Consider the following 144,179-nt stretch of genomic DNA (forward strand, 5'->3'; position numbering starts at 1 on the left):
AATTCAAGATCTATTTGTAAGAATAATGGTTTCATTCAGACTTCTCCAAAACTGGAAAATTGTTCCTATGAATCATACATGCACACTGATCTTAACTGTGACAGCTAAATTTTCTTTTTTCTTTTTTTTTCTAAGCAGATAAAGTAAGATATGTAGGGAGTGACACATCTTAGGTATAACATTAACGTCTGGCTTTTCAACTGCTTTTGAATTAATTTTTCAGAAAACAGCACTTGTATTTTAATGAGAATACTCTCCAAGGTGCATAGATATCAATTTGGCTGGCTAGTACATTCAGAATCATTTTGTTGCTTGAAAAAGACATGCAGGTGAGAAATCTGATCAATTGGACATGACTATGGCTAAACTTCAACAGTTCCATCAGTGCTCCATCTTCCAAGTATCTGCAGTTTTGACACAGTTGAAATGTCTAGTTTTTGAAAAGTAAGATCTCTAGGCAATTTTCAGGAAGGGTGCACTGTGTGTCCCAGACAGATGCACCCATTCATAACTCAGCTATTCCACAGGAAAGCTCCAAGGAGTTGTGCTTAACAGAACAAAGGCAGCTGAACTGATGGCAGCAGAAAGGATGAAAAGACCAAGTAAGACTTTTTTTTTCACTGCCATTACTTGAAAATTAATATAAACCTAGCAAAAAAATTGTATCACCTACCCACAGGGAGATGCTACTCTGAAATATGTAGGATGGTGCTACTTCTCTCTGTTCATCTGCAAAAACAAGCAAGAAGAAATAAGGGTCACAGAGCCACATTGCTACTCACAGACTCCTTTGCAGCCTCATCTGCGCCTAGTGTGCTGTGGCTGCAGTGCTGCTACTTCCACTATCTCAAAACAACATTAGGTTAAAATACATGCTTTATTCATCAAACAAGGCTCCTGACTCTCCAATATGCAGCAAAGAAGAATTAAATAAAAGAACACACTTGGACCAGCAGAAAAGGCATTGCAGCTCCTTTCCTAGTTCATCCATGTTGCTGTGGCTTTTCACTAACCAAGGATATGAAAGTAGTACCTGTTGCATTTGACTCTGTAGCAATATTTTTTCAGATTTATGAGGCTATGACATCATTTAACTAGTGTAAGGAAAACACTTAGCTTTTTTGTTCTGGGAGTATTGAGGTAGAACATGGAAACTAAATTGCGATTTTTCAGTGCCAGATTAAAAAACCTTGACATAAAGCTGAACAGTTCATGATGCTGAAGATGTACTACTGGTGAATGAAGAGACTTATAATAAAAATTTTCAGTCCTGGCTGTTAGTGAAAAATAACCAGAATTAGTCTTCATCTATACACATGCTGCATTTATGTTTTTGTAGGAATATGCCCTGAATATGTAACTATGTAGAAAGTAGCCAAATTAAATTCAGAAAGGTATTTTCAATTTCCTTACAAGTACTTTCTATAAAAAGGCATATACATAAAGCTTTAATATTTGAAAGCAAAATAAATTTATCTCAGGTGATTTCCTATGACATGCACATCTGTTATTCTTAAATTTAATCCAAATTTGAAGTAGAAAACTAAATACAGTTTCATATGTGATCTCTCTTCTTGATGTATCTAAGAAGTTCATGGGAATGAGCTGAAAAACACGTATGCTTCAAATTCCAGTCACCTATGCACTGCTAGGACGTTAGGGGGCCAAATTCCTTCCTTATGTGACTTGTGGGATATGGCTGTATCTTCTGAAGAGCATTACTCAGATTTCTCTGACATAGGCAGTACACCTTCAGCACTGCAGCTTTGTACAACTCCCTCGCTGGAAACCCAGGTGTCTTTGCTAAGAGAACCACAGGTTACTACCACAGGCAGAGAACTGAAGGCAGATATTCTGAGCCCCAGACTTGCAGTCTAACCCAGTGAGTTAGCATCCATCAGATATCAAAACAAATGATCACATTCCCCCTCTAAAGGGCTTAAATTTCTGCACTGTCCACACTCACATATCTTACACTTTATACTTACGAAAAAGAGGATCCCATTATGGGAGCCAACAGACTGGATTTTTGGGGGTTTGGGCCCCAGGTACAGGAAACTCCAAGCTTCATGGAATAAAAGTGAGGTCAGGAAGCATATCCTAAACAGCAAAATCATGCTGTATTTGGGAATAAATTATTACTTGGGCTTGAAAAAGTTGCTACTTTTCAGCAGCACCCATCCAGTTTATGTTTATCTCTGTGCAACTGAAATACAGCTTTTTGTACTTACTCCATACAAAGCCTTTGCTCCATGTGTCTGTTGTCACACTAATCTTTCAGCAAAGGGAAGGTTTTTGATATGGGAAGTCTAATGAGAAAATTATTGTGAAACTAGAAGACATACAAAAAATGTGCTATAACTGATACAAATTATGGCCAGTTTTTTTTTCAGCTTAGCTTAGCTTCTTTTCATTCAGACTGACACATCCTCCATCCTTCCTCGAGCCTATTTATTCAGCTTGAAGTACACAAGGTCAGATTTTCCCTCCAACTGCACTTCCACATCAGTATTACTTTGGCTCATATGGGTAATAAATCAGACTACAGGAGTGTTTGCATGTATTTGTTCATCTGTACTACCTGGTCATCTCTTAAATTTTATACTCAAAAATCTTAAATTTTATACTCAAAAATACTGTTTCATTCAGTTTATAAATTGACAAATCACATTAAGAAATACTTTCAGGAGCAACACATCAAGAAGTACTTTCAGGAGCCTTAGGCACTAAAAATACTGGAGTGTACATTTTATAATTACTTTTATGGGCAACTGGGAATAGATCCCAGTTTCCACACATTGAAAAGATAGCATGCACTCACACAAGCCTGGAAAGATTACTATGGAAGTGATTTTTATTTCTGTTATTAGCTGAATCTGGTTCTTGGGTTGAAACAGAAGATGCAAGGCCTGTACCACAAACCATCACCAAGTAGTTTGTGCCTCCTGATTAATGAAGTGACACAGTCCAGCTATGCTAATAATTTCCATGCAGACATAACCACTGGTTTTTTCCCCTTGGGTTTACTAGTCTTGCAGTGATCTTCCTAGGTGTTTAAAATCTTCCCTGTACTTCTAAAGCTGAGACTCCTGCACCACACCCAGCAGCTTTTGTTTGATTGCTCTCTAAATTTTTTTTTCCTGTGGCCACTGCTGCACTTCTTTTTACATCTTTAAAGCCAGTATCTCATTTGAAATAGACCAAAGTGTGTGAAATTTTTCTGCATCAAAATCTGACATAAATTCCCATGTACACAAAACAGAAGAGCTGCTGATTCAGATTCATTTGACTCTATCAAAAACTGCTCCAAGGATGAACAATCTAATGCATTGTAAAAAAAAAATACAAGCTGAAGATTATAAACCTCAAACTCAATTTCTGAAATTTGAAAAATGGCAATTTATATAAATCTTAGTTGATACCGACATCAGAAGTTCCTACTCTGGCTGTAACTATAGGCAAGAAAATTAACCAATGCTGTAACTAGTGTTGTAGACCAACATTAGTTGATAGACCATTCCTAACAGAGAAATATTTTTATGTTTCCACCAACATTCAGCTCTTCTCTTAAAAGCAAACAACAAAGCTCAGATAGTAAGTACCTCACTAACTAGTCAGCAATTTTTCACAGTTCATTTTTTCAAAAGAGTCATTTGGGATTGTAGCTTTTTCACTTGTTACAATAAAAATATACAGCAGTGAGAGTAATCTATAACATAATTAGAAAAATCTACAAACATCTGAAAAATATTAGTAAACAATTTACACAATTTTAAATCAATGTAAATGAAATTCAGTGAAGAGAAAAAAACTTTTTTTATTTAAAAATAAGATTTCATAAAAATACAGGACAAAAAAATTCTCAGTAGGAATGAAAAAAATAAACCATAATTTTAATCAATTTTAAGAAATCTCACAGAAACATTACATGAATGAAATTAACAAAGATAAATTAAAAAAATACAATGCTTATCAGCTGAACATACTCATGCATTTTCAGATTTGATTAAAAGAATACCAGAGTAAGCTTTCCTGTTCTAATATTATTTAGTCATTCACCTTGTATATTACCATTCAGGCATAACCAGTGTTAGACCTGTAATTTTCAGCTCTAGTGGGAACTTCATTCAGCATTATTTGAAAAAAGTCAAGATCAAACTAAGAACAAATGAATAAAACTCAATCACATGCCCATGTTTCAGCTAAATTCAGAATGCTAGTTTACAAAAAAATCAGTACTCTTTTTCCTGTTAAAGAGACAGAGTGATAATTTCTGTCTGCAAACTACTGTGATATACACATATGAGTCCAGGGAATGTACATGGAAATCGCAGAAGAGCACAGAAATTAGAAGTTAAATTTCTTATTTTCTAACTTGAAAACCTCTGTAAAGATAAGTTACACCGTTGATACTTAGATGACCCTTGTTGCTACAAGAAGTTTTAACCACTCTGCCATAGCCTGGCCAAGACACAAGATGCCACTGGATTTCAGCAGAACTGAAATCCTAGGCCTTATGCAGTCCACAGATACAAGTATTTCAATGCCTCCTAAGGGCAAATACTCAGCCAGCGAGAAAGTAGTACAAAAACCTTCTGAGGAATGTTTTCTGAAGTATCCAGTCATGTAGTATGTTACCTAAGTATGGACGGTGTATTTAGAAGTACCTGTTCTCCCCAAAAGCAGTGCTGACCAGAATTCAGCACCACACTGTTACTTTTGAGATCCTAATAGTTCAACTAATTTAGAATTAGATTCAACTTACATTCTTCTTAGTGGGAGAAAATCACCTCCCTCAGCCTCTTGGGCTGCACTTCTTATGATGCAGCTCAGGGAACGGGTGGTTTGCTGTGCTGAAAGCACACATTACCAAGTCATGTTGAGCTTTTCATCAACCAAACAATGTAACATGAACAATTAAATATCCTGGATTCTGAATGCAAACAACAATGTGATCTGTCATGATCTGCTGGTTTGGGATGAGGTAATTTTCTTCAGGGACCTAATGCAGGGCTGTGTTTTGGATTTGTGCTGGGAAGAGTGTTGATAGCACAGGAATGTCTTCCTTACAGCTGAGCCAGAAGGAAACACAGTGGCATGGCCTTTTTTGCTCCTTACACCATCCCATCAAGGAGGCTGGGGGTGCACACGGAGGTGGGAGGGGACACGGGTGCGACAGCTGACCCCAGCTGACTCCAGGGACATTCCACAGCACATGGTGTGACGCTCAGCAAATAGAGCTGGGGCGAAGGAGGAACACATGAATGTTTGGAGTGATGGTTTTTGTCTTCCCCAGTCACTGTCATCATGTGTGGTGCAGCCCTGATTTCCTACAGCTGGCTGAACACCTGCCTGACCATGGGAAGCAGTAAATTAATTATTTATTTTGCTTTGCTTGACTGTATGGCTTTTGGTTCACGTATCAAACCTATAGATTGTCTTTATCTTGACTCAAGAGTTTCACATTTTTACTCTTTCAATTCTCCCCCTCATCCTGCTGGGGGAAGTGACTGAGTGGCTCTGTGGTGCTTAACTGCTGACTAGTGTTAAAACAGGATACATGACATTCCATTTGGTGTTTTATTAACCATGTACTTATAAACCAATTAGTCAAAATAATTCTCAGGAATATCTGAAGGACAGCTCAGAACATATTTTAAAAGTTAAATATATTAGTAAAGACAGATGCATAGAAAATCTATTCTTAAAACTCCATGTATATGAAAATTCAAGACTCATAACTCCTGCTCAAGACTGAAAATTATTGTGTACCTGAACTACTAGACCAGCTGTGTGATGGAATCTCTCCTTCAAAGCAACAGATCAGAGAACAGATTCACAGATATTATTTAATAAATTATCTTTTATTTTAGACATCAGCATTTTTCAAATGAAATCTCAAATCTCTGATTATGAGAAGATAGCAAGTTAACATTTTTTGGTCCTACCAGAAGTTACCCCACTGTAAATAAACCAGCTACAGGGAGGAGTTCAATGGTTCTTCAAGTTCTCTTTGTGCCTTTCAGGAAATCAAATATTGCCAAGTCAGAAGATAAGATTCACTTTTCTTAATAAAGTACATGTTGTTCTGATATTATATTAGGATGAAATTTAGTAACACTGTCTATAAGATTTTTTTAAATGCATAAAAATGATGAACACTAATCAACCTTGAAATTGCAGTTTCTACTAAAAGAAAGAATTCTAAAGAAGACTTTCTTTCCCTATGGAGGGAAAGAAAGTGATGGTTCAAAGGATTCAAGAATTTCAAGGTCTGAAGGATTTTAAATTGGTTGAGAAAAGTCTGATTTTTCCTGACAGAACAACTCCTTCTGAGAATTAGTTTCAGAAACATTACTTGGAGAAACTAATAACATGATAGGGTCCTTCAGCTGAATTAAGAAAAAAATTATTACTTTTACCACTTTAGATGCCTCTCATTCAAAGAATAAAGTTTAGTACCTCCTAAAATGTCAAGACTCTCCAAATTCTCCCCTTTTGTCCCCCAAACACTTAGAAAAAGAAAAGGGATAAAAAATGAGCAGTCTTAATCATGTTGCAAATTAATGCCTATCAATTATGATATTATCAATTTTATGAATATTATCAGTTATGATGAGTAGGAGACTGAGAAAAAGTAGATTTCAAAGGAAATCAAACAACATGGGAACATTTGACAACATGAATTTGTGAAATTAGCACTTTTGTTTGAGAAATAGGCAAGATTTTCACAGACATCACTTGCTGGAAAGTATAACTGATACTTCAGCCTGAAACAGTAATACTGGGAAGCAGAACACACAATTATATGCCCCATGATAAATATACCAAAAATAGTTAAATTCTTGGCTCTCTTTCTGAATAAGGTTCAGAACTGTACAATCTGCTCTGATAACTGAATAGCATTAAAAACTTCAAACTATGCTTTGCTCATGAAACATTTAAATATTGCACAGAAAATGAAATATTATTTCCCTGTATATTCCAGAGACTAAAATAGTGGGGGGAAGGAAAAGAAAATAATAGAGCCATTACTTTATTATGTATATCCAGATTCCTTTCAATTTCAAGCGCTGCTTTAGTCTTTTCATCCATTTCCTCAAGCTTCTTTTTGTTTAAACATTGCTGCCAATATGTCAATACACTTGAAAGAAAACCTAACCTCACTACAACTGGCATGAGAAAAAACAAAAGGAAAATAGCTGAACATTAGGCTTGAAATTTAAATTAAGAAAACATTGCATTTATTTTTAATAGGACAGGAAAAGTAAAGTTGGATCAAATGTTAGACATTTACAAAAGTTTAAAGTTCAAGTGATTTTTAAGATGCACTTCTTGGAACTTTCAGTGGATCATCACAATCTGTTAATTCAATAAAGGGACACCTAACATTGGCAGTAATTGTACTAAGACTTTAAGAGAGTTGATCTAAAAATTTTTTGCGAACACCAGTCATGAAAAATCTTACCCTTCTTTTTTGAAGTAACTGTTCACAAATACACTATTACTTTCTGCACAATCTACATGTATAAAATCCTGACTTTGTGTCTTTTATTGTGTCCTGCTGCATGGCTGTTATTTAAGGGGGATCCTAGTCCTGTTAGACTACTCAAAAAACACAGCAAGCAGCATAGCTGGAAACACCGAGTTGTGAATTTCTCCTAGAAATCCACAGTAGTTTTCACAATCATCTGAAGTTAATATTTGTATAGATACAGAGGGCTAAAGTAAGTACATAACTTTTTCAGAGACAGGAAGACCGAGCTGGTACTTTGGAAATAATTATCATTTTACCAGATCTGAAAGACACTTTCTTTGGTTAACTACTTCCACACTTAAAAGCTATCAACATCAACATAGTACCCTATTAATGTGTTTATATACTTCAATGTTCATGTTAATAGCAAATCTATAAATATGTATAAATATTAATTAATTTTATTTTAAATATACAAACACTTACACCAATTCCAGCTAATCAAGACTAAAGAAAAGTAAATATAAAATTTTAAACTTTATTGACAATATGCTCTTCTTTATGACACATTATGCTAACTAACTTCATCTATATTTTTTTAAAGTAATCATTCTAATATTTGCACCATGCAACTTCTTTGTTGATTATTGCTGATTCAAATCCTTGGGATTTAGGGAAAACATGCATAGTATCTGCATAGTTTACCCTGAAATATTTAATCCCTCTGACTGACATAAAGACATGAACACTTTTCACTAACATCATATCTAGGCCAGAAGATAACTGTAAGCTATCCTCTATATAAACACACACATTTGTGTGCTTCAACAAAACCTCTCTGAGAAAGGCTTAGGAAGTACTCTGCTTCAGCTTTCAATGTTACCTTTTATAGTGCAGTGCTGCAGGATTACTTTTGCATATCATAAATAACTCATGGAATCATGGAATTTTAAACATATGCAGCAGAAAAAAAGATATTATTATTATCCAGACTGATCTACTGATAAAAACCCTAAAAAAAATTCAAGGCAGAATAAGACACTTAGTGAGAAAGCTAACCACCAATGTAAACTTCAGTGCTTTCTACACAAAAATTAAAACAGAAGGAAAAAGAAAAGAAAAAAAAAAGGACGAAAAAAAAAAGAGCCAGTATCAAACTGGATGAAGACTACATTCCAGTTGTTTGCTTTTGGTATTAACCTCGAAGACAAAAGGAATCTCTTTGGAAAGCTAGTTTGGAAGAAAATAAGCCTGAAGTGGATTGTTTAACTTGCCTTAATTTCAGAATAAAATCAAGACCATAACCAAAATAATGCCCAGGGCACACGGTGATGCCTATGACTGGATTTTAATTGACTTGAAGACTGTCACAGTCCTATTATCATAAAACCTGTAATGCACTTCCAGCATGGAGGACCCATATGTGCCCACCATCCATCTGTTTAGTCATGATTGGCAAAGTGGTAGGGAACTCGCAGTGGTTGCCGCTGCCTGAAAGGAATAAACCACAGGATCTTCCAGTGAGTGCCAAAAACTTCTGAGAAGGTCTGCTGCCATGGCTTCTGGGGCCTCGATCTACAGAAGACAGCATTATTAGTGAAAGACAGCATGCCCACAGCGCACTTCTGTCAGCTACAACAACGTAGGTTGGCTGGGAATACAATACTGGACTCTGATGAATTGTGTCCAAGCATCACAAATACAACTTTTATTTCATTACGACACGCAGCTGAGACTTAACTTTGGAGAACAGAAATTATCTGTGTCATCAATCAAACAAAGGCACCTTTTGAAGCACAGGAGACCTCAATATTAATGAAATGTATGTCAAAACACTGCAGAAAATATCTTTTGATCTGTACTTTTGAAAAGAAAACATAGTTCCACTGGCTTTGAGTAGGGAAAGAAAGGGAACAACATGCAGCTATTTTGTGTACAACCACTATTAAAAGATTAGTAGGTGCTGCTACAGATAGGAAGTACAGAGCACAGTACCATGCAAAATCATCTTAACAAAGAGCTACTCCCTTAGCATTTCAGCAATGTAGGAATTTTACAGAACTTACATGTCTTCACAACAGTTAGACATTTTTTCTATACTTGTAGTGTCCTGTTAAAGAGAAAAAAAAAAAACACAATGAAAAAGTACTTATTTACATTCCAAACTTTTAAAATGTCATTATGAAAGCAAGTAACCATAGCAGGGAATTAATTATTAATGTATGCTGTTTTGACAATAGTTCAGTAGGATGCATATTACATATATGCCATATTAGTTTTAAATAAATGTGAGATTACACATATAAATTTTAACTCAGTCTGTCTGTTAAATTATTTTTATAGGCATGATATGAAACTATACTGTGTAGTTTGACTAGAATACCAAAGAATGCCAACAAAAACTTTCAGCATTATTAAAGCAAAAATTAATTCAGATATTACAATTAATGCACAGGACATTTAGAAGCAATGTGTATAAGGCCCACTCTTGCCATACTTTCCACAAGCACTCATTCCAGACTTGGAGCATCCCACTGAAATAACCACAAAGCTAGTAAAATGCAGTCATTAACAGATGTAGTATTTTGAAAAGTGGGAGCTAGTAAGAAGTTTTAAAACCATTAGCTTCACGAGTATTATAATGCAAACAGCACAACTGAAAATATACCATGAGTTTCTACAGTTCCTATAAGTAAATACAAATATAGAAATTGTTCTCTTTAAATATAAAAGCTAATAATGTGCAGAGTGACGGCAATCCTTCAGATAAGAGCAACCTAAATTCATACTTTAATTATAAAATGTCATGGAAAGTAACAGATCAGTTTTAGCCTTGATCACCCCCAAATAAAACTTTTTAAATTACCAATAGTGCTTTTTTTTCACTTTTCACTACAGATTTCACAAAAAAGCTTCCTTTGTGAGTATCATGTAGGGAGTTTCAATATACATTTATAGTTCATTACATCCTGAAATGACTTGTGAAGTTCAAAACACAATCAATTGAAATATTCTTCATTATTTCAACTCCTTTTCATTGGTAGTTTGTCATTTCCCTTTACTTTTCACTGATTCAGGCATGCACATAATGTACCTGTCAAATTACAGTAGAATTTGAGTAAGACCAAGAGCTAATCTCAATCACCTCAACCACATACAGACAGAAGGACTGTGGTTTAATTAGGCTGCTACTTCATTGGCATCTGGAAACACTCCCTAGCACTAAAAACCACACTGTGCTCCTTGATTGTTCCTGCATGCAATTCAGTGCAGGCACTGCTGGGACTCCACCCCTATCTTTCAGACAGTTTTAAGGGGGAAGGGTGCAATGTGAGTGGGAAATAACATACAGGAAGCTGATTTCCTGCTCCACCAGACATGGGTGGCCTCAACTCTCCTGCCAATTTTTTGTATTCTGCTTCCCAGCTCTGAAGCATTTTGGAACAGGATTCCTTACCACACACTAAACAGCAAAAATCTTAATTCTGTCCACAACCTATCCAGCTGAATTCCAGATGCACTACAGCAAAGAAGTCCATTTTTCTTATGTCAATCCACCAGGATGCACAAGTTCTTGCCCAGAAGTTTGCATAGAGAAGGCATGCCCAGTCAAGGTTACATAAACCACACTGGCCTCATGGTTAGGTGGGTTTTAACATCCACTCAGCAGTGAGGGAAGAAAGGACTGGAGAAGAAAATTGTAAACACTGCTTGTTGTTTTGATTCCCACAGATAAACTGCTGCTCCTCTCACATTACAGGCCTGTCTTCCCTCTCCTGCCACAAGCATGGCATTACACAAGTCATTGTCCTTGTTAGGGCAGGACCCAACTTCGCAGCCAAAGAATACTTTGCTTTCTTGGACTGGCTTTTTATTCAGCTTTTGTCAGAGAAAACATCATCTTTGCCTACCACAAAAATTCAGACATGGTTTTTTGAATAAAAAGGACTAAGTAAACAAGAGATAACTTCCATGGCATTTCAGCAAGGTGGTAATACCATTTTCATGAGATGCTATAGTTCCTTTTGTAACTGCAAAAATATTTCAGTTCTAGGAATTATTCTCTGGTCCACTCAAAGCTATTTATCAAATAGTACAAAATAATACTAGCATATTTGAAAGCAATAATGGCAAATGGTCTTTTGTAAAACAGTAACATGCTACTCCAGACTCTAAATGGACATGTAGCTATGGAATATTTATTCTACCATTTCAAAAGAGGGGCCTTTAAACCAGCTCTGGGTGCAGAAGTAACATCACCAAATATCTTAAACATGGCTTTCTGCTGTGTTTCTGCACATTGCTTATTCATTAATAGACTTGTACCACTCCCTAAAATACAGGTTTTGAGATTTTTTTGGGGAAAATCACAGATTGAAACCTGGAGATTGTATTTCATTTTAAGTGTTGTCATGGCATGTTGTTATGACCCTGAGACCTCTCAGGTCTTGAGAGGTTCTCAGGGTCTGCTCCCCTCCAAACTGTAAATTAACTAAGTTAAAGTACCAAACCAGGAACTAACTTCCTTCCTTTCCTCCCTTCCCTTTCCTCTCTTCCCTTTGCTCCCTTCCCTCCTCCCTCCCTTGCCTTTTTTCATTGCCTGCCTGTTTCCTTCCTCCCTCCCCTTACCTTAAAATGCCAACATACACTTCAGATTACTTTTGCTTTACAGTAAAGAAACTGGGGCTGAGCAGTGAGTCCTTTGCTTCTTAGATACTTTTTCAACATTAAAAAAAATTTAGAGCCACATTTTAAAAGCTGCAAACTAGCAAAGAAACATTGCTTTGAAGTTTATCTGCTTAACAAGTACTAGTAACTGAACTTAAGAAACAAAATACCTTCCCTGCACCCTCATACCTTCCCTCCTCCAACACTGCTGCCAAACAGGCTCATTTGAAATCTACTTTCATTTGAGAGTGAACCAATTTACCTTTTCACATGAAAGTGAAACTTCACAGCACCCCAGGAAAGTCAGTAGCCCCTCTGGAGACAGGAGATGATGGAAAAGGAGAGTACCACAGTTGAGTTTTGACCTGTTATTTAAGGCTTCCTTCTCAGACATGAATTTTTTTTCTTTTGGAGACAAAGGACCAGAATAACCACTATTCTTCTGAATGAAAAGGTGGTCTGCTCATTAACACATCTCATAAATGTCTTCCAATCAGAGTATCATCTCTCTTATGCATTTGATGTATACCAAGGTTTTGCTGCAACATCAGAATTACTGTTCAGCCTAAGAGGCTTTGGCTGTCTGCATCTACTATCAGCTTGGATTACTATTAATACAAATAGAACTGTGTTAAGATTTTTTTTCTAGACTCAAAGCTAATGCTAATGTTAAAACCTTTTTTGAGTGCTGGCACTCAGCCAAAAGTTTAAAATAACTTGGTATGAGCAAACATGACATATCTATGCAGTCCTAGTAATCTCTAAAAATACCTTGAAATTTGAAATTGAATACAGGATGAAAATGACAAATACAACTGATTAATTTGACATGATGGATCATCTAGATTCCCAAAGGCATCATCCAGATTGGAAATAAAAATTGCTCCTACACCTGTTTATTCAGAGATACATACCCAATGATAAGCATCTTAAAGCAACTACAGGAAAAAAAATCACACCTTAGTGAGACAGGAAAAAGAAATTAGAGGAAATAAACACAGGAATAGGAAAAGGGCAAAGTGTTCAGATTCTGCTGAGGAGAGAAAAAATACGGGTTTTTTTCACTCTGAGTATATACTACAGATCCATAAGAGCAGTTTGCTTACTCTAAATTAAGTAAGCTACTGCCACAGCTAAGACTGATATAAGAGGAAGGAGAAGAATGGAGAGAAAGAGACGTATGTAAAAGCACTGACAGAGTTCTGCAAACCAACCTCAGATTCACTCACAAATGAATCCATCTAAATTAGCTCCAAAGAGAATTGCACCTTTCACATCTACGCTTCTATTTAGCATAACCAACTGCCAAAAAAAAATATAAATTAGAAAGATCACATGCACTGGTTAACCAACTGTCCTATAGGTTGGGTTTTATCATGAACTAATTCATCATGACAAAAGCACACGCAAAGGATATTTTTCCCTTACTGATTCACGTTTTCCAAAGTATAAACTGTAATTTGTAACTTACAGGACTAACTCCAAAGCCTGTAGCTACAATCCCTGGTTCAGTTTTTCTTTTGTGTTTGCTTAAAGAGACATGCAATCATTACAGCTCTATTAAACACTTGCAGTAGTAGAATGTAAGCATTATGCCATACTTTTATTATTTCCAGATGTTCACTGTCAGTGAATCAGCAGAAAAGTATGATGAAGCATAGAGAAAACAAAACTTGCAAGCCTTCCTGGATTTGCAGCCTTTGCTTTTATCTAAAAGTTCAAGACAACATATCCTTTATATAAAGGGGTTTTTTATCTTCTATCTAACATCCTTTCATGGTGTGCATGCAAGAGACAGATGAGCAACTCAAGAATAGGAAATACTAAACATAGAAAGAATATATTGAATTTGAGAAATTTTCTTTTCTTTTGGCATTAAATACATATTGGGTTTACTTCTGGCCAGTATTCTTTCCTTAATCTAGACTTTTCATATAAGATAGTTGATTTTATCAATTAAAATTATGTTCAGTCTGAAAACTATTAGTTCTATTTAAAGGTTAAACCCCTATATCAGACTCATGCACTAAACAAAAAATAAAGCTACACTCTGCTACTTCTAGGGAATAGTTCTGGACTCTTCTATATTCTGATTAATTTAGTTAAATAGATTTATATTTTTTTTATTGGCTATTAGATACTGACTCAATGAAAAGAAACCATCTAAAATGGAGGCACCACAAAATCTCTTAACTTCAGGCTTGCAAATCCACAGCATGTTTGGTGCAGATAACTGCATAACAAGAGACAGGACAAAACATTATATTTATTGATCCCTACAAATACCATACGATAAAAATAGAAGGGAAAATATTTAAGAAATAGCTGTTGATCATCTTCACACAGAAGTCATTTTAATAGTCTGATGTCTAAATCTGACAAGCAACATGTAAGCAAAATATACTCAGCCCCTGGAACACTCAAATATTATTTTTATAGTTACTTATCTTCAAGTAGTTAAAGGTACTACCTTTACTATTAGGAAAATATATTAGTTAAAGGACTTCCTCTTTAAGTGATAAACCAGGGATAATTCTGACATATCTGATGATATTTTGCACTCCTTGCACAATATAAAATCCAATTACATTTTCTAACTTGCACTTTTTCCTTAAAATATTGTAAATTATTAATTAAAAAAAAATTCATATTTACATAAGACCATACAGTGAGCTAAATAAAAGTGATGAGATCTTTTTCTACCTAGAATGTCTTACACTTCTATTTATTCCTACATTTTAAATAGCTCATAAAAACCAGGTTTTTAAAAAATAAACTAGTAAATAAATAAATACCATATTTTATTTTTATGTAAATATGTCTTCAAAGTCATAAAATGTCAGAGTACATTTATTAAAAATGCTAAACCAAGTGCAAACCCATTTGAGGGAAATAAGGTAAAGATGCAAAAGAATTTTCACAGTAAATTTTACACCGTAACAAACTTATATTTGAAGACCAGGACATTACTAATTCCTGACAATTTAATTTATAGAACTTCATGCAGTCTTCTAATAGGAGATCTAGCTATAGGTGGATTAAAGGTAAAGACAGGAAAAGGGGAAGAGATAAGAATAACGAGGAAGACAGATAATGTTAATATTAGTTTATTTTCTGTTAGTAATTTCCAGTTACACTTTTCGGGTTATAATTTATGTATACTTTGCTTTCCCTCTGTAATTATTTTGCTCTATACTGTAGCCACATAAAGAATGCAATTGCTTGGAAATCCTAATTTCCCCTACCAATCCTAATTTTTAATATGCTAAACTTAATTATGAGGATTAATAGTTCCTTGATTACACTTCTGCCATGTTTGAAAAAACAGGAAAGCCCTTAGTATTCACTAATCAAAATAGTATTTAATAGATTATCTGATTAAAGATATGATTGCAAATATTTTTAATTACAAGATAGTTATTTTTAAAGACAAAAAGCATTTCAGCAGAACTAGATCATTTGTCACTCTGCATATTTAATGAGCACTGGATCAATACTATACAATACAAAAATACACAGAATTAAAAAGCTCTTGATTTTATTAACAGAATAACTGCAGTGAAATTTTCATTATTTTGAAACTCAATCTTTGTAAAAAAGATCGGAAAACTACATGGTAAAATACACTTCCTAATTTAAGGTGAAAAGGAGAATCACTGCAACAATAAAAAGCAAATATCAACATTTTTAAAAGCTTCTAAAGGGAAAAATATACATGGTAGGTACCATACTGCACACCAGGCAGGCTGTTGAACACTATTTTCCCTTCTATCCTTCCTACAGAAAATAAAGGGAAATTTCTCTTTTCCACATCCAGTAAGTTCTGATGGAACAGGATACTGGCATATCACTGGACACCATTCAAACAGTTAATTAACAGGAAACCCTGGTAGCATTAATTAAATTAATAAAGACACTGTCCACTTAGTTTATGATAATGCATCCACTACCTTGCACAAAGGCCACATGGTATCTAATAAATTTATAAAAGCCTATCCATTAAATAGTTCTGCCCCAGAGAAACAAGTTAATTACTAAATAATTTCAATGAAAAGTTTTCCTCTGCAATACTAGCATAAATCACATTAAATCATATTTAATGGACCATAATGGAAGAATTAAGAAAATTTCTTCCATAGAAATAGTTTGTTATAACATATGGAAAAATGAAAACACTGTTTAGTGTTTGAGATAAAAACAATCAAAGGTAATCCTTTAAAATTAGGGTTCAGATTAGTCTCTGCAAGGGATGCTGTTTAACTGAAACATCTGGTAGTGTTATGTTGAGAGACAGGCCTTTTTTAACTTTGGAAATGAGATTAGTAGATCAGTTATTTGTAAGTGTCCAAGTAATTTCTAATTATTTTATCTGGGTCAGAGATAATCCGCTTTTACAGGGCTCCCACAATGACATCAGAGGATCACTGTTGAACTGATTATCCTGTTACCTTCCACCATCCATGGGAAGACCGGATTTTCCTTTTGTACAGAGAAAGAGAAAGAAGTGGCTGATTGCTTCAGACAGGTGGCAGCCAACAAAATAAAGAATACCACAGTCCTTGAGATGAAGAAAATCTCATCTATGCAAAAGGTACCAGCTTTTAAAAAGCAGTCAACAAATGGAATACTTCTTAGCAGTGTCTGGTGCAATTTAAAACCTCACTAGATATGAACAAATATCAAAATAATCAGAAAAGCCATTGTTTAAAAAACAGTATGCCATGTCATTTTTTACATGTTTTGTAGTAATGCCTTGTAGATCATACATAACCAATAGAAGAATCTTGCAGTAGAAACAGAAAAACTGGGCTTATCATCATTTAACTCTTAATGTGAAAGACACAAAGAAATAATTTCTTAAAACCAAAATGGAATATGAGTGAGAGAAATGCAAAACCCAGGGCTAATCTTCTATTAATATACACATGAGCATCCTGGGCATTCCACCTTTTTTAAAAAGACTGAATCAAAGCACTCTTTTTAAAAGAGCTCTGTACCTTCAACAACCATACATCAGAAACAATCTGGAGTGGATAAAACACACTTTTTTCCCTTGGTGAATTTATGCCTTTTCCTATGAATAAATGAATAAATAGGCATGTTATGGGGGCTTTTGAGAAAAAAAATATGTTACATATAAAAATAAGAGAAAAATCCTTGAAAAACACATGTCAAGAAAATATGTTTTGGCAAAGCAAGCAAGTTTCTGAGTACTATTTGATTTAGCTTCCCCATAAATTTTATTATTTCATATAACAACATGAAAAAAAGCAAATGGAAATAAAAATTAGTAATATAGATACATCCTTCTCAACACTTTCTTCTAGCTTAAGTGCAAAATACTCTAGATAAACTTTGGTTTTGTCACTTTAATACAATGTCATTAATATGTGCAAGCAACTGTTGCACAAGACAGCTTGTCTTGTATTTTTTTTCCCAGAAGATTTTAAAACTGTCTGAAATGGACAAAGTGATAATTTACCTATAAATCATACTTCTATGACTTACGACAAAGCACCAATAACCCACAGCTCTACCTTCATGGAGCTTTAAGTGTCTGTACTGGAGCTATTTTGTTACCTGTAAGTGATTCAGGCCAAAGACTAATTGTGGAGTACAAGCAGCTAAAGGAGGCCTGAAGTAAAGAGTAACAATAATCTTTAAAATTGTTACTTTCTGTAGGAGAGTAAAAGAGTTGCACCCTTGTAAGGTGCAACTCACAAATTCTTTCTGGTATGTTTCTGTTTTACTTAAAAGTTTGCTTCTGCTTTTCAAACAATGCCATTTAAAAATCAGGCTGTCTGAGAATGTAAGAACAGAGGCTTCAGTTAAGAAACATAACATTCTAAATTGCTCTACAAGAAATGAGAGGAAATGGAGGAGTGGTAAAGGAAGTAACAAGCACTAGAGACAGGCAGGCAGGCCTTCAACATAAATGCATAATCATTTTGGAAATTACCTTTGACGGTGTTTTAATTCATGGGTGAAACCAATTTTTTCCATCCAGCTCTGGAAAAACTTGAATATTTTAAGTAAAAATACTAATCTTATGAATTAGAGAGAACCTAGATACTTCTATTTCAAAAGTATCCAAATAAAACTTCCCCAAGAGTAATGTAAAGTACATGCTAGAAGAAGTATCAAAATTCAGGATGATAACAAAATTAGAGGCAAATAAAGCTCAGAGAAAGCAACTGGGGAAGGAGGACGAAAAGAGCCATGTGCCCCTTCTGACAGAAGTGTGTTTCACATATGCTAGTTTCTAGGGAGAAAGCACTAATCCTGTATGCAGAGGCCACCTCAGCTGCTCCCCTCTTCATCAGAACAATTCATGTCAAAAGTTCCTCTAAGGACAGTTTTTGCCAACCAGCTGTTCTCCTCTCATTGTAGGAAGTCACCTCCTTTGCTCTTTGGCTTCCTGGACCTCCAAATGAGTTATGAATAGCCTTGTGCTAATGATACCCTAACAGTGATACCACAATCACAGTGGTGGCAAATGTACTCAGAGAAATTACTGCGTGGTAGGTTACTTAGTCTATTAATCACCTTATCAAGCACTACAGCCTCAGGAACATTCTCCCTGTAAGAGACAAATTTTAGTACACAGCTTACAAAAATTTCATTTTTACCAGAGAGCATATTTTTTCCAAGCACCTTGAAATAGATATTACCAATATCAATAGATATTGGCTTCATTTCTGGAAAATTATGTAATGACAGTCAAGCAAGTTTACCTTATGGAAAAGCAGGCAGTCTTGTTACAAAAGAGTTAAAGTTTGATTAATCTTAGATTTATATTTCTTTCCAAAAATTTTTGCAGCACTTGTCATGTTAAACACCAATGAACCTTAACCTGCTGGACTTGTTCAGCAGCAGTTTGCACCCACCAAAGTTTAGATCACAGAGCTGCAACACTTACTGTCTCTGCTATTTAAAACCAGCTTTTTTTTTTTCCAGGAGCTGTAGAATTAATCTTGGTACATGTTAAACTGCAAAAAAGAGGCACAAGAGCATGAACTACAAAAATGTGTATTACATTTTGTGTCTCCCATACAAGCACAAGAATTGCTTTGCCTGTATCAAAAGGTCCATGTTCTTGTCCCTTGCACACATCTCTAGGCAGCTTCAGCAATCACTGAAATTAATGCTTTCAAGAATAGCCAAGGAGCAATTCATATGACATGAATGCTTCAACTGCATATCCATGCCTCCAAGCATCTTAAGTTTGTTTCAAGGTGCTTTTCTTCATATTACACTTTCATGATTGGGTTCTGCTATCAAGTTTTAATCTATACCTTATAGTAAGTTAATTTCATCACAAATTCCACATTTAATATAGATCTCATTTCAGTTCTTACACCACCTGCAGACTAATCACAACTGCATCAAACAGACTTGCTTTGTTTGTTTGAAGTCTGACTAATTGTTGCCAAGTAGATTTCCTCAAAACAACTATATTACTTACTCTTCCTAATTCTGTATTAGCAAAGAAAGGAACAAAAAGGGAGAAGACAATTGTGCTGCTGGTATGAAATGCTCTGAGTGGGGGATGGACTACCTGACCTACATTCTTCAGTGAGTCAATGCAACATCATCCACATAGTGTGAATGAATTAATATTGGAGATACACCAGTAATGGATTTCTGCTTCCCCAGCAATCCCATAAAGCCTAAAAACTTGTCCATGTGACAATAGCCCCTCTGCTTGTGGGGCAACAGGTAGGGTGCAGTAAGAGGCCCTAATGAAGATCTGTACTTTTTAGCATCTGCCTCTCATAGACCATCCACATCCACAATTACTGTAGCACGCTTATTTCACAAAGCTCAGCAAAGACAACAGAAAAAAACTGTCCAGGCATACTGCAGCTCAACGATTATGATTTCAGCAGAAAAACTGAAGGTAAAAATGCTATACCCCACACCTGCTCCAGTGTTGCTGCCACCTCTGTAAGTGAATAGGATGTACTTCATGGTACGTACAACTGACAGAGAAAAAAAGACTTTACAGCAGTTTATAAATAGAGTGCAGTGGCAGCAGCAGCCTGAAAGTGTTAAGGCTCAGGACAGCAAAGTTACAACTGGGCATTCGTGCCTGTTACAGTGGCAGCGCAGTTAGTATCCTGTGTCAGAACAGAAACAGCCCAGGTTTCAGGTATATCTGACAGAAAAAGGTTCAGTCTGAGAGGTCATATTTCACATCCAGTAATAGTACCTGAATAGGTGCTGATGGTCACTGCTAAAATTTAGTCCAGCTTCTGGCAGCACACAGAACAAAATTATAAACTTAGGGTCTGGTTTTCTTGTTTTCTTCTGTATCCTATCTATGGTTTAGTGCAGTACTGATCAGATGAGTTTTCGGATGCTTCTCATATATATATCCACTTAACAGAAACTAAAACAACATCCATATTTCAGTACCTAACAATTAGGCTCACTTAAGTATTTGTCTCTGTCTCACCTGTTACTGGTGAGCAGAATTCACCACATCAGCTACACAGCCACCATAGCGGTGGTATAGGAAAACATCCCAGCCATAGATAATGCAGACATAAAGGCAACATTTAAACAGAGAAGAGAAAACCTGTGAGCAAGACCCCGGAACAGAAATCAGGCACACAGTAAAGGTGCACAAAGGTAAATCTGTTGAGTTGGGGGTTGAGAGTATGTGTAAAACACATTATGGTAGAGTAGCTGGGGAATGATGATATTAATAATAGACAGTAATAATGGTAATAATAATAGACAGTGTAACTACCATGACAGAAAAAGCAAAAGGCAGTAAATATATAAAGGTAATAGAGTAAAACCAAAAAGCAGTATTATTGCTTTATCTAACGTAATTTAAAACGACACTGTAGTTTTTTTTCCTTTATTCAATACAAAAGAATTACACCATACAGTTAGGAGGTTTTCCATTATGGACCTAGAAAAGTTAATGCTATGCAAACCTTCATAATTCCAAAGTAAAATCTCAGGCAGATCTCCAACAGTTGTAGCTGAAAATATGCTGCCATCTTGTACATTACTGCCTTTAAAAAAAAGTTCAGCAGGCCACATCAGACTCTTTTAACATGTATATAGCCAACTAATGTACTCTCTCTGTTGTGCTGAACAATATTTTAAACATTTGTATGGATTCTCAAGACAACTTCAAAAATTTGCTGGCAGCTATCAACTTCTAATGTACAGAACAGGATGTGAGACCAAATAAAGGTTGTTGCTTGCAAGTATTTATTACATTATCAAATTCATTTAACTGAAAAATTTTTCCATGCAGAGGATATTTTTTTCTGTGTATCTAAATGTGGAATACCCACCTGGACTGTAAACAGCACAATTACATTGCCTAGTTTAGCAAATAAGGAGATGAACAGAAGCATATTTATCAAAATACTTAACAAAGATGCTGTCTGTTCTCAAAATTTGATTTATCAGTTAGCCTCACTGTCACATTAATTTTGACCAGGTTACACAAGAGTTTAAAATAAAAACAAGAATCAACTACATATCTTGTACACTGTGCAATTCCAGGACAAGGTATGAGTCCATTTTACTAAAACAAATCAGGAAACTGACTTGAAAGTGGAATTATTAGACACTTCTTTGTCAGAAAGCTTCTTAGATTTCACTGGTGTCAAGAGGCTTGACAGACCATGTATCAAACAAGTGCCTCATACTGCAAGTGTTTTTCTAGTCTTCCCTTGAATGCAATCCACTTTTCTGCTTTGACTAATTGTACTGAAAATAAAACTAATATATGCTTCTCAAATTAGATACTTACGGTGAAAATACCCATTAGCTGAGTGTAAAAGAGTCGACTTATTCCACCTAATATTATTAGACCCATGAAGGCAGATATTCTTAGGAGAGCAAGTTCATGTCTAAATACAAACACATCCTAGAACAAGACAAAAAGAAGAGAGAGACTTTAATTTCGTTACAAATTAATTAAAGTCTTTGAACCAAGTGGAAATAAGCTGTAAGAGGTGTTCTCAAAGCCTTAAAGCTGAAGGCTTTATGGATGGATTCTTAATGGATTCTGAGCTATCTTGCACATCATTTGTCTATTTATGTTTTAAAAGCAGAAACCAGTAATATTTTCTTTATGCATGTTAACAGTTGGGAGTTTATTTTGCCAGACTGTTAAAAAAACTCCTTCAAGTAGTTAAGGTTTTGGAAATAGATCAAGCTCAAACGGATTATTTCTGAATCTTCCACCTCAAACTGTGCCAAACTACTACACACAAGCTATATAATACAGGAAAACTACTCTGTTAAATGGTCTGGTTTATTATACCTCGGCTACCAGGCACAGCACATTTCACTTTTACATCACCTCTTCTGAAAGCAAACAAACATTCCAAAACTGACACTTGAAGAGTGTACCCATAAAGTCCAAGTACCCCTACTAGATAGCACTACAGTAAGAACAATCTATTATCCAATATAAACTTATCCCCAACTTTTACATTTTGGCTTTGAGGTGGATTACTGTGACTTTGGATAAGGATGAACAGTACAGATGCTTCAGGGCACACAGAAATATGGATGTATTCAATCAGCTGCATTGGAAAGTCTATTCTCAACCAGCAGAAAATAAAAAAAAGTATTACAGAAGGTTATGCAATATCTTCAAAGGATAGAGCACCTTATTTTTATCACAGAAGAACATTTTTACGTGGCAGTTACATGAGGTGTACTGTGAGTTCAGACCCCATTCTTTTATTTTTAAGTTATAATTATGTTCTCAGAGCTGTCGTTCGAATATACTCATCGGTTTTTTCACTTACAGAAGTTAGATCATGGCAGGAAAGTATTAAATCCTTTCAAGTGAACTTTATATTACAACCAGAATATAGAAGATAACTGAATGAAAAAATCAAACAAAACAAAAAAAAAACCCAACCAACCAAAAAAACAACAACAAAAAAACAACTCCCCCTCTCCCCCAACACTGTTTATGTTCAACCACTAGAACTTGAGGAAGAGGGATACCAGGTTTTAATTAAACAGAGAATAGTTAATGCAAATTATGTTTAGAAAAAAAAAATCTAATTTTTCATTTAAGTAATTTCCATTAAGATCCAAAATACACACCCAGGAAAAAAGTTTAAACTGCCTACTAAAGCTGTGAAGAAAGTCAGTATTTAATGAACAAGCAGAAAGCACTAGTTAAGCAGCAAAAATAAACAATCCCCAACAGTCATTTCTGAACTATTGTAATGGTTTATCCCCTCTCCCCTCACTTGTTTATACTGGCCTTTCTTGCTGCTGTAGAAAATAGACTAATTTCCATTTCTTTTAATGCTTCTTACTCATTTAATGAGTTAATTCAAAGACAAATCAACTCATAATAAAAGCAGTCATACTATTCTTTATTTCCCTTTCCATTACCTAATGAAAGCTTTAAAGAAAAGCAAGGTAAGACACCACTTCTCCTAGTTGTAAAATACTTCATTATTTTTCAAAGAAGATGCAGAGTGGGCTTAGCAACAACATCTGCCAGCTCCCTCAGCACCTGTGTGTGCAACCCATCAGGCCCATGGATTTGTGGTTTTGTCTGCCTAGCCAATCTCTAAACAAACCTTCAGTGGCCAAGGGCAAGTCTTCTTTTCTCCAGCCTTCCTCTCTTGCCTCCAAGGTCTGGGACTCCTGAAGGATGGCCTCAGCAGTGAAGTCTGAGGCAAAAAAGGAATTCGCTTTGCCCTCTCAGTGTCTTCTGTCACCAGATTACCCATCTAGATTCAGCAGCATCTCCACATTGGTGGGGATCTTTCTAATCCTTGTTTTGCTGCTGATATACTTGTAGATGCCTTTCTTGTGGTCCTTGATATCCCTCAACAGACTTCATTCCAACAGGCCTTGCCTTTCCTTGTTGTATCCCTGCATTCCCTGTCCATACTCCTATATTCCTCCCATAGACCCTCTCTCTTTTTCCACATCCCTAGCAAATTAATTCCTAAGCAATTATGAACTGGAAATCAATACTGGGCACTCAAATCTGTACAGACAGAACAACATTTTTCTACAGAAAATCCAAGTATATGCAGTGAGTTTTTTGGTAATCAGACTTTAATAATAGAATGAATTACACAATTCTACATGGGAATATAAATATTTAACTCCATGAAAACAGAAGAAAAGACCATTTTGAAAAGTAATAATAATAATAATAGTAATAATAATAATGTACTCAGGATGCTGCAGCTTTGCATGAAAGCTCAATGCAAGTTGGTTTTATTATCCCTTTTTAGAACTTAGTAACTCTTTTTCAGATGAGAAAACCAATCAAAACTATAATCAATCAAATCTATAATCAATCAAAACTAGTCAATAAACCAATCCCTCTTTCAATGTGTTTTGAACAGATCCTCCTGTTCTACAGTATTCACCAGTCTCAGTGCAGTGTGAGTACTGAGTTAGTGTGATTTTGGAGTTTAAGGTGCAGGCTACTTCTGCTAACAGAAAGAACTGTACAGACTCAGCCACCAAGCATACACACAGATTAGCTGACATCACCAGTGCATGAACATTCAGCTATCATAGCACAACAGGGTTTTGTTCCACAGCAGCTTTTTTTTACATTGAGCCAGGCTGGTTGTCATATATATGGCCTTGGCACAGATGCTGAAAGCACATTCTTAACAACATGAGAGCTTTCCTTCACCTAGCCTCTTTCTAATCTTCTTTATGTCAGCTCCACAGCCTAACTGGTCTGCCAAAACTTCATGTTCACATGGGTTGCTGCCACTGCCTTTCTACTTGTCCTATCCACACCACACAGCACTCCCCATCGGCTGCTGCCTGTTCTAAAGGTTTCTAAATTCCATTTAGCTGCTACTTCTATCCATCCCGTAAAACTGCAAGGATTCTTAGTTACCCATAAGAATGCGTAGAAATGTGAACAATAAGAACTTGTCACAAAACTGGGTAGGTCTATAGGATTATGTTGAAAAATGGACTACAAACCACAAGCTCTGGTATCTTTATCTCAACAGACAATACCAAAACATTCTACAGAAAGTCTCTGGGACAGATAAACAAGAGACTTCCTCAACCCCACAGCAGAAAACATGCCTCATCTTCATTTGTAACCATCAACCACTATAGATAACCCCTACAATGAACGCTACCACTGACTAGAACAACAGCTACCATGGCTTTATGCTATCATACAGGAGAGAGGTCAAAAACCACAATGGGTCCAGCTCTAGACTGAAGTCCATTATAAGACCAATGCTTCCAACTTCAACTCTCTTTGTCCCCTACCAACAAGAACAACAAAAAAAGCTTAAAAACATATAACAAGTCCCTGCCACATGCATTATTGTGTCATTGTTTTCAAGGATTTATAGTATTTCTTTAAAGCAGCACACTGTCCTGAGGACAGGGCTTTTGGCAAGAAACACAGAACTACTGTATCTGCTCCAGAAGAGATCATCTTCATAATTTTTCATTTACAATGGAAGATTTATTTATTCAATCTTTATTCTTTACTGAAATATGACATATACAGAGATTAATATACAAGAAAACACATAAAAAGCCCTCTTTTCTCTTGGTGAACAATATTTTGTGTAACATATGATAACCTGGTTGTCTGTGCTCAGTTGTAAATGAAGTCAGTCTGTTGACTTGGGTATCGCAAAAGTAGTGCATAATACAAAAGAAAGCCAGGCTTTCCAGAAAGCAAACTAAAAAATGCAGACTGCAGGTTTTGTAGAAAGAAAGAGGAAGGACTTAATTCAATATAAATGTACTGTCCTTACAACCATAGTGTAGGACAGCAGGGTTGGGTCGGTTTTGCAGAATGCTGAGAAGAAAAATTTTGATGTTTTTCATTTTATAAATCTCTCCTGTCTGATACATAGTTTTGTGATTCTAAGAGAAAAAGTTTCCTTTAGACTCCCTTTACTGTATAAATGGACTTCGGATGATACATATTTACAGATTTTCATTAATATTAGTCAATGCATAATATTAATATTACTGCAAAAAATCCTTTTCCAAAGCAAAGACAATGATTTGTAATTGCAGAAACAGGAACAAAATAAAACTAAATCAGAGCAAAGTGGCCTAGGTTTTTATATGTTAAGAGGTTTGGCTATGACAATTATTGTAGCAACATTTCTAGCAAACAGAATGTATCAGCAGAATTCCTTTTGCTTAAAAGATTAAAAGCCTTCTATAAATAAGGTAAAATATACTGCCAAAGCATTTACTTTTGCAATTTGACCAGCTGTATCTAGAATCCATGCCAGCACAGCCATGGAGAGAACAACTATGTAGTGGTAAGTCTAGTATTTGTCCTTCTCATCTCACTATTCAGAAGACTGACTACTTCCTAAAATATACAGGCTTCCTGACATTTTATCATGAAGATGTAAAATTAAGAATATTCCTGTGTTAACCTCTGTAAATCACCAATGCCTGCAGAAGAACTAATATGCTGATTTTATTCAAACAATATATTTTGTCCTGTGCTATTATCCCACATAATCAATTTAACTATCATCTCCTTTATTTCTAGCAGTAATTGCACTCCTCCTGCTGGACAAACAGAGGTAACAACCATAACTTAAATTTTCTGGCAGTGTATGTTACGAGAACCAAGACTACTATGAAGCAATTTTCTGCAGTAAGAGGCGAAGCTGAAAGATTGCATCTCTACAGAAACAGCTTCCTCCATTACCTTTAGAGCTTTCACCCTCAACTCAGAATAGTTAATTTAAAATTTTTGGGGTATCCTTTCTTGACCCTTTAAAAAAAACCCACAAATTCAAATTTGGAAAGTGATATTAACATGCTGGTCAAATTTGCATAATGCATTAATCAGTACTGTAATAAAATTATCATTTCACAATAGCACTAAAAGCAATTTTAATTCTACAGCTTCAGTGTTTTGTACTACTTTATATCTGAAGAATAAAAATGTAGATGAAGGCACACTGCCAAAAAATTCACAAGTATTTTAATGAGCAAGAATAAGCTTATTCCAGATGGCTGTTTGGAAAAAAAAATCATCCAGTTCTTTGAATCTGTTCTAAACACTAGCCCCTGTAAATTTAGAAAATTTAAGCTCCCAGTTACAGCCAAAATTTCAACAAAGAACTGTGCTTTTATGAAAGGCCGAAGGTACCGCGCTCTCTGGAATGCTGTGGTACCTCAACTTTAATTGATATAAAGGAGATAAAAAGAATCTTGCAGAATGCTTGCCTAAAACCCTAACTACTACTAAGCCAATGTTTTCATCAGTCCTGTTCCTTTGGTGTCAAAAAGACATAGTTCTGACAAATTATTCCGTGGCACAAATCTATAGAGCATCACATCCTTAGCAGCACTTTAAAAAAAAACAGCTTCATGGAATTCTGGTGTTGTTTTCCAGGCAGATATGTTGACTAAGCATGACAACTATTTTAGTTTTCTCTACTTCGTTGTGTGCTCTCCTATTCTACAGCTGAAAAACTGAGAAAGATAAATACTATTTAGTGTTACACTGTACTTAACAAAGGTCTTAACAGCCCAGACCTGCTGCGTCTACGGTTTTTCTATATTGTATAAACATATTTTTCCTCTCTGGGGCACAGAATACAGTATACTATAGCACAGATCCACTTTGTAAAAGGAAGAGTGCCATTTGAAGTGTTCACATATGGAAATTAACTAAACAGAGAAAAGTAAGCAATTTCTTCCACAGTTCTCTGTAAACCTAGGCAGGCAAATACAAGAACCTGATCCCCTCTTCAGGGAAACACATTAAAATGGGTTAAAATAATTGTTGCACATGTATTCTGCCTTCTAACCTGTCACCTGTCAAAGGAGCAGGAGCATTAAAATTAGGCTTCTCTCCAAACAACTTCAAATGAATCCAGTTATACTGGCAAGAACAAGTTTTATACATATTCACACTTTTTTTTGAACTATCATTATCAATAATTATTTACCATCACCTCCTTAGGTATTGTAAAGTATCTGAAGTAAACATGATTTCCATCTCCCTCTCTTGCACAGACCACCCACAAACAAATAATTTGGTTACTTTTCACACTACTTCTAAAAAGCAAGGCTAACAGACAGAACTTTGGCATGTTACCTAATACAGTGTAATTACATGAAACAATGCATTCAGGGAATATTCACAATAAAAAGGAAATACCCTACCATGACATACTATTAGAGGCTAACAAGTCTGTTTTAGCGCCTATGGAAAGATACTCCAAGCAGACAGCAAATTATTTTCTGTTTGATATTTCTAAAATCCCTTTAATGATTTAAATAGAAGTATTGATGTATATGGAAAAAATAATTAAATTCCTTTAGAATACGATTTCTTTCAAGAACAAGTTATAAAAATCTTCAGCTTTGGAACATTCTACATAATAAAAACTTGGTATTTATGAATTTGAATACAGCACTTTTATCAGTTTTGGATTAACCAAGTAATACAGTCTTCCTACACTTTCAGCTCTCCTTTACCACATCACCTTCACATACACTTTTATGGGAACATCACACCCAGTTCAGACTGACACAGGAACAAATAAGAAGTTTGGAAGACTACATCGCATCTTTTTCCAGAAGCAGAATTTTTCACTTTGTGAAATTCTCATATAACACAGGATACAAAATCATATGACAAACTTTAGTTGTTCAAAAAAATGGAAATTTTTTTTTTTGTGTCTTACCCACAGTGTAGGGTCAGGTTTCAGTAGCCTGGAAACATGAGTATGACATGCAGAGAGCATGCTGGGGTGTCACATCGACACAGAATTTAAAAATCTTCTGCACTTCAGTATTTGGAAAAAATCTCAACAAAATTTAGGGTGTAATATCTGAGATGATCTTACTCTCCTATGACATTTGGAATGTTACCTAATTTAAAAAATGTTTTAAAGTTGTTTTCTAGGCTTTTCTCTTCCGTGTACTTGTATTTGTTATAGTCCAGTACAAATACAAAGCTCATTTTAGATTTAAGCTAGAAGTTCTTATGGTTCTTCATAAACAAGATAGCGTAACAGTTTTCTTATAAAGAAAGAACTTTCAAGCACTGAGCAAATTTCAAGCAACCATCTTCAATATTCTGAATACTACAGATAATAGGCATAAATGAGCACCAGATAGCAGCTTTACAATGTAAGTTTCATAGGGGAAGGAAGTCCTTGATTTTTTACTCTACTCCAGTTGGTAAGTCCACATGAAACAAGCCAAACTTAATTCTCCCTTAACCCACATAACCTTTTCAAAGCAACAGAAAATACTGCTACAAAACCAATGTATATTTTTCCCCATGATCATGTGTTTTTCTTCTTTCTTAAAAAAGCAGTTAAAAAACAGTTAAAAACCAGTTTTTTAAAACATGATATTAGGACAGATATATAGTCTGCATAAATCTACTTTGGAAAAAGTAAAAGGAAATTTTAATACATCTAAAGTAGTTACCTTAACTCTTTCCAGTACTGATAATCACTTCCAAAGAAAGCTAACTGGTTCTTCCCTCCTTTCCTATATTCCTAAGAGAACTAATGTTGTGTTTTTAACACAAAGAACTCATATGCCCTTTCATAAAAATATTTTGTTACTTACCATAAATCAGTTTGCTTACTTAGTAACATACAGTTAGTTGAACTCTCTTCACTAAGAGTGAAACTGAGCTACCAAAAATGTGCAGTAACTAAAAGCCAACACAAATTACAATGCAATACTATTTGTTCCCTTCACAGAGAAAATAGGTTCTTACCCAGTTTTCTTTTTTCAGAGGCAAAAAGTAGTAGTAATGGCAGAAGTCAAGTATCAGCGTATAGGAACTAAGGATCTGGGTGTAGAAACACAGCTGTAAAAACAGCCAGTGATTGTCTTCACCAACACAATTATTAATCCTGTAGAGAAACAAAGTGTGCATATATAAAAACAGAAATACAAATACTAAAGTTATGATACTGTGAATAGAAAACTTTATGATTGCTTAAGGAGCAAACTACTGGATCCCTTGCACACAGCTTAAAGCATAGGTTGCACTACTGAGATCTTTGCTTAGAACAGGAGACACAGTTCTCTGTATTTGTATATAGCAAAGATACTGCTGCAACTTTAAGTAAAACTCTAGTAATAAAATGGTTTTTGAAAGTTTGTGAAATTTCACAGTAATGTGTCTTATCTTCTGCTACTCAATACATTTCACAGGTTGTGAACTATAAGAGTGCAAAAATGCAAACAAATATTTTAAAATAAATGTGATCACAGGCTAACCCAGTAACAAAGAAATATGACTTAAAAATGAACCAAAGGCACAGAAGACAATACAGGCATCCATACTCAGAAACTCCTGCATACTCCAACATGAAAAGTGCAAAGGAAACACAAGGATTCTATCTGTATTAAGTACAAGATCAAAAATTACATGGATGCAAATTCATACAAGCACTGGCACAGACAACAAGCTAAACCAGAGTGACAAAAGCACTATACTAGTACTATTCTCTGAAGTAGAAAAACTTGACAAAAAAAGGTAGTTTGAAAAATGGCTAAACCAACGTAAGAGAATCCCAACATCATTTCTGTACTCTGCAGTTTGTCTTGTAAAAATTAAAACTCAGAACTTCTTAAAAAAATGTTTATTTTCACTTACTCTGAGTTTTACTGGTAGAAATAGGAAAGTTCAAATTTATTATTTCCTTGCTTTATATGCCTAAATGATTAAGCACTACTGGGAAAAAACAGGAAAAATGAGCAGCAGTCAAGACCACAAATTTCAGAATGATTCACTAAAACAGTAGATAATTAGAAGAAATGTCCTGATTTTACCATGGACAGTGGTGATCCATCCTCCTCACACAATGTCCACAGCGACTGCAATGGTGTGAACGCTTTGGTCTCATCACATTGCACTTGTTACATAACTCCCAATGTTCTCGTTCTAGGTGAAAATGTAGACACATTAGAGAGATTTAAACTCAGTAATGTGTACTCATAATAAATCTGTATGCTTGTAACTCTAATTAAAAAAACAAATCTTACTATGATCTGAGAAGGATAAGCACCACATAAAAAGCTTCTTCCCACTGTGACCTTAATTAAACTGGAAGATATTACTGCTACTCCATGACAGTTTCTGTCTCCAAAATGCCCTCTCTTCCTATAAATTTCTACAAAGTAATTATTACAGAAGAAACCCGTGATTCAGACAAGGAAGACTGTTACTCAATTATTTCCTTACATTTCTACTGCGAAAAAAATTATCTGCTAGACAGAATCAGGATACAATCTCATTGCTATTCCAGAATCCCCTGAGGAAATACTGCTACTGCTAGCTAACTAAAAGATGACACACAGTGAACACTTCAGGAGCATCTTCCATCTCAAAGCATTTTAATAACATGCATATCACCACATGCAATTTTACATATAAGACAAGCAAAGAAAGAGATCAAGGATAGGGCTGTATATACAAATATATACTATTTTTAAATTACTAATGTGAGATTCTTTAAAAGCCAATATCCAGAGATACTGAGTAGCTGAAGGTACTAGGAGTACTATTGCTCAGCTTGGCTATTATTTATCTCAAATGCACCACCCAAATTAGAGGAATTCTTTGAAAAGCAAAATTCAAATCATATGTTCAAAAATTTCATCTTCACATGGGAAACAATAAGATTAACACTGAAATAATTCCAGTCACAAAAGCATATATTTTCTGTTTTTAAGGAAAACAGGTGGATGACTGAGAAATACTTTGACTGTTCAAATTGTTTCTACCTAAACAATCTTTTTTGAGGCACAAAAATTTCTCATATCTCAGGGACAGAGGGAAAAAAAAGGAAAAAAAGCTTCATATTTACAGTAGGACATTCTGAAATCTTATACTGTAAAACACTGTCCCAATGTAAACAAACTAAAGTTATATTTAGCACTTCTGAGCCACCTGCAGGCAGCTCTAATCGGGTCTTTCTTGCTGCAAAATAACATTTGGACACTGGAAGTAAAGAAACCCAATATCTGAGATCATTAAACTAGTAATAACGACAGATGGAAACTGATTTACAATCTGTTTGCATAAATCCAGTGTCGCAAAGGTGTCACTCACTAATAGGGTAGATACCCACAGAGTTCAGAAACACCCTAACTCATTTTTAACACAATTTATACTATGCAAAAATGTATCCTCCTGTCAGCCTAGCGCACACCAGACAATTGAAGCACTACCTCCAGAAGTACAATACCCAGATATATCAGGCACCAAATCAAAATATCAAAGTCATGACCTAGCCTAAACATTTCACCTTCAGAAGTACTTATTAAGCATGACTGCCGTATGGACTGAATGGAGCACGCAAAGGTTGGAGAGCTATGCAAAGAGATACCTTAAATTAGAAAAAATCCTTTGTGTGCAAAGGGAATTTGCACTGCTCCTGGTAATTTGAAGGTAAATGAAAACTCCAGTTTTCTAACTAACTAGCGTAACTAGCGAGGGTCTCCATTCTCCACGTCAGTTTGCAAAATCCAGGTTGCTCCCCCTGCAGCAAAACTGCTGACTCCAGAACCCAAGTCTGAAACACCTGATGTTTTACTGGATCAAAGGATCAGCCGCCAGAAGCAGAAAGAACACTGGCATGAGATTTTCTGCAATTAGTGGTGAGACATCTGATTCCCAGGGAGATACACTCCTTTCTACAATAAACTGTCCACTTCATTCACATCATATCATCAGCACTAAGGCTAAAAAGATCATGTCTCCAAACACATCATCCTAGATTTTCAGTAACATCAGGAAGAGAGAGCAAAATTTTATTCTGGGCATTCACTACATCTGAAGACAAGACTGAAGCATTCAGCCTCATGGATGGGACAAATTTTCTTCATTCATGAAGTGTTATCTGTTAATGTGACAAAGCTCCTGCTGTTTAACAGCCCTACTCCATTCTAAACTCCTAAGTAAAAGCTCTATGCATTAGATAATAGCTCCCAACAGTTCATAAAAATACTGTCCTTCTCTGTGGAGAATCATTAAGGTTTTAAATTTCCTCCAACTTCTGGAGCATTGGATACCATACAGGAATTATGGGATAAATTTGCAAGGACAGAAAGGATCGATTAAGTCGCTACTTTATAGAAATGCAGTGTAACTAGCACCATGGTTTATGTTTTTTGTTAACAGCCCATACAATCATAAGACTCTGGAAAAAAACCAGCAAAAAATACACAGGTAAAAACCAGTATAGGACCACCTTCCAACACCATTTTCAACATCATATAAATTTACTAAGACAAAAGATATAGAATTAAAATAGCTAGCTATCGATAAACATTTTTCATTAAATATTATCAAGTTTGTAGTATATGAATAATGTTTCAAAGTCTAGAATGCAAAAAAAAATCTTCCTGTGGAAAAAATTTCTAGCAGAAGGTCCTACATAACAGAAGAATGGTAGAATTTCTGGTAGAATATAAGTTTAAGAAAAAGAAGTTTTGAAACTACACAAGGAAAAGTGCTAGAAATTTACAACTTTAAAACAGTGACAGAGTAACTTTATTCAGCAAGGACAGATCATGGTTTCCAATAAGTCTCACAAAGACAAATTTATTCCTAATTATTTTGAGGCTAGTAAAATAACTTTCATTCAATTACATAGAATCAAGCTAATGTACCTGTAATCGGTATCTCTGGATTTTCAGGTAGTTTTCCTGGATCTGCTACTGAGGCTCTAAATAACGAAGCTATACAAAACAATGAGCAGAAGTAATAACCTAAAAAAATAAATAAGCATTTGTTAGACTTTTCCATATGTGCAAAGTACGCTGTATCAAAAAATACAGATGCTTCAGAATTGAGCTGGAAAACACTCAGCCTCCTCATTCAATTCCAGATATATTTCTGATATTAAGTACACAGCATTAAGTACTCCCCAATAAATAGAGTTAAAAAAGTAGCAAACAGTTCTGATAGCACCAGCAGGTGCTACTATGACCATGCTACTGTTTTTCAGAAGTTCCTCCACCATCTTACCACACAAGCACCAATCATATCACACCTCAAAGCCCCCATATGGAAGATATTCCCAATAGTGCATCTTCACCTTGAAGTTTGTTCCAGCCATAATTCAAGACTTTTCCCCAGCAAACCTATGAGCCAAACTTGTATGAGCTAACCCACACAGGGACATATGACAAAACTAACAAAATTTAGCTTGTTGCCAGTCATCACTACTATCACACCAAATTCTGACAGGCACTCGCAGATGTGAACCTGAAATCCTGTCAACAAGTTCTAAGTACAGGACCTGAAAGCTACATTCAGCCTTTTCACCAGTTTCCACAAAAACAAGTTCTACAATAACGCTTGCAAAATGAAATGCTGCAGCTTCTCAGAACACAAAAACGTAAGACGCATCCACTACATTTACTCTTTATCTTACCTTTTGTCTTTACTTTCACCCTAGTTTTTATTTTCTGATAGGATTTTTTTTAAGGTACATTAAGTAGAGGCATTATTTTATTAGTAGAAAAAAGTTAAAATTACTTACACAAAACTGCCACAACTGAAATATTTCCCTCTTCATAATGAGGAAAAAGGATGACCTTTGGGATGAAGATTGTATTGTACAGCCAGACAAAGATAATTAGGCCCATGCAGCACCAACCCTGAGGGTCAACCACAAAGTGAATCCGTTGCCCCATTGAACACAAACAGATAATAAATTGTCACAATCCAGGACGATAATCCTAAAGAGATAAATAAATTTTTTATTTTTTTAAAAAGAGTAAATTAACTAGCATAGTGCAACCTATACGGTTCATACATTCAAATTCGTACATTCAAGTAAGAAAGAAAAAAACCTATCAACTGTTGATTTAAGGAATTACATAAAAACTTAAAAACATTTCACATATATTTTTTAAGCACCATGCAAAACATTTTATGAATTCATTAATTAGATATATCTGGCTAAGAAGCAACATTTATCACCAAGATGGAAGTAAAACCACTACCTGGGAAAACTAGTAAGCAATAGGTAAAACAGCAACTGTCAATCAGGTGGCAGCAGCAAAGAAAACTCTTTCATCAAAGTAAAAAGGTTGTAAAGCAAGAAAGAAATATAGGGAATTATTTATGTTCCACAAAGATTCACCCCACCTATCTATTACGGTCTCCCCCATATTTCATGGTTGTTTTCTTAAAGCTTTTATGCTAAAATAGTCAAAAACATCACCAAGAATTCAGGGTTTCCTTGCTTAAAAAACGTCCTTCATGACATTAACAGCAAACCAACCAAGAAAGGAGTAATTACCCTGACATCTTTCACACAGATTATTAAAAATATCACACAATGAAACATTTTCTATTAATCACATTTAAAACATCAAGGTTTCCATCCTTACTCTTTAGTGGGCTGATTTCCTTTTTGTTTTAGACTGAAGAAACCTCACCAAGTCCTACAATGTGAACTTCTGAACTTCATAAATCAATCTCAACAACACAGCACTAAGTCCAAACCACTATTCAGCACAACTATGATGGGATTATTACTGTTATTTTTTTGTCAGACTACTTTCATACACATATTTTATTACTGAAATGCACACATAATCCCAATCTATTCTCTTACCTGTTAGTTTCCCCAGTTTCTATGCTTCAGGAATCTTGTTCCATTTCTGATGGTTTCTTTCCATTCCTTTCAGCTCCTACTTGTTCCACTAAAATTTTGTTTATCAAACATTTCTGTTTCCAAGGGTTTTGCTTATTTGTCTCATGTTTGACTGTCCTCAAATGCATTCAAAATTTACTTAATACTATTCACAAATTTCATGGTCTTCTCTTCTTCTTCTTTTAGATGTCTAATCAAAATCAGGCTCAAACAAGCTGCCATTTTTCCACACTTCTCCTTTGTGTTATTTATAATCACCCTTTGCTTGTTATTTTCTAACGTAACAGTGTTCCCATTCAAGTATCATTCAGATCCCCACCAAGTTCTTGCAGCCACAGAAACCCCCACCACAAGAGGAGAAGCAGACAGAGAGCCTCAGCTTGTCAAGCCAGACATGTCAAGCCTCTGAGCTCCAGCACCAGGAGGACAGCTCTGCCTACAGCTCTGATCTAGAGAGCAGGTTCTGAGCCCTGGCAGCACACATGGACAGAAAGCTCTGTCCAAGAAAGCCTCTGTGCCTGAGTCCTGCAGCAGTACCCATACTGGGTATGAGGAACAGCATGGGGTAAGGAACAGCAATGGGTCCCTGCTTCTGGGACAAAGACACCTCTGCTGGCCCAACCTGTCACCTGGCAAAGTATGCTGCTTGCCAGGGGCCTGGGTCCTGGATACCACAGACTGACTGTTACTGAGGCTGGTAGTAGTCTGGCCCTTAGTCTATTACCCTTAGCTGCTCTTCCATTCAGGCACCATGGACACAGCCAGGGGAGACCAGGAGTTTACCAAGCATGACTACACAGTTAACAGGGTGCTGGCCAAAGTCTAGTGGACAAGTGATATCTCATTCATGCTGCTGATGAAGCGGAAGAACTTGAGGAGAAGCAGACAGATCCTGCAAATGAGCAAGTGGTTGTGCAGCATTTACATCTATAGAACCTCCTATAAGGCTCAAAAACTGAGGGTGAAGGGAAACAAGATCCACCTGAAATTACATGGGTGACAGCATCTTTGCCAAGAGGCTGGTTAATCAGCTTGGGGAACGCTTAAACAAAGAATGATGATACAGGAAGGTGGTGGTCACGTTTCACAAGCAAAGGATGCAGGATGATGGGGAAAATAGAGATCTTATAACCAACCAAACCAAGGTGAAGTGGTGCTGCACCAAGTGTGTGCGCACAACTGACACAGGAACACCACTTAGTACACTAGGATAGGTCAATAAACAAGGTCCTCCTAGAGTTGAATCTGGTGAGAGATATGAAATTCCAAGAGAGATTTGTACAGGTATATGAGCAGCATAAGGAAGGCTAGAGAGGAAACACCAGCCTGCTGCTGAAAGTATCAAAATCATACAAAAATGTCAAAGCACCTTGTTTATTTTGCTCTTTCATGGTTAAGACCTGCCTTCTGGAATTCCAGGTCCCTGAGACCCATGGGAAAGTGTAGAAAACAAAAGACTTACTCTGAGCGAGGGAGGATCAGATTAACAAATTTTTAAGTGAACTGGACCTATCACTTCCATTTGACCTGCTGAGATGCCAATCTGAGTGCTGAGAGAGCTGGTTTTGTCATTGTGAAGTCATTCTCAACTAAGTTTGGAAGTTTTATGCTGATGGGTGACATTCCAGAGGACTCAAGAAAACAAGTGTCAATGAAAATACTGTTTTCAAGGACAAGAAGGAGGAGCCAGGCAACTAAAGGTCTACTAGGCTCACCCTGGTCCCTGGGAAGGTGAAGGAAACAATCCTGGAAATTACTTTCAAACACATGAAGGACAAGAAGGGGACTGGGAGTAATCACCATGAATTTACAAAGGGAAAATCATGCAGACTAACAGAAATATAGAGGTCAAAAAAACCAAATGCAGCTAGAAACACTGCTGACCACTGAGGAATCCATCTGTTTTCCATCTTACCAGAGCAGCAGAGATTCCATGACTTCACAGCACTTCCTCAGAATAACAGCTCAACAAACAAAACAAAGAGATATAATTACTGAAATACTTGCTCCTGAGCGACCTACTTGTACCATGCGTGAGCAATAAGCAGTGAAAGGGATTCAGGAGAAAACAGTAAGAATGCCTATCAAGAAAATACATTCCAAATTTTTATCCCTCAGTAACTTACTTTTGCCTGCATGACCATATTCACTTTTATAATCAGAAAACCAAAACAAACCTCAGCCATGCTCAAAAACATACCTTGGATGGCAAAATCCAGAATGAAGCAAGAACTACACAAATGCAGACGTCACTCTCAAGACAGAGTGATTTTTCATCTGTCTTCTGTATCTCCTGAAAGTGTGATATGCAAACAACCAATATCATTTGTTTGAAAGGCAGCATGTAACAGGTTACTTTCTATTTTGCTTTTCAAACCCCACCCTACTGAGTAGAGCTGTATCCAAACAGACACGTTAATTCTAACTAGCATATCTCAAATCTCAGTTCTAGGTCATTTCAAAAGTTTAATATATATTTAAAAGAGAAATGTCTGTGTAAAACTGCAGTACTACCAATGTGTTTCAGTTAAACACATTTGTTTCCTGTTTCCTATAATTGTAAATTAAGTTTTATATTTTTCATTATACTTCAGAAGCCATAGCAAATAAATGATGTCAATATATTGACTTACTCTGGCAAAGTGATTTTTTTTCCCCTCCTTCTCTTGGTTTATGTACCATGCACAAATATATAAAGTGTGAGGAATAAAGAAAAAGTAAGAGCTTCAAAATCTGATAATGAGGAAGGAAGTACTAGATTAAAATTTAAATCACAAAGTGAATGTATTACTCTTTCAAATACGACTGATCTCATATAATTTTGTTCTTCAAAATTCATAATTTTTGATCAGAAAAACTACAATATGCGAAGAAAAAACTCTATGAGAAGATTAACAACAAATAAATGGAGAGAAACAATTAAGTGATTTATATCTGTATACATTCAAGATTCATACAAGCAATGAAATTCTCCAAGCAAAGTAATTTTCTGATTAAATAGTTTAGGAGAAAATACAAAGCACTAATGTTAGAGCTTTTGAGGTTTTCTTCCCTTATGCCCTAATTTATAGCTATTTCTTCTAAATAAATAACTAAAATACAAATCATTTGAAAGCCAACAGTAGCTGTGCCTATGAAAAGCTTCCGCTGCACCAAAACATGACCGAGTCTTTCCTACGTTATTGAGAATTGTTCTTGCCTTTCCAAAAAAAAAATACATTTATTGCAGGATGCCTGGGCAGCATTTTTCCTAACCCTTTTCTTTCTGCGCAGTTCCATCAATGGTATCATAAACTCAATATTTTGTTCACTACAATCACCTGCAATATGACTCTTCATGTGACATCCACAGAATACTGAGACCACAGAATGAGTAAGGCAGGTGAAAAGTTAGTTCCAAGAAATGAGAAAGCTTTCTGCTAACCATAAATGTTAAGGTGAAATTGCTTTAATAGACTCATTGGAATGCAACCTTAGAAAAATAAAAAGTATACTATTTTGCATCAAGAATGTCCCAAAACATATTTAGAAAGTGTATTTCATAAATACACCCAACATGAGCAGTACTCAATTTCTCAGCCTATGAACCACAACAGTCAGCTCTGGGGACATCCTGTTTCCTGCACATTCATGGGTGTTGCACTGATACACAACTAGAAACTGTGCCTCACTGTAGCCCTGCTTCTTAAGAAAAGTATGTCTTCTGAAATCTGACTTGCAGAACTTTTTTCACAAGTCCTTAAACAAGTATTGCTTGCCATGAAAGACAATTTTAAGACTCCACACAAACTGAACAATACTATGCACCATAATACACATTTTGAGAGTGGAAAAAACACCACTTTCTAAAAAGGCTGTATCCTAAGCAAGTCAGAAAAAAGAACAGAGAGTAGAAACACAAGAGAGCCCACTTCTCATAATATTTGTGATAACTAGGGCAAGGCAACAACAATCAACAGCCCTCCCCAATTTCTGGATCCCACTGCATTTTTACACCAGTGACCTTCCTGAAATCTAAATAATTACTGCCAAAGACTACTGATACTAAAACAAAAAATACACTTCAATGGGAATAAACAAGGTGGACTTGAACCATTTAACTGAATTTATTTTACAAACCAGATTTTAAGGAAGTCACATGTCAGAATAGAATTGCCATTAAGCTTTTTGCAACACTTCTGTTTAACAAAAAATAGGTATCAGAATAGCCAGTTAACATAAGCAACAGCATATTTGTGCTATGACGAACTCCCACACACCTGGCATTTCTCGTGTTTATAGAATGGATGGTTGCGGCAGAGACCTTGGCACAAAGCAGTTGCTAGGCGGCTGTTGACAGGTTTGTTGAGGTAGGCAAGACATTCCCACCCAGTTACTTTTCATTGATAGGATCTAGCAAAGCATACATGCAAACAACTACTTCATTTATAAAAAATGTCACTCGGGGTTGGAGAGGGACGTGGCTTGACATTAACACACGCACCCTCTTTATCACAAGCCCATCAAATCTATCTTCACCCACTGCTGACCAAACAACCACTTGTAGACAGATAATGCACTTTACTTTAAGAACATTACTGTTTGGATCACCAGTCTGAGGCGAACGAAGACCTGCTGTATCATCTGACTAACTACTAGAGCTGGGAAATGAAAGTGTGAAACCCAGGGACGCCAAGGCCATTGCATTTCCTTGAGGCGCGCTGCTGAACACACAGCTAATCAAAACCTCGTGCTTCTCCTACTACCACCTCAGTACCAGCGAAGACCCTCCTCCTCCTTTCCAGGGCAACCAGCACCCTGGACCTGCATAAAAGCGACGGCACCATTTCTTTACTTCACAGCTGGGGCGATACCCCGCAGTTCTGCCCAGGGCTTCCCTACCCAACTCCCTCCACAGACAACAGCACCGCTGGAGGGGAGGTGCAGGGATGGAGGAAGCCCCGCAGGAGCCCGCCCGCCGCGGCGGGGCCGTGCCCGAGGAGATGGAGATGCCGGTGCCGGTGCCGCCGCCCCCCGCCCCTCCCGCCAGCCCGGCCCGCCCGCGGCTCCGCTCCCGGGCCAGCGGGGGTCGCGCGCGCCGCCCCCCGCCCGGGCACGCGGCGGAACCAACCGTGGGCTTCCGCCGCTCCAGCCGCGCCTGCGCCCTCCGAGCGCCCCGGTGGGCGGGCGGGCGGGACCGCGCCCCTCAGGGAGGGAGCGGCGCCGGCAGAGCCGCCCTTGGAACCCGCCCGAGGCGAACCGGCTGCCCCTCACGGCCGCGGGGCGTGGGCGTCTGGCCTCCTGTGCGAGAGGCGGGCACACGGCCGGCACGGCAGGGGCCTGTATGCTGAGTGTGTGCAGCGCTGGAGGAGCCGCTCTGGGGGGGTGGCCTACCCTGCCTGGTGGGAAACCCGATCAGCCGCATTTGCCCAGGGCTGGAGCTTGCTGTGACTTGCTCGTTCCCGGCCACGGACTTGAGTCAGCTTGAGCCCTATTCCGTTCTTCATTTTTGCAGCGTCCCTTTGCAATCCGTGTGAAAAATTAGTCCTGCAGACAAGGCTTCTGCCTCAAGTCTCCAGGCTGCTCCTAGGAGAATCTGGCACCTGCCCCAGCTAGGCCTCATAGCTTGAAGTTAATAGTATAAAATAACACTAGCTTCCTTAAGAGAGACTTGCTTTACCTTGTATACCACATAACCATGGTTTCACGGGATAAGTGAAAGGCCCCAGCTCACTGCAAGGAGGAGCACACCCCCCAAGGAGGAGAACAGCCCCCACCTTGCAGATAAGGACCTCTTATCTTCTAGCTCGTCTCTCAGAATCATAAAGCCACCCATGAAGAAAAAAAATGCCTCTAGACTATGAAGATAACATTAGAATCCCAGTACTTTCAACACATCTGGCAAAACCCTGCTGTTATCTGGCATTGGTGGTTGTAGCAACACTAACTCCCGGGACACCTAAATCAAGAAAGAGTCAGCTGGATGGTGACACCTTAGATTTATTGCTGTTTTCCAGAATAGCAGCATAAATGTGGGTTATGCAGCGAGTGGTCAAATCATGTTGTTTATAAATGCATGAAAGGGATAAGAGCCATTCGTTAAACACAACCATTTGTTAAACACAACTTCTTCATGCTCATGAATGAAGAACTGCTCTTGTAATTCTGTGCTTTGCATCCTTGCCTCAATCAGCTCAGACCAGTTGGAACATTTTTACGACATTCAGGTCGCCTGCTGTGCTGTGCCCCTTGCTCACATAGAATCCTTACCTGTCCACAGAAACCAGTCATCATTTTAAAAAGATAATTCAGACCTGCAAGGGATTACCTTTGGGTAAGAGCCACAGACAGCTTGTAACAGACAAAATTTTCAGTGTTCCCAGCTGGGAATCATGCCTCAAGCACCCATTGCTGATGAACATATATGGTCTTTTGGCTACCTAAAAGTACCCCATCTGTCTGAATGGCATAGTTCCCACTGTAAATTGATGGGCTCTTACCCTGGAGCAGTTTTCCTTCACAATGATGGATGAAATAGATGAAGAGTAATGTTGTGAAGACTACCAATGCCGAAAAGTCACCTTTATTACTGATCAGATTCTTCCTAAAACTTAATCATAACATGATTATTCCACAGGGAAAAAAAAAAAAACCTAAAAAAACCTCAACAACAGCAAGACAAATAAAAAAAAAAATATTACACAGGGCACTTGTTAACATTTCAATCTAAAGTTGCTCTATTTGTAGCAGAAACTGGAGGTTGTCTGGAAGAAGAAAGAAGCATGTTCCAGGTTCAGAGAAGATCAGATCAGAGAAGATCAAATCTTTCAGAACAATCTGTATATGTCAGTAGGAGCAGGTAACACTGAAAATAATGGACTTATTAATTGGATTGTTAATATGTCTATTATAAAGGGGAAAAGAAAAACTGAAGTTGTTCTTTTATAAATATTTAAAAATAACAAAAAACAGCCTCTGACTCTATTCCATGACAAAGTTAATATATATTTATGTCTATATATAAAAGACCTAATAAGCTGTGAAAATTTTTCACTGATTTGAAGAATTCATTTTGATAGGGAAAAAACCAAAACAAAACAATCAAGAAATTTAAAGGAAACCATGTTCTTGGGAAGTAAAATGGAAGTATAAGAAAAGAATAATAGTATGATATGGATATGAATCCATATCCATATGGATATGGAATCAGATATGGAATGAAAAAGAATCAATCCAGATACAGAATGAAAAAGAATCAGTCAGTAATATTATCTTCCATTTGAATACGAAGCATTTGCATTTCTGCAGTGGTACACAGATAATGGCCAGTCTTTAGACCTGTAGTCCTGCCAGGCAGGTTATATTTTTTTCTATTCAGAAATGGGATGTAAACCTAGGTTATGGAACAAGGGCAGTGGTCTTTTCTTTTAGTCATAGCACAGCATTCCCCTTTGGTTAATGGTTTTTTTGGTTGTTATTTTTTTGAGAAGGCACTTTGCAGGAGGAAACGCAGGCAGTTGTGTGCTGGACTTCCCAACTGAAAAGTCTTGACCTGGAGATATTACCTGACTCTTTTGCCAGAATATCAAATCTAGATAGATTGATAATGAGTCTTTGTGTTTAACTACATTCTGTGTGAAAAAACATACCTATGGGAGTCCTAGCTTTGGATAATATGGGTTTAAATAAAATCCAATATGGATATATTACAGAAAGATCATTAGAAGTCTGCAAAATTATTCACCTTTTTCAATGCTGAATATTGCACAATGGCATAGAATTCCTCTTGGATTTTCTGATGTCTGTGTTGTGTTGTTCTTGCTGTTTATAAATTACCACAGGAGCCACCAGCTGTCGTCCTATAAATTTTATTGGCACTCTGTAAATATTAAATCAGCCTGCTAAAATCAAGCCATGTGCAGTAACAGCTGAGGCTCTGTTATGGGGAACACATGCAAGAAAGAGGTGTGCACTGTGACTCCCACGGTTCTTACAGCTTACAAGCCCCTTGCCTTCTTGAGGCTGTTATCCAGGATTCATTTTTAGCCCGACTGTGCCCCTTGACCAACATGCAGAAGGGACGTTTTCTGTGCACAGATACATACTGAGCTGAGAAGTCAGCCTTCTCAGCAGTACTCAGTTTCCTGGGTCCTTCTAAAATTTCTTGCTACAACATTTCTGCAGCAGCACTGCACTGCTCACTTGTAAACGTTGGTGACATACATAGGAGACAGCTGTAAAGTCTAAAATGGGAGCAGAATTCTTGGTGTCATGAAGATCTACATCATGAAGAAAAAAGTCTGTGTCAGAGAAACAGCATGCTGAAACAAAACCTGTTGTGGCCCACAAGTCGCTATATGACATTGAGGATGAGGCTGTAGGTGTTAAAGGAAAATATGTCTCAGGCTCCATTTTCTCTTTTACTTAATAGCCAGAAAAATCAAAGACATGGTATGGTTTCTAATCTGCCTGCCTCAATTGTAGACATGGTGAAATCTCCTGATCCTGCAGCCCAGATAGATAAGCGAGCGCTAAGGTAGACAGGCAGTTTAATTTAGGGAGTTAATTTTCATCTTAGGCACTTCAGTGGTGTGAGGAGTTCTGCTCAGATAGTGTCCATCTGCAGATGTCCTAGTATTAGTTCTTCTAATGACTCTCTTCCTCCAAGAGTTGCTGTCTAAACACCAGGCTGGGCAACAGACTGTTGAATGTTCCACATCTCTGCAGTGAGGTGAGTTTGAAAAAGCTTCAGGAGATACAGCCTTGTTCAGAAGGCAGCTTAGTTACATGCCTGCTCAGTTTGAACACTCTGACTGTGGGCTGCAGCCACCAGCAGAATGTCAGATTAAATGACTAGTGAAAGCAGTAGTTAAACCAGGAAAAATGAAAATGCCTCAGAAAAACCTTAGAGAAGCATCGGGCTTGTCCTTTTTTATTTATTATTGTTGTAATTATCATTATTATTTTTATAATTGTTATTATTATTTTTATTTTCATTACCATTATCATTGTTAAATTAGTAGTAGTAGTAGTAGTAGTAGTAGTAGTATTTAGCTTCTGGTTAATTTTTAATTTTCAAGTGAAAATGCAGTCTGCTGATGCCATGGAGCCTGAGGTGCTCTAAACAGGAAAATTTTGTTCTCAATAAAGATAGTTAACCTTTTATCAATATTCTTGCATTAGGGCCAGCTACAGAGTCTTTTCATCCCCATTCTTTCTCACTTGAGCAGAAGGATTGTGCACAGCTGTCAGGGAATGATTTCAGGTGAGCTGAAGTTGGCGGTTACGTACCAGATATTTAAGGAGTTACGTTTAGCACAACAGAAAATACAAAATATTTATAATTCAGTAGCAGTGTTTCCTGTTTCTACTGGTAAAGTGTCTGATGGAGGACCTGAAGTAGCCCCAGTTCCACACCTCTTAGAAATGCACCATCTGGCACAGCAGATACTTCTGAGTGCATTGTGCAGGATCTGCTGCTCCAGATGGATCCCTGCAAATCTATGAGATGAGATTCATTTGAAAATCCTCACAGAGTTGGGTGATGTCATTGCAAAGCCTCTCTCAATGATTTTTGAGTAGTCTTGGGAATCCAGAGCAGTCCCAACTGACTGGAAGTTGGAGAACATTGTCTGGTTTTTAAGAAGGGCAGGACAAAGAACTTATCTTGCAGAAGACAGAAACCACAGGGTCCTATCAGTCTCACTTCAGTGCTTGGTAAAGTTATGGTGATTTTTCTGAGGGGTATTGAAATACACCTGAAGGACAACACAGTCATTCGTCACAGCAAGCATGGCTTCATGAGGAGACAGTCCTGCTTATCAAACCTAATTTCCTTTTATGACAAGGTAACACCTCCAGGTGACCAAGGAGAGACAGTTGATGTAATCTTTTTAGGCTTCAGCAAAGCTTTTGATGCTGTCTCTCACAGGATCTTTCTGGACAAAATGTCCAGCACACAGCTGGATAAACACATCATGTGATGGGTGAGCACCTGACTCACGGGCACAAGGGGTTACAGTGAATGGGGTGACATCAGGCTGGGGACCTGTGACTGGTGGGGTTCCACAGGGCTGCATCCTCAGCCCAGTGTGCTTCAGCATCTTCATAAATTACTTGGATGTAGGACTGGAAGGGATACTAAGCAAGTTCCCAGGTGATACAAAACCAAGAGGAGTTGATGCCCTTGAAGGCAGGGAGGGCCTGCAGAGAGGCCTTGACAAATCAGGGGTCTGGGCAATCACCAACCATATGAAGTTCAACAAGAGAAAGTGAGAAAGCATTGCCATGGAAAGGGACCTGGGGGTCCTGGTCAGTGAAAAGCTGAATGTGAGTCAGCAGTGCCCTGGCAGCCAGGAGGGCCAACCCTGTCCTGGGGGGCACCAGGGACAGCATCACCAGCCAGGCAAGGGAGGGGATTGTTCTGCTCTGCTCTGAGCTGGGACAGCCTCACCTTCAGTGCTGGGGGCTGGTTTGCTCACCTGAATATGAGAAAGATACTAAGTTATTAGAGAGCATCTAGAAGAAGCCAGTGAAAATAGTGAAGGGTCTTGGAGGGAAGGAGCACTTATGAGAAACAGCTGAGGTACTTGTCTGCTCAGCCTGACTGAGGAGACTGACAGGAGACCTCATTTTGGAAGACAACTTCCTTGTGAAGGAAAGGGGAGGGGTAGACACTCATCTCTTCTCTGTGGTGACCATTGACAGGATCCAAGGGAATGGCCTGAAGCTGTGTGAGGAGAGGTTGAAGTTGGATATTAGGAAAAGTTTCTTCCCCCAGAGGGTGGTTGGGCACTGGGACAGCTCTGCAGGGAAGTGGTCACAGCAGCAGCCTGACAGTTCCAGAAGTGCACTCAGGCACTCTCTGGTGTGATTTTTGGGGATATCCTATGCAGGCTCAGGAGTTGGACTCTATGATCCCTGGTGTCCCTTCCAGCTCAGCATGATTATGCAGCTGGCAGAGAGCTTCTGAGTAAGGAGTCTTGTTTTGCTCTTGCAGCAAGGAGCGAATGAGTACATTTAGGAGAAAGCACTGCAAGCAATTTCACCACCTGCTAGTAAAAGCTAGTCAGCTGAGAGCCATGGGGTTAGTTGTGAATGTTTCATAGGCGGTGAAAAAAGTACCAAGCACAGCGTGAAGTGCAGCTTCAGAGACTTTTCCCTAGAATATATGGTTGTGCAGAATTTAATAAAAGTTTGATGTAAACCTGGTATTTGATGTATTTACAGGCATTAAATCTGGTTGCGTTAAATCCACACTTAAAGGAATAGCATGGATTGAAGATTTATTTTGCTAAAGCAGTAGGAAAAAACCAGCACTTCACTTATTTTCTACACAAAGCACACCCATTTGAAAAAGAGACAGTGGGACAAATAAAAGGGCAGAAGTGTAGAAACTGCTTGGAACTGATTAGAATTTTCAGAGAGCTCTGCAACTAAAGTCTTGTTCTGTAAGTAGGTTTGCACAAGGAGTGCTCTAAAATAGATCACGTTAGCAGCACTTATCAGCATAGCTGCTTTGGAAAAGCTTTCATTATAGAACACATGCAAGCTCTGAGCAGACACAACTACGGTCTGTTGCTATAATGTTACTTCTGAAAGCATCCATATAGTGATATGGATCACACCCCTCACCTTTCTAATCCACAGTGTTCTGCTTGTAGAGGTAATCATTATGCCCAGAGAGCAAAATCTCTTTAGGCCCTGGATAAAATATATTCCTAATTTGGATTTTTTAAACGCTGAGAAATCTGATCCAATTAACACATTGATTGATTTTGCAAAATACTGTGCTAATTACATGCAACCAGTCATTGCTGAGTTAATTAAACATGCATCCAAAAAACCTACAGCACTAATCTAATTAGCAATTACTACAGCTGTCATTACCTCTTTTCACCTACTTTTAAGCTGTGCAAATTCACACTAAGAATCTCATCCTGCAAACTCCTTACATGAATCATGTTCTTTGACTGCTGTAATGCTTCAGCACAGAGAAGAAGCTTTAAAAATTATGCTGACTATCTTGCAGTCCACAATATAGCTTCTATTCAGACATCATCATGATAAACTCATACTATATCCATCATTTTGTCAAAATTACAAGATTGGAAGATTTTTCTGTTTAATTGATGTGATTTTACTGGGAGTGTTTGTAGGTCCACCTTCAAGTGGTTCCTGCAAACCTAAATGCATACTTGCATTTCAGAAAACAAAAAAAAAAAAAAAGTGGATGAACGTTCTTATATATTCAGACAACTTTAAAACGTATCAAAAATTCTGAGTAAAACATTTCAGAATGCTTGTTTTTTTCAGATTCAAGAAAATCATCAATAAAGAGAAAAAGGTTGAGAACTTTAATGCTGTGGGTTTCTTCCTTAGGCTTGATTAAAAATGTACACCAATTTTCACACACAATACAGGAATTATGAAACCTTGATATCTAGTTACTTAGAATGGCATCGTATATAGACTATAAATGGCCATATATAGTTTTCACATCTGTCCTTCATATAAAAGAATAGAGAGAAGACTTGCTTGAGTTTTAGTACACACAATTTTTATTATTTAAAAAAAAGGTTTATACGTAATGAAAGGTAACTGTAATACTAATCTTTAGTTCATTTGCTGCAAGTGACCTGCAAAAGCAAACAGCTTCACATCCAGTATCAGAATATAATTCAGATGCAATTTTTAGTAAATATTCAACATGGGCCTCAGACTCCAAAGCCATGCTGCACATGTTTTCTGAAAGAACATTATGATATTTCTAATTCCACTGTGGTTCAAATACAAGGAATCATTTCCACCAGCCCTTGAATTTGACCTTGAATAAACCAAGTCAGTAGTGATTTCCAATACACTAAAAAAGAGCTTGGACAGTTTAACAACTGCGGCCCAGATCTGAGAACAGATTTCCAGAGGACTGGAAAAACTGGCATAGAAATATGCTGAACTCTTCTGCTGGAAGCTGATCTCTGTCTGGTGTGCCAGGTCTGCAAGAGAAATCCAGGGAGAAGCAGCTGGAGAGAGCCGGAAAGCCAGCAGTTCAGCTAATAATCACTATTGCTGTGTTGCCTAGCAGTAGACTCCAGTGCTTCCTAGCAGGGTTTTCTCAGCTCTTCCTGTAAAGTTGTTAAGCTATTGTTATAATGATAAAGCCCTTCTCAGATTTTCTGTCCCATGAATGCCTTTTCTGCTTTAGTTTAAGAATTGAGAACATTATTTAAATTTTATCTTAGATTCAGTGACAATGTAAAAATTCATCAGACTGGAAAATGTACATTGTTTTTCCACAGTGAATTTAAATAATAACAACACTGTATTTATCTGTGATGTTTTCTGTAGGAGTATGGCTTTTTTTCCTCTTTCTGCAGTTGAACACTTAAAATAAAGGTACAGAGTGAATGCAGGCATGTGGAAAAGAGAGCAAGTGGTTTCTATAGCAAAATACCTCTTGCCATTATTTATTGGTGTAAATTGTGTGGTATATTAGTTTTCAATGAGAACTGAACTCCAACTGAGCTCAATCAGCATGACATTAACTAGTCGCAGCTTTCTATGTACATGTCCATTTATGTTTTACACTCTCCAGCCATTATCTTGCTGTAAAAGTAGACCTGTTTTTGTAGGGAACAGGCTAAAATCTCATCTTTGTTGCCAATAGAGCTATATTGGCACTCCTCACAAGCAAAGGCAAAGAAAACAAGTCAACATTCAGGTTTTGCACAGATAAATTGTGTTAATTCAGTCTTTGTTGACTAGCATGCAAGAAACAATGGTAGGAACGGTGGAAAATTTTTAAAGTTTTCCCTTGTTAAAGACCTTTACACACAAGCCCAGTAATTTCACCTCATTTTCCTTAACAGCTGCAAGGAAACATTTGTTACACTTTAGGTGAAGTTATTGTTGAAACAGAAATCATGTAGAAAGTCTACATTTTTAATGTTTTTTTGTACTAGAGTGATGACAACTTGTTTTTCATTGGCAAATTCTTATGATCAGGTTAAGAGGTCCTTTGCACAAGTTAATTGTGCTCATGTACATTTTCATAAAAGTCTGACAGTAGAGATCCAATCACAGGGTCTTTAATCTTCCGACTTTCACATTTACACTCTTCTACAATCATGATTTCTTTGACCACTGGAACAGAATCAGTGCAGTTGAGACCCAGGCGCTTCATGGAGAACTTGCTGGGCAAGCAACGGGAACAGAAGGTATAAAGATGATCTTCTGAACCAGGAACATGAAAAGAACTACATTTTCCAAAACACAGATTATTCTGCACTGTCACCTTCTCACAGTTGTTATGAGTAACACCCTGAAACAGAAAGCAGTTTAATGTTTCTGATGCAGAAATGACCCCATGGACTCTGCTAGAAGGCATGAGCAAAAAAAAAAAAAAAAAAGGAAAAAAAGCTACTGCACTTTTTCCTTCTCAGAACAAGTACAGGTTTCTAGGCAACATCTGTATGTATGCATGTCTGTGTGAAATAAATTTAGTTTTGGATGTGAAAAGACGTGGTCCTTGACAGATCATGGTTACAGAAACACTGAGAATTGATGGTGATTTACAAGGAATACAGCACTTTTACCTATACTGTTTGCTTGTCTCAATGTTTCAATGTGACAAAATGGCTTCATCTATGCATGGGACAATTTACCAGTTCTCTGAAATTCTTAGCATGGAGTTAGACATAAGCATCACTTTTCTAATTAATACAGAAAAAAACAATCCTTGCTTAGGTGTAAGAGAACAACCAGCTTTTCCTGTAAATACTTGTTCTGAGTCTCTATATGCACACGTGCGCGCGCACACACACACACATACACACACACACACACACACGTGTATCTATACATATGTATATTAGAGAGAGATCGTAATTCAGATGTACAAACAGTTGAGATATAATTTATTGAATGGATAATTACTCATCAATTTCCTTCCTGCTTAGACCATGTCGAATATCTGTGCATAAAACCAATAAATAACTCTATAAAAATTGAGTCTGCAGCTTTCCAGTGCTGCAATTCAGCAGTTTGCCTCATCAGACTAAACTTTTTCATCAGAGTCTTTCAGCCACTTTTGGTCAAGTGTTCTGAAGACCTTTGACTAAGCCACTTAAATAACCCATGTCCCTTTAGTTGCTGATTACACGAAATGGGGGAAAGGCATGTTTGTTGATCTTGGATACTTGTATCTTACCTGAGCAAAAGGCAGGGTTCTGCAGTTTTCTTGGTGCATTTCATTGGTCTTGATTGGCAGGACAACCTCTTCAGATGCTGAGTTTTTCTTTAACATGAAATGGTCCCAAAATTTCTTGGCATCTTTTCTGTAGGGAATTTCAGATTCTCTCTTGCTGGAATAATGGGATGGAGAGAGGTTTTCCACAGGAGAGGTCTCTCTGGATGCAACCCAGGTTCTTGGGTTTTGATCTGCATGGAGTCCTGCACTGGGAAGTATGAATCTGGACATTTTTTTCTCCTCTTTCTTCTCACTTCCAGATGCTGTCTGTGGAATTGATACAAAAAAGCTTGGTACATTCAGGGTCTCTTCAACTCCTTCTGGGTTCTCACTTATCCGCTCAGGAGAACTTTGGCTTTCAAACAGATTTTTGTTCAGGTATAGAAAGTGCTGAAATGGCCCTCTGCTTTTCCTTTGCTGTGAATTTCTCTGTAGCTCTGTGGCTCCAAGACATGAGAGCACTAACATCTGAAGCAGAAGCAGTGACATGATCCTGGAAAGGGCAACCCTGTAGACCTGCTGCTTTTGCAGTGAATGTAGTATGCTAGCTTTATACAAGAGATTATGGCAGGGGAGAGGAGGGCTCAGGGGTGACCCTGGTGGGGCTAATTGCCTTCATTTACTGTAGATTACAATTATGATAGGGAAGTTTGTGCTAATGAAACACTGCTTTCAATCTGAGTTATGTGTATTAGAAGCTCCTATCTGAAATCTAGTAACCCAGGATGTTGTGGAGTACAGAAGGAGTCAACAGGGGGAAATGTTTGGATAAGGTGTCTAGTTTAGGCTGAGGAATTAAGTAAACATTTGAGGTTGTGTATTAGAATGTTCAGTGTGGTCTCCATTGTTTATTTTGACTTTCTATTCCATACAGCCAGAGACTGTCAAAACAGGGTGTTATTTCATTACAATAGGAAAAGGCAAGCTGATTAAAATTTGCTGAAACAGTAAGCTCAATCTGGAGACTGTGTTTTCAAAAGTTAAGTCTAACTTTGGACTTTCAGGTTTAGGATATGACCCAAGGTCTGCACAACTAACAGACTGCTGCTTAGACAGTCAGAGGAATCTGTCAGGAAGCACTAGTCCTCACTTCATCTTCCTCACAGCAGGTTTGCAGCTGCTGGAGTACAGACATGTCACTAGCACAGAGCAGAAGGTCTCAAGGTGAAGAAACTCTGCTTCCTGGGTTTTCAAAGGTTCTCTTACATCCTGTTCAGGCACCAAAGCCACTCCAGACATCCTGTCAAGTGATAATGATAAATGAATATTTAAATAAAATGTGTTAAAAATAGATATTTATGATTCTAGCTATCAAAGTCTCAAAAGAAATACCTAAAGACTACTAGACTTTAAAACAGAGACATCTTTTGCATAATTACCATGTTATGCAACATGTAAGAAAAAATAATCTGCTAGAACAGCATATAGAGAAAAGCTTTGGGAGAAGGAAAAGTTATTTTCAATAAACATTGCAAACAGTGATCCCAATATTAAAATACAAAAAAGAAATTCGGCTTCAGATAATTTGCCATTTAGGTATGCTAATCTTCACACACTCCCGTTTCTATGAAACTCCATCAGGAGACTCTAAAGTTTGTATTATTCTTGAAAAATTGTGTGTACTAGATGTATGATGTTACTTTACTTTAATTTCCAGGGAATTAATTTCTTGCCTAGAACTGCACTTTGATTCCACGCATCATATTTGTATTCACCAACAATTTGAACTGAAGCAGTTGACTTTTGTAGCTAAAATACCTTTTATCTGATGTGTACTGCTAACAGTCACACAAAACTATTCAGTAATGCCTTTCAAACATGAAAATTTTGAAGCAAGATACATATTTGCAGGTCATCTAAGGATGTCTCTGATGATGCACAGATAAAAATTAAGTAAATTGTAGAACTGGAATGATTTGGCTTCCCAGACTACCTAAACTAAACTGGCCTGGGTGCAGTGTAACTCTTAACAAAGAATGTATAAAAATCTTAGTATTGACATATATCTAGAGATGTTTTGCTACTAATGTTACATTATAGTGCAAGGGCAATGAAAAAAGCCTCTTCAAGATCAGAATCCACTCCTGGTACATACCATTCTGTCCTGTAACGTACAGCAAGAAGAGAAGCCTTTGAGACCTTCAGATGTAAATGTAAAAATTATTATTTACAGAAGGGTAGGGAAGAAGACCGAAGCAAAGTGGTGTCAGCGAGTCACTCTGCAACCCAAAGGCTGATAAAAGAGCTCTCTTCACTACTAGGTCAAGCCAGTTCTAGTTCCTGGGATCGGGATGGTGTTACCTAAGATCTGATGAGACCAAAAAGCAGCATGCCAGCTCTGGTTCTGCTAAGAAAGTCTAACACTGTTCCTTCATACCTATAATAATATCTATGGCTGCTTTCCACAAGGCAAAAGTGGTAAGATATGGTACATCTGGGCATGGTTTTCAATATCTAAACACTACCATAATCTGTTTTGAAGTCGGCTGCCTATATAACTGTGTAGAGGTAGCAGGTCTCTCCTTAGCCTCTCTGCTTAGGCTCTCAGGAAGGCATCCCAGCTCAGACAGCAAGCTCAGATAGTCATTCTGAAGTTAAAAATAGCAAGCATTTGCAAGTCTCTTTGTGGTGACATTGACTGCATAGACCAATAATTGACTACTGGCATTGGACTGGGTACATAGTCATTATGTTCCAAATAGACCTAATCTCAGCTTTCTACAAAAAAAAATGCTGTTTCTTTTCTAAAAACTTGTTTTCCTGCCTGATTACCCTTTCATATAAGCATAACATGTTTTCACTGTTTTCTAGTTATTAAATCTTACAGCTATATGCAGCAGTGTCTTTCAAGCAGGCTTTAGTTTACCTTCATAGTAGCAATTTATTCAGGACATTCTGTTTTCACTAGAAATAGTCACTGTGAATGTTTGCCCATCCTTTTAAAATTGCCAGGTCTATAGATGATGAGTGCTATGCAAATGCAAAATGGTATTATTCATTTGTTTCAAAGCTGGAGTTTATTCAGTCATTAATGGACATTATCTGCACTGCTAGTTGATGCCTAAAAATAATTTTTGGGCAGTGCTTGAATTACTTGCCTTCTGTTGAGCTAAATAGTCTCATCATACCGTGATTGATGATAAAATCATTAATATGGATTTTATGTATACAGTCCAATTCAATATCTTGTAATTTTCAAAACACATCTGATGTAGACAAACTTGTATCCAGATATATCTTTCACAGACCCCATATGAAGACCTCAGAACTAATGAATTATCACTATGCAGTTTATTCTCCAATAATTGTACTTATCAAAGAAGGCCATCTGTGGTCTTTGTTTTTCTGAGTTTCAGGGAAGCAGATCACATACAGGCTGCATGGGAAATTTTTAATTACAAAAGCAAGAGTCCCTTAACAAGGTATGAGATGAAAGAACAGGCAATAGGTTTGTTCAGTTTTGTACTTCCAGCCTTAGTTACTCTACATCATGAACTCCTCTATGTTTCAAGTCCTCTGTTGCACTGTTTCTTTCTCCACTCATTTATGTTTTCCTGTTAACATTTCTCTGTTTCTTTTCTGTGTTCTGGCAAGAGAACTAAGAACAGCATTAAGTTTTCGTATGCCAGCTAAAATGAAGGTGCTCATACTTTAGAACATTTTTTTATGGCTTCAGTGGGGCTAGTCCTTTCACATATATTGGACCATGTTCTCCTGGCTGTAGGTACATACAGAGAACACAATGGGTGGTTCTGTCTCTGAATGGTACTGGCACATATGTACTGCCAAACTGACAGTATATCCAATTCCAGACCCAGCCTGATGAGTTTTCCTGGGTCTGTAATTGATTGCAGCAGATTGCTAAGGCATGGGACAGTGAGAAGACACTGGGAAAACCTGTGGGACAGAGCAAAAGGAGTTTGGGCAAAGGCACAAATCAGTGTCAGGAAGATGCATCTTCCTAGATTGTTGTGAATAATTTGAGAGAGACAGGTTATTCACTGAAGAATTTGACACCACCACCAAAATTTTTGTAATATAGTCCAAGGAAGATGCACACAAGATTTTTTTTAGTTAATACAAAAATAGATACAAACTTATCTTAAAATTTCTTCTATATGCATAAAAGGATATCCTTTTACTCACTCTGATTATATGCAATTCTTCAGATACCAGATTCTTAATCACAGAATCACCCTATCAGTCATTAGGGTTGAAAGGAACATCTAAAGATCATCCAGCCCAAGCCTCCTGCCAAAGCAGGGTCACCTAGAGCAGGTGACAAAAGAATGCATCCAGGTGGATTTGGAGTGTCACCAGAGAGGGAGACTCTGCAGCCTCCCCAGGCAGCTGTTCCAGTGCTCTGCCACCCTCAGTGCAAAGAAGTTCTGCCTCATGTTGAGGTAGAATGTCTTGTGCTTTAGTTTATGGTCACTGTACTTAAGCCAGTTGCTGGGCACCACTGAAAAGAGTCTGGCACCATCCTCCTGACACCCACCTTGGTCTATTTCTATGTATTGGTGAGATCCCCTCTCAGTCTTCTCCAGACAAAACAGTCAGAGCTCCCAGAGTCTCTCCTCATGAGAGAGGAGCTCCAGACCCCTGATCATCCTTGTGGCTCTCCACTGGACCCTCTCCAGTAGCTCCTTGTCTCCCTTGTGCTGAGGAGCCCAGAACTGGACACAGCACTCCAGGAATGGCCTCGCCAGGGCTGAGTAGAGGGGCAGGATCACCTCCCTGACCTGCTGGCCACACTCTTGCCAATGCACCCCAGGATGACATTGGCCCTCCTGGCCACAGGGGCACTGGTGGCTCATGGACAGCTTGTGATGCACCAGGAGTCCCAGGTCCTTTTCCACAGAGCTGCTCTGTGGGAGCTCAGCCCCAGCCTGTGCTGGCACTTGGGGCTGTTCCTCCCCAGGTGCAGGACCTGGCACTTGCCCTTGTTGAGCCTCACCAGGTTTCTCTCTGCCCAACCCTCCAGCTGATCAAGGTCCCATTGAATGGCAGCAGAGCTTTCAGGTGGATCAGCCACTGTCCCCAGTTTGGAGTCACCAGCAAACCTGCTGAGGGTGCATTTGATCCCATCCTCCAGGTCATTGACAAGTAAGTTGAATAAGTTTGGTCCCAATATTGATCCCTTGGGAATACCACTATCTGCAGGCCTCTTGCTGTGCTGCACTAATCATGACCCTCTGAGCTCTGCCTTTAACCAGTTCCTGATCCACCTCACTGTCCATTCCTCTAACCCTTAATTTCCTAAGCTTACCTATGAGGATTTTATGGAAGACAGTGTCAAAAGCCTTGCTGAAGCTCAGGTAGAAAACATCCACTGCTCTCCCCTCAGCAACCATCCTGCCATGCCCTCACAGAAGGCCATCACATTGCTCAAACATGATTTGCCTTTGGTGAGTCCATCTTGACTACTTCTGATGACCTTCTCTTCTTTTATGTCCTTGGTCACGGCTTCCAGAGTGATCTGTGCCAACACCTTTCCAGGGATGGAGGTGGGGCTGACTGGCCAGTAGCTTCTCAGTCCTCTTTGTTGCCCTTTCTGAAGATGGAAGTGACACTGGCTTTTCTCCAATCATCAGGCACCTCTCCTCCATTATTTTTCAAAGATGCAGAGTGGGCTTAGCTACAACATCTGCGAGCTCCCTCAGGACCTGTGTGTGCAACCCACAGGCCCATGGATTTGTGGTTTTGTCTGCCTAGCCGATCTCTAAACAAACCTTCAGTGGCCAAGGGCAAGTCTTCTTTTCTCCAGCCTTCCTCTCTTGCCTCCAGGGTCTGGGACTCCTGAAGGATGGCCTCAGCAGTGAAGTCTGAGGCAAAAAAGGAATTCAATTACTCTGCCTTCTCTATATCTTCTATCACCAGGATGCCCACAATATTCCTATAGGTCTCCCATACAGCCTCTCCCTTTTTCCATGTTCCATAAATTTCTTGTTTGAGATTTGCTAGAAGCTCTCTGCTCATCCCTATATGTCACCTGCCACCCTTTTTTGATTTCTTGCTCATGGGGATACATTTGTCTCGATCTGAGAGGAATGCTGAATACTGACCAGCTCTCCTGGACTCCCTTGTACCTTTAAACCATGGGATTCCTCCTATTAGATCCTGTTGATTGGGACTACTTCTGATTGAAAACAAGACATTACCTCAATGCAAAAAAAAAAAACAAAAAAACCTTGGAAACAAGAGCTACTTTGTTCGTATCATTTAAGTGTACTGATACTGAGAAAAGTATTTAAGTAACACAGAGTTGTCCATACTACAGTCAGCGTAGCTTCTTAAAGGGTAGCAAGGGAGGAGAACTTCCTCTGAAGAAGACTGAAGTTTCTGAGGGACAAGGACTTTTTCACATCCTTATTTAAATCAAGAATCATATTAAAATAATTTGTATAGACTGGCAGTCTTGCTTGAATTCATTCTTCTTCTTGTATATCTGCTTGAAGACCTACCTTTTCTTAGATTTATTTCTCAAAATAAACAGCATTTTTCTTTTCTGTGGGGTTAACTTATGGTACAAATGTCCTTATAGCATTCACTCAATAATAGGCCCAAACAGAAGAAAAAACTGATCAGAAGCTGATCAGAGTAGACAGTAGGTATATTATGCTTAACTAAAAGGGCATTTATGTTATAGATTTATATTATTTATATATAAAATATATATCATATATAAAATATAATTTATTTATTTATGTGTATATATTATATATATATATAAAATATAAATAAATATTTTAAATAAATTATAAAATACTATATAATGTATAAATATCTATAATTATATATTTATATTATACATTTATATTATTTATATTAATAACTAAAGTCATTATCTCTAGAAAATAAGTTTTTGTGCAATTTTGAAATTAAGAAATTCATATTCAATAAAGTATATTGTTGAGTTTTTATTAACACACATTACAGAGTTAAACATGACAATATATATAGTGTTTTGAATAGAAGAATTACCATAGCACCAATCTTGTGAAGTAAATAATGCAGAATCATCAGTAGTCACTGAATCTTATGCATCATTCTCTCAAAGTTATTTTGATAATTTGAATGAATAAAGGCTTGAAGACATTCAATAAAGTATCCATATGTAGGAAGAAGATCTGGAAAGCTTTTCTGATATTTTTCATACTAAATACTTCATATATATAAAGTTAGTAAAAACTCGAGTGTTTTAGAATACTTTGGTTCAGAACAAGCTCCTGTGACCTGTTACCTAACCATTTTTTCCACAATCATTGGCTTTGAGTTAACTACCTCCCTGTCAAATTTTTTGAAATATTGACATATTTAAAAGATATATGACAGGGAGTGAAAGTGGTTAAAAGTGACAAGCACACACAGTGCTCACACAGCCCATCCCTGTCTAGAAATCTAATGTAACTGCTAGATTCTTTTCACTTAGCATCTTGGTTCTGTTGCTCTTGAGTATGTATTTATGGATAGCTCTGGTGAAGTAAATCCTTTGTTTATCCAGAAAGTGTGGCATCCATATGTGAACACCAGAATTTACATGCTCCTTTTTCTTATTTTCAGCCTTTTGAAACACTCCTCATATCACTTCTCATAGTGCTGATCCCCTAAATACTGATTTTTCCTGGAGTTTACTCAGCATCTAATTCAAAAATGCTGAAGATTAGAAAATCCCCAAAGCTCCTCAGAACTGTAGGCCCATCCATTTCTAAACTTCTTAGAAGCCATAATTTCCTGTGTCAACAGAAAAAAAATATTTGTGCTTTCTCTGATTTGAATATGCTTTGTTCTTTGAACTCTAGTATCTAACAATGAAAATAAAAGATGTAAAGATCTGTGAAGAAATACCTATTTAAGGACAGGAAAAATAAAATTTATTAGTTAAATATTTGGAACAGTTAATTGTATTGGAAAAAAAATCAGCAGCCTTTCAGGGCAGAAATATACTTGGTCTGCAATATAAGAATTTTAGTTTCATTAGTGTATTGCTTTAGATAAAACTAAGACAGTAAACTCATGCAGTTCGCACAACTAAAAATCTGTTGTGTAGTAAAATCTTCATGTGCAGAAATCACTATAAAGTAGTTCAAATGAAGTACAGAAAAGGGAAAATTTCCCATACTCTCACAAAAGCAAACCTGAGGTCACTGTTGTGTCAGATGGCATGAGTCGTTTATTAGTTACTGATCAAGTAACAAGCACCTTTGTCAAAATCCCCACTCTGTTGATATCATTAATTTATTAAATAATTGGGAGAGGTATTTGAATAATCTCAATAGGTTTTATCAAATTAGCACCAATAAATTCTACATCTTTTATTAAAAAAAGGCCCTAAAGAAATAAAAGTTTATGTCTCAGTCAATTTTCCCTGGAATTCCAGAATACACCACTAAAAGATACTGAGTGCTTTTTTAGATGCTTTGTTTTTTCTGTAATGAAAAATTTCAGGAATAAAATCAGGTCTAAACCCAGATGTTCAGGAGTACTTGGCTTGGAGACAAGTAGCATATCTATGTTGACCTAGAAAACTCCTTAAACAAAAGAGTTTCTGTCTAGCAAAAGTGTCTAAAACCTTCTCATAATTATTACCTTTAAAAAAAAATTTAAAAAGAGAGAAATCCTGGAAATATTTTTGTCTACATCTGTTAATAGCAAGAGAAAAGGCGAGGAGGTTCTGTCCCCAGCATGTTTTTTCTCTGATTCTGCAATGCACCCGTATTTATTGGCAGCAGTCCTTTCAGGGAGGCTCTTTCCTATATACAAAGACTGTTCAGCTGCTCACGGTGTTGATATAACTTGTCACAGGCAAGGAGGAAGGATGAGTAACCCATGCATGACAAAGGCAAAGAGGAGGAAGATATAACCCCTGAAACAGTGTCCTTTAGCTCAGAGAGCAGAGGTGATTCTACTCTGTCTGTCCCTTGCAGGACTGAGAAATTGCTATGAGTAACCCGAGAAAGAGGTTTTGCAGCTCTGTTGCAAAACTGATCCAGAGGCTGGCTGAACAGATGAGCAAGGGGAGATCAACTGCCAGCAGCAGGCAGGCAGATGGGAAGGATGAGTGTTCAGAGGTGCAGGGCAAATTCACCCTACTCACTTCCTAACCAACTGCCACACACTGGCTCCTATTGAGAGGAGCTTTAATTTATTTTTTTTTTAGGAAGCCTATGCTTGGATCCTCATTTCATTTTTGTTTGGGTTTTTCATTGTTTCTGTTTGTTTGTTTGTTTTTGTTTGTTTGTTTTTGTTGTTGTTGTTTTGTTTTGTTTTGTTTTGGGGTTTTTTATCTGTTTGGTTGGCTTTTTGGGGTTTTTGGTTGGTTGGTTGGTTGGTTGGTTGGTTGGTTGGTTGGTTGGTTGGTTGGTTTGGGGGGGGTTTTTTTGTAATTTTAAGGCTGGCAGTAAAAATTTCCAAAAGCAAGCTTTTGACAGGTCAAATATAAATCTACTATATTGTTACAAAATGGTTATAGTGCAACTGTATTTTTCTAAAATAATAAGTTCTGGCCAGCTGTTTTTTTCCTATTAATTGCTGAGTGTTAAGCCATTCTTAGAAATAAATCTGGATTTTTAAAAATTATTTTTAAAAGCCTCAAAATCCCTAATAAGGACTTAGATTAATACTTTTCAAAAGCCATAGCTGCTTTACTACAAAATATCTCTCATGATTACATTGGTTTATACGCACATATAAATCCTATTGATATTCATGTATCAATGAATATTCCCAGATAATATCCTAGGATTAAGTTTATATTTTTTTAATAAATCATCATTTGCTGTAAGATTTGATTTAGAGATGTCCCATTATTTAATTACACTAAAAATTACACCACCATCCTGCAGTTCCAGGAAAAAAAAAAAGAAAATTTTTGCTTAGGAATGTGAAAGAGATGCAACTCTGTATGGGCAGATCCATTAGGTTCTGAAGCTAGCTTTGGGAGGTAGAAGAAATACAAGGCTTTGTTCCTGTTAGTACTCTGTCACCAGGCAATGTCCAGCCATTGGTACTTTTGTAAGATGTACTTGGGTATCCACCAAACAAACAGTACAGTACTTACATGGCATCACTCACATCATCACCCAGAAGATCTGGTTTTAGGCAACTGTCTACCTTTATTTCCAGCACCAGCAGCATTCCTCTTTGTGTTACTGCAGAGAAAAACTGCAGTTCACAACTCTTCCTTTAAGAGCCAAGCGAATCAATTGATTTAAAGAGATTTCTTTAAATCTTTCTTTAAAGAGAAAGTACATTTGCACAGAAGTGCGATGAAAGCCTTGAGACGCAGCTCTTTGGTATAAAAATACTCATAAGTAAGTGACAGATCAAAGTCTTTGGGGAGATTTCAAAACCTTAACCTGGGCTTAGTTTTTGCATCTGATCTCTTTACCTTCATTAGTTGCCAGTGCATCTGCACCTCTGGCAGCATATAAAATAAGCCTTGCTGATGATTAGAATGGTTTTCTAATACAGCAAACATACTGAAATAGCATGAATGTCCATATTCTTTCAGAGACATCCTCCATCCATTACAACTTTCTTGAACATATATAGCTGTTTGGTTTGACCTTCTTGCAGTCAGTTGCTTGCCATTTTCCTCGCTTCTGCACAAATACACAATTTCTTCCTCTCACTGAAAAGTGGTAGGAGCCTCTTCTCCAGTTTATGTAGGTTACAGGCTCTCCTCCATTCCACTCCCAGTGTCCAGGATTGACTTGGTCATTCAAACCTGTGTGAAATGAGTAAGATCAAATCAGTGGTGTTTATTGTCACTGGAGCCAGATGCCAAGAGAGTTATGCTGTTCTGTAAGTTGTTCTTCATTAAAAAATGCATACAGTTGCATGCTGAGAGAAAAGAAAACATCTGATAGAAAACAAGCAAAACACAATTTAGGATTTAATTAGTTCACTTGAATCACAGTTAGTGCCATATGAATAAAGGAAAGTACACGTCTCTGCAATAGTGCATATCTAAAATGTTTTTTTCTCCTTTCATCTATTGTGTGTCTGTGACCTCATGGGCTTCTCTTTCGATATTTGAAATAGCAAGGAGTCTGGGCAGCATCAGATGCCTTCAGATTTCTTCTGAATATAAAATACTGCAGATCTTTATGGACGTGATTTACACTGTTTAAATTAACAGTTGTAAAACTAGTTTGTGTTAATTAGTACAATAGAAAACATATCTTTTCCCCTAGCCTCTGAGTTACTAAGACCAATAGGCATGGCATAATTTCAGACATGACTTGTCTTCTTATGAGAGACCATAATTGGCACGACAATCTTTTACTCTTTATCTTTGTCAAATAAGTTTATTTCTTTCAAGTTAGCAGAATTATGATACCATTAAACACAATCCAAAAATAACTATTTTTCTAAGTTAATTTAGTATACCTAGTAGGTCCATCTCAGCAAATTACTAAGAGCTGATTATCACAGTTCAGAATCAGAGAGAAAGAACAGCACTGAGGACAGTGTAGCAGAAACAAGGTTCGAAAAAAGCAGTAGCACTTGTATATGAGCTAAGGCAGTAATTCACAGAAAGGAGGTACTAAGACCCATCCAAATTCTTTCTATTTATCATTAAATATTAAGTGCCTAATAAGAAGTAGCTAAATCTGAAATGATATGATGAAATATTCTTCAGCTTATCATCTAATTAATTCATAAGATTTCTAACACAAGACAACACCATTAAATTAGGAGTAAAACAAATAATTATCTAAGTTAAAACAAAATAAAAGAAAAAGCTAAATTAGGGATAAATAAAGTAACAGTTGAAAGAAAGATAAGATAAAATTGTAGGAGCTGGAACTATTTTCTTCAGCTTGTGTCAAAATAGGAAAGGTTTCAAAGCAAAAACAGTCCAGCAATAGACATCATGATAAACACATCTTTTTGATAAAGACTTATAAAAGTAGCCAGGTAAATTATGGGTTTTTGGTTTATGCCTTGCACTGAAATAATAAAGCAGCAGAAATATGAGAACAATACAGTGTTTGAAAACTGGGCTTGAACTGCTACAGCAGTTTCTGCTTTTCAACATGCACAGGAACTGCAATCTGCAGGGGGAACTTGCAGCCAATATACTTGCCTATCCAAAAGGGCATCTTCCCACTGAAGTCCCACAGCCACTGCATGTGTTGTTCATTAGCTACACTTGTTAGACTCCCCAGGTACCTAAGCTCAACGAGAGAGGGCAGAGTAATTAGCATTCCACAGGGTGACAGACAGCTCCAATCAACTTATCAACAATGGGTGTTGATTGTACTATAAAGCATATAAATAATGAGTCACAGGAACACCACAACTTACTGGCATGAAGGAATAATTACATGAAGATGAAGTCTTAAAATTGTAGATTACCTGGGAGGAACCAAAGTCCTAATCTGGTTTCTCTAACAGAAAAATTAAATCAGTTTGGCAACTGAAGGAAATGTATACCGGAAATATGTGCCTCATACTCACAAACTGTGTTTTAAATTATTGGCACAATTATTGATACCTTATTTTCCATAAAATTATAAACTTCCTACACTGAAATCCAAGCCACTGAATGATACAACTTCTTCTATCTGGTAGTAGAGCAGGAGATATCTTTTTAAAATCATATTTTGACAATAATGAAGCTTTGAATAACACATTTACGTGGTAATGTGGTTCTGAGAAGTAATGATAGAATCCCAAAATCATAGAATGTCCTGAGTAGGAAAAGACTGAAAAGACCATCAAAATCTAGCTATTGGCCGTGCACATGACAGCCCCAAGAACCACAAAATGTGCCTGAGAGCATTGTCCTAACACTTCTTGAACACTGTCAGGTTGGTGCTGTGACCACTTCCTTGGGGAGACTGTTCCAATGCCTGACCACCCTCTGAGTGAAGACCCTTCTCACTATATCTAATCTAAATCTCCCCTGTCAAAATTACACACACATCCTCTAAAATCAACATTCGGGTTGTTGCATTATCCACCCCCCCTTCCATTTCCTTCCTCTGCCTCTATCCCCACCCTTTATTTTTTGCATTTTCATCCTTTTCAAACAGAACATCTTCAACAAGCTGAGATATTCTGTTTCTCCATCCTCCTGTGAACCTACACTCAGTAAATGCAGGTATCCCATGGGTTCCCCCAGTTGTTCATCACAAGAAATTTGGTATCTGGAAAGCAGCACATTCTTCAGAGGATTATCTGCAGTGGCTATGCATTTAGTTCAAATTGGAGAGAAATTTTGGTTTGTATTAAGCAGACAATTTCTGAATTAAGTCAATGCATAAGCTCTGTTCTGCATTTGTACTTATAGTTTGCCAGCTCCAAAGGAGGATTTGCAAACTTTAGCCACTGAGTGGCCTTGCCACTGAGAAGTCTTCCAACCAGTACCAAACACACAAGCACCAGCAGGCTATTCTTAAGCCATTTAAAGATCAGGCTAAATCTTTGGTCAGTAAGAGACAAATGTCATTCTTCACATTTGCTGGGAACTGTCAGCCATCAGTGGCTCCACTTTCTTATTTATCCATCTTTGTGTCTGCCTTGGTATATCACCTTTTTACATGTCACACCTGGTGTTGCCATCCCTCTGATGCTGAACATCTGGTGCTGACGTTTATTTTGTCCCATATTTCTGACTGCTGCTCAGTCTAAAAGTGATGCCAACCCCTTCAGCCTCCCAGAATATCCTGGGTGACAGTTGATAGGGCCAGAGCAAACAACGCTGTTCATAAAAACATTTTAAGAGAGGGAAAAAAACTTTTCTAACATCAGAATAAGTAAATGGTATTGTAAGGATTTTACTAATTTCATTACTTTTGCCAGATAACAGAGACAGAAGATCACTATTGCTCCAGATGAAGTGATAACTCTCTTCTTTAGGAGCTGGGGAAGCAACCAGGCCTGAAGAATGGCATGGCAGACTTGAGCTCACTATGGATACCATGAGCAGATGTTAGAGTGAAAGCCCACCATTAAGCATGCTGCCTAGTTAAAGATCCATGCTTGGAGCTCCATTCCCTGTTATTGCCCTGTATGTCTTCTAAGAGTACTGATCCCATGGATTTCATATGATGCCACACAAAGGCAGCAGGAAAAATTTACATGAGAAGAATTCAAAGTAGTAGTCCACAATATTCTGCACAGTCCATACCACAGAAAATCTGGACCATTCCTTAATCTGGGCCCACAGAGCCAGGATATGAAATAAATTCATTGTGTTTCTGAGGGGGGATGCTCCTGCTGCAAAGTCCTCCTCCATTATCCCTGCAGGCCAACCAAAGCAGAAGGGCATGGAGCTGCCCTCTGCTCCATGCTGCACAGTGGATCTGCCAAGGCCAGCAGGTCAGCTGGGTGTTAGCCCTTGCCTGTGCAATCACAGCTGCCCTGGGGCAGGCACTGTGCAGTAACAACAGGCCCATCAGGAGCACTCTGAGTTCCTGGGCCACCAGAGAACAGCCTGTAAAGGTTCACACTGACACCTGTGTACACTCTCCTCAACTAAAGGTGTGGCAGAACAGCCTCAGAACTGTCTGGTAGCAGTCAGGATTGTGCACCCTCTGTGGTAGAGGCCCCCAAAACTGCACCCAGTGAAGGTGTCAGCCGAGCTTAGCTCTGCCTCTCATCAGGGTGAGATGTGCCTGTTCCACCCTTGGGACAGGCTTCCACTCTTCTGGGCCAGTCTGCCAGGCACAGAATCTCTGGTGAGCTAGGAACAAAGCTGTTACACTAACAAACACTGTCAGGAATTTTCATACTCCATCTTCTTCTACAGACAGAGTCCAGGAAAGCACGCATAGCTAATTCAGGTTCTCCTCTCAAGCTAACTGCTTCAGCAGCAGGATTCCATTCTGCCTCCCAGGGGCTTGCACTGACCAAATGGACCTGAGAAGAGGTTTGCACAGCAGTTTCTGTGGTATCACTACTAGGTGAACAAGAACAAAAATAGAGCATTTTATCTGGGTTCTGCTTAAGGACACTCAAAACCCAGGAACTAAGTAATTTACTTTAGGTGAGCATAAAGCATTATGCACCAAAGAGCATCAATATGTGTCAGTAACTGCTCTATCATTTATGACATACAGGCGTAGTCTGAGCAATAACAGTTTCAGACTTCACATACCAGGGAGAGTCTTCATCACTGTGAAAGGAAAGCACTACAATAATTATAATTTAACCTAATCTTTTGTCTATAGGAGTGCTTTTTAAGTACAGCTTCACAAACACATTACTGAAGAGAGAACAACTGTTCTAATTGTTATACCTGTTTAGGGGGCTTGTGTATTTTAGGGAAAACCATCCTGAAAGAACATAGCACTTCCATAATGTTACTCACTGAACCTTGAGGCATAGGATCAGACACCGGAAATTACAAGATAATGTTATTTATGGAGTGTGCATCTAACACTTCCTAATGTAAATTAGTCAAGATAAGGAGTTATTGTGCCTTATTAGGGAAAGAACCCAAACAAAACAAAAAACAAACACCAACCAAAAGAAGCCACAACAAACTCACACACATCACTTTTTTCTGTGCTAAACCATCTATTTAAAATTGTTCCTGCATGCTTTATAATTTTTGTTATTGAGTCAAAAGCATCCTTTATCTTAGAGAAGTTGCACAAATTATGGAAACATTTTGGGTAGCTACTGACCTTGAAATATTATATGGAAAATACTTAGCACAAAGACTTTACTGATTTTCTATTAAATTGCCTGATGCATTTAAGAGTCTTGCACCATTTTGGTAAATTTAACAATGGCAAAAGCACACTTGACTAAGTATGAAGGTCTCCATGGGACACAACATTTTATTTGAACTGCTGTAGTAAATCTGTGTCCTATACTGATATTGAAGGGTGTGGGGGGTGACTGAAAGACTGTGCTTATCTCAGTCTTTTGTTTGGTCACCTAGGGAGTTATCCTGATGCCTTGAAATAGGTGTCTAGTGTTGCTTACAACACCTCTTATCTTTCAGAACATTCAGATGAGAGTGGCAGACATGATGCAGAGCTTGCAGGAGCCCTGCACTTCCAGACTGGCAGTTGAAAGCCAGACAGCATACACAAGGCCTTTAAAATTACTCTAGGTACCTGGATTCCTCTGCTGGAATCACACACAATAATATGAGTTAACCAGTCGCTTAGAGAACCAGTCCTAGAAGAGGACTGATGTTCCTAGGGAACACTGAGCCATCATGAAGTATCTAATCTATTACTTTAGATGGGGTTCTGCCTGTCATTCTGAAGGACTGGGGCCATATGTAGCTGTTCAAACAAAATAACGTGTCCTGCCTTACACAGCTAGCAGTAAAGGACCTGAAACCTAATAATATTTGAGCTTCAATTACATGTTCGACTTCAAAAAAGATAAGGGTATAATATGACTAACAAGGCAAAAGACACAACTGTGGGTTCTATCTATGCAGGAAGGGAGAACTTCAGTGTCAGCAGTGAAACCATCTCACACACAAGTGAGCCCTGCTGTGCTGACCCTTGGGGAGGACATGTTCCTATTGGATAAACAAGAGCTGTGGCATAAATCATCAAAATTGCTTCTAAATCAGACTGCTGTGGGATCACTCAGCCATAATATCCCCCAGATGCTTCTCTTCACGTTGCCAAGAGTCTCTTCATGCATACAAACAAAGCTAGAGAAATGAGTTCTTAAACCGCCTTTCTCTCCAGTGAATTGGAGAATGGTTAGAAATAGTGCAAGATTTTCCCAGCAATTAACAGAGATTTCCCTGTACCCCCATCCCCAGTTTAACACTGATATATAGAAACTAGAATCAAGAGAAGCACTTATTTTTGTCTGCTTCTACCCTTGAATACAGAAACTAAAGAAAAGGGTTGTATACCACCTGCAACAAATGCATACAGTGTATATCAATATAAACTCAAACAGGCCTGCATTAGCCCATGCATATGTACTTATGTCTAGACAACAACTGCTTCCACAACAAATAGCATTACTGTGATGGAATAGAGTCATAAACTATCATGTTGGAAGGAACTCTAAGGATCATCTGGCAAAAGGACAGTCGAGACAAGATGGGCCAGCCCTCAGCCTAGCTAAACCTTGAAAATGTCTGATGTTGGGGAATCTGCTATCTCCCTGGGGAGATTCTTCTAATGGCTGATCTCACAGTTAAAAAAAAATTCCCTTGTGTGTACTTGGAATCTTCCCAGGAATAACTTGTTCTCGTAGCTGTTCATCTTTTCTATGTGACTCCTAGTAAAAAGGAAGTCTCTATCCTCTTCTTAGCCACCCTCTAAATATTTAAATACAGTGATAAGGGCTCACCTATGCCTTCTTTCTTCACATGGCAGGCTTTACTGTCCTTTGATCAACTTTGTGGCCCTTGTCCAGACACTTTTTAGCCTGCCAACTTCTGTATACTTTTTGTATAGCCTGTTCCCAAGTCCATCATCTCAAAATTGCAAGATTGTCTCAAAAAGGGTAGGGCAGGAGACTGTTAGTGAATCAACTTCAACAATGCTTGGGCTCTTTTTCCTGTTCTGCATAATAGAAAAATTCTAGCAAGACAAATGGATAGGAGTTTAAAATTATGCCATTTTTTGTAGCAGTAAAAAATTATTCTTTTTTCATGAAAGTTGGCTGATTTACTGAAAGTCAATTCTAATATTTTCATTTAATATCTAGTTTGTTGATCTATTGAAAATTGAGGGCTGACCTCCATGGTAGTTTTATTTCCCTGTTGGAAACATTTAAATGTCAATAGAATCCGTATTAATAACAGAAACACCACAATTAGTGGTGGTGATGATTGCTGGAGGAGCTGGGGAAAAGCACAAAATAAAATTTAATAAGTTATGTTCTTTTACCACATTTTAGCGTGTTCCTGGAGCTGTACTTTTGTAAATTAGTTCCAGATGGAGGCAAGGAGTACTCCATTTACTAGGATAAATCTTCCTTAGTCTATGATAGTATGACATTAATTGAATTAGCACTGCCCTAGGAGTCATTTCCTTCTGGATTCAGTGATATGCCTTGATTTTCTGTGTAGCTTTTTTAACACTGTCCTTTAGTTACTGTTGTTTACATTTATTTACTTTTATTCAGTTTAGTATCTACATTGCACACTATCAAGAAGCTACCACTTACAAAAAATATGGGTCACAAAGACCACACTCTTTTAGAAGATAGGAAACACCTCCCAGAAGAGTGACATTTGGTTCCAAGAGATCAATTCACTATTGAAGCCTTCAGAAAAAAACCCACAATTTATAGCATTGCTTGTTAACAAGTAGCATTATAAAAGCAGATAATAACAAAAAATTTCAGGAGCTGAAATTGTAAGTAAACCAAGTATTAACACAATATTTAGGGTCAGCTCACAAGAGGACATAACATTTACATTTTAATAAAAAATATCTTCCATCAGCTGGGAGGTAGTAGTATCAAGACTTCTCTTTTGCATGTTACCAAGACAACATAATCTGGCATAACTAAGTGGAATGAATCAATGCTTGTTATGCATGCTTGGCCATGATTTACTGTTCAGCATGTCCTTCCATTACTTTAGGAACATACGCTGTTTCTATCGTTTCCCACTCTTCCCCATTTCAATTTTCCTTTCGAGTAATGGAGAGGTCTAGAGTAATGGAGAGGTCTGTTTAAGCCCCTCCTATTTTTCATATTGGTTTCCAACCTGGTGCTCACAATTCAGGATAAGGTACAGAGCATATCTATCCTTGGACAAGCTACATGATATCATGGCTAAAATTTTTTTCCAGTGCTAACCTAATACATCTAAAACCAAAATCTCAAACATGTATCTAGAAAACAAGACTGACAGGTTTTTTGTCTCCTACTTTGAGACAGCTATTATTATTATTACTATTGTTGTTGTTACTGTTGTTGTTGTTGTTGTTGTTGTTATATCCTTAAAAAGTCAGAAATGCGCTGTTAAATTGAATGTAAAAGTTTTCAAATAGTTACAGAATCTTCAAAGCTGCATCTTCAGAAGAATACAGTGAGGCACACAGGAGCTGGCTATATTTTACCATTCCTATATCAAGAGGAGGTAGTGCCAATGAAGTGGTGGGTTAGAGAGGAATAAATTCTGAATCTCTACTGACTCTTGAGTTTCTCTTCTCCCAAACTAACTCTCCCATTAGAAAAATATCCTCACTGCAGATGGACAGCTTTGGGAAACAACCACCTGAAGCATTATGAGACTAATATTTCTATCGTCCACTGTGTTTGAATCCCAGGATTTGTGCAGTTTTGGGGGTAGCTGTGCAGAGCAGCCAAAGCTTGGCTTATCCAAATAAATTTGGTCTCAAGAGCAGCATTCATCTCAGGGCAACAGCACTGTACAGCAAATGCATGATGGTCTCTTACTGATCTCTGCAAGCCTGAGCAGCAATGTTCCAGGTGACCTTGTGATTCACTACCAGGAAGTAGCAGCTGCCCTCATGATAAGTCCATCCAGAGGGACATTTCTTCATAGTTACCTCCTAAAATAAAAGAGGAAGAGGTAAAGCAGACTTCTGTCTGTGCACAGATAGTCTGTGCACTAGTGTGCACAGAATTAAACCAAGCATGAGCTTTGGTGTCTATAAATAAAGATAGAGCATTGCTTAAAAGATTTAAACAAATAAAGCCTGACAGAGGATCCTACAGTTTATAATTAGTAGTTTTGATGGTGACAGTAGGATTCACTTCCAAAAATCTTCTAAAGACTTTGTATTAGTTTGGGCACCATTTTCTGTCTCCTGTACTCTCTACAGGGAAAGCAGTGCATTAAAATTCAGCATGACATCTTAAGTGGTGGGGGGAAAGTATGTTTACAGAATACCTAAGTAAGCTTATTTTACTAAATTCCACCTTTTCTCCCACATACTTCATTCACTGACTGTGTTATGTCCCCATTGCCCCAAGCACCACAACACTAGTGCTCATGTGGTTTGTCCAGGAGCACCTGCGGATGACAGAGAGAAAAGGCAACCACAGCAGTCAAGTCCTCATCGTATTCCTGGGAAACTTTTGTTTCTGCTGAAAGCAAACCTGAATCTGGTTTACATTTGTGCCCTTTTCAAGTAAATAACAGGTCCTCTGCTTTAGGGTATCACCAATCCTAGACTCCATGCTCTGATGTAGATACCTACACATTGCTACATTTTTACCTTGCTTTGGGAATTCCAGAATTTCCATGATATCCCATCACACTGAAATAACTTCTGTGTGCTTTCTTCATAATGCAAGAGACCTTTTAGATCTGGTGTACAAGCCTTTTGAAAAGATTTAATGTCCTGGAAAGAGAAAATGTCATTTGAATATTTGAAGGAAAATAATTACACAAAACAAGTGAAATGAAACAGATTAATTAGGTCTTATATTAAAATTGTCTGCCATGAAAACTCTTCTAGGTGTTAAATCATTTTGGAAAACAACATGACTGAAAACAGATGGTGAAAATTCCCATGGAAAAAAGATTTCATACCTTATGTCTTGATCTTGGTTCAGCTGCAAGTTCTGCCTTATCAGCCAGTGGGATTTCTGTCTTCCTAGAGGAGATTACATTTATCTGTGGTTGTGCTTTCTTGTTGGTTTCAGCTGAGGAGGTGTCATCCTCTATTTTGAGTGATACAATCCCATGATACTTCATTTTACAGTATCACACAAGAACAGGAGAGGAAAAGAAACAGTTAGTATACACAAGCAGCTCTTTGATTTAGTTTCTTTAAACTAAATTAAAAATAATAAAAATTAATTATTTTACAAATTATCACAAATAAAGGGAAATTACACCAAAGAAAAAGAAAGATAGAAAAATAAAGTATTAGGCATAACAAATTTTTAGGAGCGATAAAGCCTGGAAAGAGCAGAATCAGAAAGAAATCATGGAAATATCCAACCAACACCCCTAATACTCTTACTTTGAAAATCACATCTGTTTCATTTCTAAATACAGATGAAGGAGGAACCTGGAAAACACAGAACAGCAGAATGAGATGGGTATGTTCATGTATTATAGAAACAAGACTTTATGCAACATTTACTACTATGTTATACATCATGCAGAGCATGTCTTGGTTTAGTTCTTTCTCTTTTAGTATAGAAGCACATCATTTCTGAAAGGAGCCATTAAAAAGCACAAATTACAGGTGTAATGCTCAGTGTTCATAAAAATAGATTCCTGTAATTTTTAAGGTCACAATAGCAGAAAGTTATTGAATACCTAACTAAATCAATATAGCTTAAGCAGGAGAATCAGTGGAAAAGGTTTAATTAACTATTCCCTGTTTAAGCTAACAGTATTTTCAGCTTTATAACTTCAGTACCAGATGCACAGCTTCTATACATTTGCCTAGTTCCACCAACTTCTAACTTACCCATAATTTTTATAAGATTGGAAGTTTCATAATTGCTGAAGTTGCTTCATGCCTGTTTCCTCCCCCAAGTCTTGATTTTATTCCTCTCTTGCATACATGGATCCAAAATGTTTGGTTTGTTTTTTGGCTTTTTCCTTACAGTTTTTTTTAAATAGCCCCAGGTCTGACTCAGAGCAAACTCATGTAGTTTATAGTTACTGTGTGGTCAGATCGAATTGCTACAAAAATGACAGTTAAATGAAGATGTCACATCACAATAAATTCACAAATCAGTTCATCACTGAACTACAGAAGTGTCTTACTATTCTGCCATTTCCAGTTACTCTCAGCCTGGTCCGTGACCGATTCGCCAAACTGTGCTCCTGCCACAGATCCCCTCCATGCCCTCTCATCCCTTTGGAGGGAGGCAGTGGGATCCTTTCCAAGGAAACATTGCCAGGCCTGGAAGGTGATGAGGAGCCTGAGGAAACTGGAAACAGCGTGTGTCTCCCCCAGAAGTCATGCTTGCTTTGGCCAGAAGAATGGGAATAGCTGCATTGACCTGAAAGCATAGAAAATGGCAGATGGTCAGCTTTAAGTGCATGAGCAAATACTGGTCATGTTCACATGGGCACATAAACAGCTTTTCCTTAAAAGCTGGATGATTCTTTCACTTGAAGTAGTTGATTTGCTGTTTGTTCAGTCACCCTCATTTCTGGGGTTATCTATGACTATAACTGCAACTACTATCTCTATAAGTAAGATTTTATATGTGATGCATCTGTCTACCCACGGGTCAGAATTCAACCAAGCATCTGCTGAAAACACCTGCTTTCATTCTTATACTGGGCTTTGAAGTGCTGGGGTTTTTGGCCATGAATATACAGGTATCTTTAACTACCATTGATGATATTTCCATCATCTCCAGAGAAGCTTCTTGGAAATCCAGGATACTGTTGTTTCAATGAAGTCGCTGCATCAATTAAGTCCTGATTTACAATAGGAATATTTAGAAGACAAATTTGAAATTTTAAAGTGTCTTTTTGTAACATGAAGCCTAATTCATTGCAATATGTATATTTTAAATATTGTTTCACTAAACACCAGCAGAAGAGACACTCTTCAGCAGTCAGACGCTGCAACTGCTTTTCTAGTTATTTCTATTTTTCTACCGTTTTCCTATGATTCTGTTTCTACAATTGGCTCCTTTTTGGTCTGATTTCAGACACGCCACATTTGATCACTGAAAAATATGATAATGCAGTCTTCAAAGACTAAACTATTTGCTGTGAATTATGGACTATGCTTTTTAAGTCTTGGAAAATATATTGCTAAGAGATGGATTAATTTGCTACATTACTTTTTGAGAGAAGAGTAAATCTCTTTTAGAGGGTGTGTAACAACTAAATAATAACGGGGAAAAAACCTAATGGATCTAAACCCAATTTTCCCCACTTTAGTAAATGCAAACTGAACTCATGTTGTTATGAAAAGTGGTTTCTTTCCTGGCATGTTTCTTGTTTTGTACTCGTTGCTTTTCTCATCCTGTGTTTCCTAGGAGGATGCATATGATTTTGTGAGAGAAAAAAGAGTCTGCAAGTGTCAAGCCTGTTTTCTCTAAAAATAATTTAGGCAGTTTGGTCTAATGGTGAGTGTTAGGAACAACTCATGGTTGAAAATAGTAGCTATTCAGCCAAGATTGTCCCACCTTTTTAGTCACAAAGATCAAAAGAGAATACCTCCTTTTGAGTCCAAAATTTTCACTTCAGCTTTTGTCCGTGTGCCAAGAACAGCATTCACAGGGGAGTTCAGAACCACTTCAAAGACTTCATCATCTTCCTCTAATCCGTCATAGGTAATTGCTATATTCCACATCTTGGTTGACACTCCTAACAGAAATAAACATTTTAATTACTCTTTAAGTGCTATTTCAATCAATCAGGGTGTCAAAGAAATAGATTAATTAACATGTCTGCAGCTAGAGTGGAGTAGATTGTGTATGCTATTGTGCTCCTACTGACTGACTGGACTCCTGCTGTTCTTCCAAATAACGTTAAGTTTGAATTCGTTCCTGGTCAATGATGATTCAGTTGAAGTGCATACACTGTAACAAAATGCTGCTGTAGATGTGCAAAATTTCACTGCAATACATTTATTTAGGACTTCCACTGATTTTCAAGAGAAAATGTATCATAGAGTTTGTATCTGAAAAGTTTAACTTTAAAGATGGAACAGTTATTTAAAATACCTGCAAATGGATCAAAAACCATGTTAGATGGAAGTGCAACCATTTAGGCAAATCTTACCATTGTTTTTTCTTGTTTCCTTGTCTTTACTGGGTAACTTCAGGATTGTATGTGAATGAAATAGGGCCTTGGACATCTTGAAAAACCTAAGTTGTTCTCAGTTTTGTCTAAATTTGACCTGTGTCTGCGGCTTTACCTATAATGACTGAAGTCCTTAAAGCATCCCACAGTTCAGCTCAGGGTGAGTCCTATCCAGCCTAGTTGTTGGGGGATCAGGAGACATCATATCAGCACTTTTGATATTGTAACAAAAGTAAAAGACTGTGGGAAATCTCATGCCAAATAATAAGGATACTAATTCACTAAAGAAGCTCACAGTACTTCCAAAAAATAAGCTCAAGTCTTAAATACTATTCAGCTTCTCTAGCTATAGATATGTAATAGATTTCACTCTCCAAAGCAAGAGGTTGCTCTTCTAAAATCAGTGAATTAATTTTAGAATTACTCAGTACACTATTTCATACCTGGATCAAACTGAACAAGCTTGGACGGAGTCACTGTGAAGTCCTTTCCCAGCCTAGCAGATATTTCATTGACCTGAGAAGAAATCAAACAGTAAATACTACACTGTGACTCTTTTCACCAAACCACTGCACTCTGCTGCATCCAGAAGGTACTTTGCATGTCTCAAATAGACAGGCCAACCCATACATATACTTAGACTGGGTAAAAAGATAAAGAGCTGAAGAATAAACCTTCTTCTGTGCAACTGTCATTCTGTTCTTGCTTATGGCTTACAAAATTAATCATTAAAAAAAATCCCTATCTTATAGTTTTGCTAATTCCCCTCTGAGATTGCTATTTGAAACACCAGGTAACACTGCTGTTCACCATGCCTGGGGACCCTGCCATACCTGGTTCCTGAAAAAGCACATCCTGTCATCTCAGAAGAGCAGCAACATCTTGGCCATGTTTTCCTATTTGGCTCTTTGTGATATCTTGAAATAAGCTTTTTCGCACAGAGCTTTCTGTCACTCCCAAAGACTCATTAGGATAGATGTGAACCCTACATATGTAAATATAGGGATTCCAGCAACTCCCTGAAATTTCACAGGAGGCACCAGAGGACACCGGTTTCCGTACTGTGGATGTTTCCAGCTCTTGATGCTGGAATCAGTTTCACTGGTCTGTTTCTGCAAGTGACTGCTGGAGTAGAATCACCAAAGTCTGTGAAGGGTAGGATGAGATGTTCCCTGAGGGCATCATTAGCAAAATTCCCACTCATTTCAGTAGAAGAAAAACAAAATTATGTTTTGTATTAGGGGTATAATCCTGAGAAGCTCTGAGGGGGAAAAATGGTATTTCTCTAGCAAGGGGAGCTGATAAAATACTGGAATTTCCTTTTTATGAGGAAAGATATAATTTGTGAAGGCAAGTTGCACAAAACCTGCTTTACAAAATTATAGCATGCAGCTTTCAGTCTAGTCTTTTTGACATAAGACAGAGGCAGTCATTGAAGGTACAGGGGAATTTCCCTTGGCTGTGGGCAGTAGGGGGTGAAATGGAGAAGGCTGCCACGGCTGTGTAGTTGCAGTACCTATACATCCTGGGCTCCTCAAGCCTGAGAAGGCAAAACAAAAGCCCCAAGGGCCCTAGATTGCCCAAAACCTGGATTTTAAAGTGGTGGATCCTGGAAACCAAGCTTCTGAGCACAGTGCCAGAGGAAACTGCCTGCTCTGTTTTTTCATCAAAACTGAAACGCTGCTCCAAGATATTCCAGGTTTGGTTAATTAACATTTCTACTTAAAACTCAAGAAATTTTGTCATAAGTGTTTCAGCCATCTATAGTAGCAGGGACAATGTCCCAGTAAGTATGGATTGAATCACATGGCCTCTTTGATGATTAGGGAATTATATTTATATCTGAGGAATAAAATAACAGGCTGTACTTATTATTATTAAGTTAGGTTGTTGGCTTTTGGCTTTACCTTCACAGTTATAAAGGCAGACTCCCCCAGGTGTCCTGCCCTGGTGATTTTCAGAGACACTACTCCTGTGTTTTCACACACCTCATATTCAGTCTGTAGCATTTCAATTCGAGACCACCGTAGCTCCAATCTGTGGGAAAGAAAGGAATGTGTGTTTAGAGCAAAGCCACCCGGCCAGCCGCCCTCAGCCCCTGCTGCTCAAGGGCTGTGTGAGGAGCCTTCTCTCCCGACTGCTGATTTAGCCAATACACATACTGAGTCTTTGTCTCCAAATCAACATATTTGTGTGATTTAACTGATTAGGAAGAGGCAGTAATAAATCTTCCAGACTAGTCCTGATGTACCCTAAGCCACATTTGAGCCTTGTTTTACAGCCAGAGGGATTCTGCAGTAACTTTGAGAAGGGCAGTTTGTCCATTACAACAATAGGCCTAGACAAGTTATCACTGTTTATCCTGGCTGCCTTTATCCTTGCGGTTTTATTATACTCTCACTCCCCAGTCTTTCCTCAGCAATATCCTCCTTTCCACCCATCTGCCTTCATGTATCCTCTATCTCTCCTCCTGTAGCACACAGAGGAGGACTTTTCTAGGACTTTTCTGCCTCTGTGCAAGGGACTTCTCTTCTTCCCTTACTTTAGTACTCGGCACACTTCACTCTTCAACATTTACCCTATCTGATTCCAGGTGTCTTATGCACTGAATTTTAGATTTTTTTATGGAGGATGGGGGCAGTGTCTGAACCTCAGAAGACTGTGTGCTGCACCGGATCAGAAATAAAGATCTTTCCTTTTTTAGAGCTGTAATAAAAATTAGTAAGAGTCAGAGAAGGATGAATGAGATTCCAAAGAAGGAAAATAAGCTGAGCTATTTACAATTTGTACTTTACTAATACAAAATTCTAGTCCTTTCACAGCTGACTAGCTCTATCACCAGTGGAAGTTCTCTCCTGTCCTCCTCTACCATCTGATGCTGATTTTGTGGGAAACCCATTTGGAAGCTGATTTGCTTTATTTTTGCTAAAGAGAATGGATGTGCCAGATGTAGTCCAGCAGCATTCAAATAAAAGCTGGGACATGAACAATAAATTGTGCATTTTGAAACAGTTATCATTAGTTGATAACTACTTTAAATTGAAAAAATACCTCACAAGCTTTTAAATCCAATATTAAAATGCTATTTTTTCACTAAACTTCCCCTTTGGTCTACTAGCAGATAACTTCACTGAAACACCTATTTTCTGCAAAAGAGTTTTTTCTTTGCTCTTCTCCTAAAGCTGTGCTATGCACTGTCATTCATTTAAAAGGAGTTGCATTTTCCGTGAAGTGGCATCACATAATTGTGATTTTTCATCTGCAAGCCAGCACAGAGCAGCTGGGCTGTCCATGCTCAGATGTGTTTGTGTATGGGGACATCTTTTGGCACAGCACATAACTGCCTAAATGCTGCCTCCAGCTCAGCTCAGTCCCTGTCTTCTCTCCAGTGTGCAGGGAAGTGCTCTGCCCCTGGGTACAGCTCTCTGCTTCTCTTGCTTCACCATGAGTCCTGGTTTGTGAGTGGCCGTTTTAGGCCAGAAAAAGCATATTGGGTTTTTTGGTTTTTTTTTTTTTTTTTTTTTCTGATTAAATAAGTTGGTTGAACACTTAGCCCTATTTTCAGGAATAAAAAGAAGCATTGCCTCTACTGGAGAGCTACTTGCACTTCTGGCTTTTATCATCAAAGCCCAGTTCAGATGATATTCTAATTTCTCTACATGAGGCTTATGCTATGTCACAAGGAGATATTGGATGGTATGCCTAGTACATGCAGTGGATGACAAAAGTGCTGTGTGCTCTCCACCTTCTTTCAGTTTTCTTTTGCAGAAATATGTCACTCATAGCTTTGTCATTTGAGAGCATCTCGTCCACTGTAATCTCAAGCTTGTGAAAAATGCACTGCCTTCAGCTAAGGGCAAGAGTGACCTGCAGCTGCAGGACCATGTTCATGAAGCTGTAGTCCCATCCTTCAGCATGCAGCATCTCAGATATCCAAATGCCCAACACCACTAAATGCATTATGTTTCTTGGTGAAGCCCTGAATGCCCTTGAGAACTGTGACACAGTCTAACCTGCAGCTCAACCCTTGTGGAGCTTCAAGAAGGCTTCAAGAAGGCTTCACCTTCTTGAGGGGAAGAAATATCTACTCTTACAAAAGCAATGGCAGGTTGACTTGTAGCTATGTCCATGTCTTCATGGCTTCAAGCCCAGCACCTGTTCATTTACCCCAAGGAGTGGCAAGCACTGTGCAGCACAGCCCATGTCACCAAGGAGTGGAGCTACCTTTGGGGTGCTGCAGAGTTTCCACTGGCATCTGTCACTTGAAACTCCAAGTTGTCTGAATTCACTTCTCGTGATTTGTTGATGACATAAAGTATGATTTTGCTGTTTAAATCCTTTTGGCTAAATCCTTCCTGAATGAATCCACCTAGGAAAGACAAGTTGTATGCACGTGAACCAAAAGCCTGCAAATAAGAACCATGTAGATTATATAGACTCTTTTCAACTTTTCTTTTAGTTGAGAATCTGAACTTTGAGAAATGCAGGTTTACAGCTAAACAGCAATATCTGTTCATTATAAGCCCCTGCCAATTTCTTTATGTGTAACCTGTTTATCAAAAGGCCAAGTTCAATATTAATCTATTTTTTTCTTGATAGAAATAAAAAGGTTTCTCAACAGCTATTAAAAATTATCTGAACCTCTTTGAGGATTCGTAACAAACTTAAGACTCAGGTTTCATTGTAAAAGTTTTGTTATTGCAGTCAAACTTTGCCCAAAGTTTGCTAAGAAATTTTGATTCTATCAAGCAAACATTAACAGGGTAGGGTTTGAAGTCTGGTCTGGTATGGCCCAAAATAGAGATTATAAAAGAAATCACCTGTTGTTATATTTTCCAGGTAGCCATAATGAGGACCTCGCAAAATCTTAAAAATTATTTTGTCATCTTCTGTATTGGGGTCAGATGCCCTCAGGGACCTGGCAGTAATATAGATCCCATAATTGCCATTCTTCAGCAGTTCCACATCAGAAAAACAATGGAGATGAGTAATTTTTGGTGCCATTTTGTCCAAATGATCCACCTAAATCAAAGTTAGACATTCATTTTATAACATCAGGATATTCTCTGTCCTGCTTTTGCTAAAAGAGCAGTAGCCAGATCAGGGTGGCAATAGCCACTTTGGCTCACAGTCTCCTGCAGACCCCTGAGTTCTAGTCAAATTGTACTTCACATGAAAAGTTTCCAGGTCCAGATTACCCATCACTTGCCACATGTAGCAGGGTATAGTACACTCTGGGGAGTGAAACAAATTCCATATGCCTCTGCTCTGATGTCCCACATTCTCCATAGTCATTTTTTATGCAATTTTCTTCACAGCAAAAGATAACTGCAACAAAAGTTTGTCACCTCTTTTTAATTATAACAATTCCATCTTTCACAAATTCTGGTGAACCTTCTAGCAGTCCACAATGGTTGTTTCTGTTCCCATATATCACCCTCTGCTGAAATAGTATTCCTCACTGGTTGTATAACTTGAAACTTTGTCATCAGGAAATATTAACAGTCTCTTCATTAGCATCAGGGTTTTGAAACATAGAATTCTGCCATGCAGTGCAACCAGATATACTTTGTGTACTGAACCATGCCACATAAATAGATAGATACAAAAAATCACAGCAAACAAATCTGAGCCTATGACAAAAGTATGAAGGACTTGAAAACACAGGAAATGGGAAGTGAACAGAAATATTCTAGCAAAGAAAGAAGAATCAGAGCATCTTACACAGAGAGGACAGATCAGAGAGGACAGGATATCTAGGTGGGGAAGCAAAGTGGCCGTAATTCAGGATTCCTGTGACATGAAGATCAGCAATCATACTCACACCCCCATATGTGCAAATCACAAGATCAGGCACCAAGTGGGAAAGCAGAGCAGCAGAAATTTCTATCCTTCCCATAGTGGAGATTCCTATGTAAAAATTTTAGCATGCAAGTATTAAGTATTTACTTGCTTATCTTTGTGCATTTTGGGAAGTAGCTAGTTCCCCAGGTTAATTATTTGTGGAACACAGGAAGCAAATATACAAGCTGCACAGTTAAATCAGAGACTGCAGCAAGTACCAGCTGTCATCAAAACTGCTACATTCTTGGCTTTATCATATTATTTATCTCTCTTAAGTAGGTCTGTGGTCACACTTGCCTGAATGGTGAATGTCACCGGCTCGCTCTGCACCCTCCCATTCACGATGAAGCCTTGGTTAGTCCTATCCGAGGCAACAAATGTAAATCTGTCAGTCTGGGAATTCCCACCTCGGTGCTTGTATGCAACATCCTTGTTGTCCACATCTTGCTGTGTGAAATTGCACTGCAGTAGCACAGTCCCATTATAATAGAGATGACCATACTGGGGGAGCTGAGCCAAGAGGAAGGTAAGGTTTTCTTTTGCAGTATCTGGATCTGAAAGCTGTAGTACATCAGGAGTAAGAAGTGCCATAGCTCCTTCAGTTAATCGTAACCCCATGTTCCTAGATAGAGTGGGCAAAGCCTGGTCAGCTGCCTCCAAGGCAATCTTGAATGTCCCATGCTTAGTCCTCAGTCCATTGCTGATGATGAATCTGGCAAAGAGAGGCAAGGCAGTCTTCAGCATCTGTTCTTGATTCAGCATGTACTGAAATGAAATGATAATGCAGACCTTTACTACAGGACTTGCCTATGTTGATACTGCAAAAGTAGAAGAGCTGGGTGGAGCACAAACCCAGACACTGAGTGGAGTGGATGTAAAACATAAAAACATGAAAGCAGGCAGCCAGGTATATGATAGGAGTTACAATGCACTGGCAGGGATTGAGCAGATGCCAGAGGAAAGGCCTTGAACATCAACAGTCATAGCGGAGCTGATCTCAGCTTCTAGCTGAGATACAGGTGGAACAGATCTAAAAGGAAAGGCTGCCGGGGGGGCTTATTGTAGCTTCTGGTGTACATATTTTACACATCCTTAAAATTTATCTTCCCTTGGTTACCTGGCAGTAGCACCTACAGCTTACAGAAAGACGTATGTTAAGCGCATGACCAGCCAGGTTTGGTTTAGTTTGGGTTTCTTTCTGTTCACTGTTACAAATATTTTCTACCCAATGCCCCCAAAGCTATCTGAAAAACCAAACTGGAGAAAGATTCAGCCTTATCTCACTTCATGGGTTTGTTTAGAATCTAACTCAATCTTTAAATTTTTGTCTATTCAGCAGAATATGATTTATGTTTCTTTACAGAAGTCAGGTAAAGTTTCACTGAAATGCTAAGATATTTGGCAGAACTGTACAAGTTGATAGGATAATGTTAATAACATGGATATCCATAGCATAAATTTATCAAATGGTCATATCTGTACAGCTCTTCTTCCATGCTGGGAATTTCTATCAATAGCCACATAATTTCTTGTAGTTCACTCTCAAGTAGTGATGTCAAGTAGTGATGTTTCTTTAGATACACTAAAGATTTCATTATTCACTACAGATAGCTTTCCTTTCAAAACTAAGAGAAAGATGCCCAAGGCTGTAGGGAAAATCTGTTGGAAGCTCTGCTGTTTTTGACTGGGGTATAGTTAATTTTCTTCATAGTCATTTGTATGGAGCTATGGTTTTGATTTGTGCTAAATATAGTTAAATAGTGCTGATAATATAAGGATGATTTGGTTACTCCTGAGCAGTGCTCATACAGCATCAAGGCTTTTTCTGCCTCTTACACTGCACAGCCAGTGATTGGGCTGGGAGTGCATAAGGAGTTGGGAGGGGGCACAGGCAGGACAGCTGACCCCAGCTGACCCAAAGGATATCTCAGAAAATCTGATGGCATGCTCAGTGTATAGAGCTGGGGGAAGAAGAGGGAGGGAGGGAGGAGGAGACATCTGGAATTGTGACGTTTGTCTTCCCAAGTCACTCTGTGCATGATGGAACTCTGCTTTCCTGGGGATGGCTGAACACCTGCCTGCCCACAGGAAGCAGTGAATGAATTCTTTGTTTTGCTTTGCTCGTGTGCACAGCTTTCAATTTACCTATTAAACTGTCTGTATCTAAACCCATGAGTTTTATCACTTTCACCTTTCCAATTGTCTCCCCAGTGCTACAAGGTGGAGAGGGAGCAAGCAGCTGCCTGGTGCTTAGTTGCCGGCTGCAGTTAAACCATGACAAAAGCATACCAGCTGGGTATGGGCTTTTGCCATACGTGTGACAGCATGGTGTGCAGAAAATTATTACTAAATTTAGTTCTGGAGAAAAACAAGGAGAAAACCAATCTTTTAGCCTTTAAAATTCATCTTTGATTTCACAGGCAAGATCATTATTTATGTATTTTCTTCTGAAAATAATTACATGGAACATTTTCATGCCTGTAACAAAAACTTTTGAGGGTAAATGAAACTAAAAATTGCTCTGAAAATGTTTCACGATCCTTCATGTCCCATCAACTTATAGCATGTATGAGTTACCTTTCTACATAAATTTCAGTGGTTATGCTGCACAGTACATGGAAAAAAAATTTGTAAGGTGGTTTTTCACACAGGTTGGTTCTGCCTGAGTCAGAGCAGAGTCTAGTGTACAAAGAAATTTGTCTCTACTAGAATGGGACAGTTGTTTCAGAAAGTATGAGGGCCAGTCTAGCTGGCTGCTTTCCATGTAACACTCTTCTACCATACTTAAGTGAAATGGGGAGTGGCTGACATTTAGTGGGTTATCTGTTTCCCCTTGGTCTCTTGACTGCAGACCTTGAAGATGTACTTTCAAAATTACAGGGTCAACACCTAGAGTATTGCTGTGTGACTTGAATGGGAGTGACTTTCAGTAGGTCATGGAGCAGCTTACTGTGTCACAGAGACTGTCCATCTAAAATTCCTCATTGCCTTCACCAATACTGGATGATTAGAGCTTGATCACTTGTAAACTGGCACTATGCCATAAAACAGATGGGAATGAGCATAGGCAGACCAGGGACTATGTAGCAGTCTGAAATATGTTTACTGAGGATGGTATTCCCAGCTGAGAACCCAGAGACATCTGCCTACACTACCAAATGCTGTTGTGCCAATGGTAAAAGGGTCGTGCTATTTGTAAACTATCTGAAATCAAATACAGAACTAAAATAATGATGATAAATACTGTGTTAGGAGAAAAAGGGTAAAGCACCTTCAGTCAAAACCTTAACCTTCTCTCAAAACGCCTGGAGCATTGCAGCAGAAGTGAATTTTCTTTCGTTCTTTTGATGGTGTAAAAAATGTTTGGATGATGTCTCAAACAGTATTTAGTGAAAGACTTAGATAATTCAGTTAATTAATCTGAATATTCATCCAGCCTTCTTTAGAATGCCAGATAGGAACAAAGCTTCTGCATGGATACATCAGACTGAAATTTACCATGAATTTCATTCACTGCTCGGTTTCACAGGTGATGAAACTGCCTGTGTCCAAGATGTCCTTCTGCACTTTGGGAGATTTTGGTTATTTGTTTATTTCTAGTTTATCTCTGCTTTGTAATTTCTTCAGGAATGGAGAGCAGCCAATATTCTCACTCTGATAAAATTTAGGATACAATTCTCAGGCAAAGTTTGGAGGACATGTTGCATGGTTTGATTTCACAACTACCAACATTTCATGCTTTCTGCAGTTTGATGGCAGTAGAGTTGGCTACAGGACCTACCATCTGTCATGGCATTTAAAGGATAAAAATGGAATCATAAATAGTGCCAACTCATTACAAAATCGAGCCAGCATGTCAAAATGGAGGACATTAGCATGTTCTTTTAGCATTCTGCTGCCAGCATCTGATGTCAGGTTGCTAATCACTTGAAGTCATCTGTCCAAACAAGCACTGCCAAATCTTTCTTCCAGCCAACAGCACCAAACAATACAGGTAAATTTATGTCTGAAGGAAGCACTTTAGTGGGAAGTAAAAATCTGGTCAGTTAATTCCTCTTCCTCCCACAATTACCCATATAATTAATTCCTTGTTGAAATAATAATACTATTCTGCCAGAATATTTATATTTGTACACAAAACCAAATTATTTTCCAAATGATAACATCAAGGAACCTAATTATTGGGATTAAAATAGTTATCAAATATCAATATTTATTAAAGCATCCTAACCTCACGTTAATAAGACTGACTTTCTGGTTTGTTTCTTAGCCATTGGCCTAAACAGAAAACATTGGGTTTATCCACACTTGCAATTTGCCTAGAATTGTTTGATCTGTTTTTAATAGTGTGATATGGGAGTCATACTGACACAAGCCACTATACTACACTGCCCAAACTAGGGCTTGCATTACTGTAACCTTACTTGAACAATCTAATTCTAGTTTTGGTGAACATGTTTCAGAATTAAGAAACATAAAACCAGGGAATATTTGCTCACTTTTTCTGCAGTGAGTACAAATGAATCAGACAAATCTCCTAACTAGAATTTCCACCACGCTGAATGCAGTGGAAGGGATGGTTAAAAATGTTTAATCTGAGGAAAGTTTCAGAATTACATTTGGGTCAACTCTGGACAATGCTACCTCACCCAATATCATAGGGAAATTTATTTGATGTCTCCATGCCCCACTTGCTTGACTTGCCTGCAAAAAGTTCTCAAACTGGATGACACAACATGTTCTTGTACCTCATCATGTCTCACAGAAAAAGTCATTCAGATCAGAAGTCTATTCTAGGAGAATGTAAAAAGGAGTCTTTTCTGAATTTCAGCTCTTAGGAGTCAATTCTTTAATTTTTAGTATGAAAATGAAAAATAATAATCTCTTAATTTTGAATTTTACAATAAGTCCATCTTCTGTCAAAAGCTGTTTTCAGAGAAAATCACCAATATTAGCAAAAAGTAAGCATTCTTCTTTTAGAAACATTTTCTTTATTTTTGAGCTTTTTCTTTTCCCTGTTTTTGGCCTTTTTTACTAAACTGTCCACAGAACATCTGCTCTTTATCTGATGATAATTCATTGCATCATTCTACTTTATAATCAAGAGAGGTTCATTTAAGAACAAAATGAATGCACCTAATCTAAACTGTTCTAAGTGGAAAATTTCAGAAATAGGTGAAAATAACTATCATTAGGCTACTGAACTGGGCCTGTAGGTAGCCTATGCCATAAACCTATGGATTTACCTCAAAATTTCAAGAGTCTACATGAATTTCCATGTCAAAATAGCATGCCAATGGTAGTGTCAAAATATATTAAGTGCACTGGTTTTCATTATATTCCAGAATACTTAGGGATTCAAAAAGCCATAATCAAATTAATATGATAAATTATAACCTCACAGATAAGAAAGCTTTTATTTAATACCTGAATGGACCAGCTTTACCACATCCAGCTGTAGCAAGAAACCAAAGGAACATTCCACCAAGTATGTCCTCAATCCTTCTCTCTCGCTCAAATCTTAACAGCTGTGTATGTCCGGGTACTACAATAATGTTGAAGCTGGTATTGAGTAAATGTGTCTCTGATTATGTTTTCAGAGTCAATGAGAAAATTAATTTATTACCAAAGCATTCCCAACTATATTTATTGCAGTAGAAATAGATGCACTATATAAACATTGGGAATTCACATAGAGCCTCCAGCTCTTTTAATAAATTATTTTGGGGGGTTTTGGGTGGTTTTTTTGGGGTTGCGTAGTGCAGGTTTTTAAATACCTCAAAAATTCAAGGGGAAGAACTTGGGGGGTGGGGTACTACCCCTTACCTGAATGTATCTTCACGAACAACTGCCTTGGCTTTGTGAACATAGCAGACAATCTGTCGTGCTACATCCATTTGACTGAAGCTCGTAATGGGAATGCCAGGATAGCTGACATACTCTATTTGTCCATACTGGGGTGGGGAGGTTATCACATAAAGGAGCTCCTCTGGCCTGTCAGTACCATCCAATGCAAGGAGGACATCAGTTGTAATGTAGCTGTGATCTCCTTTTGGCACTCTAAGGAGTTTTGTAAAAACAGCAATGTCTCCTGCAGAATAGACAAAACAACACTAAAATAGTCATGTTGAACTGGACGATCTCTTCTGCATTGTTTAGTCACAGGAAAGCCATCACTGGTAGAAAAACTAAAAGACTTTAAGATTATAGAGAAATTCAGCATGGAAGGGACTTCAGGATATCTTTGTTCAACCTTCTGCTCAAAGCAGGGTCAGCCATGAGATCAGCCATTGCCACAATGCTTGGGGCTTTATCCTCTTGAAACCTGAAAACTATTACCCTTTTGAGGCCAAGGATGAAGAGACCACAGCATCTTTTGACACGTCTTCCAATCTTAGCATTGTCAGGTAAACCTTTATGTTTCTAATAGAGAGGAAATAAAAAAAGAGAGACCGGAAGGCTGTAGAATAACCTGGAAGAGAGAGCTGTTTCTGAACAGTCTTTTGCCTACTTTTTATATTCTTGCCATTTTTCTGTGCTGCTTTACTCAGACATAAAGCTAGTTTCAGAAAGATATGTCTAGCTCTATTTGCAAAGCAGCTGGCAGTCCTGGGAGGCAAGGTACAACACATTGTATTCACCAGAGCCTTTTCAAATCCCAGGACCTGGCCAACAGTGAAATCCGAGCAGTTAAATTTACAGGATCTGCAGGAACACTGGCCAGAGCTTATATAAGGAAAGGATCAAGACACATACTCAAATATCTTGGTTTCAGAAACAGGCACTGTAAAACATCAAGTTTAGTGGATCTTTACCCTTTTCCAAGTCCTTGATATTTATGTAGAAGTCCACAGCTGGGGATCTGTTGTACCCATCCCAGAGGTAAAATGTGAAGCTGTCTTTTTTCTTGGACCCCACAGTTCCTGTGTGGACATATCTCACAAGGTTCATATCCAGCTCTTCCTGAGTGCACTTCATTCCAGTTAGGAGAGTAACCCACCCTTTTCCTACCTAGAAAACATAAGCATCCTTCATTAACTGATAATCACCCATGCATCCTTCTCAGTTAATTGTGTTTCTTTGTAGTTATATAGGCTGTTAGTGGCAGCTACTTGGCTTTCCTTCTATAGGCTTTTTGCTCATAGTATGTTTTGAAGGGCAGCAAAAAACTGGAGTTTTTTTCCAGTAGATATAAGGCTGGAGAAGATACAATGATCATTAATAATATAGAGTTAAATGGAGTTTAGCCACTTTTACTCTAGGAAATCATTTTATGCACACTTCTCAGTCAGACACCAAGATGAAAATTAAATAGTTCCTGACCCAGCTTATGTTTTCTATTTCTTAATTTCACAAATCTGCTCTTGATCCTATCTGAAATCATAGCTAAAACAGCATGAGAAATAGCTTCAGGGAGTGTGGAAGCTTTAAGCCCCAGAGGTCCTCAGCTGCAAAAAGAAAAATCCCAAAAAACCAACCAACCAACCAACCAAACAAACAAAACAAAAAACAAAACAAAACAAAAAAAAATAAAATAAAAAACCCCGACTTACACCATAAAATTCTGTGCCTTTCTGAAGATAGCCTAGTACCCTAAATTGAACTGATCCATGAAGGTCAAGTCTCATGTGATCCATAGACTGATGTTGAGATCCACATATTGACATTGAGACCCAGCATCAAAATGCTTTCCAAGTTCACAAGATTTAGAAACAGAATTTTATTTCTATCACATATGCACACTATTTAAAAGAGGCAATTTTTTCAATCTTTGTTCCTTTTTCTTATTTTAGGTCAACAGATGATCATCTTACCTTCCATTTCTAATCTTAATTTTTGTGATTTCTCTTGACACATCCTTTCTATCATCTTCCATTTCCCTTCTTTCCCCCTGTGCTTTTCTTCTAGTTGATGGGGTATTACTCACTCTTTAACATGCAACTCCTTCCATGCTTTCTAAACCCTGAAGTAACTGAAGTAAGAGTTGTTTTTTTTAACCAGAGACTTTCCCCCACTCCCCCCAGCTTGATTTTCCCCCTTTGTGGGATTATTATCCCAGAATCTCTCTCAATTTTCACCTCAGATGGTCTGCCATGTTTTTTACCTTCCATCTTCTCCTGTTCAGGATCTGGGTTTTAATGCCAAAGCCTCTGGGACAGCATCATTGTTGTTGCCCCTTCAACAATTAAACTGGCCAAGCTGTCTACTTCAGAATATGACAGGCATTTGGGAGAAAAGGAAAATTAACTTCATTTTGCCCTAAAAAGAGAGAGTTCTTTGCATGCCTGCTTTTTGTTGAAGTACAAAGACTAACCTTGAGCTGAAGCTGACCATTTTCTGGAAGTCTTTCAAATAAGTAGTAAATTCTCTCCCTGGGGGTATCTTTATCTTCTGCTGACAGAACAGCGCTAGAAATTATATGAGTTTCACCTATGTTCACCTCTATATCGTTCTTCCTGAAAAAATTAAAAGTCATGTATTGATGCAATAGAGGAACCTTTTCAACATGTAATTTCTCTGCCAGAAATATGGATTAACCAAATGCTGAGAGAAATGACAATTTCAGAGAAAATAGAAGAAGGGTGCCTATTTCAGTTCAAAAGAGTAAAAAAAGCAAGCAGTGCAGACAAGCTTCTCCTTGCAATGGTAAGAAACAACAAAGATACCTAAAACACTGATTTAACATATCTCTTATTCCTCTGTACTCTATTCTGCTCACCTTCATACAATTTATAGGAATAAGACTATGTAAACCAGTAGATTGCATTATTACTGCCAATATAGAGCACAGCAATAGTGGCTCTAATGGACTGGTTGCTTATTTAGAAAATGACTGTCTTTCAAACAACTAGTCTTCAAGGCTCACCTTTATCTGTAGGAGACACAACCATATCTAACTGGTTTCTTCTCTGTACTCCTTCTAGCACCCACATCTCATTTTGGGAAGAAGCTCTCAAGAGGAATGTGTGAAGGCTTTACATTCCCCAAGGGTACTCTCTGCTACAGGATGCAATCCAAGAGGTGACAGATTGAGGTTTTGGCAATCACTCTGAATAGGAGGCACTGTTTGCCAGCCAAAAACATCCCATCACAGGTTCTTCAGTCTGTTGACCATAACTAATGGAGATGAGAGCTGAAAATCCCTGGGGTTGACAGTGCCCGAAGATCAAAAGGTTAAGGAAAGCTTTCAAGTACTGCCCAATATTCAGCTCTAAAACTGCACTAGTATAAGGAACTCTGTACCCTATAGTGAACATGTAGTGATTTAATGTGGCAGCTAAATCACCTCAGTGTCAAACTGAACATTTTCTTAAAGCACTACTGCTTAAATACTGGCCACACATCTCATCTAAGTGGAGGGGTAACAGCTATTCCTTTTTATAAAGGAATAGCTATTTTGGGAGTAAATTTTTCAATCTGTGAAATTGTTCACCACAGGAATGGCAAGTGGTAAGACCTAATATTGCCAGACAAGGAAGCAACAGTTTCTGGATCTAGCTGGGCAAAGCTAAAAACACTTGACTTCTTGAACTTCATCATCTTCTTTCACTGAGAGGGGGTGGAAAATGGCCTATCAACAAGCTATAGCATGTGAGGACCAAATAGGTAATTATCAATAATTATCTGTATATGATATATGCATACATAAATTATACTCTTTATTCTAACTGAAAATTCTCAAATGTTAGCATTATGTGGTCATTGAAAATCTTTTAACTAAGAAACTGACATTTGTTATTGCAGGAAGCTCTACCTGGTAAAAAATTAATAATCACTCTGATCTGAAAGTAGGCCAAATACCCTGACGGATCAGAAACTCGCTCCTTAGTGGCAGTTGTGAGTCTGAAATGCAAACTTTAGAGTTTTAGAGCTATTCCCACAAAACCTTTGGACCCTTAGCTTCCTGTTTGTCAGTCTGGGGCTGGAAAACAGTCACAAGTATGGAGGTCCTGATGCTCTGTGACAGCTGGAGAACCCAAGGGATATGGAGGTCCTGATGCTCTGTCTGTCATCAGTTGGAGAACCCAAGGGATAAACTCCTTTTTAAAATGCCCAGGAGGTTTGACTCTCTTGCAGCCAGCTGCCTATCTATAAGTGGTCTGTCAGGTAATTTCTCATCATGTCTAATTCATTTATGACTCCTAGCTTTGAAGTGTAAGGGAAGTTAGTGTGTACTTTTGCAGCAGTTGAATTATGGCAGAGAAAAGTTTTAGAATATAAAAGAAGAGAATTATAATCGGTAAGCCCTTCTCCTGCTTCAGCCTTGTGGATCCTCCCATTCCAAAATCCAGAGCTGCTTTCAGAGGGGTATTTTAGGCAGGTCTTTGTCTTAGGGAAGAGAAAAGCAGTATCATGGTGGTCAGTGTTCAGCAGAGGTACAACAGCTGGCAAACACCTTGAAGAAACTTATGAAAGAAACAACCAAAATTTTTCCCCCCACACTTTTATTTTTCCTCTATTTGTTTAATGTAGAGCAACACTAAGCAACACTAAAGCTCTCTTCTCAGTAAAAATTTTTTTGTTAAACGGGCTGATAGAAAGAGACCTATATAGAAACATTTTTATTGACATTATTCTGTTGCTTGTTATGGCTCCCTCTTTGCATCAGACATCAGATATTGTTTAATGGTAAACATGCTGGGATGGAAAAAATCCAACTGGTGGTTGGATTTGATTATCTTAAAGGCCTTTTCCAACCTTAACAATGGCATGATTCTATGATTTGGTGTTTTCTTCTCTTTTCCATCATTTTGTCTAAACATCCCACTGTCAGGAACAGAAACATGTGACTTACTTGCTCAGCGCTGGTTTCTCATCATTAACTGGAATGATGTTTACTGAAATGGTTCTGAGGACTTTATGTTTTCCATCTGATAGCTGAATTTTAAAACTGTCAGTGAGATTTTCAGAGTTGTCATGCATGTACATCAGCTTCATTCCTATGTGAGGCAGGAAGGGGGGAAAATAAGAGAAAAAGAGAGGGAGAGGGACAATGGGTGAAAAAAATAGAAATAACAACTTAATCTGACTCCTGCAAAACCCCTCTCATAATTTCACTCTGCTTCAATCACCTTTCTTCCATCTCCTCTACCCGTATGCTAGGGTAACAACAAACTTGCCTTTGCTATCAGAAGATGAGTTTGATGAACCATTGCTGATCAGTGATCTAGCAACATACAATTGACTCAAGGTCACCAGCCTGACCTAAGTAAGGAGTGACTGTCCAAAAAAGGAGTCTCTGTCAATCTGAAAAAGGTACATTTCTTCTCCTCTCCTTATTCCAAATCACTTTGATGGGAACTATAGAGAGGATGAAACTGTCAGGCAACACTTTCCTGTGCTTTAAATAATCCTCAGGGAACTTTGAAGAAGCCTTTGGAAGGACAGCTGGCTTTGTATCTATGACCATGGACAATCAGATGTTCTAGGCTAAAGTTGCCTCAATCACCATTGTGGATACCAGGCAAAAGCCAAAAAAGAAAGTCAAAACCAAGACTTGGGAAGGCAGAAGAATTTGGAGTGGACCCCTGATATTTCTGGAGGTTCGTATTAGACAGGCAGAGACAAAAAATCTCTCCTCTGTTTTTGAGGGCTGAACTGAAATTTGAGTAACAGTATTGAATTCATGCTCCTCTTTATAGTGATAGATTCCATGTTTTACTAAATAGCCACAGTCAGGAGGGATCCACCATATTCCTTGCACTGTTAAATACATTTTTTCATTACATGTACTTGAAACAGATTTGCTGCTTTAAAGCAGGCTGACTGCTCGTGACTGACTGCTGTGGAGTCCCAATTTGTATGTTTATTGCTAGACATATGGTATATATATAGCCTTTCAATGTCTAAAGAAGGTTTATAGGAGAGATAGAGAGACTTATTACCAATGCCTGTAGTGACCTAACAAGGGGCAGGAGTAGGTTTAGGTTGGACATAAGGACAAAATGTTCTACAGTGAGAGTAGTGAGACACTGGAACAGTTTGTCCAGAGAGGTTGTGGAACAATGGAAGTGTTCAAGGTCAGGTTGAATGTGGCTTTAGGCAACTTGGTCCAGTGCAATTTGTGCCTGCCCATGGCAGGGGAGGTGGACTAGTTGACCCCTAAAGGTCCCTGGCAACCTAAAATGTTTTACAATTCTGTGATCATTTGAAGAAACATCATGATCAGTTAATGTGTTTTTAAATCAATCTTGCTGTCTCTCTATTCTAGATACTGTAAAACTTTTACAAATCTATTTGAGGATGTTAAATTATGTTACATTATTCCTTTTATTTCTTTTCAGAATAGATGATTTTCCTACTCATATTACTATCCTTTTCGATACAGAGGTCTCTCAGGATGATTTTATAGACAGTTCCTAAAATCAATAGATCAGGATAGCATTAAATATGGACAACTTCCATTCCTAAACATTGTCTTGAAAATAAACATAAGGCAAGCGAATAAATAAATGATGAAGATTTCTTTGGTGTGCCACTTGCCTCATCAAAATAATGAAAGACCATTGTAAGAAGAATGCTGCACCTACCATTCCTCAGTAGTTCCATGGAAAAGTCATGAACAAGCAACCCATGGCTGTGGTGGTCATGGTTAATTAACTCTTTGTAGTGCAGAACATCAGTGCCATGAACACCGTTAATAAGGAACCCGTAGGAGGGCATCTGCACAACCCCAAATACCAGAGGGTCTTGAGGCACATCCAGATCAACTGCATTGATAACAGACAGATCCAGCTCTTTCATCTCCCCTTCTTGAACCTGAACGTGAGAGAAAAAGTATCCAATTATTTTACATAAAAAGAAATCATAGAACTCTAGTGTGGTTTCATGAGTATTTTTGTGTACAAGTGTATCTCTTGATTCATCCACCCTTACCAAGTAGATTTTTAACCAGCCACTGATTTCAACCAGTTTAAGAGACAGAGAAAGTGGTTACAGTGATGAAGAGAGAAGTTTCAATAAGGAGATCGTTTTGTCCCAGATTAATAGAAAATGCGTTAAATCAGTGCCAAATCTAGTGCTCAGAAATGCACAAAGGAGAAAGCCTTTTAATATATAAAGGTATCTAAAAATGTGGATGCATATAGATTTATACATCCACTTTTTACTTTTCAGTAAGTTTACACTCTGTTCATGGAATTATTTATATTAATGACAGTCTACAGAGAGGGGAGAAGCAATGCCAGAAATATTTAAAAATACTCTATTAAAAATGTGAAAGCTCTTAGGAATGCAGAAGGAGATGAAAGATCTTCACTGCTTTCTAGATCACATATTTGTTTAAAGATTTGATCACTTCTTTTTACTTAAGTGCAAATTTCCAAGACCTATGCACTGCTCCTATCCCACTGAAGTTCTGTCTTATAGGTTTACATGGGATTTCACTGGGCTGGTTCTTGAAGTAGGCTGAACAACAAAAAGTAAGGGAAATATGCAGAGAAACAGGTACAAGGACAATGTTCTTATTTATATTAAAGAGTGGTTTCTGGTTAAAGTAGTTCTATGACAGGCATTTTGCTTATTTCCTTACAGTAATATTCCTGACTATGAATTCTGGAACTTCATCATTGGTTGGGCTGATTAGCACAAAAAATGGAGTCTCTGCTGAGCGATGTAGCCCATCAGTGACATAAAGTACAAATTTGTCTTCTGTTGGTTCCATTCGCACGTGCCTGGCTTGAACATAGTTTATATTCATGGCTTTCAGGTGCTTCAGCTGAAATGAACCTACAGATTTTAAAAAGAAAATGAGTTAGCACAATACTTTCATGTCTCCTAGTCTTATCCATCATCAAAAAAATTGAAACTATGTCTTTTTTCAAAGAATAAATAACTTGAATTTTTTAAATTCTTTGTCATTTTTTGACGGTGAGAGTTACATTGCACATGTTACTGCAGGAAACAAGCTCTTTCCCCCCCAAAAATGCATAATTTTGCTTCAGGTAAGATTCTGAAGCTTCTCACTTTTCAGTTCAGACTGCAAAACTGAGCCCACATAAAACCAACTCAAATAATAGGTAGGAAAATGTCTGAGGTCCAAGATTCCTTGATAGTGCTAGGTTAATCGCTGGATTTGATGCTTTTTCCAAGCTAAATGATTCTATGATTATATTATTCTAATTACATTTTGACTGACAGACCACAAAAAGGAGAACTTAAAGACTCAGTGATTACACGTTTCCAGCTGCAGATGCCTGGTAAAAGCTGATAGCATTACAAATCCTGTCACAATGTGTTCTGCTGAGGGTGAAACTGCCTTTCACAGTTTGGAAGTGGACAAGGGAAGTTGTCATCTAAGTCAAACACCACCTCTATCACTTCTGCAACTTTGCTTGGAAAAAAATGTGGGACCCAGGCTACTGCATTTAATTGGCAGAGGTGTAGGTGAAGGGACACTGGAGTCTTTCATGGGGGACTGAAGAGAAAGGCAGGGAGAGCAGATTTGCATCTCATGTCGTGACTTCTAAGAGATCTCAGCTGGATGCATAATACAAGTGTTACCTTGTTTGCTTCAAGGGCCGATTCTTCACATTTGCATTGCTTTAGTCTCCCTTTGAACTCCTTCACAAAGTCCCACTGCTCTTCATTTGTCAGCACCTGCATTCCTCATAAGTCTGTATGAATGCCCACACCTGCATCTGCGCCACCAGCGCCCACTGCTGAGCTTTCCACAAGCCCTCCAGATCTAATCTGCTTGATTATCCTAAATTGTTAAGACTTACCTATGCTTATTCCAATGTTGCTCTTCTCAAACCCAGGAGAAGGCAGTATGTTTTCAATGTAACCAAACTGGGGAGGAGAAACCAGCACAAACTCTAAGTCATCTGCAGTGGTGTCAGGGTCAGTGGCAAACAAATGTTTGGTAGTAAGGGCTGCTGAGGAGCCCTCCTCCACCACAAAGCTTGCACCTGTGCACAAAAAACATGTTAAGCATTATTGGTCATGAGCTGATTTTACTGTTGTTTTTAATAAGAATGGAAATAATAACAAAGGGAGGAAATACAACAAATACTGAATTACTGAGGGGTTTTGTTTTAATGTTTTCTTCTCTGCTTTCACTGACATCTCTGGTTTTGCCATCACAGAAGTAGAGAAGAAGAGGATCATGAAATTTTTTTACTGGTTAAGTTATTAGCTAAGGTTTATGTACTGCTCAAGAACAGTTGTTACCTCTGTTTGTCAGAGCATTAATTACATGAGTGCTGTTAAGAATTACTCGTAATGAACAATTTTTCATGCATCACTGCTTAATTTCCCTGCTGGGACAATGCTTCATTTCCAGAACATTACTTGGGTGAGCGCCTGCAAATTACAAAACTACTCATACATATGCTTAAATAGTCTCTGAGATACATAACATATACCTGATATTTACAAACAAATGACATTGAAAGACACAAACATATAGAAAACATACTTTTAATATGTACACCACAGACAACACTAAAAAGCCCAGGAAATTGATGGAAATTTCACAACTGGCTGCAGTTGGACTAGATGTACATTATGAACTCTATTTCCATTTTAACTGAATTTCTTAGATTCTGAAGAGTAGTTGAGAAAATGTGGCTTCATATCTATTAATGTATAACTTTCGTCTTTATTTGCTAGAATAATTAAATATAATGATTCTGTCCCAAATTTCTGTTTTATGTTCTACACACAAAGGTAAATAAATATCTCTATTTATGGTTATTTATGGTTATGCTTTTGCCCTGTATAAACCTGATTCTTGTTGAGCCATGAATTCAGTTCAGGGACAAGATATAGATCACTTTTACCTAGACATAGCTAACATATGCAGGAATTAGCATGTAGACATTGTGGGGAGCAGATCTGAGTGCTCTTATCTCTAATTGCATGCTTTAAACATGCAGCTGAAAAGCAGCCAGATCATACTTGCACTGGCAGCTGGATTGGGTGTTTGCACTGTACAAGGAAATGAAAATAAAATTGACAAAAATTCTGATACAAAACTTTTGTATGCTGATCTCAACTAACTATTTCTAATGCTAAAAATCAAATAACAAAAAAAGCCACCCTGAGTCTTTAGCCATTACAGCACTGGGTAGCCCCCTTTGTACTGCTATATTGAGAGGAAGCTTTCACCGGTTACAATTGATGGAGGCTGGTTGTCAACTGGAAGCACAGTGATGTTAAGGTCATAGACAGGAAAGGGATCATCACGTGAAACTGGGGGGGAAGGAAGTCCATCATAACAGCAGTCTTCCACATCTAAGCCAGCCTCGCCATCAGAGACAATCAAGGTTAGGATCTCAATGCAAGGAGTCAGGCCAATCTCACCACCTGGGAAAAAATATTTAGAAGAAATTATTTACCAAAACTTCCTGAAGACTAATTTTTATCCTGCAAGGACAGTCTTCAATATCAAGTCAAAAGAAAAAGAAAGCAGCAGCAAAATTACTGGAATTCTTAATTCTGACTGGTGGGGTGCTGCTTGGTTAGAGATTTGGTTTGTTGTTAATAATTAATTTTAACCAGCTCACTTCTATGATATAAAAAGAGGGTGTAGAAAAGAGTCTTAGTATTGTTATAGTAATTATAATGTTATAATTCTAATGTTATGATATTATGTTATATTGTAATAACATGGCTAATAGTCCTCAAGATTCTGTTCTTTGTGCACTAATGTATGTACAAAATTTATATTGTGTGGGAAAATTGTTTTTTCTGCACTTCTTCTCAAGGAATGTAGGAAAATCTTTCTTTTATATATATTTTCCTCTATGAGAAATGGTAATATCCATGCTCTTTCAAAAGAAAAAATTTAATACAGCAAGTAATGCATGCATTCTTATGTGCTTCTTATCTTTACAAAATAGACTATAACAAGGGCTGTACTTTATTGCTGTACTTTATTACTGTACTGTATATTATGCCTATATGCAATCACATTTAAAGTGTGCACTGGTACAGCACTGGGGAACTGCCACCCCCTGCAAGAAGCATCTGTGGGCTCAGAGCATTCCAGCTGTCAGCACTTCTGGCAGCCTGTGTCTTGCATTGCTGCAAGATATCATTAATAAGCAGCCTGCAAAGGAAAGTGACTCCCAGACTTCTCTTGTGATACCTGCTGACAGCACATTTAATGTTAGAAATTTGGAAATGAAAACCACAAACACTACACCCTTGGTAGTACAACTTCATTGCCTCTGCAAAATATTGTCATTAAAATACAGTATGTGATGTCTTTAGAATGCAGAAGAAAAGTTTGTTGTTGGTGGCCACAATTAAGTACTTCCTTTTCAAATACCAGCTGCTCATTTTAGATAGTGCCAAGCTTGAAAATACCACATCTATTCTCTATGCTAACACAGAATTACAGAATAATTAAAGAGAAAACCAGAATGTTTCAGGGGAAAAAACCAAAGCTGCTATTCAGAGATGTAGAAAGGATAAATCAATCCCAATGAAAGGATAAATTTAAGTAAGAAAGGGAGTTTACCAGCCCTTGATTTCTGCCAGTAATTTTTTTTTTAAAAAAAGGTACTAACAATAAAACCACAAAAAAAAGGCATTTTAAACATTTTTTTGTCTTTAAGAAAGTCAGAACTTTCTTTATCTTGTGGTATGGAAAGACTATGAGCTGTCCAAAGTAGATAGCCTTCTAGATTGGAGAGGCAAGGAAGAAGTAAAAATGTGGGTTTTTACTGCCATAAAACATATCAAAATACTGTAGTTTGTACTCAATGATAATTTTGTCAAAAAAGCCCAAGATATTTTGTCAGGAACAGTGAAAATGTTCCTCCTGGATTGTGGTCTTTCATATACTTGTTCGAATATAATTTTCAGTTCAAGCAGGGATCTGGAGAACATATTAAAACATTTGGTAGTTGTCTACCAGACAGGTCTTTTTTAAAGCCAGTTTATTTTTTTCCCTCGTCACAATGCATGGTTTCTGAGTTCCTACTGGAATTCTGCAAAGGCGTGGATTAAGGTTAAGATATTTTTTACTAATACTTGTCTGACCACCTCTCATTCTAATTGTGTCCTTAGCTCACTTACTGGTGTGCTTGTATGTGACTAAGCCAGCGATGACATCAGCCTGGGAGAAACGATCCACGGCAGTGCCAGCTCTGCTCACTACCCCATGGTGGGGCTGGCGGGCCAGCATGAACACCAGCTCCATGTCATCGCTGTCCACATCTGTGGCATAAATGTACTCCGAGGAGAGGACTACTTCTTCACCCTCCAGACAGTGGAGCATGGGAACAAGGCCTGTTTGCATAACAGGTAGCTCATCATTCACAGGCAACACCTAATCAGAAAAATAATTTAAATTTTCTTGCCGTTGATTTCAGTGGAAGCCAGTTGTTTCAGTACACTGCTTTGCAGCTCAAACTAACAGTTTGATGCCACTGTAAGATTACACTGAGCTTTCTCTATGAGCAAAAAGAAACCAGCTGAATTAAGAATAAAAGACATAAGTAAACCAAACTAGATAATTATAGTTTAAGTACAAATTACAAGTCAAAGCTCCTCTTAATTTTGCCACATGAACTTGAAAACTACTGTTGAAATGGAAGCCTAACATATCCATTATCTTCCAGTTTCCAAGGTAATGCAAGGACTTTCAAAGGTCAAGCTTTGAACCATTTGCCTCCACACAGACAATCACTCTCAGAAACACGCAACACACTGACCTTGACCTGCAGGATGAACTCTACAAAATGGATGCCATCTGAGGCTACAAAGAAAATTTCATCAGTGAGAGTCTCAGAGCTGTCATGATGATATCTGTGGAAAAAAGATTACAGAGCTACACAGATTTTTCACAGATAAAAAGAATCCATGCTTTCTGGTCATGCCTTACAATGTGTATCCATCCCTGTGTAAGGGTGTACGCCTAACCCTGCTGATTCTGAATCAGAGTTTCTCCAAAGGGTTTTTGGGATCTGTTACAAGAAGAAAACTCCCAAAGTAAACCATTCATCAGTCAGGAAAAAGACTTCCCTAAGGATTTGCCATCTATGTCCTGGCTGCTTGTGAGGTGTTTAGTAAAACATGTATTTCAGGACTGTGGTGAGTGCCTACTTTCTAAGTGATGGAAATAGAGCTAGGAAGCTCTAACTCTGCATGCATGTGTCATGTCTTCTTCTTGCCACAAATAAAGAAGCAAAATTATCTTCTCTACATTAATTAATGTTTAAAAAAGTTTTCTTGTAAACAAACCGAGCTTAATAAACACACAACTTTCTTAAAAGAAAAAAGCTGGCACCAGTGTCTTCTTCACAGGAACTTCATGGCTGAATACAGAATTCGTCTCCTCACCTGCATGGAGCAGTGCTTTTATAGAGAAATCTATTTACAGCAGACATGCTGACTCCCATTTCCTGGCCACTCAATGCTCATTTCATGGTGACATTGCAATCCCAAGGTTCAGCCATCAATCTTCTGGAGCAGCTCTGCCATAGCTATGGTGAGCACTACTATGGTGAGCCCTGCGCCACTTCAGGCTGTAGCTCATTCAACTGAGAGCCTCAGCTACCACAAAAGACAGCCACCACTCCTCTAACCTGACTGCCAGGGTACGCAGGTCCTCACAGGAAAGCCTGTCACCTCCATTCATGGGAATGTTTTTCAGCTCCACTACCCCATGCTGTGGCTGCCTCTGCAGGAGCAGGAAGAGATGCTCTTGTTTCGTGTCTGAATCAGAGATGAGAATGTGTCCCTCTGTAATAGGGGTCGTGCCACCCTCTTGCACTCTCAAATGGGTTGCAAAAACCTGCAGGGAGGAGAAATGCTGAGCTTTCCATACTGCTGCACCTCTAAACACACACCAAACAGGGTTATTCCCATTTGCTGTGCTATAAGGATATGTGACACAATAAAAAAAAAAAAATATGCCAAAGGATATCTCTTTTCTGCTGTGTTAGAAAAAGCTAAAGAAATTACCAACAGTGGGCTATAATATGTGCATCCTCATTCTCATTCCATTTCTGGAGGCTTCTGACCTCCTAAGGCAATAAGCAACACAAAATATTGGGAAGCAGTTTTGCTAACCAAGATGCAACATATATGTTTTTGCACAGATATATAGATGCCAAAGGTAGTCCTCTGCTTAACAAGAAAATTGATATTCCACACTCACTAGACTCCACTATAGAAGTACTCACCAGGTACTTCTATCCCAATGCAAGCTGTGTGCAAGACTGAAACCCTGATACCAAGGAAAATTCTTTTTTTAACTCAGTAAAATCAGAACGTTTCTCTTCATTTTGTTTCTACCCAAAGCAATTTCCAAGTCCTTCCTTCTCACTTTTCTACCCTACACACTATCCTACCTCTGGGGCTTGATTGTCCACAGGAAGAATTGTAATATTGAAGCAAATCCCATACAAAGTGCCTCCATGCTGATTGCTGACAGAAAAAACAAACTGGACTTGCTGAGGTTCGGGTCCAATGTCCTGCAGGGGTGGCATGTAAGCAACTTTCATATAGTTCACAGCATGCTACAAAAAGAGAAGAAGGGCGCATGTAAGAGGAGATGATGGGGATATTCATAATCCATGACATTAGGGATCTTTATCATCCCCTGTTTAGGTGCTATCCAGCAATCAAAATAAACTTTAGAAATTTTGTACGCTTTAGCTACTAGCCATACTTTGATTAAATGCATCTTTAGATACAAATTAGGTGAGTACACGTTCAAGTACTCAAACTTCTAGCAAAAAAATACAGATATGGTTTAGAAGTGATAGCAGAGGTCATGGCCTAAACTGCTTTATGGATCCATTTCAAAATGCTGGTCCAAGGACCTTTTCTAACTGTGACTTTAAAATAAGCAATTCATAAAAGCTAACATCTCCCATAGCAGCTGAATTTGCCCTCATTAGTATGAATAGTAAGTGCATGCCCTGTGTTTCATGGTGAGGCCAGTGATAGGAACATTAAAATCTTGCATCCAGATTGCCTACCCATATTAGGCACATGGTTTCGGGTCTGTAGGGTCAGAGCTCTCATTATGGTTCTGCAATGATCATTATGCAACTTTAACCATACAGCAGGATATAAAACAGGTCACTTTAGTAATACTTATTTGTCAAACTACAAAAGCATGAAAACTGAATTACAAAATCCTGAGAAAGTCTGTTCCAGCCTGTTCTATCCAGCACTACTGGAGGAGACACTGAGATGAACCAAGAAACAGTTCAAGATCTCATTTCCACATTTTTCATACTTTTTCATTCCTCTTTCATCATATGAAGCCAAATTCAGCCTACCCAAACAACTGTAGCCCCTGCTGGTTTTAGGATATTTGTGTTTACATATTGAAAAACTGAAACATGATAGAAATTTGTTTTAAAATCTGGTACTGGAATAAGAGAGTTTTGAGCTTCTTAAGCAAAGATTGTGATAGTATTGCTCCTCAGTTTTCACCTCTTGTTTTCCTGTCAAATAAAAGCTGTACACTTGTAACTTTTTTAAATTGTTTAGAACTCATTATGGTATCAAGTAGCATAACAAACCTGAGTAAATGACCGCAGTGCAAGAGCAGTAGGATCCTTGACCAGTTTGGGGATGGTGTCCACCATAAACAGCTTCCCAGCATCTGAGTAGCTACACAAAAATATGTATGTCACATCTTGGCTAGCAATACCAAAGAACAAGAAAAATAGCCACGTATCTCAATCTTGCATTTCAAATTAGCTTCAAACTTCCACCTGCATTGAAAGGAAAAATATTTTCCTTCCTTCCATCCTTGTTATCCATTTTAACATTACCACAGAAAACTGACCAAAAAAAATACTTTTCAGGATGATCATGAAAAATCATCTCATAAACAAGAATTACTGTGAGTGTTTCTCTACACACCCCAGATACTATTTACACCACCCCCAACTCTAGTCCATCACAGTATTATTATTATTACTTACACACCTGCATTTATCTTGAAGTTGAAAAATTAATTATTTCTAGTTTCATGCATTTTATAAACTCTGAAATTAATTGGTTCCCAGCAACCCAGCTTTCCAACAGCAGTAACCAGCAAACTGGATAACCATGTGGCTATTTGACTGATTAGGAAAATAGCCTTCTCTCCCAGCTACATAATGATCCTTCGCTGCTTGAGGTCAAAATTGAAAGTGTTAATTTTCAGCTTAAACCATGCAATTTCTGGATTTAAAACTTTTTATTTAGCAAATTGTTGCTGATGTTCTAATGAGATAATAACACCAGTGCTCTAAACTGCTACTGCGCCCATTCATTCCATACCTCCCTTGCTCCCATAGTGTGTTTTGCCTCTTTTCTGCTCCACATCTTCCTAGTCCACAATCAGGACAAAGCTGCAGCAGACCTCCTGGTCTCAGTTTGGGGCAGGTCAGCCCCATTCTAACTGTTAGAAAAGGTGCTGTGACCTGTGCTTGAGGCTGTACAGAATCCCAAAAGTCAGTGTAAAATTCATATCAAACAAGCAGCGAAGGAAAGTATTTCACAAGGTTTACTCCTTCTTATTTCTTGTTCAACTATGAATTACCTATTTTTTATTACTCTGTGTATTACTCTCTTGCTTCAGGCTCTAGCTTACCCTTAATCATCAGCAGGAGAACTGCATCCAACTACTGTCACCTGCACTTTCAACAGAGGAAGAACTTGAGGCACAAGTATGTTACTGCCACTGAGGCTGCTACTCTTACATGGGTTATTCCCCTGTCCCATCTGAAAGGTTTGTCAGGTTGCACCTACCCATGGGTGCAAGAGAAAAATGGGGAAGTGGTTATGGTGTATGTGAGCTCCCTGTCTTGCTCTTCCACATCTATGAAGTGGAGATGTTTCTTAGTTAGGTGAGAAATCTCAGTCTCCTTAACAACCAGGTGGCGGGTCACTCCTGGAGCTTCTCTGGGCAGCTGGTCATCCACAGGGATAATGTGAACCATCATCACCTGCAATTGGGGAGACAGTAGAATCATCAGCCATTGCTCTCAGTAAGAGAGTGTCCCAAGTAGCTGTTAACCAACAAGCGCACAGAATTGGATCACTGGACTGTGAGATACAGGATGTGGCTGTCATGCCATATCATCAACACATGATTAATGGAGGTATTTAACAGTTAAAGGCAAAGCTTTTGAATCTTTGAGGTTTCCCTTTAAATTAAATGCAAAGTTAAATTTAGTATGTTGGGCTTTTGCATTAAAAAACAGTCTATTCTCAGTTGACTTCAGGATGGTTGTTTAATTTGTTTGTACTGTCCCCAAATACAATTTGTTTTCAACATTTTGTTTTATAGCATAGGAAGAAGTCTTTTTGATGAACTTTAATCAGCCAGGGAGAATTATCCCATTCAAAGCAAGAACAAGAAATAGCCCTAAAGAACACAGGTTTTGGTGATGACTGTCATCAGAAAAAATTTTTACCAGTCTTATTTGAAAGCCTGTTGGAACATGTAAGATATCAGCCATTTGAAGAAAAAATTCAGGAGACTGCAAAGATGCTTCCATTCCATACCTGTGGCTCTGAGAGATTTGGAGGGTCATGACTATCACATAGCACAAACTCAAGGGAATCTTCAAATACTTCTCCTCCCAAATGATGATAATAAATCATTCCATTAAACAGATCCCTCTGAAGAAAACTGTTGACAGAATACCCTGTTGAAATGAAAAATTCATCTTCTATTGAACACTCCATGGTTTTAATACTACATTAAAGTTATGCAGTTAGTTGTCCAAGTAACTGGAGAAGTATAATGTCCTCTTTTTCACCCTAACTGGAGCAAGTCCTTCAAAATGTTCTCCCATTGTCTTCTACATTTTCTGAAGATCACCATCACGTTCTTTTCTGTGTCACTTAAAGACCATTCAAAAATGAAGCAAACAGGGCAAAAGCCCTGTTCAAAAGTCAGAAGAGAATTTGCAGGACTAGCAGCCTCTACAGCCTAGCACAGGAATTTCTGGGTTATTACATGGGAGAAGAGTTTTCTCATCATTTAGCATAATTAGGATCATATCTTAGCTCTGACTTTGTCACAGATCCTTGCATGTAAACTAACTCACAACAATACTTTTTCCGGAGTAAAGAACTCCAGGAAAATGGACTCAAAATGGAAAAATTACAGGATAAATTGTGTACACAGGGACAGTTATGCTAGTGCAGAGATCAACATTAATTAGTGTTGAGGTTTTAAACTACAATTAAATAAGTCCAAATTTGCCACTATTTGTCCTGAGCCAAAATAAGGTGTCTGACTGTAACATTTACTGCATTTTTAAAAGGAGGGGACAAAGAAAAATTCGTGGATATGCTTCATTACCTAGCAAGTTTGGTCCTGGTTTCTTCAAGACTTCTCCAGCTTGTGGTGGCTTGGTAATATTGAATAGTATGTAGTGATCACTGGAATCCATGTCTGAAGCATGGAGCATGGAGCGCTGAATCAGGATTGTCTGTCCCTCATGAACTTCAATGACCACATTGCTGATCAGAAATGGAGGGCTATCATCTTTAGGGAGGATATTTATTGGAAACTTATGGCGAATACTGTGGGAGCCATCAAAAATTCTAAATACCACAAAGTCCTTAGTAGAATCACTGTCATCATGATGGTAGTAGACAACTCCAGCCTGAATGTCAGAGACAGTGAACATGAATCCTTTCCCTCCTGTTAAAACAGTGGAAGAAAACACATCAAAAATGTGTGGTTCAGCCCAGAAAAGTATCTTTCCACTAATATGAAGATTATTGAGGGAGAGAGATGAACAGCATGTTGCTAACTAGAAAAATCAAATGCAACCTCACCTATCAAAAAAAAGGTTGTAGGAGTTGGAATATCTAATAAGAATGCAAAATTTGTAACTGTGACAGCAGAGAAAATCCTCCAAATGTCACTAAAGGTATGTGGAGATATCAAGGATTTTTAACTGTGATTTTTTCCACTTTAATTTTAACCTCTACTTTCTTATCAGAGCATTTTACAGGCATTTTAACCATCGAAGAATATATCAAAATATATATATTTATAATTAAAGATAAGGATTTCATTTCAAGTAAAATATAATGATGTAGGGATTTTGGTATGTTGAGGTTGCGGTCTGTAATAAGACAGTTTCATACCTCTGTTTCACTAGAAATGTTATGCATACAGACAAATATTCAGGCAAGCTAAAGGATTCATGAACTGCAAGCTGGCACTAAAAGGTATGATCTCCCCAGGGCCACCAAGAAAAGAAGCCAGGCATTCCTCTAAGGTTTTACAAAAAAAAAGACAATTTCCAGAATATGTGGTGATGTTTTCCTTGGCATGAGGAGAGACAAAAGAGAATAAGGCACAGTCACTGGAGATAAAATACCCACCTCTGGCTGGTGCATGGTAGCCTGAGAAACCCTCAAACTCAATATGCACAGGCAGGATTACCACCAGTAAATGGGCCCTGACTGGCTGCACAGCCTCCCTAACCCTGTCTCTGGGGAGAGACAGCACTGCTAGCACTGCTACAACCCACTTAGCACTCTGCCGGCACGGAGTTCCTGTCTGTAGCTTTGCAGGAGGATGATCTTGCAGACACTGGACTACTTGTCCAGAGTTTCCTGGAGTTAACTTTACTTCTGAATAGGTTCTCTATCTGCTATATTCAAAACACCACCTTTCTTTTTCTTTAAATAGCTTCTTTATGTCTTTAGGTTATGCATTTTACATGAACACATGATAGTGGCAACATCTTCCCACCCTGCCAAGAGCAGAGTGATTTCCATTACATAACCTTTTCCCCAAGCACTGTGATGACTGATATGCTGGAGAGTAGAACTAGTGATATTGATAATGCAGAAGGCTAATGAGTTAGAAGTCTAATTTAATTTCAACTTTTTGAAATAAACCTTAAAGCTGCCAGTAACAACTATATCCAAATGCTGTCTGTATTTGCCAACAAAACAAAATCACTTGGCATTCCTTAACATCTGCAAGCAAAAATGTAAGAACTGAAAATGTATTGACTGTGTTTCTCCAAAATCATGTTTCTCAATGAAAGCATAGCTGATTTCTTTAAAATTTTGCCTTTGGAGTGTAAACATACATTAAGAAAATGAAGGTTTAAATACTGAATTTTTTGAACATTCCTGTTTTAATATGCATGTCTAGCGTGGTTGTAGCAGGGGAAGGTGGTCAGCAGAGGGAGCAGAGCTGTTGTTTTATCACAGAGGAGATTTTTCCAGTCTCTGCAGTTGAAATTACTTACCTCTGACTGAGAGCTGCCCATGCTGTAAGCCATCAACTGTGACCAAGCGAACATTTTGGATGTCATCATTGTCTACAATTTGGAAGTGCTGCCATGTGATGGGTCGGGATTGCCCCTCTAGGAGGTTGAGCCCTACAAAGAGCAGAGAGTTACAACACTGTCAGCATCTAACATTTCTAAAAGTGTTTCCAACCAGAGGAAAAAACTCAGAATCTTTAATTCTATCTGCACATCTATGTGTGAAAGGTGTTCCAGTGGAGATTTAGATATTAGGAAAAATTTCTACACTGAAAGAGTAATTTAGCTTTGCAACAAGCTCCCCAGGGCAGTAGTGGAGTCACCATCACTGGAAGTGTTCAGAAAACAATGGGCATGGTGATATTCAGATGAAGATAATTTTGGAGGTTCTTTTCAACCTTAATACTTCTATAATGCTATGATTCTAAGGCCACCTAAAAGTCTGACAACAGCTTCTGACATACTTCAATTTTTTCATTGTCTTTAAGGAATCTTTTTTAGAGAAATAACCAATTCTGATGTTGCAAAATGCACCTAGTGCAGGTAGCTTCATGTGTAAGTTGCACATTGTGTCCTGGGGGGAGGGAAACATCTGGAGCCCCAGGCAAAGAACCATCAATGGGCATGGGGTGTGTCTGGTCTAAAAGAGGGCATGGGGTGTGTCTGGTCACCCAGAGACTGCAACAAGAACAAATATCACCACTGGAACAAGTACACACAGACTGTGGGGGTATAAAAGTCAGGGATTCCTGTGTTTGGGGCACCTCCCTGCAGGCACCCAATTTGAGCTAATTTTGTGCTGCTGCACCACAGTTAAATTACATATAGGAAACCGACAGCAAGGATTCCAATATGGGAAACCCAGACTGAGCCAGTAACAGAAACTTGTCTGTTTGTGTGTGTGTGGTGAGTGTGGAAAGTCAAGCAGGACATCCATTGGGTCTCTGGAGCCACCTGCTGTGGATGGCTTCAGAGCCAGCAGTGCAATGGCTTCAGTCTTGGGTAGGGCAATTGTGGCTCACAGAGAGGGGTATCTGAAAGGTAAGGGAGGAAATTTCATTGACATCTGGTTTCTAATTATCTGATAATCTAATGAGGCACATTTCTGGACATTTGCACTGACAGGAGCATCGCACTTGAAATCTCACAATGTCTGAAACTGGGCATTTAGATTTTTTAGTGAGTCTGCTGTTAAAAACATATGTTGATCTTCCTGACAGAAGACGGTGCTCCTTCTTAATGAGACAGTCATTTCAGGTGAGGTTTCTCTGGAAAACATGAGGCACCTTCTTATCAGATCCTTTCTTTTTCTACCATAGGAAAACTGCATTTTCCCTGGTGTTAACTTCTAGACGTGGTTGATCTTATATTTTTTCCTTTTGATGATTAAATATCAATGCACTCTAGATGAGAGACTCTGTTTCCTTTCCCGTGCAGGCATTATAAATCTGTTTGAATTAGACCTAACCCTGTAAGGTTTCCAGGCTTTTGATGCTGGTGGTATATCATGCCCTTTTTCCTACTTGTTAATTTTTGCACACTTCCACTTTAAACAACACCAACAAGCCTTGGTCTTTCCTACATGCTACCCCACTCTTCCTATTCCATAGAAGTTACCCTTAATGTTCATACCTTTTTATGTACAGTCCATTCTTCAAGAAAATGTTGTATAAATAAATCACAGTTTTCCTGTAACTATTTTTTCTTTATTTTTCATTCCAGTTAAGACATTAGATCTTTTTCAAGTTGTTTTAACATGTTCCCTCCAAAATGGATATAGGGGAAAATACATTTCTGCTCCTTCAGTTTAATGATCCTTAGACTCCAGGTGTAAATCTGATTTTTAGAGCTTTGACAAATATTTGTGTCAAAATGTTATTGATTCTGAAGCAAAATTAACTTAGCATAAGAGATCTCACCTGTATTCCATGAAACCCGTGGGGCATTTGTATCTGTTGTTCTGATAGAAAGATGCACAGTGATTGGTAAACTCCTTTCAAAGTAGAAGTCATGCACCTCAAACTCCACCTGTTGTGAAAACAGATAAACTGCTTATTGAAAACTGGAAACCAAATGTACTCCAAAACACATATAGTGCATTCTCTTCTGAGAGACCTTACAGGCATCTGATAATATGTTAATAAACAAAACTTGATTTAGCTTCTAAAAAGAGCCATGGAAGTTCTGCACAAAACTGAGCCTTTTTTGCTCTTTGCAGTGAATTCTGTGAAACTTAGTTTGTAGTGTGTGTAATTTTCATTTTATTTGGGTAGTTAAATCACCAATTAATATAGAGCTTTTTTAAACTAGTAGTAATAAAAAGTGAGGGAGACATTTCCTGCTCTTTTAAGATGTGTAGGACCAGAAATAGGTATGACAGAAAATATATGTACTAGTACAGAATCTTTTTTTTTTTTTTTAAATCAAACGCTTGAGTTTTCAGATTCCAGAACTGTCAAATTCTGGAACCTGCAATCAGACAATGCTGAAAGCAGAACAGAGATGAGGCACTTAAGGAACAGATGTTTTGGTAGGATGTCTGGTCCTCACTTTAAGGAAACAGGGAAATGGGGTTCCTGTGAGAGCCAAGAAAAGAAAGGTGAGACAAGTCTTGTCAGCATCAATTGCCAGTTACTGTTGCTGTTGCTCTGCTTTCCAGGCAACCATTTCCTCAGCTTATCTTGCTCTGATTTCTTGTTTGTTCAGTTTTATTACTTTAGTACCAACCATTTTGCTTTGATTGGATAACTCCTTAAGTAACTTATCAGACAGTTATTTCATAACTCACTCAAGAACCTGCAGACAGAAACCTGACCTCTTTCATCACTTCCATCATGCTCTCTGTGTTAGTGACATGCTTTTACTACTCCCAGCAGGAACTCTTGGGAGCCCCTTTTTGTTATCCCTAAACCCTCATTATCACAGCAGGTAGGCTGTTAGGCCAAAGAGCAATCCTGCCTTTGACCAGTCTATCTTTCACGACTTTAAATATGTCACCTCTGCACAGGTCACAGAGATCAGTTACATTATGCAGGGATAAGAACTGTGTGGAAAAGGCACCACTGATCTTTACAAAGCCTCTTGGGTAGAAGTACAAGCACTGTTATTTCACTATTCCTCTTACTAAAAAAAAAATCCTGTTTAGGAATTTCTCAGTCAGAGGGGATAAAAGGTTTTCAGTACAAAGAAATTCTTATGGAATGAGCAATAAACATCTATTTTGTGTTAGTTAAGATGATGTGTCATAGGAGAAAGTGATAAAAGATTTTGCCTCTGCTCCTGTATTGCATATAGTTTTAAAAATTTTTTCCCCTGAAAAATGTCCATTACATACGATTACATTTATTTCCATTTTACTTTATCTTAAGGAGGTGAAAACCAGTTCACACATGTTCACACATCCCACTGTTACCTCATAACTCCTCCTCTCTGTGTGGCTGTTATTTGGAGGCTGATAAGCAATGAGCATGTCACTGAGATCCTTCCACGTGAAGGAGCCAATAGGTTTTGTGTGGTCAGAGAGGTGAGTGATAAAGCCTCGTGGAGGTGGCTTGGTGATGTTGAATATAAGCAGGGACTTTGGAGTTTCATTGTCTTCAGCATCAATGGTTGTGGTTGTAATAGGGGTTAAAATAAATTGATCTACTTCCAGGATGAACTTTGCCATTGGGGCAGCTTTGGGTATTTGGTTGGGAACAGCACCTCTGATCTGAACAGGGAGCCATGCATACTCCGTCTACAACAGGAAAAAAATGAGACAACTGAACAGGCAAAGTAAAGTGAAAAAATAAATCAAATTTCTTCTAGCTTCACATAGCAAATCATGGTACATGTTAAAGCAATAATTATTTTGAAAAGAAAAATTAAAATATTTTAATTAGAAAATGCCTAGAGTAAATATTGAGACATCATGAATATGACTTTCAGGTTCACTAGTCTTATTTGTGTCCTTATTTGAGGCTGAAATGACTTAATTTGATGTGAGTTTAATGAATAACTTTATCTGACAGAAACATGCACAAGCTATTAATTATTATTAACTGAATCTGTTCACAGAGCTCTTAACTTATAATTACTATGTATGCTGAAGTCAGTGCAGATCACGCTGTACAGAAGTTGTGGAATTATGCCAGAATTAATTTTTCTTTCAGGATAAACTACTTATGTCTGACAGTAATCAATCAGAGGTGTTTCTCTCTAGCCATAATGGTCTAATCATAGAGGCATGGAGATAATGCCTTTCATTAACTTAGCTGGCAAATTTCTAAGAACTGAAAAGATTTAAAGGCTTCCTATCTCTCTTCAAATGCAACAAGGAGCAAAAAAACCATAAAAAAAGAAACAATGACAAAAACCACAGGATGATAATCAGACATTATAAACTTACATAAAAACCTACCTTGTGCAGAGTTTTGCTTCTGCTGTCTGAGAGATCCAACCTCACAGGAATATAATCAGTGTCAGGTGAGGGGGGGTCAAGGTGTCGATACTGAATTCCCATTCTCAGAAATTCTTCACAGCTCATCTTTTTGTTGTTAATATCTCCTAGTCCCTGTGCACAGCTCCTGTTTCTGCACTGTTGGCCCAGGCTATGCTCTGTAACCCAAAAGCAATAGTGAAAGTTACCAGAGCAGAAACCACCATGGGGAACCTGCCCATGTAGCTAAAGCAACCCTGAGAGAGACAGTGTGATGAAAAGTAGGGCTTCTTTCCTTAATTTCTCCTACAGGATTTTGTTTTCATCTGATGTCTTCCAACTCCATCCTACCTTGGTGGCCTCCAGCAACGACCTGTGCTGTTTCTACTGAGTCTTGGCACACACAAAACATTGGTCCACATATCTATGGGCCAGAAATATGGCCAGAACCCGGTCAAGGAATTATTGACCCAGATCTGTGATCTGCATGGTGCCTCACAAAAGCTTCATGTCCCTTTCATGCCCACAATAGCTCAAGCTGTTCACTAAATTTCACACAACCCACTGTTACACAGCACATCTGAAACGACCCACTACTCCAGACTTAATCTGCTGCATCTCTCTGAAGGTGCTAATGCAAACAACAAAAGCACATCATACTAGTGTCAGGGAAGAAGCTCCATGGCTGATCTCTACCAAACTGCCCTTGCTGCACTTTCCCAGCAATAAGCTGGCCATGAGCAGGCAGGTGAGTTTCCGAAGAGATTATGGAAATGGTGCAATCCAGGTTTATCTTCCTGTCGTAATCAAAGGTGAGGACATTCTTGTCAATCACCCTGGACAGACCGTAGTATTCAGGGACCTCCAACGCATGGGAGCGCATTTTTATGATGTTACAGTCTGGCTCAAGTAACTGCACATGAAGGGTGAATGTTTCTACAAACGTTTCTGTTTCTGTAAACCTGCAAAGGACAGAAGAAAATCAGTTATGCTTCATGCCGTCTTCTATTGCTTTGTGATATGGGTATTGTCTTCATCTTTGGAATGGAATTACTTGAACTGATCTCTCTCTTGTGTGCTCAAGCCTTGAATCACCATAACGTAGATCCTGCTGCCCAAATTCCCCTTCTTATAAGGGGATGTGTGTGAAGATATTACTCTCTGTGTGTATATGAGTGTCTGTCCCTATCAGCAGGACAACAGAGAACAAACATGCAGTATTCTGAAAGTGCTATTGCCATTTTCCATAGCATAATGAAAAATCATTGGTTGCGTGTAATAAGCCCGCAATACATAATACATGTTAAATGAGCATATCTGCAATACATGGTGAGAAATGTTTCTGTAAACAGATGGTCACTTCTTGACTAATGATGCAGCTACTGGATCTAAGTGGTTACATCATGTACAGCAGAACATGCTTTAACTGTAAAAAATGGACTGATTGTTCTTCCTAAGGTCAGCTGGGCTCCTGGTAACAGTGAAGTGTGACCTGCAGCTGCTGCTTACCTGTACAGCCTAAGCATGACCATGTCTTCATCTAAAATCGGACATCCATTGTGGGTATATTTGACTTCATTAGGAAGGAAGTGGCAGTCAAAAACCTATGAAGGAGAAAGAATATACTGGCACCACACTGCCAAAGATGTTAACTTCACAGCCCCTTCTCTACTTCTCTCTGAGTGCCTGGAACCAGACTAACAAAATGTTTAATATGTAGTTCATTTCTGTGAACAGGTATTCACCTGTACTGTAATCCCTTTGTAGGAGTCAGAGCAACCACTTAACATAAGACTGCCTGCACACCACAATTAGAAGGGCAAAGGTTGTATGTGATTGTTTCAGGCTGCCAAGTCCCTCCCCAGTACAACAAATAGTTTGATCTCACCTTCTTTACCACTGCAGCCTGTGGAGTTAAGACTGTAAATATATCCAGCAGTATATACAACTGCAGTGGTGCTGAAAAGCCAGCAGTTCCATCATTATAATTTGAGACTTACTGACTTTTAAAGTTGCTCATGACAATAGCTTGATTATATAGTAAATCTTGCTTTATGTCCACCACAATTATACCACGAAAGTACAACACAGCTAACTTAGAATTGTTCCCAGTTTCTGTGATACTGACTTTGTACCAGTAGCTCTTTTCTAGATCAGACATCATCTCTGTGCCATACAAATATCCATCCCCAAAATCAATGTAATCCACAGCACAAAAGCAAGCAGATACCTATGCTTTCCTACCAACTAATTCAAAAGAGACTAATTCTGACAACATACCTGATATAGGCAAAATTTGTGAGTCTGTCTGGCCACAGTTTAACCATCTAAGGCAGACACTGCTTTCAGGCAGATTGATTTATTTAATGGTTGGTTGGTTTGTGAAAGCAAGGCAACGAGGAAACATGCCTGACACAAATAGAAAAAAGATTGCTTTGACACACCCATTCTTTGGAAAAGGGATTTGGGCTCTGAGGAAAACAATTTCCGTGTTCTCACATACTGCAATTGGCAAGACTGGCAATTTAAAATTCCCTCACAGTATTGTTTCTTTACTGAATTACCAGCTGAAAGCTCCTAGCATTGATAGACTGTGTTAACCTTGTGATGAAAGGGAATCCCTACGCAGTCCATGGAGGATGGAAGATGCTCATGTTTCATATCTTCAGAGAGAAAAGGCATATTCTAGCCAGCAAGAAACCAAAATCACTGCATTTCCTAAGCATTTCACTGTGAATCTAAACATAGTTTTCATTGCATTATTTGGGGCAGTATTCACAAATGGTTATATGGACTTCCACAGACAAAAGTGAAATTTGTTCAACACTTACCAACAGGCATAATAAGGCCATAACTAATAGCAGTTAATATATGCATCTGGCTGACTGACTAGCCTTTTTTTTTTCAAAAAATAAGAGGTAATTTCTTAATGACAGTAATTTTTAAAATATGACAAAAGAATCATGAAAATTATTCTTTGAGCCAATTCATGCAAATGCCATGCATGAATTTTGTTCATTTCCCTAACCACTTTAGACCATGGTGAAATGGCTGAGAGACTTTAGTAAGGTTCTAAAATTTTGACTGAAAGTGTAACTCATAGAGAAAATCTTTGGATGCTCTGACTTTAGGTGTAAAATTTATGTAATAATTTAATTCTAAATTAATTGTTAGTACATGCTTAACTGAAGCGCCTCATGACATTTGCATTAAGGGATTTAAGAATTATTGAACTTTGTTTCTTTCTAATCATTACACAGAATGTAACTTACATCCTTCTCTAATGGAAGAATTAGTTAGAGTTTCTCAGCTTTCATTGTTAGTGAAAGGGTCTACTTCCACTGAAGTAATTCTTAGTTGCTCAAGCAATGTGATAATTTTTCTATATTCCAAGCAATTTTAAAATTTATTGCCTGCTTTTAACTTCCATCAAGAAGTGCATTGTACAAAGTCTTTCCTTTTTTTAGTTGTTTTTTGGGGCTTTTTTAAACTGATGAGATAGTTGATTTTCAGACATATATATACATGGATTAATCTCTTGGAATAATCTGTGGTTTTATGGAAAGTACACTTGGTTTTATTTGTTGGGTCTGCTTAGAAAGGAATGACAAGAACAATATGTGGAAAACAAAATTACTCTCATATGATGAAAATTTTGACTATGTTGTGGCTGTTGTGTTGTGCATTATTTTCAAATTCTGTAGAAATATGTGCTCTGCTTTTTTTTTCAAACAAAACCAAAAAATATTCCTTTTTCTTACTTAATGTCCTTTCTTTCTTAGTAGAAACTAATATAAAGGAACATGATATTTAAGTAATACAACGGATAGTCTTATGTGATAGTCTACAAAAATGGAAAATAAAATTAAGAAGTAGTTATGTGGTATGCTATCTTGAAGAAAGAAAAAAATGTATATTATATACAAAACCCACTCGTATGGTAGCTTCAGAAGCTTAATGTTGTACACTGAAAGTAAGATTCTTGACTGACATAAATCAGTGTAAATCCCTCAAAGTCAGTAGGATTTTGGTTTCATAAGGGTGTTGTGGGGGACAAGGCCAAAGGGATTACAGAAGTCCAGATAAAAGACATCCAAGCCCTTCCCTTGCCCACTGATGGAGTCACTCCATTCACAGAAAGCCAAGGGGTGGGTCAGGCAGGACCTGCCCTTGGTGAAGCCATGCTGGCTGTCTTGAATCACCTCCTTGTCTTCCATGTGCCTTAGCACAGCTTCTAGTAGGATCTGTTCCATGATTTTCCTAGGAACAGAGCAGAGGCTGACAGGTCAATAACCCCCAGGAAAGATCTACCTTTTTATAGGATGGTTACTGTAGCCATCCTCACCTGACTGCCATGACTTTTCAAATATTATGGAATGTGGCTTTACAGCTACATCAACCAGTTCCCTTAGGACTCAGGGATGCATCTCACTGAGTCAAATCATATCAAAGAATTAATGTCCTTATTTTTAAGACATCGTTAGTTCCACATCTTAATTGGTAACAAGAGATTGGAAAATTTAGAACCTTTCTACAAAGGTTTGTTACCACTGACTGACAGTCAGTTTATATGCGTATTTAGACACAATCTGCTTTGCAAAAAAGAAACATCTGGTTTATGTTTCCTGATATGTTTTCCTTTTGTATGAACAGGCAACTCTAATTGTCTATAAATTCACTGGGTAAGACAAAGGAAATCTAAATATTTTCCTAATTACTGTAGGGCTTTGGATTTTTCCACTTCAACTGCTTTTCAATTACAATTTATAATTAAATTGTCATACATTCCTAGAACATAACCCAATTTAATGGAAGTAAACCAAATCATACCAGAGACATTTTCTTGCTGCAGAATTTCCTGTAGAAAGATCATGAGTGGCACAAGGAGATCTAGACTCTGGCACCTTTTTTCAGGAATGGTGAAAGCTCAGGCACCACTAGCAGGCACAGTCTTTGTCAGCCTGGTGCCCTAGGGCCACCTGCCCAACAGAGCTCTTCCCTCTACATGAGTGCCTTCAGCTTCCACACTCAGCTGCCTGGGCAGATATTTGGGGCCATGAAAGAGCAGTTGCTTAATAGATGTGGGGCTGGGAGAGGGGAGATTGTCAGGAAAATAAGGTGCAATGAATGCACATCTCCTGGGATCTCTTGCAAAGGGCCTCTAGCTCTGTGCTTGAAAGATGTTGGGTTACACAGGACAAAGTGGCTATTTCAAAATGCCTGGGTCCTACTGCACATAGAAGCTGAGGCAGAAGTTAAAAGCAAAATTACTCCTCAGCCAGACAGATTGCCTACAGAAGAGGTTCACTGTAGGTTTCACATTTAAGTCCCTCTTTTCCTCCTCTCCTTTAGGTTGTATATTACGAAAAATTTCTTTACTGAAGGGTTGGTCAGGCATTAAAACACATTCCCCAAGGAAATGGTGGAATCACCATACTTGGAAACATTCAAAAATTATATATAGGGACGTGGTTTTTAGTGGACCTGGCAGTGCTGGGTTAATGGCTGTACTCATTGTTCTTCGAGGTCTTTCCAGCCTTAATGTTCTATGTTTGTAGGAGTCAGGGACCAACCTGTACTTGGGGAAGTAGAGGGGGGTAGTAAGGCCAGTGTTCCTGGCTGGCAGAAAACAAGCCCTGGGTAGTTTCTGCAGATGCACTACACTACTTAAGGCAGTCTCTAGAGAAGATCACACATTGTCCTCCTGATTTCCCTGGTATGCCTCTGCTCCTTAGGAGGGCTGATTCAGCTGAAGTACTTGTCAGTGGTTTGCAAAAATAATACTGATGACCAAGCCAGAAGTTTTGAAAAATCTATTGAGATTGGTGCTCCTTCACCTATCTTCACAGAAGCCACCAAAAACCCTGGAAAGGAGGTTAGAAACTATATTCATATACAAGCACACGAAAATGTATGCTGTGGCACAAACCAGAATTTTTCAAACTCCAAAACCTGCTTGGTTATGAACCATTAAAACCATTTATCTTCTGTCTATACATTTTTCTTCTATTACATTTTCATGACAACTGTGTTCAACTCCTTCCTGTTATAACTCAGGTGGGCAATTTGTAAAGCAGATGAGTAGCAGAAATGTAATATGTGAAATATATTTCATTATTCCTACAAGCTCAACATTTGAAAAGAAAACTGGGGAGTTTTAATGTATTTGCCATCTGCTAACAATTTGGCTGTTGCAGAGCAGAACAAACAATGCTGCACACAATGTACTTATTGTATGTGATTATTTTTTCTTAATTGGTCCTTAAGTAGGTGGCTCCGTGACTAAAATTCAAAATGCTGTAGGGGGATATGCATTATTCAAGGGGCACTGGTTACCCTCATGGGAGAAAAATAAGCAGCTGAGAGACTGAGGATATCTCCTAACTGGAAGTTTTGAAATACCCATTCTTCACTTGTGAAAGGAGACTCTGACCAGACTCACTTCTGTGTACTCGTGCTACTGATCTCAGCTTTTGGATTTCAGGGTTGCAGTTCTCTGCCAGCTGTCTACATAAGCAAAACCTGAATCCCACACACCATTCAGTTTCATTCCTTTTAGTCACTACCCAAAGAAGAACAAAAATCAATCAAGCAGTCCTTTTTAGTTTCTCCCAGACCTGCACACACTAATACTCAAGGCAGCAAAGCAGAGCCCAAATACCTGTGGAGTGAGTTTCCCAACCCTCTGTGTTATTGGCTCATTGATCACTTCTACTTTGCAGACATCTTTCTCTCTGGGGATGGAAAAGTTGAGGTCTTCTTCTGACAGGAAGACAGATTGTCCCTTCATCACTTTCACCCCAAGGTTCACACTAATAAAGGAGGAGCACACAACTCTTAACACAACAGGCAGCAGTAGAAGCAGCCAGCCTTTCTCAGAGGGCTTCATACTATAGGGGGGTGCCAGCCTTCTTCAGTGAAAAAATTTCTTAACAAAGGGGGTCTTCTTCCTCCACCAGCAGACATTCACCATACAATTAAGGCATTATTAGTCACAGATTAAAAATGTATGACACATTTTCTATTAATAGGCTCTCCTTGACTGAAATTTGGGCAGTTATTGGGCAGATATTTTCAAAATATCCTTAGGTTTTTATAAAATTCATTGGTCAAGCCTGACAAAATGATGAATATGTTCTCAAGGTTTGTTAATCCTGAAAAAAAAAAACAAGAGAAAGAAATTGATATAAGGAATCAGGCAACTATAGGGATAAAAACAAAACTAACATACAAAATACTTCCACCATTTCTGACAAATGCAGTTCATTTTAATACCATTCAGTGCACACATGATCAGAAAATAGCAGACAACCCCAAAGTCTGAGAAAAAATCAACGGAGATAAAAAGACAAGATAATACAGAAAATAAATTACACAAGTTTCTCATGCCCCTAATTACAGTGAATCTTCATCTTTCATGTTTATGACCTCATAAGAAAGTAATTTTTTTTCTGGCATTAAACAAGCACTATTGAAATCCTTTTAAAAGCCTAATTTCTACAATCCTCCAAAATAACTGAAGTTACAGCACAAAGAACAGGAAGTGATTGATTTAATTAAATTTGAGAATAAGAATTGCAAGACAGAAAAGTGTCAATATTCCTTTTTGTAAAATTTTAATGCCCTGACTAATTATTTGCCACAACCTTAAAACCAACAGGGAAGTTTCCTGAAAGTGAATTAAAAAACAAGTTCTTGTATGTCTTTATTTTCTTTGTTGTTGTTAATAGGTTCACTCTACTGTTTCTGGCAGAATGAATTTCTGAGCAGCCTGTAACTGAATATAGGTATCCACCCAGATTTCAATTTCACTGAAAAAAAACTGGCAGTTCAGAAGTTCTGTAAAATTATTCACTTCCAAAAGTTAAACAAGACAGATCTACTCACTTCATCACATGTTTAAGATTGAAAATAATGAGTCTCACATACATATTAAGTTACATGTATGTTGACTGTGTAGCCTGGAATGCAAATTTTTACTCTAATTTTCTAGGTATTTATCTGAAAGTCTTTCCTTTTTGGTTTAAAATATTGAAACCATGCCAGTCTGAAGAAAATCTGAGAGAAAATGTAGAATTCTAGCCAGTGGAAGAGGAATGAAATCCATTGTAGAAAATTCAGATAAGAAGACAATTAGAAATTTTAGTTTCAGACTAGGACCTGGCAAAGTGCTAAGAGGCAATTAATGACTCTGATACATAGACCTGGTGGTTTGCATCTCATGACAATGCCGCTAATTCTCTGCTCCATAATAGCAGGCTGAGGCATAGAAAAATGGTGCAAAATAGCTTTATTCACAGGCATTTTCTTACACGGTGCCTCATCAGAAATTATAAAATTAAAGCCTAGATAGTTTTGATTTTCTGCACTCCAATGTGGATAGCTATTATAAAACAATGTCAAAGTTGAGAGATAGCTTCATCACCAGTTTGAAAATGACACTCATGCAGAGACCTCTGCATCTTGACTCTGCTACATCTGTTTCTGGTGCCTGCCCCATAAATCCCAGCATGGAATACAGCTGTAAACCTTGGGGGCAGGCAGTGGCTTCTATGCTGCCCTTTCCTACATCAAAAACAGAACAGAAAGTGTTCAAGAGGAATCAGGAGCATTTTGATCAATTTCATGGTGGATGTATGAGATATTCTCTGCTACAAATTTGGCCCCTTTGTCACTGTGTATTACAGTCTTGCTTTGACTACTTTAAGGTGCAGACAGAGCTCCTGTATCACTATATGTTTGCCCCATATGTTGCAGCCTCTGGTCTCTACTTGGATGCTGTAGGACTGTCTTCTGAGGTGGCCAAGAGGAGACCTTGGGAAGTACAACCTCACTTTCTCAATTACTTATACAATCATAGCAAGACGAAATGGCAAGAGATTCTTTCAACACATAACGACAATAAAAATGAGAAGGTTTTGGGTGAATGCCAAGGCATTAATATCCTCCCTATCTGTAGAGAAGGTAATTGCTTCAATGAAGTCATGTGTGTGCTACATGGTACTTACACTGATTGACAGTCTTCTGCTCTTCAGCAGATACACAGCTGCTGATGATGCCACTGTCACATTTTGTGACTGCTTTGAACTTCCTTACTATCTCCTTACTTCTCTGCCCTTAATATCACAGCTGAACCTGATTCTCCTCTGCTACTCATTGCCACATCACCTGTGTCTCCAGAAGGGACATACAACTAAGGGACTGTTTATTCCAAATGCACCAAAATATTTCAGATTACGTAGTGGCCTAATGAAATAATGGTATTCACAAACGACATAGAAGGAAATTAAGCTGAAATTAAGCTGTTTTCTCATCAGCTTTCTAAGGGTCTGTCTATATGCCTAAACAACTGAAACAACTGAACAACTCCAGGTGCACTGTGTGAGTACAAGCTCACAGAAAGCTACCAGCTTTGGTCCCAGAAGCGAAACAGTCAGTTCTGTGATATATCATGTATAGCTGTTATTCCTCAGTGGGGATGGAAGATTTAATTTATGAGGAGGGGCCAACACAGCTGGATTTGTTCAGCCTGAAGAAGAGAAGCCTTATTGTTTATTTTTAGATTCTAACAGAAGAGTGCCTGGAGCACAAGGAAGAGACATACAAACACACTAAAACAGCAAGGTATTTGAAGCCAAATTTTCCATAAAACTGGCTTTTCTTGGGAAAAGAGGTAGGCACAGTTACCTGCAGAGGTCCTTTTCACCCTAAATCATATGCTGACTCTCAGCTGAAAAAGCAGAGCCATCTGACTACTAAGATCTAAATTAATAACCTGGTGCATTTTTGCAAAATACAATGTTATACTCTGCCACCTGTCCAGCAATTCCCCTGAGATCCAATATAAATATTATATATTTATATATATAAATATATATAAAATGGTATAAAAAATGTGGCAACAAGCAAGGAGATCTCCTTTCCCAAAATTAGAGGCAACTGGCCAAGCTGACTCTGAGATTTGAAAGCCTAGAAGATAAGTCCCAAAGATGTGCCCAAGGCATTGAACAAGGGACACTTGGCAAGGGGAGCTCTAGGGAGCTACTCATCTTCTGGCAGCTCCTGCCCACTCAGCAGGTGAGCCTGGGCTAAGGCAGAGGGAGAAGGAGCCTCCGAAATGGAGTGAATGTGAGTCTGTAGAGCTGACAGAGGGACATACCGAACCAGGGACAATGTAGAGGATGGTTTCAGTTAAAAATTTCCTCAAAGTGCCAGAACTGATATTCTCTCAGGGCTGCTGGTGCACATATGAGAAATGATGCAATGGTTAATTACAAACATAACAAGTGAGTCTGATTGTGAGCAGAACTACATTGATGTAAGTAAAAGATTAATACAAATTTAGATAGCTCTCTACCAATACAAAACAAGTGAAAGTAAAATCTGACACAGCACCAGTAAGTCTCAGCTTTAATAGCTAAAACTTGAGAAAAATACCTGTAATCACAAGTGGCTTTGAGCCAAGTCTCAATGACACCCAAAACCTTCATTGGGATTTGGATGAGACTTCAAGAGTTTCTCTGTATATGACAAAATCTCTGGTTTCCTGGGATATTTCCCTCAGCAGATGGATCAAAATTTCCCTAATCTTTTGCAAAACAGGAAGGGGATAATGAAGAATGATTGCTGAAGGTTGGAAGTTGGATTGATTTGTTTTAATGAATACCAGAAAAAGTTTGCAAGAAACAGAAAGAACATACAAAAATTTTTGAGGACACATTTAAAGAAAACAACTAAGAGCTTTCCATGATTTCTAGGAAACAAGATTAATATTATAGTAATTAAAATCTGGCACAGGGCAATGAAAGGATCATGAGGTATTAAATTAGGAGAATGTGCGCTTAACACATGCACCCCTTGGACTGTTTGCTATCTAATGGTTCTGTTCCATGCACTACAAACAAGAATTACAGGTCACCAAGAAGCTAAGTATCTGGCAAGGCATTTGCTGAGTTAAGGAATGGCAGATAACACCCTGTAAGTAGTTACACCTTGGACCCATGCCAACAGTAGAGATGCATTTTGCCTAAGGTAAAGTGCAATTCTCAATTAGCTGAGATGGTGACTAGTAGAATTCTCTAACTAGAAAATAAGTTACTTTAAAAATCCCCTTCTAATAACCATTTGAAGAAACAGTGTATAATTATCTGCAGAATTTGTTGGAATATCTCAGCAAAACACAGTAAAAGCAACTTGTTTTTAAAAGTTGATAATTCCAGACAAATACATAGAAATCAGCAGGAAATGTAAAATCTTTGTAAGCACATGTATTAAGGGACACACGTAAACTTTTATGCATGCATATGACTAATAAACCTCTGCCTATTTTAGATGAATCAGTTGTCTGAATGAAGATGAAAATGTAAAAATGCTGACAGTTCCCTATTGCGAAATAAGTGTACAATTTTAAAACATGCATTTAAAAAATAAGTTATCCCAACTAAATGAAATATATCCTTTTTAATGACTTACTAGTATCAAAAGGTTTTAGCATATGTTTCAGAGCTTTTTATCACATTTCTTCTAGTGTGTCTCATTAATAAGACAATTCTAAGCAAATAAATCTTATTTAGCTCTTCCAAGCTTTTAAAGCCACAAAGTTTCATTATATCTGATGAAAAAAAGCCAGCGTGGTTAAGAAATGTATATCAACTTGAATATTAGGGTAAAGTAAGCTGTTTGGAATCCAAACTTTCAAGTTAGCGTCTACTAAACCACTGGCAAAACCCAGTGCCTGCTTTCCTCAAAGTTAGAACTGAATTTTCATCCATCTCGAGCTCAAAAATTACTGTCTGGCTGCTCTGCTGCAGCATTCAGCAACAAACTGAACTCTGCAAGCTGCTAAGCACTATTACAACCACAAACACGACAGCATTCAGTTTGTACAACAAGCTTGAATAAGATACTTACAGGTAGCAGAGTTTCTGCTGGAGGCTGAGCATGAGATCATACTAGAAAAAGAGGAAAAATGTATGTCACTGACCCAGTAATTTCTGTTTTAAAAGGCTGGCAGAGAAAGAAATCCAATGAGTGAGCGACAGAGAAAAAGCAGAGAGGGGGAGGGGAGATAGATAGATGAAATTCCAGTCTTTCTGGTCAGCTTGGCTGTAGTTTTCTCTGTACTGAAAATCCACAATAAACACTCCTTGCTTGCAAGACTGCTCCTGACTGCAGAGTCACAAATTACAAATACTTTCAGGCTTCATATGATAAAGGCACTCACAGATGCCTTGTAGTGTTTAACTCAGCAATGTTTCTCTGACAGTCAGCTCCAGATCTTCTTTTCCCCTTCTCCTACTTAAGTCTGTTTGGACCAGAAACTAAGCTGCTGTTACTAATGTTTGCTCTTTGTTGTTCTTTTTCTCCCTTTTTTTTTCTTTTTTCCTTTTTTTTTGTCCCTACTTTTGCTACTTTATTTCCTTTGAAATGCACACAAACACACCACTACAGTAGTATTCAAATTATATTTTTTCCCATTCAGAACAGCAAGAAAGACAAAGAGTATAGGCAAAACCATACCAATTATTAAATATCTCATAGGATTCAAATGTCTCTCCAGCTTTCTGTTATGAGATTCACATCAGATTTAACTGGCTGATGAGATTCTAAGTAAAATTTGCTATCATACAGTGGGTCATGGGTGCACCCTGAGGAGTAAACCTGACAACCCTAATTTTCAGAGCACAGAAAGTGAATTGCAAAGTCCCAATACAGGGACAGACTACCCTAATCCATCTCAGCACAGGGACCTAAAGAATTTTTTAAGTACACAGAACAAAAACATTTTCAGCCCAGCAATAGGGCGCTGGGACAAGGGCAAGAGGGACAGCATGGGGAAGAGCTGCTGACTTCCAGGTTGCTTGTGTACACAGGAATCAAATCTAGCACAACTCGAGTGCTGCAACATTGTCTCCCCTTGTCCTTCTTTGAATAAGCAAGCTGACTTTGACCCTCATATGGAGACAAAACCACAATATAAAAATGCAAAACTGAAGTCAATAGAAAGAAAGAAAAGAAAAGCAGATGTTCCTGTGGCATGACTTATGTACAGATGAAGAAAACAGATGACTGTTAAAAATTAAAATGAACTCAAAGCTACACAATGTGTAATATGATACAATCTGGCCTATATTTCCCTAGGGGAAAAAACACCATGCACAAAAAATTTCCTTGAGGTACATTGTTCTTATTAGAGTAATGTACTGTCCTGGATTTCAGACCACACATTTTATCAGGCTTCAGAAAACCTTGCAGTATATATTTGTCTCCTCTGAGTTGTGTAGATGGCTGTGGGTTAGCCTGTATGTTTCTGGTTTTGCTTGCTGAAATGTAGCTTCTAATTCACTGTGATGAATGGCCTGTCTGTATTGTACTGTGGTCTGATTAGGAGCATCAGCATAACTGTCCTTACAGGCTGAGTGAAAGAGTGGCAGCTTATTTTAAAGTCTGTGACACATTAATCAATAATATCATTGCAGAAGCTGTCTTCAAACTGGTTTTATAACCGCAGCAATGAATTTAGCATTCTATTTTTTATTGTACTCCTTAACTACAATTAATTTTTGCAATCTATCAAAGTCACATTATCTAAAGGATAGAACAAAATTACCCAAGCTTTTCTTGATAAATGCCAGAGCACTGAAGAGAAAACAAGCCTTTTGTACAACACTCAGTCTTTCCATTTCAATGTTTGCCCACACAGGAAATAGTGTAGTTCTGTTTCCCATAGATGAAACTTAAGCACAGTATATATTTTTTATCAATTATTAGTAAAATCATGCAGTCTAGATTGTTGATATGAAGGTAATAAGTTAAAGGTTTTCTGCAAGCTTTTGTTAACAAGATAATGTCAAAATCAGCCACTTTCCTTACCGGCTTTTATTTGAAAAATTAAAAAAAAAGATCTTACTTGAGGCACAAAGTAGGCAAGAGTACACACACGCACACACACACACACACACACACGAGACACCTCACACACAGCCCCATCTCTGCTTTTTCATTTTGACTTACCTTGATAAGTAAAGGCCTAAACCCACATTGTTTGATATCTGCACATTCAGTCAACACTCCTGTAAGGAGCATGAGGTTCTCAAAGGAACAAAAAAGAATTGCTCCTGTCCTAATCTGAAGGCTGGACAAGAAGGAAATGTGCTACATTGTGAGGGAAAAAATACAATTATTTTCCAGGTATTTACTACATGAAATAAATTTTATTGTGTGAGCAACAATAGCAGCAGTCCATTCTTCATACAACTTTTAAAGAAAATATTCTAATACACCAATGTCTTACATGGAGCACAGCTGTCAGAAGATCAAATGCACTGGGTCATTACCAGCTGCTTCACTGGCAAATACATGCAGAGAATCTATAAAGGCAAAGTTCTTGACCAAAGACAAATTATGCAAATTTTTAACTGCAGAAGGGGCATTAGGCATAGAGAATGGCATTATGGAAAATACAATAATTCAGCACAAAAATATTTGGTTTGTGTTGAGCAGATCAAAAGATGAGAATGTTGCCTGAATGTCTGAGACAAATATGAGTGGCATTTCCAGCATAATGAGTGGCTTCTTTGAGGAATCCATATTTAGTTCTATTATCTCTAATTTTAAAGACTTTGATTTTTCCCAGAAGACTTTGTCTCTTGGGCTAGACCCTCAGATGTTGCAGAGGACAATGAAGGGACATCTTCAAAGACTTTGGCATCTTGGTAATCCCTGCAGTCCTTTGCCTGAATGTATCTAGAGCACATCATCACTAGTAAGTTTCCTTCAAATTATACATCTGTAGGGATTACCATACATGCTGTAAATCATAAAAACACCTCTTCAAGGCTGTGGTGTTCTTTTTAGAGAAGTAAGAGAGATTAGGCATATCTGGATAGAAAGCAGCCAAGTCTGCCCCCCATGCCGTCCAGGCCAGCCTCACTGCAGCGTGCGTGGCCACTGAGGCTGTGGGACTGTGCGACCAGAGAGGCTTGTCCTACAGTGGAACAGGGTAGTAGAGACACATAACAATTTCATAGGAAGAGAAACTCAGCTATCACCATTCTGCAGGACACTTTCTGCAGCATTAAAAGACATGCTTGTGTGTGTAAGCTTCATCACAGAATTTCAATTCTAGAAATCATGAGTGTTTGTACTTGTGCTCCCAGCACCTATAACAGTATTAATTCTTTGTCTTCAAAGCTGCTGCCATACCCTTCTCATCTGCAGTAAAAAGTTAAAGGTTAGGCTTTTCAAACCTTCAGGTAACATGGTATGAATTAGCTGGCAGCAGCTAAGATGACCATCAGCATTTCTAGCTTTTGAGGGTGGCTGGGTTCTGGTCTGTCACACAAATGTCACACATGAGGTCACAATAAACCCTTTCCTACTTTCTTACCTCTTCCTGGTCACAGAGTTCCTAGACAAGTTGAGCACCATGAAAATATTTAATTTGGTACCATTGGAGAGCAGCACTTAATGAAGACCTTGGAGGAATGGCAATATCCCTGTGGTAGAGGAAATAATTATATTCCCGCTAGAAAAGAGCTGGCCTGTTCTTTAATGTACGTAATAAGGGATAGAAAAAATAATTGTTCACACATCAAAATGCATAGCAGGGAAAGGGTAAACACTATGTGTTCAAAATGTAGGCTAAAAAAAGGTTAAAATAATCCCAAAACACATGAAGGATTGGTTCATGCTGGCAGTCTGCCCACTTCTTGTAACAGTGCTCACAACTGGGCTTCAAAACATGTTAAAAATGCCCATGTTTTCCCTCTCTTTCTTTAAAGTCTGTTTTACATGTCCAAACATTCAACCTAAACTCACAGACCGTGTGTCCTCATTAATGCAAAAGGGGAATTGTTTCAATTGGAATTTACTTCAAACTGAAAGATTTTTAGGAATATTACATTATTGCTATTACGGTAATTTGCACTCAGGAAAGGTTCCTTAGTTGTTTTAATTGAGATCAATCAAATTAATTTAATGAGACTCTGGAGATTTTTATCCAGTCTTTGAAAATTGAGCCTTTTATGGGGCAGGGCCTTTATTTTGGCTTTAAACCACATATGGATTTTGACCGCAGCTGTTACAAATGCATTTTCATCACAGTTCATGTTTCTAAAGTTTCACTGACTTTCCTTATTTAGCTCACTCTGCCACTGACTATGAAAGATCTGCGAAAAGAGCCTTCCAAACAATGTCAAAGATTTTCTTTTTGTATTCTACAGAAGGGTGTAAGTTCTGCAAATGCAGAGTACATTATGCTCAGAAGCATAATTTGGTAGGTCTAACGCATAGCAGATACTGCTCCTGACCTTAAACCGTAGTTCCAGAAAACCCATACTTTTTAGAATATTGAAATCATTCTATGCAGAACATGCAGGCTAAAAACCAGGAATGCTGATCCTCATAAAGAACCTCCCTTGCCTCCGAAGTGTACATTTTTACCTACAGCAGTGCTTTAAGAGTGACAGCATATTCCCAAAACCTCTGCAATCCCTAACTGTTCCAAAGACATGCAGAAGTCTTTAAGCACAGAATAGTGCTTTAAGCTGCTATAATCCTCTAAAAAAGATTAATTCTGAAGAATTTTAATTTCTTGGCATTCAGCTAAGGTATTATTAAGATGAGAGGTTAATTAAAGAAAATTGAAGGAGCCTTCTGAGATAGGAGAAGAGAAGAAACCGCACTAGTTTGCACCTGCTGAGGACAGCTTAGGGAATTCTAGGAAGATGTGTTATTTTAATTCTAACAGTGCCAGATCTGAGTCTTACTTGTAATGAATGAAACATAGCAACTGTAAAAATGGATACTCCTCCAGAATATCCCCACTGTACATGTGGGTATTCCTGTCATCTTTCTACTTTATTATCAAAGCCCAGCTGTGGCACAAGCAGTACCCTCTGTTATCTGGGCAGATGCAGACCTAAGGAAGGTAGAACAGAAAGGGCAACATGAGAGGTTTGAGAGACAAAGCCAAAAAGAAATGAAGAGGAGAGCAGAACAAAGACTGGCTTGGAAAGGAGAGCTTGAAACCCAGATGCCAGCTATGGCCAGCAGCATCATCTCACACACCTTTGTTTCAACACTCTCACTCAACAGCACATTAGTGTTAAGACATGATCTGTTGAGACCAAAGAAATGTTTCCCCATCCTGACACAGATCTGTACCTTTATGTGTACAAGCAGATGCAGCTCAGCAAGAATTTTATAAGAAATTATGCAAGTAATGCAATTAAGTTTGGTCACTGGAAGCAAGGAATCATATTTTCCTTTTCTTTTCAAGAACTCAGCATTACAGCGATAGTACAAAGAGAAGGAGAAAATTCTTAAGTAAGAACCTCTAAAGGTCTGAGAAAGAATCTTGAATAGGTGTTTTGAGTTGTATTAACTTCATAAGCATCCATATATGAAAATGGAAATGTCAAAAGACATCACAAAACACCTAGACATGCTATGAAGAACAGAGACTTTCTAAAAATTCAGCACCTAGTCACTGTAGTTGGTAGATTCTTTTAAAAAAAAAATCTATTCTACCTTCTCTTCCTCTTTCACTATTTGCACTATTTTTTGCAGTCTTTCTTTTCTAAGTCTGCAAATGACCAAATGTAGGTCTATTTCAGTTTCACCTAGAATTGTCTAGTTTTTATTCACAGTGTCTGTTTCTTTCTTGAACCATCCTTCCTGCACTGGTCAGAGGACTAGCCAAGCTAAAAAAAAAAAAACTGAAGGAAGTAAATATACTTTGTGACAGTGGTCACAGGGGTTTTCAGGTGAGGGAAGAGACGAAAATGTTGACTCCATGTTCAGAAAGTTTGATTTATTATTTTATGATATACATTACACTAAAACTATACTAAAAAGAATAGAAGGAAAAACTTCATCTCAGAAGGCTAGCTAAGCTAAGAATAGAAAGGAAAGAATGATAACAAAGGCAGTGGGCTTGGACAGAGAGAGAGAGCCAGCTCTGCTGTGAGTGGTCACTGAATCCAAACATCCACACGAGACCAATCACAGATGCACCTGTTGCATTTCACAGCAGCAGATAACCATTGTTTACATTTTGTTCCTGGAGCCTCTCAGCTTCTCAGGAAGAAAAATCCTAAGAAAAGGATTTTCATAAAAAGATGTCTGTGACAATACTTAATTTAAAGCCTCTTTCCAGCTGAGATTGTTTATAGAGTAGCAGGGAATTATAATGTGAGGTGTCTTTTCTCTTGGCAGTTTGTCCAAACAGAATTTTAAATTAGCCAGCCTAGGTATGAGTGAAAAAGCACAAAATCTCTTGAGGAGTGTAGTGTGCTGGCCAGAAAAACAGATGCTTGCAGAAAGAGCTGGGATATTGTGAAAGAACAGAAATATGAATGAGGGACAAAGAAAGTTGTCCCATTTTCTGCCTTTCCCAAGCCAAAGGTAGCCAAAGTTAGATCCAAACTGAGAGCACTACATCACATGTGTTGAACCAGCTGCAGAATTTCCAGGCAACCAACAAGCCTCATGGAATTCTAGAATGACAGTGTTCTGGTTTGGAAGAGACCTTAAAGATCATGTATCCAAAACCCCCTGCCATGGACAGAAGTGTCCTTTACAAGACCAGGTTTCTCAAAGTCTCATTAAACCTCGTCTCATAGGATGGATTGGGGCACACCTCAAGTGTTGTTAGACTGAAATTTACAATAACTTTATTAGTGCAGACAGAATAGAAAGCCAAGGAAAGCCTCGGCAGAGTGATTAGAAACATTCTCAGCCTTAACAGCACTACAGTGTGCATGGCTGTAATTAGGAAAATTAGACATGCATGCATGTATTTGCATTCCGTGTCTCAGTTGCTCACAATTTTAGAAAATGGCATTTTCCAGACTGAATTAAATGTCACATTGAATGATCTGAAAAAGTAATCTACCTTGAATTCAAGAATGCTAAGTTCTTTGAAGACATGTGTGACTGCAAGCCCAAAGGAAGCTTATCCTGTGGGACACCACCATGCTGAGCAAACTCTGCCTGGCTGGTGCAGAAGGGGCTCACTTTACACCTGCTGGTGTGTAGCCATGTCAACATGGACCTTTGTCCTGGAGGATGTAGCAGTACTGAGCCAAGGCACTACACTAACACTCAGGAGAGCTTCAGGGGCATCTGTTTGACCCAGCTCCAGTATAATTACAATATAATTGCAATTATATTTGTCCAGAGCTTACTGGCCCTGAAGCAGGGTCAGCAGAGGAGACGGCCTCAGAGCTCCTCAACAATTTCAGCAGAAGGACTGAGATAGCCACCAGACTGTTTTCAGCCACCAGCTGAGGGTTTAGAACTGTAAAACAGCATGAATTAGGCTTTTATTCAAAGCAGGTAACTCTACTTGTATCTACAAAAAACAGATTTTGGTCTGACTCTGATTTAACTGCTACTAAAAAAAAAAGATAGTATTTTGAGTATATACAGAGTTTTTCAGTGGGTGAATATTGGTTCATTTTCTAGTGAGATGGAATTTCTGAACTGAATTTTCTTATAGCTTTTGAGGAGAGATAATCCTGTCCTCTGCAGATGTAAGAACTGACAGGTCATACTTCCTAGCAGTTTAGCCCATCACTACCTGCAGCAACTGGATACTTAAGGAGACATCAAAACCTGAAAAAGACATTTTTTAAAATACAACTTGGTTTAAAAAAAAAAGTTTTAATGTTACAGATGTATAGACTGCGCGTCAAATTGTCTGGGACAATTACACAATTTTAATTGTAAACAGATATATTTAAATGTGCATCATAGTGTCACCATTAAAAAGTGTACCAAACTTCTCTTCACTAATGTTCAAAGTTTGAACCAGGACAAGCCAAAAGACCCACCAGTGGCACTTATGAGCTATTCAGTCTTGCAGCAAATAGCTTTATTATAACAAGCCAGTGTACACATCAACAAAAACCCTGTTAAGAGCCTAGCCAAAAACTGCAGCTTGATCCTTTTAAGTCATGTACTCAGGTCACATCTGTAATCACACAGGAGGGAATTATACAGGCAATATCAAACACCTCTTACCTGTGGTGACAGATATGATCTTGACTCACAGTCTTTAATGAATTTCACTATGTTGAGGCTATTGTATTCTGCTAATTGCTCTTTCATCCTAAGAAAAGGTAGAAAGAATGGTTTCAAAAAGTTTTATTGATGTAAAAGAGTTTGAAATCATAAGATAAATTTGCCCTATTTTTTAAATAAACAAACAAACATGCTCTTATCTCTCTTTCCATGCATGCAACATGAGAAATTTCAGCCTGGTTGCTAAGCTGAGGAGAGGAGAAGTATGTGCTCAAGTGGGGGGATTCCTCAGTTGAAACCACTTGCATGGCCATGCATACACTATTAGGTTTGCAGGAAAAAGCTATGCAAACACTGTTCAAGGATCCTTCTCTTACTGACTGTTTAGACCACATCCATAGTGTACATCCTCCAGAACTGACTTCAGAGGGAAGTAGCACTGTTGGGTCCCACTGTTCGGAGACATTTTGTGCACTGCTTGTATCCTGGGAAAGCCCAGAACATGGGCTGCTGGGGCAACACTTCAAACAAATCAGACAGAACTACTCTTCCCACATATGCTACATTGGCTCCAGACCAAAGTGGGAAATTCACTGCCTCTGTGTTCACCAGCTTGGGCACAGAGAGAGCTGGAGACTCGTGATAGATGCAGACATGGTGCCTGCTAGATAGGACCTGGGGGAGCTCAAGGTGGAGGAGCAGGATGCTAGCAGAAATCCCAGCTGTGCAGACCTAGCTCCTGTGAATGACTGCAAACAGCTTTCCTTCCTCGGGCACGGCTTGGGCTGCTCTGTCTCCCCAGTCTGACAGGAAAACATTCTCTTGTGAACTGGCAGGTCTCACTGGGATGAGAGTGGCATATGAGGAAACAACTAACAGTGCTCATTTCTTTCCTTTCACCAAGCCTATTCCCTCCATTAACAACACTACCATAGCACTTCTACAAAAAACTGAGGTGTCAGAGAGACCTCATCCTACAAACACTTAGCTCAGATGCACAAGCTATGAAATAATATATTGCTTGTGGCCAAAGAAGGCAATGACTTACATACGCTGTTAACTACCTTGTGCTATGGTCTGAAAAAAAGAGTGTAAAACAGCATGGTATTTAGAACCAAATACCAAAACTACTGGATAGAAAGGAGGGTCATTAGTACAACTGAGGGATGCATTGATAAACTGGTAATTACTGTACATCAGCATATGGATAGTTTCCATATTTTTAACAAAACTTTATTCTTTGATCTCTCTCTACTGCTGCATCTTCCTAATATAGTTGACTTCCTTCCCAAAAGAGGGACTTGCATGAGCAGGGAATTGCTTAGTGAAGCTCTTCTAGCCTTCAGGGAAGTATAGCCAATTACATTTATATGCAATGTTTAAGGGCAGTTCTTGAAGTTTAAGGGCAAGTTCTTGACCAGACCTCAGTGTTTAATGTAAACTCTATGTTGACTTCAATATTCAAAGTAAGTTTGTGTTGGCCAGCAGACACCCCTCACTTCCCTCACATGCCTTTTCCTTTTTCCTACCTTTCCCTTTTTTCTCCAGCATGATGCAGGATACTGACCAACAAAACAACTGACAAAAGGAATCATCTTTACACCTGCTGGTGTGTAGCCATGTCAACATGGACCTTTGTCCTGGAGGATGTAGCAGTACTGAGCCAAGGCACTACACTAACACTCAGGAGAGCTTCAGGGGCATCTGTTTGACCCAGCTGAGAGAGAACATTATCTTGCCTCTAATACTGTGCCTTTATTCCCAAAGCTGACCTTATCAGGACTGTTATAAGTGGGGGTGCAGGAAAGCTACAAAACCACAAAATTCTGGTCAGCTTTGAGATGGAAGACCATCTCTGCTAAAATCAGTAAGATCTGACAATTATTTGAGTTATTTTTTTCCTTTAGGACCAGAATTTACTCCTTAGGATCCACAGATTTTTATTGAGCATCGAGAAGATAATTATGCAAATAGAAAAAATACCTTTTAACCTTAACCAATGTCTTTTTAAAGTCTCTATATAAGCCAACAGTCTTAGCCAAATCTCATTTTACACCTCTATTTTTAAAGTATTTATTTGAGTAGACCAAACATGTTGTACCAAAACCAGAAAGTCACTGTGATTTAAACCAAAAAGAGAAGGTGAAGGTCTTACTGAAGTTATAATGTAAAAAAAAAAAAAAAATTCTTAATCCAAATTGATGTCCCGTTTCTTCTGTGTTAATGTGTTCAGCACATGTTTTCTCCTTCCCTTGGAATCTTCATTCAAGTCATGGATGAAACCCTCTGGAGCCTCATTCCTCTCAATCCTGAAGCTGTGTCCTGACAATTTTTAACATCTTCCTCTTTGCAGGAGTCTGTCATAGTAAATCCCTCTCAGTTATGTCAGTACCAGACAGGGCCAGGAAATTCTCTTGGATATGGCAACTGGCTGCCCTGTGTTTGGATGTCCTCCTGCAATACACTGATCTGCAGAGGTGCTGAGCATCTGGCATCCCCCCCTTGCTGGTGCCAGCTGCTGAGGATTTCAGGTGACAGCAGTACACCATCAGAGGCCTGACAGTAAGATCAGATGTAGTATTTTTAACAGTATATTAATTTCAACCATGTTCTATCAATGTGCTTCAAAACCAGGAAACTTCAGTTATTTTTATTTTAAACACTAGTCAAAAAGCTGCTTACCCTGCAGGCCAAGTATCCAACCTGTAATCCTTCAAAAAATATCATTGTCTAGGTGGATCTTTGAGCTCCCATGGAGCCTCACTGAAATAAATCTTGTTCTCCCTATTCAGAGTTTATCAGGGGATCCAAAATTTATCATTTATCAACAATTCAGTAGAAGTACTATTAGCAAACAAAGCAGAAATACTCCCAGTGCCAAAAACCCTGCCAAATGGATTGTTGATTGCATTTAAAAATTGGATGCAACCACACAGCACTGTAAAACAGAAATGTCTACTTCCATTTGTGGAAGGATCCCCTCTATCCTACCTAGGGCTCAGCCAGGTCCCAGCAATGCAACAGTGTGTTCACTACTCTCATTTTGCTAGGCTCTGAGATCAGGGAGGCAGTAACTTGAAACTGGAAAGGTCATCCCTTTCTGAGTTTGTGTTACAACAGATGGTTACAATCAGCTTTTCCCAGTAAGCACAAATGAAGAATGATGTTTAAATTCTTAGCATCCTCTAGATAACATCTCATGTAAACAGAAGTAAATTGCATATAAGAAATGTCTTTAATTGTATTTAAAGGAACTACTGCTATTTCAGCATTCCTCTCTGAAACCATGACTTCTTGAATATCTACACTCCAAGGGGCCCCAAGTTTGTGTTCTGCAGTAATAGCCAAACCAGTTCTTGCTAAGAACACTGCCAAATGCTGGAGACAACAGGATATGGAGCAAGTATATCACCCTTCATAAACAAAGTAAATGCCAGAGTTACTATTCATACTGTCTTTGCAGTATATAATTTAATTCTGTAATGAGAACACTCTCTCTTCACTAACTATACCAAATATTCTTAAAATCAGGAGGCCTGTGATACACCCATATGACTACTTAGCATGCCATTCTCAGCCTTGCTAAAACAGGATACTAGTATAACGAAAAGCATATTTCTGAAAGATGGGAGGGGGAAGGAGCTGGACAGGAATGTTCCCAAAAATAACAGACTGTTAATAATGGCAAGAATCAACATAGCTGACACCTGTTACATCATTTACAGTTTGACAGCAAAAGGAACTGTTTGTTTAGGGAATTAAACATAATGCTACTCGCTGCAAACACATTTCTTTGCTAGTGCTGCTTTGTAACCTCGTGCTGGCTACATTGTTGAAGCATTTGCTTACTTTGGAAGAAATTTGCTCCTTCCCCATGAGAAAAGTGTTTCCTATAATTTTCACCGTGAGCAGAGGGAGCTCAGGGGTCAGGGGCCCATCCAGAATATTTTTGTAGGAAAAGCCAAGTCGTATTTTGCCTGCTAGCTTACAGCCTCATTTTCCCTGTCTCTTTGTTCTCATCCTTTCACTCAAATTTCCTTTAGGGGAATGTGAGGGAAAAAATAGGAAGTTAAAAAAAAAGGAATTTTTGGATATCCTTTAACTAATACTGCAAAGGTGCAAGTGTACGAGAGAGAAGTCTATTGCAGCAGAAACTCTTTTCTAATTAGGTCAGAACATTAAATCTTGATCACTTCAAATATAAGATATAGGAGAAACTGGGAAAATTTCCCACTGGAGCCAAGGAAGGCAAAAGATATGGAGGGCCTGGGGAAATTCTAAGGTTGGGGTTTTTCTAAGCTTTTGTTCACAGCTTTTTATCCTGATTTTAATTGCGGTTTGGCTAACACTTTGAGATATCTTCCCATCAATCAAAGAATATACACAAAAAACACATATGTGAGCCTTTGTCTGTGTCAGGACATCCTTCACCTGAACCAGCACTGAGCAGAGCAGCTATTTCTGATGCTTATCAGGAAAGAAAGCAAGCAAAGAGACTATTCTTAAAATCAGAGATTTTAAGGTTGAGTAGAAAAGGCCAGCTCTTTCTAACAGCCAGGAAAGTCAAAAAAGCAGATTTGAAAGTTCTTTTATGGGTTATATTCTGGTCCACCACAAAATAATATAATAATTGTAGTGTCAAACCTTTTGTTTCCCGTTCAAAACAATTAAATATTTACTAGTCAGATTTCACTGTATAACCTCAGTGCATTTTGTGTTTAAACACACAAAAATTCATTTGACTGAAAGATGCTTGTTTTGCAGCAAGAAAAATTGTAGGTTAATAAAGTGGCATGTTGATAACATGGCATGATAAAGTAAACATATCTCCTTTGTGTTCCTGAACAGTGGATGGGTCTCTTCTCCCATAGAATAGGAAGAGCGGTTATGTTAATTCAACACAAATGTGTAGTGTACCCTCTTGAAGAGAAAAGAAAAGAAAAAAAAACACCAAAAAAGACCTATTTCACTTCCAGCAATGCCATTATTCGTTTCATCTTGATTCACTTTCCTGTGACTGGAAATTTCAGTTTCTGTTGAAGTAAAAGGCTCCTCGCATTTTTTCCAATCATGCCCAGTTTTTGTGATGGATGTAGCTAGCCCTCCCCAGGACCACAATCTGTCTCTCAGGACATTGTACTGGTTGCAATATCCCCATCTAGAGAAATGTCTTCCTAGAAAGTCTTAGAAAGTTTTAGAAGTCTCAACATAGACTTACCTTGCCCAAAGATGAAACTGTGAAAAGTCACCCTATGTACCCCGAGCTACTAAAACTTGTCTGTGATTAGCACAGCCAGAGACAGCTGGAGCTGAACAAACTGCACTGAAACCTGCTTTCACAATAGCCAGCCAGTCAAGCATCATTCTAGTGTTTCCCAGACAATTCCATGAAATACAGATAACCATGAAACATCAAGAACATCTCCCTCAGACCATACATTAATCTGCTTTAATTGTTTTAGTCAAAACTGGCAGTTTTCTCAGTGTGACTGAGCACATACAACTTCCCTGCATTGTTTTTAACACACTGCTAATTCACCATTTTCTCCACAAGTAGAAGCAAAGGCGTGTGTTTGGTAAGAGTGACAAAGAAACAGCGTTACCGCTTCTGGGGTAACTCAGCATACTGAGTCTGAAAGGAGTGAAAAAACTTCAGATCCTTTGTTTCTTCTGACAGATAATAAAACTCCCAAGATGGTCAGAAAACGTAATAAGTAAAGGCTCCTTTAATAATTTTCAGTGCATTACATTTTATTAATAATCGTTTGTCCCAGGCAAGCACTTCAGCATGCTGTAAAAATATTCCACATTCTCTAAGACTTAACAGTATTTGTTCACAGCTTTGTACATACAGAAATAAAAAAGCTAATATAAGGCCCAGCACAAATTAAAATAAACCACAAACTTATTCTCATCTAGACATTAATCAGGTAGAATTAGTTTGAACCTTAATCCTTTATCTATGAAGTACTGAAAGAAAGAAAAAGTTAATAAAATAATTACAAATTAACATTTAGCAGACTTACAGAAGACAATTAGGGACACATATATGCTAAGATAGAACACATACCTATGTAAACAATTATCTATCAAAAGTAATACACAGGACAGAGACAATGCTGCAACCTTAAAGTTGCCAGAAGCTGTCAATACAAGTACTCTGCAATATATGGTGTGGTCATACCAGTGCTTAGACACGCTCAGCAAGAGGATCCTTCATGATCCTTCATTAGCCTACGTGAGCAATTTTCTCTCTTCACAAACCTCTCTTGTGCCTAAACACAAGCATGGCACAATGGCTGGTGGGTATTCTACAAAATTATTGCTGTTTTCTTTCTGAAACAGTGGAATGCATGACATTTTTAGTCCATTAAAGCTTTGAAGGGGAGGAAAGAAATACAACAGAAACCGCTTACTTATCCACTTACTGGGGAAGGTATTTGTAAAACATGGCTGCACCAGTACTTGAGCTGTGTTTTTAAGGTGCTGATATGTTCCTGCCCTGAGGAGATCACCACATAGGGGCAAGCACAACACACTTTTTCTGCCATCAAAAGCTGCTAATCTACTTTGCTCCTGTGGAATCTCAGACTTCACTGGATCTCCTATTCAAGTGTTTTATGTAGTACTACATAGATTTCTTACAGAGTTTATACTTGTACAGAAACAACTTTTCTTTAAAGAAATTAGATGGAAGGTTGCCAGTTTTAGTAGTCCAGTTCATTTTGACCCAAAGTTACTTTCTTCTATAATAGATGATAAAAAATAGTATGCATTCTAATACTAAAATGCAGCACTGCTACAAAAAAAAAAAAAAAAGAGTTGACACAGGCTTCTCATTAATAGCAAAAAATCCAGAGTAAGCATCCTACCACATTCTATGTTCAATGATCCTGAAGGCCACTAAATAAATCCTGTGAACTGATGCATTTGTTTATCTTTCGCTCAAATTTATAATTAAAAAATCCCTTAGGAATACAAGAGTGAACCAAAGCTAATAGTACTGAATTGTCAAAGGCAGTTATATTTTCATCCCCTTTCATGTGAATCTACATCCATACATGAGGTATTTCAAACATGGACTGTACAAAAGCATTTCAGGTTGACCTCTCTGCCCATAACTTGTCTGGTGCAGTGGTAAAGCAATTTGTTCTGTGTCAGTAACAGCATTCATGGCTGATAAGGAAACCTAGGATGTGATTTATTCCTAGAGCAGCTGAAGATGAAATTCCAGCTGTGTTACATTCTCTTAGTTAAGCCAGCTGTAAATTACAGCCAGATCCCTGCAAAAGGCAGAGAGATACTGAAAAGATGAAAAAGGAAAGCATCTCCAGAGACACAGTACCTCACAGACTCCAGGGCACTTGGCAAAAGGCTTGGCCTGGTTAATGATCTTCTGTGTGATAAGGAACATATGGCTTTCACACTTAAAAAAAAGTTTTAAAAAGCATCTCAGAGAAGGGAAAATTGAACCTCAAGCAGCTACATTTGGTGAAGGGCAAAGAGAGGGAAGTGCAGTATCTTAGCTGGCAAGAGCTAAAACAACACCAAAAATTCTTACTAGATCTGGAAACTGAAAATTACAGATAATGGAAATAAAATGTTATTGCAGTGGGCCATACATTCCCACCAGGAAAAAAATTCTTCCAAAGTCATAGAGTTGGCAGAAAAAAGCCTCTAACCCTGTGGTGGATTTTCACACCTTCCAACCTGGTGAACCCAGGTGTAAAATGATCATCTGTTTAGCAAAAGTATATGGCCACACTGCCTTTGGGAGCTGCTAAGTATAAGACAGAATTTGCAGTTGTCAACTGTCCATGGAAAGCTTGGCCAGAACAGAGGGCAGGAAGAGGAACAAAAAAGGCTGAATGTATAGTTGCCTCTCTTTTCTACCCTTTTTTCCTCAGCTGAGGATGAAACCCTTCACAGATCCACTGCAGATTCATTATATTTTTGCAATCTTGTGGAAAATACACACTTAATATAAGAATGAGAATAAAAACAGCTCCCAATAATAACATTATTAACAACAATTCAGTTCCTATTTTATCAGAATCAGTGTTTGTTCTGTTGTAGAAAGAGGAACTTCAGCCTGTATCTTCTGAATAAGTCTTCCTATTTATATGAAGATACTTTACGTCTGGAGACGCAGCTGCAAAGTCACATAAACATTGTCCAGTTGCAGTAGTTATCCAATACAGAACTTTAAAATTTTTTTACTCTCTGAAACAAAAATATTTAAAACAAACAAACAAATGCAATAAAACAAAAACCAACCAAACAAATAAACCCAAACTAACAAACAAACAGTTAAAAAAACCCAACAAAAAAAAACCCTGAAAAAACTAACACCACCAAAAAAAACCTCACAACTCAAGTAAATTGCTACTGAGTTATCTAAAACACTGCTCTTGGCAGTGTTTAACTGATTATGCTTATTTTCAAGATGCTTTTCGAAAAAAAACAACAATTTTTTTCTCAATTTCTCAAGAATCTATTTGCCTCCATTCTCCAAGGCCTATTTCGTTTCAAAAAGTATCTATTGAGAGTAATCACAAGCGAAATCAAACTGACAGAAAATCGCTGAACTGTAACTACAGAAAGGTACACTTTTACATGCCAACCTGAGTACCATTTCTTGTCTCTCACCATTATTTCACCACTGTGAGGACACGTACATGTGCCAGAGCTGGCTACATTTGACTAAAACTGCTCCTAAACATGAAGGATGCAGGAGGCAAATGCAAGAGAAGATTCTTGGAATCTCAACCCCACCCACCTCTCTTGTTCTCTGTTTTGTGGACACAGCCAGACACAGTGGTAAATATATTCCAGTACTAGTTAAGGGTAATATTTTTACTGTAATATATTTGAATAACCCAAATGTATGTAAAAAGATTCAATCTTATTGCCTTAAGTATTTCTCAGCTTTTCCAGATGGGTATCACTGGCCAAGCTCTGAATTACAAATACTATGCAAATACCTTGAAAACCCCAATCTCAAGCTTGCTCAGAGACAACTAAGAAATTGCCACTGAAAAATCTCGCTGACCTGAAAATTTCTCCATGAAAACTCCAGTTGCCACTTTATCTTCTGAAGTTATAAGTGAACAGTGAAATATCTGCCATTAAAAAAGAGCAACTATTGATGACAGACCTTGGAATGAGTTTTACTTGATACCATAAATTTTGATAGGCCCAATAACAGATTCTGTAAAAGCACCTCATTGGAGGGCTAAGCTCACTATATAGCACAGATTTCATCAACTGATGAACAAATCCAAACAAAATTACAGTGCAGTTGCAGCACTTCCTAGAGGCATGCAGTGAACAAAGCGAGAACTCCCACAGAGAGGGCAGTGATTCCCACCTTACCGTGGAATTGGGAAAATGTGTGAGAGAATAACATCTCCAGGTTGTAATGAAAGAATAATACCAACAAGACTTCCTCCTCCTCCACTCTGCAGACCAGAAAGCACTTTATTAGCTAATCAGCAAGACCTCCAGCCAGGGGGAACTGAGGGAGTAAAAGCTGCAAAATTACATTGCCAGTCTTCCTGGATGACTGAGCTTGACTGCTTAATAGGGAATGGAATTCTGATTAAAAGGAATTAAAGACTTATGGGTAAACAAGTTGAACTCTGGCAAACACAAGGCTTGTTGGCTATAAATTTTGTCTTCATATCAGTGTTGAGGTATACACAATGGCAGGAGCAGTCAAATCTTACAAAGTCATTATCCTGCATTTTATTATGGTAAAATGAGTGCATGTTTTTCTTCATAGCAAATGAAGACCAGTGTTATTCATCTTTCTGATTTTGACCACTATATTTCCAGTAAAATGTACTGGACAAAATCAGAAAGATGAATAACACTGAAACGTTTTATCTCACCAAGATGCACAGGTTAAAGGCTCCAAAAAAAGTGTTCATATATTGAGTGTTAATTTTTGAAACTATGATTGTGAAGTTATTTCTTGCAGTAACTTCCCAAACTGTAAATGCAGCTAGGCCAATCAAATTAATACCATAGTGCACCAACACTTGTTTAGCATTTTGTCCCTAAAAAGCACCTGTACAAATCTGCCTTTTGAGTAGTGATCCCTGATATACTTCACCCCTGCTACACTTCTAGTTATAAGTGTAACATTGACTCTATTCCCCAGATCTTTCCATTCGAACCTGCATATATTGAATAACTACTAATTTGAATAATCACTAATTATAATTTTTTTCAAATTATCTAAATAATCCTAGGGAGGGTCACAAGAACTGATGCAGAGAATTCACACAAAGATTAACAGCAGTGGAAAACTGTAGCTTTTTACCAAATGTGTACTGAACAAAACCATTCCAGAGAAATTAAGTTGCTAGAACACCCCTTCCCAGTGAAGAAATTACTGGTATTCATGGGAAGACATTTAATTAAGTTATTTCTGAATTTATATTTAATTCCTTATTCCCGTACAGATTTTCTGCAAAGTGACTTTTTCTGATCTTTGCATGAGTGAATGAAATAATGAAATCCCACAGGCAGCTAGGAATGTTGCTTACAAATCTTCTATCTTATAAATGACCAGACAGGTGCCTTGTGAATAGTTTCATTACTTGAATGATGCATCTCTATCACTAATGGATGAAGAACAGTCAATTGAGCCATGGGTGATAACTACAACTCACAAGAGAAATTATGACCAGACTAGCAATAAGATACTTGCAATTGTGCTTTCATGCTCTAAATTCCAACAATGTAGCCAGATCAAATTTCCAAGTGGGAGAGGAAACAGGATCATGAAACCCCAAGAATGCCACAGCAAAGGACAGGAGGCATGGTTGAAATTCAGAAGGAAAATTGACAATCAGTTACTTGCTACTCTGAATTTGGAAAGCTAAGATACTGCAAAGATAGATAAACTGAAGGATGAGGATTATCTATTAAAAATACACAAATAACACCAAACATAATAAGCCAGACGAAATATATCAGAGCTTCTGAAAGTCATAGAAACTAAAAATACTACTTTGAAATGTGTTTGAACAAGCACCACAGATGGTAAAAGGCAGTCACAGGTATATGAACACACTAATTTCCACTGTTTCTCTCATACAGTAACACACGGAGTGGAAAAGAAGACTTAAATACCTGGGATATCACTGAGACATACATGAAAAGACTATTTGTATCAGAGTCAACATTCATTCAGCTGTGTGTGACATTACACACCGCAAATCACATGGTCACAATAAGGCAGAAAAAGTCCTCACTGTGCTATTAGTTGCATTTTCTGTGTTCAACCCCCATGGAGCCAGGGCTAAGCATTCCCTTTCTCCAGCATGGACACTGTCAGATTTCACAGGATGTCACTAAACATCCAATCAGCATTTCTGAAACGTTCCTTCCTTCAGTAAACACATTGGCTTCACCAGGACAGCATGCAAAGGAAGGAGATCCTGGCCTGTGAGAGCAGTGTATATTGCTTCAATTTCTTTCACCAACAGGCACAGGTTGCATGGGCAGGAACTGCACTGTTGATGTCAGCTGTAAATACCAGCCCAAAGCCTGTGTCATGGTAAAGAGAGAGCCAGCCAAGCCAGCCCTTTGTGAATCTCTGGTTGTCTTGAGCAGTAGAGCAGACCATGGTCAGTGTGACAGGAGACACACCTAGACCCTTGAAGCCTGGTATGGCTTCTCATGTGGCAGGGAACACGGCACTTCAACTCTGGTGCAGTCTGGGTGGGCTGATGGCTCCTGCAGGCACAGGACTGTGCCATGAGGAGCTGGGGCTGCAGCCTTGGCACTGTGCACCTCCCCTTGCTCCCAGCACTGCCCCACAGCTGCCCTGTGTGCAGCTCAGGGTAGGCACATGTGGTGATGATGGCTGAGCTTGGGTAAACCTCTAGCCAGCACAGTCCTCAGCCCAGCCCTCTGAGGGACCTTGGGTTGTGCCTGAATGGACCAGAGAGGGAGAGAAACCAATTACTTTTGGTTGGACATCATTGGACAGGTGAGTATACTTCAGCTAAATCCTCAGGAAAATGTTCTCTACCTCCCATGGTCCCCAGCATCTCCTTCCACCCTATAAATCATATTGTATTTCCCAAGACACTCACAGCTGGGCTTCCCATGGGACATGGTTCTCTTCAGCATGAATAGATGTTCCTCCTCACCATAATTTTTCTCAGCATTCAGTTTGACATATGTACCTCAATCTTCTTCCACCCTTGCCTGGAATTTACCCCAAATATTTTTTCCTCATGCCTCTTAAGCATCCACTTCATCTTGCCTGACAAACTGACTGCATGAGCTAAGTTGGAGCCAGATGGCCCTTCTTCTTTCTTCTTCTAGAGCTGGCTGCAAGGGATTGCCCTGAAAGAACACAGTTTCCCTTCTGGCTTGGTGTCCCAGCAGCTTGTGGACATGTCAAGCCTTGATATCGAGCCATCATCTCTGCTTTCCACCTTTTCCCCAGGTGGTGAGTTATAAAGTTCAAGCTTTCTCATTCTTCTTATAACAACAGTCAGAGGCAGACCTAAAAGACCATGATTGCAGAAATTTTCCCCATTTCTGTGCTTTGAGTCTTTCTTATTGATTAGGAGAGGAACATTTTCCTTACCATAGTATCCTGCACTTGTATTTCACATACAATACTGTTTATTCCTTACCAGAATGTATCTTAGTCTTCCATTTTAGCCCCAGCAGAGCTAGTGTGCTAGCACAGATCCCTGTGCCTCCTCAGAAAGGCTATGAGCTCCTACTATTTTGCTTTGCTTTCTAGGGGCTGGTTTTCATGTTAGGGGCTGGTTTTCCCCCAGGACATTTAACTGCCACATCCTAAACTGAGGGCATAGGTGAAAAAATGAGGAGTTAGTTGCATGCAGAAAGTTCATGTGGAAAAAGAGGAGGAAACAATAGAGCCAGAATATGGAGAGAAAAATCTTACCTTAAACTTTGGGAGATTACATGATTAAGATGAACACAAATTCAGACAGGATCAAGAGGTTATGTGGG

The 144,179-nt window shown here is 38.2% G+C and overlaps 3 protein-coding genes across 3 annotated transcripts; all 3 read right to left on the reverse strand.

Annotated features, from left to right (window-relative positions):
* Positions 1–3,797: 3,797 nt before the first annotated feature.
* On the reverse strand, positions 3,798–40,134 carry ZDHHC21 (zinc finger DHHC-type palmitoyltransferase 21). Its single transcript, XM_036403955.1, has 9 exons — positions 40,047–40,134; positions 37,988–38,080; positions 34,666–34,864; positions 33,791–33,889; positions 30,947–31,058; positions 29,883–30,021; positions 21,927–22,043; positions 9,544–9,587; positions 3,798–9,052 (listed from the first exon to the last, which is right to left on the reverse strand). The coding sequence occupies exons 3-9, from the start codon at positions 34,817–34,819 to the stop codon at positions 8,920–8,922; spliced, it is 798 nt and encodes a 265-aa protein (XP_036259848.1). The 5' UTR covers positions 34,820–34,864; positions 37,988–38,080; positions 40,047–40,134; the 3' UTR covers positions 3,798–8,919.
* Positions 40,135–49,792: 9,658 nt separating this feature from the next.
* Positions 49,793–51,502, reverse strand: CER1 (cerberus 1, DAN family BMP antagonist). The gene is made up of 2 exons (XM_036403898.1): positions 50,975–51,502; positions 49,793–50,086 (listed from the first exon to the last, which is right to left on the reverse strand). Exons 1-2 carry the CDS (start codon positions 51,500–51,502, stop codon positions 49,793–49,795), a joined length of 822 nt encoding a protein of 273 aa, XP_036259791.1.
* Positions 51,503–61,542: 10,040 nt separating this feature from the next.
* FREM1 (FRAS1 related extracellular matrix 1) lies at positions 61,543–118,032 on the reverse strand. The gene is made up of 36 exons (XM_036403470.1): positions 117,805–118,032; positions 112,653–112,747; positions 111,804–112,105; positions 111,126–111,322; positions 110,139–110,462; positions 108,646–108,754; positions 106,709–106,840; positions 104,791–105,135; positions 103,986–104,128; positions 103,227–103,423; positions 102,008–102,098; positions 100,823–100,990; positions 100,055–100,263; positions 99,182–99,275; positions 98,544–98,796; positions 96,627–96,824; positions 95,240–95,425; positions 94,048–94,244; positions 93,047–93,275; positions 91,312–91,456; positions 88,831–88,972; positions 87,332–87,527; positions 86,343–86,607; positions 80,814–81,228; positions 79,493–79,694; positions 78,897–79,041; positions 76,580–76,709; positions 75,116–75,188; positions 74,085–74,234; positions 72,669–72,907; positions 71,911–71,958; positions 71,475–71,633; positions 71,158–71,283; positions 70,373–70,488; positions 63,108–63,193; positions 61,543–61,742 (listed from the first exon to the last, which is right to left on the reverse strand). The coding sequence occupies exons 1-36, from the start codon at positions 118,030–118,032 to the stop codon at positions 61,543–61,545; spliced, it is 6,534 nt and encodes a 2,177-aa protein (XP_036259363.1).
* Between the last annotated feature and the right edge of the window lie 26,147 nt (positions 118,033–144,179).

The sequence above is a fragment of the Molothrus ater genome, chromosome Z (assembly GCF_012460135.2).
Source record: "Molothrus ater isolate BHLD 08-10-18 breed brown headed cowbird chromosome Z, BPBGC_Mater_1.1, whole genome shotgun sequence".
In the NCBI taxonomy this organism is placed as follows: Eukaryota; Metazoa; Chordata; class Aves; order Passeriformes; family Icteridae; genus Molothrus; species Molothrus ater.

Bases quoted from the DNA above. Each gene is read 5' to 3' on its own strand.
- ZDHHC21 (XM_036403955.1), bottom strand. From the start codon at position 34,819: ATGGGGCAACGGATTCACTTTGTGGTTGACCCTCAGGGTTGGTGCTGC. The intron at 33,890-34,665 runs GTAAGTAATTTT...TTATTTTTTTAG, and splicing joins TTCAGTTGTGGCAGTTTTGT to GTTATTACTTCTGCTCATTG. The intron at 30,022-30,946 runs GTAAAATCAGGA...GTTTCTCTACAG, and splicing joins ATGGATCACCACTGTCCATG to GATTAATAATTGTGTTGGTG.
- CER1 (XM_036403898.1), bottom strand. From the start codon at position 51,502: ATGTCACTGCTTCTGCTTCAGATGTTAGTGCTCTCATGTCTTGGAGCC. The intron at 50,087-50,974 runs GTAAGATACAAG...TTTCTGTTTCAG, and splicing joins GAACCCTGCCTTTTGCTCAG to GGTGTTACTCATAACAACTG.
- FREM1 (XM_036403470.1), bottom strand. From the start codon at position 118,032: ATGAAGCCCTCTGAGAAAGGCTGGCTGCTTCTACTGCTGCCTGTTGTG. The intron at 75,189-76,579 runs GTAAAGCCAAAA...ATTTCTTCTCAG, and splicing joins CTGCCTTTATAACTGTGAAG to GTCAATGAAATATCTGCTAG. The intron at 71,284-71,474 runs GTATGAAATCTT...TTCTCTTTCCAG, and splicing joins AACCAAGATCAAGACATAAG to GACATTAAATCTTTTCAAAA.